Below are 143,334 nucleotides of genomic sequence, written 5' to 3'. Positions count from 1 at the left end.
ATAATTTTTGGTCGGTTGGGTCTATAATTTGGGTTAACTGATGTTTGGATTTACTAAGATGATTCTTCAACATTTCGATAATTCTCTAGTGAATGAATCATATAAATGTCGGAATATAAGTGCATTGTCCACCTTATTGTATCATTTCTTGTGTTGTACACAGATGGTTGATGCCGATGGTTGTTGTATTTCATCATCTGTTGTTTTGAATGATTCATTTTTTTTCTTTTTTCCTCTGCCTAGGTATAGTTTCAGTCTTGTATGACTGGTTTTGGCAAATGTAATATTTCTTGTGTATGTGTTGATGTTGGTTATTTGCATTCTAATCATGTAGAGACTGGTTGTGTGATCACTGTGTTTGTATCCCTTGATGCTAAATTATACTTCAATTAAAAGCACCATTTGTATATAAAAAGTTCATCATAAACACATATATGTAAATCTTTGACAATATAAACCTTATATCTAGTCGTACAACATAAACCTTTGAGAAGATATTCGTTTAGTGATGCACTTTAGAGCTCTGCACCAAATAAAGAAATTGGCACAAATATATAAACTTCATAATTTTTTTATGAGAAACACAATACATACACATATGCTCACAAACACACACACACTCACCCTGTCCTATGAGCACCTTCGAGAGACTAAGCCAGCGGATCTTGAGATAAAGAAAGTCGTCATAGACACCTCCTAGTTGACAGCCATGCTATACCATTGAAAGAATAGTGTGGGGAAAGCTAGAATAAATCCGGGGGGAAATGTGATCACCCGTGCCAAGTCTAGGAACTGAATCCTGATGGGCAGATTATGCTGGGTCATAATTTCATAAAAGGGTGTGACTAGATTTCAGTCGACTGAGACTTAACGAAGTCTCGGTCAAATGAAAGAACATAATTTTTTTTCTCCAGGGCCGGGGTCATTCCCCTTTTCAAATAAGGAAAAAAGAAAAAAAAGAACATATAAAATATGGAAGAAAAAATTAAAAGAAAATTTTACACGGATCTACAAGTCAGATCGCATGAATGTAGTTTCGACAATAAACCGCTATTTATCCGCCCTAATATAAATGCTGCTTTACGTGTGCTTCCATGTCATGCATGTTAATTTCGTACGTTGTTCATGATCTATGACTATCTCCACGGTGTGTTCAATTAACACATGGAGCAACTCTAAGATATTTGGAGATCCTACTAGCATCGTAGTCGAAGGAGAAACCGACACTCCTGGTCGGGCTAAACTCGGCGACTTTCCGGACGGTCTTGTTCCTCATGTCAACAGCGAGCACCCATGCCGGGAGATCTGTGTGGCGGTAGTCAACCTTGGTGAGGAAGTACACAATGCCGTCATCTTGCAGGCTCAGCTTGGGCAGGCCAATGTGAGGAGCTACGGTACCATCAATGTCTGGTCGCAACTCAGAGGAGTCGAGCTCGTAATCGATGCGCCAGTCCTCCGGAGACAAGATAGTACTAGTACCAATGCCGATGCTCCACACCGCGGCCTTCCAGCCATGCGTGTAGTTGTCGGGGAGTGGCTCCTCGACTGCCACCGGCTGCTTGATCCAAGCGCCGGTGTCGGAGTGGTAGAGCCAGAGATGGGAAGGGTTGTCGAACCCGAACCAACGAGACTGCGCGGCAATGATGTAGGCGTAGTCGTGGCCACCGGCTCCATCATGGCGGCCGCGGCACTGGCGTACGATGGCGGCTGTGCCGTCGACAAAGCACTGGTGGTGGCCGGGGTGCGGGAGGTGCACGAGCGAGGGGCTGTGTTTTGATTTTCGGCCGAAAAAACAAATTTCGGCCATCTCAACCTGGGGCGGAAAGTATCTTAAGCGGAAATCGATCAAATTTGGCAAATATTGGTCAAATTTGAATCAAATTGTAGTCAAATTTCAACCGAAATTTTTGAAAATGGCCGAAATTCGGCCATCTCGGCCTAGGGCGAAAAAAAATCTCAAACCGAAATTCAAAACACAGGCAAGAGGACGGGCGTCATACACAAAGAACTCCTCTCGCTTGCTGTTGTCAAGCACGGCGTCGAGCGGAGTGTCACCGATGAGGACGCGTATGAAGGCGAGGCTCCCCTCTGCCTCCGCGGCGACGATTTCAGGCGGGTCGGCGAACATGGGGTTACCCAGGCCGACGGCATGGACGCACAGGTAGGAGACCTGTGGCGGGCGGACGACGCAGAAGGTGAGCTTGATGCTGCTGCCCTTGAGCTCGGGGTCCGTGATCTCGCAGCTGGCCGTGGTGGCGTTGTCGCGGTCGGCGAAGTAGGCGTACAGCTCGAGAAGGACGAAGGGTGGCCGCTCGCCGCCGTTGTCCTCGTCGGGGTAGCCGTGAGTAGGCGGGGTCAGGGACGGGCAGTTCTCAAGGCTTATGTGTCTGCGGATGATCGGCCGTTCGTCTACTCCTGCATGGTGGCCATAAGCAGCAGCAGCGAGATCCATAGTCGCCAGATCCAGGTGTTGGTCCTGGGTGTGCGTGGATCAATCCCACATCGCGTGGCTCTTGTTGGGTGTGTGGACGGATTTAAGTGTGTGTGTTGGCGATAGAGTCGGAGGTGGAGACCGATTCGAGATGAGATTGGAATCAGATTCGGAGTCGGAGTGAGACTGGTGGGCAGCAAACCAAGGTGCCAGTCGCCTCTTCCTCCTCTTTCTATCATTATTACAAGACTGACACAACATCTTCAAAAACATGGACAGAGCTCGATCATCAAGCAAGCATCACACAAGACCGCACTGTCAAAAAAAGCACATAATCTAAGACTTGTCTATCAAAAGTTCAAAACTATTACATATATATTAATTGCATAGTTCGGCGAACATGACAAAATTATCCAAAATACCATTAATCAGTATAATAATACAACGAGATATAAAGATATTATAACTTTTACAGTAGTTGGCATTTTTTGGAGCCGTTCGTTCGTCTCGATCTAACGGCGCATACATACATAGTACTCGAAAGTACGCGGATGAAAGTACTCGAAAGTACTAATGACAAGGTGGGGACACCTTTTAATCTAGGGGCATTTTAGTCCTAGGAAAAATATGACAAGGTGGGGGCACCTTTTAATCAAGGGGCATTTCAGTCCTAGGAAAAATGTGCACGCCCCTCTCGTCCAATGCAAAGCCACCGCCGTGGTCCTTCCCCTATTCCATCACCATTACAACCGCGGCCATCTGCTAGCCTTCTCCTCCTCGCGGCCGCAACTTTGCTCTTCTCATCTTCCACATCCACCCCCTCTTCCATCCACGCAAGAACCTCGATGGAGCATCAGATCAAGCAGATCGGCGGCGGCGAGAACGCCGACTTCGTGGAGATCGCCGGCGGCGACAATGCCGAGTTCGTGGAGATCGCCAGCGGCGACCAGGTCAAGATGGCTAGGTTGACAGAGATCCGTTCTTGGTTTGACAATATAAGGCAGCTGAACTGGACGGCAATGTCCACTCTCAGAGAAATGACGAAGAGGGAGAAAGCAAATCTTTTCCCCCCCGCCCACACAACCGAAGAAGAAGATCGAAATCCTCCTCTGGGCGATGGAGCAGGCCGAGATTCCTCCAGCCCGTGGACCAGGAGGAGGTGGTGGGCGTTCAGATCCAGGATAGAGCATCCACTAGATCAGGAACCCACGGTGCACGAGGTGCCGTTGCAGATTGTGGAGCCTCCAACCGAGTCGGAGACTCCGAAGCGCAAGAGGAGGAGGACAGTGGTCGCGACCTCGCTTCCCCGCCGTTCTGCATGCTTCCCTCTTCACACTAACAAAGATAGCTAGTTCCCTGATATCATCTAGTTGCTCAGTGCTTGCCTAAAAAAAAATCTAGTTTGAATACAATAGTTCTTTTTTCCTTGTTTGTGAGGAGTGAATGCACAAAAGTTGGCGTTCACTTACAAGTAACAATTAAAGAGTTGGCACTCAATTTTTTCTCTATCTCGACCAAGACAACATTGGAATTGGACTACTCAGATTACACAAAAGAAAAATGACTGACCAACTCTTCAGGCCTAGGGCATGTCCAACGCAGGCGTGGGAGCCGCTTGTATAGACGCTAATGAAGGAAAAATTAAAGATTAAAAATTAAAAAGTCATCTAAGCGCCTGGACTTACAACGGCAGATGCTAACGACATGGGCTAATCAAACAGCCTGGGCGCTTACAGCAGGAAGGAAAAGTGTCTGGCACTGGATGCACACTTTTGCGTCGACGCTTCACCTGGCACCAGGATTAAAGAAAGCAACCGCTAATTGGCCGGGATTTAGACCCTGGCACCTGTGTTTAAGCGCCGCGTTGGACATGCCCTTAGGGTGCGTTTGGGAGTGATGTATTTTTAAAGTTTTTTTGGGAATATTGTGGTTTCTAAAAAAAACTTCAGTATTAAATACTTTGAGGTGTTTGGCTTAAAAAATTAAAGTGGTCTAAGATACTGTGGTATCTCTAATACTGTAGTTTTTCTACAGTATTTTAAAAAGAGGTCATGATCACTTTTTTTAAAACCAAGCCAAGAGAAGTCGTTGGGGAGAGCACTTCGCCCATTGATGTCCAGATTAGAAAATCTGATGGATGCCTCCGACTCCTCTATCTGTTGCGTATATTTTAAACAATTCGCTGGTTGCTGGTTACTTTCTGGATTCTGGGCTTCTAGTAGTGCTGCACGTCTCGAACCAAGCTAGCATGTGGAGTAAATTGTTGGTCATTGAAGCACACACTCATACATGATACATAGGAGGCTGACATCGTGCATGGCAGGGCTGCATGCAGCCAGCATCCGTTAGCACACGCTGATTAATCCGGTCGTGTTGCTATGTGTAGCTGAGTTAGCACTGCTGATTGATTTGGCCATGTAGTAAAGTTATCAGTCAAAAAGCTGCAGCAAAACAATAGCAGCCAAACACTGCGGTGGACTTGTCAAAATTGAGAAAAACTATGTTTTTTAGAATACTTTGGTTTTTCCAAAACTATACTGCCAAACTAAGCCTTAGTGTTGAAACAAACAGCGCCTTGATTTTTTTATTTCTCTAAGCGCCTATATAAGCGTTCTGCATTGGAGATGCCCTAATAAGGCCTTGCATTTCTACATTATATATCATCACTCAAATAACACAACGAAACAGGACCGGCAATCGTACAAAGGTTTATATTGTTCGTCCACATGTGTTTTGTACTTGCTTGCTCGCACATATGTCTATCTACGAGCAACCATGTAGAATAACATCATTATGTAGTCCCTCCATTGCACAATGTAGTGCATATTAAGTTTTTCAAAAGTCAAAGATATCTATGTTTGACCAAGTTTATAGGATAAAATATGAACATCTAAAATACTAAATAAATAAAATATAGAAGTACATTTCCTGATGAATCTGATGATACTAATTTTATACTATGGATGTTGGTATATTTTTCATTAAATTTGGTCAAACATAGAAAGGTTTGAAATTTTAGGAAACAAAATATACACTACATTTTGGAATGAATGGAGGGAGTACATGAATTTAGAGGTTGTTCCACAAGCAAGCAGCACGTGTTCCTAGGACACGATTATTCAAGAAAAACATGATAATCCACATACTCATATAGCACATCACAATCTCGAAACTCTCAATAAGGATTGTAGTAGTGGTAGTTCTGGGTTGACATCCCATCAGCATGAGAATTTTGTCCACCAGGCTGCAAACAAGAGGAAATGCATACTCAGTTCAATTCCAATATATGTGGCAATTAAAACAGTCCTACAAACTTTCGTTCTTGTTTCGCAAGACTGTATACTTGAATGTTGTCTATGTTGCTGACAGAGAAACAAATATGCGGTGATGCAGCAAGACTGAGAATGCATATTGATTGTAGTACCTCGGGCATTGAGTTGTATTCTGATAATAGGAGCTGATGAAAAGGTTCTTCCAGAGATGCAGCAGAATGAATGGATGGCTGACTGTAACTAGTCTGTTCAAATTCAAGTTGTTATGTTGCGAAATGTAGCTGTAAGCAGATTATCAACAAGCAAAAAAATTAACTTGCCAGATAATGTATGCTAACTAACTACTAACTGTTCTGCTTAACAAAAACAACATGTGAGAAGTTACACTATATCGGCTGCCAGATCCAATTTTGTAGTATTGCAATTAATTACGAATGGAGTCGAGATGTATCCCTTATCAGTACTTATAGTAATCTTATAATGGTACCACGACTTATCAATACTTACCGTAATCTTATAATGGTATAGACACGATACCCAATGAGATCAGAACAGGGAAGGATCATCTATGTCTTATTTGAACCCGGTCTAACTTACATGTCGGTCTAAAAAGCGATCTTCACAACAGTAAGGAAGTGTACCATGGCATCCTGGATTGGAGCATGCATGTTACTATTCCAAAACGAAGTATCGCAGTAGTCTCTCTGGATTGGCATGGCATTTGCATGAGAATATTGTCCACCAAACTGCAACAAAAGGTCAGTTCAATTCAGTATACATGGCAACTGAAACACGGTAATCATCGGACAATTTTGGCCATGATCCTACAAAAAAAAAATCTTATTTTGCTAGGATAGTAACAATATCAAGATACTAGAAATGGTCCACATAATTTAATTAATTCATACAGATATCTAACAGTAACACTGTTAGAGTACGTAATGGGCCTAATGGCATGGGCTGGCGGTATAGCCTGTTAGTCTTAGGGTTAATTAGAGATAATGGTCGCTTGCTTAGGGTCAAGTAAGCCTAACTTGAGAGTCAAGTAAATCTCTCTATATAAAAAGAGGAGATCTATCAACCTCATCAAGCAAGAATTAAGATGGAAATCCCTTTCATCTTGCCCGGCCGTGGGCAAAAGGCCCCAGACGATCCTCTCGCGCCCTCCTTCTAGCAGCGCCATAATAATTTGGTATCAGCTAGCTTCGGTTTGATCATGTCTTCACCACCGCCCAACCCGTCTCTTCCGCTGCCGGTCACCTCGTCGCCTTCGGCGACCACCACGACTGTCGCCCCGCTCCTGCCCGCGCTGGGATCCTCCGTCGCGCCCACCCCCGTCGTCCTCACCCCGGAGGAGGTGTCCGGGGCGCTGCGGGACCTAACCCAGGCGGTCCAGGAGATCCCCCTGTTCTTGGCCGGGTCCTACAGGCCGCACCCGGCTGCGCCGCCCGTCGCCGCCACCGCACTGATGTGGCTACCGTGGCCGCAGCCGCTGCAGCTGCCATCCACTGCCACCACCGCCCCGCCTGACTGCAGTGGCCGCCCCCGCTCCTGGCGGCCTCTGCCGTGCCCTGCGCTCCGCCGTAGAAGCCGCTGCCCGGCGCGGCGCAGCAGCTGCAGCAGCCACCGCCGGTCAGCTCCAGCCCTGCATCGACCGCGCCGGCGGGAGTCCCGATCCACTAGATCAAGTTCCCGCCATCGCCATCACCGCTTCCCCAGGGCGTCCCCATCCAGTAGATCAAGTTCCCGCCGTCGTCGTCACCGCTTCCGGCAAGGAACACTAACAGCCGCATGTCGGCGGCGGTGAGGCTGCAAGCTGCTGCGCGCGGCCTCCTAACGCATCGGCGTGTGCGGGAGATGTGTGGTCTGCAGCTGCCGCTCCTCCAAGTTGCGCTTCGCTGCACAAAGGACCTCGATCTCGTCCGCTGCGTCGGGGATCTTGGGCATATTATTTTCACCCCTCCTCGTCATTCTCCATCGCATGCCCTCCACTCTTCTCTATGCGGTGCAGACCAACAGCCGTCCGGCGGGGAGAAGGCAGGGTGTCACTGACAGGAGCGCACCACGTAGCACCACTGTATTCCGCCTGCCGCCGCGAGGGCGCCTCTGCTGGTCACTTTTCCGACCACTTCCAGGTGGCCATACAAATGCACTCCTTTTGTCCAAATGGTGTCCATGAAATCCAGGTGGCTGTACACGTGCACGTCCGATGTGCGGATGGTGTCCACTTTTTGTTAAGGGGTCCAAAATAAATCGTCCCAGTCCATTTCAGGTTGAGAGTAATAAAACAAGCCGAGATGTAAAAGGCTTGTTTTTAGGTGTTAGGTTTGTGTTGCGTCGAGTCATGCTTATAAGTTGGTTAGGCTGCAGCTCAAGGACAAGCTGCATGTCCAGGTGGGGTTTAGTGTTAGAGTATGTAATGGGCCTAATGGCCTAGGCTGGCGGTATAGCCCGTTAGTCTTAGGGTTAATTAGAGATAAGGGTCGCTTGCTTAGGGGTCAAGTAAGCCTTGCTTGGGAGTCAAGTAAACCTCTCTATATAAAGAGAGGAGATGTATCAATCTAATCAAGCAAGAATTAAGAAAGAAATCCCTTCCATCTTGCCCGGCCGTGGGCAAAAGGCCCCCGGCCGGCCCTCTTGCGCCCTCCTTCTAGCAGCGCTATAACAAACACTTTAAGACTCTATCAGTGAATTAAGATCAGGCAATTATGTCTAGCAAGTTAACTATATATAGTTAGGACTTAAGACTGAAGAAATAATAGGTCTGGAACTGCTTGTATGTAAATTGAATCATTGGTGCTTAGCTAGATAGTGAAGGACTGCACCAAGTTGAGAATTGATATTACAAACTAGTAGCACTTTCAGCCTCGATCCATGAATCAAGTTTGGAACATTATGTCTAGCAAGTTAATGATAGTTAAGAGTGGAGTAAGCTTATATGTATATTGATGTCTAGCTATGTATTGAAGGACAGCACCAAGTTGAGAATTATTTAAAAAGCAGATATCACCTCCACTATGATTGCAAGGGAAATTACAGATGAAGTGTGCATACCATGTTAATTTCCGATGGCATATAAGACATGTCGTCATTCATAGGATACGTGTTGGACGGTATATCCATCTGTATTCCGGCAGGAGGATTGTATCCAGAACTCTGCGAATAAATGACAATGGCCACGATTACTCCATAATTTTTTAATACATATGGTCACTATCATACAGTAAAAACATTGAAGGGTCAAACATGGTATACAATTACATACTACACAGTATCAGTCGCCTCTACAGGAAAATGGCATGTATTGCTGGTTTTGTCATCAAGTAAGACTTGTGAAGGAGTATTGATTGTGCATGGGGTTGAGATATATCACCTCACAATATTTTCAGTAATCTTATAACATGGTATAAACAGAATGCATGATATCTCATAATGCATAGGCTAGTCCTGCGTGTTAATAACCTAATACTCCATTCTCGTTTGAATTGTATATTGTTTACCAGAGTACACCCAGAACATCGAAGGACTTCATGCCTTACTTTTGAACATGATTTCCCAATTAAGCATTTGCAGAGCTCTTGATACCACCCTCTTGCCAAACAAGGTAATAAAGTAAGGCATGAAGCTGAACTATGTTACTTAGAGGTGTACATAGGTACATACGTATCTAGGCAAACAAACATGTTACACATGAAACTGAACTATAGGCAGGAGTAACTTGTATTGGTATGAATTGACCAGTTACCTCAGTGTTATTAATGGTGTAATCAACATGTAGACCATTCATAAATCCAGCATGGGTGTCTGCAAACAAGGTAAGCATGTAAACTTTTTGCCAGTATAAGAAAGACCATGCAATTGAATATGCCACATTGCAGAGAACTGGAGCTATTACATATAGCCCAGATTAAATTCCACAATATAGGAGGCAGAGATAAACAATATAGCTATCTTATGACTGGTCAAAAAGGGCATTCAGAGAAAAAATAACACCCTCTTATGGATACCCACCTAAATATTGTCCCTCATGGTGCACTGCCATCTGGTCCACTTGATTTGCTCCCAGAATGTCTCTCTGAATCGAAAAGGGTGAGCTCAACATTGAGTAAGCAATCTAGTTCAGTGTTGTTTCAAAATAAATTAAAATCATAGTACTATCTAAGATGGCATGTACTAATGCTACTGCTGCTAATACTCTCTTCCCGTCCTAATTACCATTTCTGGACCCATGTACACATGACTAGTAAAGAGTAAAAGCCTTGGTTCTTAGCATGATTGGTAAGTGCATTCCGACCTCTCTTACCCCCCATTACCATTAAGAAAATTCATGACAAATATGTGTCACCAAAATTTACTTACTAAAACTGCTTCTACCTTTACAAGAGATAATATGCACTCCCTCTTCGTAGAAATATAAGAGCACTTAGATCACTAATTTAGTGATCCTTATATTTCTCTACGGAGGGAGTACAGTTTAGAGGTGTGCGTAGTTACATATATATGTAGCAAACATGCAGGTTACACATGAAATTGAACCCCAGGCAGGAATAACTAGTAATGATCAGAAAGTACAGTTACCCCACTGTTAGAAGCTAGTAGATTACTGGTGTAATCAACCTGTGGACTATTCATGAATCCGGTACCAGCAACACAGGGGCCTGCAAGAAAGGTAGTAAAGCATGTAATTTTTTGCCATTGTAAGACCATATGACTTAATAGGCCACCGCACAGAGAATTGGAGCTATTTTACATAGCCCAGAATAAATTCCACAATATAGGTGGCTATCTTTATCACTGATAAACCCCTTAGTTCATCATTCTGCAGTGATCGATTTATGTTCAACCATGTATTCAGATAGTAGATGTCTGTACTACACATCTAGAGCTCAAGGCGTATGCTTTTTACGTTATTAACTTTATCAAATATTACATACAATGTGGCTAAAATCAACCCCTGGGGTTTTAAATTTGTCTGCAGAAATTAAATGTACCAGTACACGAAATTCCAAGTAAAAAAAATCAAAGAACAGATCGATGTACATATTTTTCATACTTTGCAAGAATTAGGCATGGACGTATATAAAATGAGGGCTTTCTATATATGTACCTAGATCAAAGATCATTATTATTCCAATAACATACAGTTGGCGCCTATTGCCTATTTGAGTTAAATTGTTGAAGGATGACCATCAAGTATGATACTATGCTATATAAATACCTTGATTGATTGGTCGCACATGTTGCACCACCTACAGGTTTGCCTGATATCTCCCTGGAAAGCATCCCTGAAAAAAGAGAGTAGATTCAGCACTGAGTATGCAAGAAATCTAGTTCAACAGTGTTTAAAAATAAATTAAGATCATACTGATGCTGTTGATATCATTTCTAGCATTACTGTGGAATCAATCGATCTCACTTTTTTTTCTACTATGTGGTAGCGGAATAGATTTGGTTAATTGGCTCGCACAATGAATATAGAAGGTAGCACGTACAGGTGAACACCACTTACAGATTTGGCAAAAAAACAAATGGGATTTTCATTGGAATGCATCAATGCAGTTTGGTTTAGGTTCAATTAAATCAGCCGACAGAAAATGGATGGTGAGGTAAATTCCTTGAGGTCTACAATCCATATGAATGAACAGAGAATGCTTTACCTTGTGAGTATAATCCTTCAAATCCCGAACAGTATGGTAATAGTCCGTAGGATGCAGCACGCAGATAGCAACTCGGGGGCGGGGCTAGAAATTAAAAATCAAATATGAAACATCAGCACATATATACTTTCAGAAGTAGATGGCTGAATCACCGATTTACTGCACACAAAATGCATCGCCCCCACCGGATCCTCGGTGCCTCCAAGCCTGCCGTTTGCTCCCTTGCTACGCAACTAGAGTTCGGGGTGGGCGATGCGGGCGGAGCTATCTCTGGGTTGGGTTGGGTTGGGTTGGGTTGGGTTGGGTGGCCTGGCCGCCGCCGCCGGCGGCCCTAGGGGTCGACGAGCTAGGAGGGAGGGAGGGCTCGTGAGGAAGGTAGTTTGTTTACTGGCTGGGCATGATTGGTGTCTCTAAAGGCTGGGCTGGGGCTGGGCTGGGCTCGTTAGGAAACAGCCCATGAGGGAGGTTCGAGAGCACCACCGACATTCAAATGTGTCTATCCCTAAAAAAAAGTCTAAAATGTGTCTAAAAACACCGACATTCAAATTTTGTCACTTTCCTCATGAAAAAATCACTCTCTGGGAAAAAAATCAAATTAGGCTAAACTTTGTCCAATGTCAGTCTTTGTTTCGAAGATCCCATCACGGAAAGTAGGAAGGTTCAAATCGTTGGTTTGGTTATATGTTTATGCGGATCCTAATATGGAGACCAAAAATGTTCTTTTGAGGGCATATGGAGACCAAAGTTAATGCGCAGGTGCTACCGGTGGTGTTGGGAAATGAGTCAAGGAAGTGCACTGTTGAGCATGCGATAGTATAGCAAAAAGAGGCATGTACAGCAAGCCAGGCAGTACATGTGTATGCATGCACTCGTTGTGGCCGGGCAAGCCAAGCTGATCAGTCAACAAAAAAAGCTAAGGTAGCACTAGCTACCTTGATACCTTGATTGCAAGATCTATCAACAAAAAAAGCTAGCTAGCTAGTTTGCATGCAATATTCTACACCAACGAAAAAGCTAGCTAGCAACCAGGATGAGGGTGTACGTCCATGATGATATGCATGCATGCAGTTCGAAGCAGTTAAGTGTGGGCAAGCAGTTGCGTATGTATGTATGTATGTATGTATGTATGTATGTATGTATGTATGTATTTATGTACCGAGTGGTTCATCGGGAGGTGAAACTCGAAAGCAGTGAATCCTTGCTCTCTGGACCCACGCGTTGTTTCGCCATCCCTTTTGAAGTAGAGTTTGTCAAGAACAAATTCGCTCCATATCTTGGATGCCCCCGTGCTCTTCCATTTGGCACCACCTCCCAATGCTTTCCTGCTAATGGCGCCGCCATTGTCACCCTGAACGGTGATTAGCGTGAAGAACACCATGGCTTTCTGCAGCAGAGCAGCTCTGCTCCACTCCCGGTTCAGCAGGCCACCTGTCAAGACATACGTGAGGCGGAAGTGAGAAGGGATAAGTATACTTTTCGTCCTCCAACTCTTCCAAGAGTTTAGAAATCGACCCTCAACTCTAATCCGGATAGTTTTCGTCCCTCAACTATCAAGATCGGATAGTTTTCGTCCCTCGTGCCGATTCAGGCAGTTTTCGTCCGAAGTGAACAATAAATCGATGAACAGTAAATTAAAAAAATAGCAAACAAATCAAAAAAAATCTGAAATTTTGTGGGATCAAAGTTCCTCGGGGGCGCAAGGTGCATGCAATTTTTCATACTGTTTGGACATTCCAGGAGCTCATGACAAAGGAAAAACCATAAATATGTACGTTGGTGAATAGTAAAACCAAAAAAATAGAAAAAAATCAAAAAATATATGAAAATTGTCGACATCTAAGATGCTCGGGGTGCTCAAGGTGCCTAAAAGTTTTCATAGTGTTTGGACATTGTGGGAGCTCGTGGCAAAAAAAAAAGATTTTGGCTCGGAAAGAAACTTGAAAAAGTGCACTATTTTGTTTTTTTGACTAGAGCTCCTCTTATGTCATTTGAGCACAAAAATTTGCACGCACCTTGCACACCTAAGCATCTTTGATGCCAAAAAAATTCATATTTTTTTGAATTTTTTTCTTTTTTTTTCAATTTTACTGTCCACCAACGTACATATTTAAAGTTTTCTTTGTCATGAGCATCTGGAATGTCCAAACAGTATGAAAATTTGCACGCACCTTATGCCTCCGAGGAACTTTGATCCCACAAATTTTCAGATTTTTTGATTTTTTTGCTATTTTTTCGAATTACTATTCATCGATCTACTGTTCACGTCAGACGAAAACCGCCCGAAGCGGCACGAGGGACGAAAACTATCCGATTTTGATAGTTGAGGGACGAAAACTATCCGGATTAGAGTCGAGGGATGATTTCTAAACTCTCAGAAGAGTTTGAGGACGAAAAATATACTTATCCCAAGTGAGAATGATGATTAGCCCAAAGTCCAAACCATCCTGTGTGCATGCATTTCAGATCCAAGGGTGAACGTGAAAGTGAAACCATGCATATATATGCGCGCTACGAAGCTCCCATATATATGCCCCGTCCTGCACGTCACCGATACGGCGATACGCATGATAGGGCAGCGATATGCGTATCCATGGGGTATTGTAAATTTTTTATTTAAAACAAAAGGAAAAAAATGCCGATACGCCGCCGGGACGGCGCCTACACGCCGGAGACATCCCCTCCAAAAAAAAAAGACACACCGGAGACACGAGAAGCCCACTCCACCACTCGCAAAGTCGTAACCCTATTCCCGCAAAAAAAAAAGGGGTCGTAACCCTAAACAGCCAGCACTCTCTCTCTCTCTCTCTCGCAGTTTGTTGTGCAGCAGGTTGGATCGAGGATTTAGGTCTGCCTGCATTCCGTCGCGGGCATCTGGATTCGCCTCGCCGCCGCTTGGAGTGTCCGCGGCCACCGCCTGTTGGCCGTCACCAACAAGGCCGGTATCCCCCGGCCCCTTCCCAATCTCTGCTCTCTTCCGGTGGTGTCTCTGGTCCTCCCGCTCTTGCTGGCTTGCTGCGAGCTGATTCTGGGTGTGCTTGCTGCCGAGTGCGTGTGTGCTGGCTGTTAGTTTGTGCTTACTGCGGCGTACGTGCTTGCTAGTTGCATGCTGCTCACCTGCTGATGTTGCGGTTAGTGCTAGGGAGTGAAATACTGATAATGACATCTGCATCCCAATTTTCAGTTAGGAAGCATCAAGCATGTACTATCATTGAGTAAGCAGGCATTCCCGGGCCTAGATCGCTGTCGATCAAGGTAGCATTAATCGGAGCGGGAAGAGAGCTAGCTAGTAGAGTACTTACTTTGCTGTTGCCAGGCCGGGTAGGAGTCGTAGATGCGGAGCCAAGGGATTTCTCCTTGGCCGCTGAACCTGGTAAGAAACCCTCCCAGAGCTTCGATGGTCGAGGCATGGCCGTCGCGGCTGAGGCGGCGGGGAAACTGCAGGATGCGTCTCTCCAGCCCATTCTTCTCAGCTATCAAGTCCGGCATGGGGTCGACGGAGACGGCGGCGCCATGGTGCTCCGCCATGCATATATATGGCAGGAGCAGGAAACGCCCTCAGCTTGGACCCCCACTCTCTCAGCTCCGATATATATATGGGAGCGGACGACCGACTGAAGTTTGAGTAGAATGTGGATGCCCTCTTTCTGCCATATTTATGCTATAGATATGTGGGAGCCCAAGCAGTAGTTGGGGTGGATCTTCGAACACAAAAGCAGGCAGGCATGCATCCAGGGTCCAACATGCATGGGAGATTGGGAGGTGAACTTTGCATTTCTGCTCTCTTGTCAGGCCACCATCGGAAAAGAGGAAGAAAAGTTCGGGCGGGTTGAGAGCAGCATCGGAATAATCTGTCGGGCTACAGGAAGATCTAAAGTAGAAAGTTTGGGAAAGCATATAATAATCAGAGGCAGTAGAAAGTGCAAGCCCGGATACGTACCGAGGAGCTATGAAGCACCGATACGGCAACACTGATACGGCGATACGGGTACGGCGATACGGGATACGGCAATTTTTAGAAACAGCAATACGGCGATACGGCGAGTATATATAAATAATAATACTAAAATGACATATAATAAAAGCAAATATAATAAAATGTGTGAGATGAGACCAAAATATTATAGGCAGTAGGCACATTAGCAAGCTGTAGGCATCAGTCAAGTATTCTGCAGTTCATTGGATGTCTTCAGAGTCATTAGTATATCTGCATACAGTCAATTAACCTACCTTAGGAAACACGACATGTTTGTATAGCTATAGATACTACATGCAGGCTGGCTGCTTGTACTTTGAGAGCCTCACTACTGAAGGATTTTATTGGCTACAGAGAAGACTTAGGCCTTGTTCGGTAGTCAGGGGAGCAACCCCCTAGGGGATTCAATCCACCCAGGGGTTGGGTGATCCTCACGCTGTCACCCAATCCCTATAGGGATTAAACTCCTAAATTCCCTGAACCCCTACCTCAACAAATCACATTCGGTTAACCCCTCCCAGCAGGCACATATCAATCAATCGAGTACTCAGGACGAGGAGAGGGGAGTCCGAGGAGGAGGAGAGGAGCTTACTGGGTGGGATCCTGGATCACGGCGATATCGTCGCCGCGGCCGGCGAGTTCGCTTTGGTCGCGTCGCCTGCGAGAGTCCGTCTATGGGTCACTCGGGGTTTCGTTCCACGGATGGGGAGACGATTATTTTTTCCCCGTCTGTTTTGCGAAGACTGGAGGGGTTTCGATCGGGGGATTGACCCACACTGGACTTAAACGAACACGCATTAACGGACGGGCCGGGGTTACACCCTGGCGGGGGTAATCCTCGTCGATCCACGGGGGTTGGGCCGCAAACCTCGCGGGGGAGGGAGTAAACGAACAAGGCCTTAAGGAGGTTAGCATTTTGGCACAATTCTTCAGGTGTTCTCAGCAATTCATGCTTCTTTTCTTTGCGAGCCAGCGAGCACGACAGAGTTAACACATTAGCGTATGGCTAATCATTAGCAAAGCAGTAAGATTAGCAAGCAACTACAATCCCTACAACGTACAACCTACTGAATCAAGTAATCTACAACTACAAGCTGCCAACCTACTGAATCAACTACCGGCGGGTTGGGAGTTGACAGGTCAGGGAGCCGACTCCAGCCGGCGGAGGCGACCACTCCAAGCGGCGAGCGACTCCAGCCGGCGGCGGCGGCGAGGCGATCCCAGGCGCCGCCGGCGGCTCGCTTGTGGGCCTCTCCCCTGTCGTGCGCGTGTGAAACGAACAGAGTGAAAGGAGTACACGAGTTTTTTTCATCTTTTTTTAATCGAAAAACACGATACTCCGGCGGTACGCGTATCACGGCCGTATCTGCCGTATCGGCGTATCGGCAACGTACAGGACGGCGATACACAGATTTTGCACGTATCGGTGCTTTGTAGCCGAGGAGAGAGTCTGTTGTAACTTTTTGGACTAATTTGCCTCTGTGGTTGCATGCACAATATGAAGAAAGATGGATTGGCGCATGCAATAGATTACAACGCCCTGGAATACGCAGCCTTAGTTGATGGGTCCTTCCTTCCTTTTCCTTGTTCCCTTACCACATGAGTACAGCGCTTCATCTCTGGATGCAAGGCATGGGCGTCGTGGGACAAGGTGGAGTAGTTAGTGCTGGTTGCATGCAAATCAGTATATCGGAGCATCTCCAGCCGTTCAGCCTCCCAGGATGCTGAAAAAGAGCGGCCTAAGGGTGAATCGACGCTAGATCGGCCCCTGGGACGACCTAACTCCCAGCCACGCTCAGGCGCCGCCTCCAGGCGCCCTCCAACCTGTGGCAAATTTAAACGTAGTTCATTCCCGCTCATAAAATAGACGCCACAAATCCGGCGATCATACGGCTACAGTTCGGCGATCGAATGAAAAGTCCGGCGTTCAAAAAGAAAGGGCACGCGTGCAGCGCATCAGACGACGAGGTCGGCCTCCGGCGTCGGCGGAGTCGGCGTGCGCGGGCTTGGCGGGGTCGGAGCTTCTTCTGTGCTGGACGGCGTCGATCGGCGTGGCTTCTGTGCTGAGCAGTGTCGGCGTGGCTTATGTACTGCAGGGAGTCGTGGAGGCATCATCGCTCGGGCATGGTGGCGGCGTGGGTGTGGGAGTTGGCGGCGCCGTCGACGGCAGCTGGTTCAGGATTAGACCACGCTCCGCCAAGTACCACGCCTTGACCGCCTCGTCGTTGCTCTGAAGCATATCCGCCCCGTCTAGCAGGAAAGCCAGGTCGGCGTCCCTCTTCTTCACGGCGATGTTGGTCCGGAGTAGGTCGAGCTTGACGGCGCTGCTCGTCATCAACGCCGACCACCGCGCCTCGGTCTTCTCTTCACGTAGAACGGCCTGGACCTGTGCGTCGGCGAGGCAATACTCGATGGACTCCTGCACCCGCGTGGTAGCCGCGTCGACGTGTTTCGCCTTCTTGGCCCCTTTGTTGCCGTCCGGCCGCCCCTCTGACGCGCCCGGCGTCGGCGCATCGGGCTTGTAGGTCTCCTTGAACTTTTGATCGCGGTTGCCTAGACGATACAAGGCGAACATGCGCACCAGCTGCGCAGAGAAACAAACAGTTGACGGGCGCGCACGGCGAATAGTCAACGCCACTCTATCCATTTGACCAGCACCAATACGTCACCCGCAAAAAAAAAGTCAGTGAATACGTAGAGCAAACCAAACCGTAGAACGGACAGTGGTGGTTTGGGTATTTTGAACTACAGGGACTAAAGTGATCACCGACACCAAGTTTGATGACCTTTCAAGGACGTACACAGCTGTCAGCGCCACAGGCAGTGTACACAGAACGGTGCTTTCTCTTTGGGGTTCCAAGTCCGGGGCAGCTTTTGGTTTTTCCATCCCATCACCACCCGGCGTAGATGCATCCATATTGCCAAAATGTGCAGTCGTTGCCTTGGGGAGAGGGTCTTTGCTCACTTTAACCTTTTGCATTGCAGACAGGCATCTCTCTCAGTCTCTCTTGCGCTTGCATTGCATGGTGACCTGTGGCCCCACCACTCAGCTTGTCCGGTCTTCCAACGTACCAACGCTGCTTTGCTTTACAAAGGAAGCATCACCTTCCTAGTGCCTCACGTTTCAGGCTCATAGCAATGCACCGGCGTTCTATTAGTCTAGCCTAGCAAATGACGCAATGCATAGCTGCCCCATTAGGCCCACACACGACATAATCAACTTCATATCCTCTCTCTCTCTCTCTCCTCATGCACTTTTCTCATCTTTTTCACTGCGCGCTCCTGCGCCGACTTATTTCTCTTTCTTATTATTTTCTTCTTTTCTAATTTTGTAAGAGCAACTTCAACCGGACGACCCATTTTGTCCGCCCACATTCGTTTGGATCGCCGCTGATAAAAACGCTGGCCCAGCGCGCCAACCAATTCCTAAAAAACGTCCCCTTTGCGTCCACGCTGGTCCATTTCCGATTCAAAATTGTGCCTGAAATGCGTCGGCGCGGATGTGACGCGCTTCCCCTCGGTTTCGCCGCGGCCCCGCATGTCGGCCTCCCAACTGGCACCGACACCAGGCCTGCCTGGCAGTGTGTAGAAGGGTCGCGTGCTCGTCCTTTTTTAATGGACGCGTGCGGCAGGGCCGGCATCATCCACAACCCCCGCCCACATCTAGCCGTCTTTGCTCCCTCGTCGCTGACCAGGAAACCCTAGCCAGTCGGTAGCATACCCTAGCCAGCAAGCATCCAGCTAGTCATGGGATTCTTCAATAGGAAGGGAGGGAAGAAGTTCAGTGCGCGAGCGAGCTCTTCCCGCGGGCAGCCTGCCACGTCGCCACCGTCTAGACACGGCACGCCACTGCGGGAGCGGGAGCGGTTGTACATCCCAGTCCACCAGGCGCGGTGGCACTGGCAATACCGCCAGCCCGTGCGTATCTAGATGTCAACCTGCCGCACGGATGACATCTGGACTCGTAGTGCATCCCCACCCTGGCGGCGCCGCGGTCCGCACGAGCGCATGCTGAGGAGGTTCGCCGGCGGCGAGAGCTCCTCACGGCAAAGCAGCGCGCCATGTGTGAGTATGCGCCAGACTCCCCTAACTGGGAGCGTTGGCTTGCGCTAAAGCACGAGGAGGAGCGCCGCCTCGGCGTCCACATCAACCATGACTTTCCACTGCCGCCCTTGCGGGTACAGCCAGAGAAAGAGGAGGCGGAGGCGGAGTACCAAGCCGCCCTCGAGGAGGCCCTACAGCATGCGCTGGAGGCGAGTCGGATCGAGGGGATGCCCATTGGGATGGCTGGAGCAAGCCCTAGCTTTGTCCACGGTGGGGGACTCCGTCCAGGCGCCCCTGTTCGAGTCGCCACCGTCGCCGGCGCCGTCCCTTGTCGAGTCCAAGGCCGAGACTGATGAGGACATCCCAACCATGGGCACCACACCACCAACCATCAACGGTTCAATCACAAGAAGTCGCGCAATGCAAATAGATGATCATGTGAACACTAACTTAAGTCTATCATTTGACCTTGAAAACATGGTTATGCCTTCACCTCCTTTGTTGTTGGTTGAACTCAGGTGTGATATCGAAGAAGGCCAAACACATTTCAGTCCGTGTGAAACAATATTTTATGGCGAGGAAACAAAGTTAGGAATTAATGAAGAATGAGTTGTCTACTAAAGAAACATTGTTCCGATTCTGACGAAACAATGTTTTGCACGAGTTTGGATATCCCAACTTGCGAAAGATTTTCAGAACTCGAGTTTTCTGCTGAAGGAAACATTGTTCGACCCCAATGAACAATGTTTGGTCGGGAACTGCCAACCACCTCCAACGAGAGTTTTCCAGAAGCTACCTCATAAGTCTTGAAGCCATTTAGTCAAACAAAGCTGGTTCACTTTCACACCTAAGCTGGTTCCAGAAGCTAGTTCTCTTTCACACCTATCCAGGGGGGTTGTCCCGATTATAAATAGGCTAGCTCTTCCCTTCGTTGGGGACTTTTGCCATTTCTATCAAAGACCAAAGACATAGACTCCTCATACCCTTATTCTCGTGATACCTTGAGAAATTGCTCCTAATTCGTGCTCCACGACTAGATCGTGTTGTGTGGGTTAGAGTTCATGGTTTCCCTTGCGGATTGCACCTATCCCGTGCTCCACGACTTGAGCGTGGTTGTGTGGGGTAGTATTGCGGGTTGTGGATCTGCGAATGTTTGGATTGCAAGCTTCGGTGAGCCTCCTCCTCGTTGGGTCATAATCTCTTATTTTCCATTTTCCGGCTACTTGCAGCTAGTTACCCCCATCCGTTTATCGATCCTACGCCGTGAAGATCAGACCTCCCCTTGAACACCCTCTTCTCCAAAAACGGTGTCGCATCAGAGACGGAGTTGGCGCGCGAGCCAACGCCCACGTGCAAACGCTCACCGCCGCCCCCACTTGGTTGGTGGAGTCCTATTCGTGGACCGGCAAGCTCCGCGAGTGGGTGAGCGTGCCTCCCTGCTACTTCGCCTCCACGCCGGAAGAAGAGGCGGCCCACCTTGAACGTTGGAAGGCACATTCGCTCGTTGAGGAGGAGGCCGCCGGCGAGTTGCAGATGCGATATGAGAAGATGTTGTGTCGCAACGAGGAGGCTCTGCGGCTTGAGAAGGAGGAGGAGGAGCGCGCCCGCCTCGCTGCTACGCCGCCGATGTAGCAGACGCCGGAGGAGACTGCCCTGGCGGCCTATCACGCTGCGTTCGATTAGGCCGGGCCTCCCCTGTCTTCATTGACCTCACCGGCGGCGAGGAGGATGACGGCAAGGGCAAGGGCAAGGCGGTCATGTAGGGCAGCGTGCGGGCGTTTATTAGATTTTTTTTAATTTTCTAGTCTTTTAAGTGGGCTTTGACCGGCCATTTATATGTAATTATTTTTAATTAGTCATTTTTGGCCACGTCGACATAAATAGGCCGGCCTCCCGTTTGGGTCACCGTGTTAGTGTTGCTCTAAGCACTTTTCGAGCAAAGAAGCAGGTTCTTCTACAAGAGCTCATTCGGCTCTGCAAGCACCCATCTTTTTAGTTTTTCTTCTCCACGGTGGCTGCTCCTCCGACATGGACCCGCGGAGCAACGGTCCATGCTGGAGCATTGGGCCATGCTCTGACTAGCCACAATAGGTAGTAACATGTTACTATTTAATATTACTATTTTATAGTGGGGAGTAACATATAAGTGGTAACATGCAACACATCATATATTAGGCTATAGACTCATCTTATCTTGATATATGTGATGTTACTTATACTAGTAGTAACTAGCTATGTTACCACATGCCTTTTTTTATTACCTGTCATATTATTTATTTTATTCAGATATGTATGATGTTACTACCTGATGTTACTATCTATGTTACTTCCATTATGAATAGTCGGCTAAACGATCTTGCGCTGCCACGGTATTGCAATATCATTGAAAGTAAGGACCAGCTACAGATCAGTTGACTGAAATTCTCAACAACAAAAAAATATTGCATGCAGTACTAGAGTGTGTGATGTGCTGTGTGTGTGCCACGCGTGAGCTAGCTAGCTAGCTTCGGATGCTTCAGCTTGGCCGTGGTGTGCTATGACAGCGGAGCTAGCACGGCCATTACATAAACAATGGATCTAGCTATCACGAACAATAGAGCATCTATAGCTGAACTTGGCAAATCCGTCCTCTATACATCCGCGGATGCGTTTGGACACGCCTGCGAACACTGATTAGACACTTCTTATATTCGCGCCTTCACACCCGCATATCTCATATTCCGTCCTTCATATTCATACTGAACTATACACCGTTGATAGAAACTACGTAGATTATGAGCGGACATACAAATGCACATTCCGTTCATCAAAAGATCACTGTCGGATCATCAAAAAATAGCCAAAGTTCACATAATACACATAATACGGCGGACAAGTTCAAACTACATCTAAAAAGTTAAAATTAATACAGATCTTCATCACTTTCTCGCCGGCCCTTTGCCCTTCAGATCGCCGGCGCAACTATAGGAGTCCGGGGCAAGAAGTGGGTCCATGTCGAACCCGTCGAAGGAGGAGGAATCGGAGATGACGATGTAGCCTTGCAAGTGTCGGACGGCGCAGTCTTGCTTGCGCTTGAGCTTGGCCACCCTCGCCGCCTCTCGTGCTGCTTCCGCAGCCTAACGCTCATAGTGCTCAATGCCAAGCCGGAGCTGCTTGGTGTTGAGCCTCCGGAGCCGTCGGGCCTTCGTCTCCGCCTCAGTCAGTGACCAGCGGCACGCCCACTCGAAGAGACGGTCCTCCTCGTTGGGCATCCGGCTGCGGCAAGCGGACTGCGCAAACCCGTCAGACCCGCCCACCATCTACCTTGCCCTCTGCCGCTCGCAGCGGGCGGCACATGCCTCCGACTCCGGAGTCCGCATCCGCGGCGTCTGCAGCGCGGGCACTAGAACCCAGCGCTCCCCGCGCGGAATAGTGGTCGGAGGTGGAGGATACTCGTCGGGCGGGAGTAGCAGATCGGGCAGATCTCGGAGGTCCACGGGCGGGACGGGAAGGGTCGGCGTCGGCGCTGAGGTAACGGGTGGCAGGTGGCGTCGCACCTGACCCAGAGTTGCGGCCTGTATCGACACGCGAGCGTGATACAGATCGCCAGTTCCTCCTCGTCTCTGGAGCTACCGTCGGAGTGGCTGCTGATAACCCACAAGTATATGTTGGGAACGTAGTAATTTCAAAAAAATTCCTACGCACACGCAAGATCATGGTGATAGGCAGCTTCCTACTTATTTCATGTTTGATCCGCATATACTATGAATTTATGATATTATAACTTATATTGCTTTGTTTCTGTCTTCCTCTGTAAAAATCATATACCTAATTAAGTGGGTAATGATTTATCTTATACTGTATGTTTTTCGGATGTGGACACGCGCACACCCGTACAGACATACTATATTGCATTTTTTGCTTTGATTATTATCTAGATTTATGCCTAGTTGTGGTCTCCACTTTGATAGACCTGGTCCATATCGTTTTATCATTATCAATGTGAATTACTGAACTATTGCTGCTGTGTATTTGAGCATTTGTAGGATGTTGGAGACAAATACAACAACAGTGTTGCTGGAAGAGAATGCCCGTAAGAGAAAGTCGGATGACGTGGGATGGGAGTATGGGAGTCTAGCCGATGTTTACAACAAGGACAAAGTGAAGTGTTTGTTTTGTAACCATGTGATCATTGGAGGTGTTTATCGTCACAAGCAGCATGTGGCTCACGTTGGTAATTTTGTGGCTAAATACAAGAAAAGCTCGCAGGAAGCTAAAGATAGGTGCAAGAAATCTCTTGAGGAGGCATCTAAGAAGAGGAGGGAGAAGACTTCCCATGAGCTAGAGCTCAGAGAAGGCGTGAATATTTCTCGTGTTGGAGATGCTTAAGTAACTTGTATTGGAAGGGCTGAGCCACACAAGATAGGTCCCATTGACAGTGGACACGTCCTATTGATCCTAAATTAACTCAAGTTGTGCGTCTGTGTGGAACTATCCCTGTTGTGACTTGAGAGAAATCTTTCAAATAAGATTCTAGGAATAAAGTACTTGTGAACTTGAGCTCATAATTTATAATGCTATATGCCATATTGGGTCTTGCGTGATGTTTGCCTCAACTATATTTGAATATTTGATGTTCCTATGTTACTGCTACTTCCCTTGAGTAGATCATTTTTAGTTGTAATGTACTCCCTCCATCCCATGATATAAGATCTGAATATAAGATCTAATGTCATGGGATGGAGTGAAATATTCAGATCTTATATCATGGGATGGAGGAAGTTTCTTATTATCATTCAATTGTCCTAACCTACTGTAGTAGAAAATGCCTCAGGCTATGCCTAGCCAAAAAATTGTCCTCCTAGCCTGCTACCATACAAAACGCCTTGGCCCGCCTAGGCTACGCCTAAGCAAGCTAGGCGCTAGGCAGAGAGTCATCACCCGCCTATCGCCTAGCGCTTTTTCCAACCTTGCTTATTACTTCCCAATGCCTTCCTCTAGGCCCAAATAATGGTGAAGTGTTATGTAGTCGATGTTCACATAACACCACTAGAGACTAGACAACATACATAACTGCTAACACTCGCAAGACAAAATAGCTACTAATAGACAAAATATCCCTTATTCACATGACTACTAATAGCTAACATACATAACTGCTAGACAAAATATCGAACGAATACCAAATTCACATGACTACTAATAGCAAGACTTATCCCTTGTCCTCAGGAACAAACGTAACTACTCACAAAGCATATTCATGTTCATAATCAGAGGGGTAATAATATGCATAAAGGATCTGAACATATGATCTTCCACCAATTAAACCAACTAGCATCAACTACAAGGAGTAATTGACACTACTAGCAACCTACTAGCACCAATCCCGGACTTGGAGACAAGAATTGGATACAAGAGATGAACTAGGGTTTTGAGATGAGATGGTGCTGATGAAGATGTTGATGGAGATTGCCCTCTCCCATTGAGGGGAGCGTTGGTGATGACGATGGCGATGATTTCCCCCTCCGGGTGGGAAGTTTCCCCGGTAGAACAGCTCTGTCGGAGCCCTAGATTGGATCCGCCAAGGTTCCGCCTCGTGGTGGCGGAGTTTCGTCCCGAAAGGTTGCTTCTTATTTTTTTCTCGACGAAAGACTTCATATAGCAGAAGATGGTCATCGGAGAGCCACCAGGGGGCCCACGAGGTAGGGGGCGCGCCCTAGGGGGGGCGCCCCCCACCCTCGTGGAAAGGGTGTGGGCCCCCTGGTCTTCATCTTTGGCGAGGATTTTTCATTATTTATTATAAGGTATCCCGTGGAGTTTCAGGACTTTTGGAGTTGTGCAGAATAGGTCTCTAATATTTGCTCCTTTTCCAGCCCAGAATTCCAACTGCCGGCATTCTCCCTCCTTATGTAAACCTTGTAAAATAAGATAGAATAGCCATAAGCATTGTGACATAATGTGAAATAACAGCCCATAATGTTGATATAAAAGCATGATGCAAAATGGACGTATCAACTCCCCCAAGCTTAGACCTCACTTGTCCTCAAGCGAAAGCCGATAACAATAAATATGTCCTCATGTTTAGAGGCAGAGGCGTCGATAAAAATAAAATACAAACATGAGGGCATCATGATTATTCTCATAACAGCAACATACATAGATATTGTCATATGATTACTTATGTTCAAGTGATGATCTATTCACAATGCAAAGTATGAATCAGAAACCTTATTGAGAACCAACAAACTATAACCTCGGTCATTGAAGCAATTACAATTTATTATAACATCAGAAAGAGCCTATGTCAGAGCTAAAAAGCAAGTCCACATACTCAACTATCATCTAGTCCTTCATAATTGCTAACACTCGCGCAACACTTGTGGTTACGGAGTTTTAATCGGACACAGAGAAAGATAGGGGCTTATAGTTTCGCCCCACAACCTTTTACCTCAAGGGTAATGTCAACAATAATAACTCATGCCCCCCTACATCCAATTAGATATATATATATATATATATCAGGTTCTTTCCAACATGCTGGGCTTGCCAAAGGATAAAATGAAAAAGGGAGAGGTGAAGATCACCATGACACTTGCATAAGGTAGAAGATAATAATAAAAGATAGGCCCTTCGCAGACGGAAGCAGAGGTTGCCATGTGCTTTTATGGTTGGATGCACAAAATCTTAATGCGAAAGAGCGTCACTTTATATTGCCCCTTGTGATATGAACCTTTATTATGCAGTCCGTCGCTTTTATTACTTCCACATCACAAGATCGTATAAAGCTTATTTCTCCCACACTAATCATACATATTTAGAGCAATTTTTATTGCTTTGCGCCGATGACAACTTACTTGAAGGATCTTATTCAATCCATAGGTAGATATGGTGGACTCTCATGGCAAAACTGGTTTAAGCGTATTTGGAAGCACAAGTAGTATCTCTACTTGGTGCTGAGAATTTGGCTAGCATGAGGGGGAAAGGCAAGCTCAACATGTTGGATGATCCATGACAACATACTTTATCTCAGATATAAGAAAACATAACCCATTACGTTGTCTTCCTTCTCCAACATCAACTCTTTAGCATGTCATATTTTGATGAGTGCTCCCAATCATAAAAGATGTCAATAATAGTATATCTATATGTGAAACCTCTCTTTCCTTATTACTTCCTATTAATTGCAACGATGACCAAAGCTATGGCTGCCAACTCCAACAACTTTTAATCATCACACTCTTTCTATGTGAAGTCATTACTATCAATAAGATCAATATGAACTTTTGTTTCTTTTTATTCTTTTTCTCTTTTCTTTTATTCACCCAAGATCATAGTAAGAAAATCAAGCCCTTGACTCAACACTAATCTTTATTATATAGCTTACGAACTTGATTACATAGAAGGATAATAAAGCAAAACTCACGACTAGATCATACTAAGAACTTTTATTCTACTAGATCAAAATATTACCACAAGGATCGAACTAAGAAAAATGGTAAAGATAAAAGTGATGGTGATATGATACCGGGGCACTCCCCCAAGCTTGGCAGTTGCCAAGTGGAGTGCCCATACCCAGGTGATTATGTCTCCTTTGTTGGTGAAGAAGGTGGAGTTGTTTATGACGGATAGTCGCACATCGAGCGTAGGAGGTCTTCTAACTTGCGAATAATTGTTGGAAATATGCCCTAGAGGCAATAATAAAAGTATTATTATATTTCAATGTTCATGATAAATGTCTTTTATTCATGCTATAACTGTATTATCCGGAAATCGTAATACACGTGTGAATACATAGACCACAATATGTCCCTGGTGAGCCTCTAGTTGACTAGCTCGTTGTGATCAACGGATAGTCATGGTTTCCTGACTATGGACATTGGATGTCATTGATAACGGGATCACATCATTAGGAGAATGATGTGATGGACAAGACCCAATCCTAAGCCTAGCACAAAAGGTCGTGTAGTTCATTTGCTAGAGCTTTGCCAATGTCAAGTATCTCTTCCTTTGACCATGAGAGCGTGTAACTCCTGGATACCGTAGGAGTGCTTTGGGTGTATCAAACATCACAACGTAACTGGGTGACTATAAAGGTGCACTACAGGTATCTCCGAAAGTATCTATTGTTTTATGCGGATCGAGACTGGGATTTGTCACTCCGTGTAAACGGAGAGGTATCTCTGGGCCCACTCGGTAGGACATCATCACATGCACAATGTGACCAAGGAGTTGATCACGGGATGATGTGTTACGGAACGAGTAAAGTGACTTGCCGGTAACGAGATTGAACAAGGTATTGGATACCGACGATCGAATCTCGGGCAAGTAACATACCGATAGACAAAGGGAATTGAATACGGAATTGATTAAGTCCTTGACATCGTGGTTCATCCGATGAGATCATCGTGGAACATGTGGGAGCCATCATGGGTATCCAGATCCCGCTGTTGGTTATTGACCGGAGAACGTCTCGGTCATGTCTACATGTCTCCCGAACCCGTAGGGTCTACACACTTAAGGTTCGATGACGCTAGGGTTATAAAGGAAGCTTGTATGTGGTTACCGAATGTTGTTCGGAGTCCCGGATGAGATCCCGGACGTCACGAGGAGTTCCGGAATGGTCCGGAGGTAAAGATAGGTAAAGATTTAAATATGGGAAGTCCTGTTTTGGTCACCGGAAAAGTTTCGGGCGATATCGGTATTGTACCGGGACCACCGGGAGGGTCCCGGGGTCCACCAAGTGGGGCCACCTGCCCCAGAAGGCTGCGTGGGCCAAGTGTGGGAGGGGACCAGCCCCTAGGAGGGCTGGTGCGCCCCCCACAAGGAGTCCAAGGCGCAAGAGAGAGTGGGAGGGGGCAAACCCTAGTCCAGATGGGCCTTAAGGCCCATATTGGTGCGCCTCCCTCTCCTCTCCCCCCTTGGCCGCCTCCCCTTTGCCATCTAGGGCTGGCCGCACCCCTTGGGGGTGGGAAACCCTAAAGGGGGCGCAGCCCCCCCTTCCCCCTATATATAGATGAGTTTTGGGGCTGCCATACACATGAGTTCTCTCCCTCTTGGTGCAGCCCTACCTCTCTCCCTACTCCTCCTCTCCCATGGTGCTTGGCGAAGCCCTGCGGGATTGCCACGCTCCTCCACCACCACCACGCCATTGTGCTGCTGTTGGATGGAGTCTTCCTCAACCTCTCCCTCTCTCCTTGCTGGATCAAGGCGTGGGAGACGTCACCGGGCTGTACGTGTGTTGAACGCGGAGGTGCCGTGCGTTCGGCACTTGATCATCGGTGATTTGAATCACGACGAGTACGACCCCATCAACCCCGTTCACTTGAACGCTTCCGCTTAGTGATCTACAAGGGTATGTAGATGCACTCTCCTTCTACTCGTAGCTGGTTTCTCCATAGATAGATCTTGGTGACACGTAGGAAAATTTTGAATTTCTGCTACGTTACCCATCAGTGGCATCATGAGCTAGGTCTATTGCGTAGATTCTTTGCACGAGTAGAACACAAAGTAGTTGTGGGCGTTGATGTTGTTCAATATGCTTACCGTTACTAGTCCAATCTTGTTTCGGCGGTATTGTGGGATGAAGCGGCCCGGACCGACCTTACACGTACTCTTACGCGAGACAGGTTCCACCGATTGACATGCACTTGGTGCATAAGGTGGCTAGCGGGTGCCAGTCTCTCCCACTTTAGTCGGAACAGATTCGATGAAAAGGGTCCTTATGAAGGGTAAATAGCAATTGGCATATCATGTTGTGGTCTTGCGTAGGTAAGAAACGTTCTTGCTAGAAACCCATAGCAACCACGTAAAATATGCAAACAACAATTAGAGGACGTCTAACTTGTTTTTGCAGGGTATGCTATGTGATGTGATATGGCCAAAAGGATGTGATGAATGATATATGTGATGTATGAGATTGATCATGTTCTTGTAATAGGATTCACGACTTGCATGTCGATGAGTATGACAACCGGCAGGAGCCATAGGAGTTGTCTTTATTTATTGTATGACCTGCATGTCATTGAAGAACGCCATGTAAACTACTTTACTTTATTGCTAAACGCGTTAGTCATAGAAGTAGAAGTAGTCGTTGGTGTGACAACTTCATGAAGACACGATGATGGAGATCATGATGATGGAGATCATGGTGTCGTGCCGGTGACGATGATGATCATGGAGCCCCGAAGATGAAGATCAAAAGGAGCAAAATGATATTGGCCATATCATGTCACTATTTGATTGCATGTGATGTTTATCATGTTTATGCATCTTGTTTGCTTAGGACGACGGTAGTAAATAAGATGATCCCTTACAAAATTTCAAGAAGTGTTCTCCCCTAACTGTGCACCGTTGCTACAGTTCGTCGCTTCTAAGCACCACGTGATGATCGTGTGTGATGGATTCTTACGTTCACATACAACGGGTGTAAGACAGTTTTACACAGCGAAAACACTTAGGGTTAACTTGACGAGCCTAGCATGTGCAGACATGGCCTTGGAACACGGAGACCGAAAGGTCGAGCATGAGTCGTATGGTAGATACGATCAACATGAAGATGTTCACCGATGATGACTAGTCTGTCTCACGTGATGATCGGACACGGCCTAGTTGACTCGGATCATGTGATCACTTAGATGACCAGAGGGATGTCTATCTAAGTGGGAGTTCATAAGATGAACTTAATTATCCTGAACATAGTCAAAAGACCTTTTGCAAATTATGTCGTAGCTCGCGCTATAGTTCTACTGTTTAGATATGTTCCTAGAGAAAATTATAGTTGAAAGTTGATAGTAGCGATTATGCGATCAGTAGAAAGCTTATGTCCTTAATGTACCGCTCAGTGTGCTGAACCCCAAACGTCGTTTGTGGATGTTGTGAACATCGGACATACACGTCTTGATAACTACGTGATAGTTCAGTTATACGGTTTAGAGTTGAGGCACGAAAGACGTTTTCGAAACATCGCGAAACATATGAGATGCTTCGAGGGCTGAAATTGGGATTTCAGGCTCGTGCCCATGTCAAGAGGTATGAGACCTCCGACAATTTTCTTAGCCTACAAACTAAGGGAGAAAAGCTCAATCGTTGAGCTTGTGCTCAGATTGTCTGAGTGCAACAATCACTTGAATCGAGTGGGAGTTGATCTTCCAAATGAGATAGTGATGTTTCCCCAAAGTCATTGCCACCAAGCTGCTAGAGCTTCGTGATGAACTATAACATATCAGGGATAGATATGATGATCCTTGAGGTATTCGCGATGTTTGACACCGCGAAAGTAGAAATCAAGAAGGAGCATCAATTGTTGATGGTTGGTGAAACCACTAGTTCCAAGAAGGGCAAGTGCAAGAAGGGATACTTCATGAAACGGCAAATCAGCTGCTGCACCAGTGAAGAAACCCGAGGTTGAACCCAAACCCGAGACTAAGTGCTTCTGTAATAAGGGGAACAACCACTGGAGCAGCATTACCCTAGATACTTGGTAGATCAGAAGGCTGGCAAGGTCGATAGAAGTATATTGGATATACATTATGTTAATGTGTACTTTACTAGTACTCCTAGTAGCACCAGGGTATTGGATACCGGTTCGGTTGCTAAGTATTAGTAACTCGAAATAAAAGCTACGGAATAAACGGAGACTAGCTAAAGGTGAGCTGACGATATATGTTGGAAGTGTTTCCAAGGTTGATATGATCAAGCATCGCACGCTCCCTCTACCACCGAGATTGGTGTTTGCGTTGAGCATAGACATGATTGGATTATGTCTATCGCAATACGGTTATTCATTTAAGGAGAATAATGGTTACTCTATTATTTGAATAATACCTTCAATGGTCTTGCACCTAAAATGAATGGTTCATTGACATCTCGATCGTAGTGATACACATGTTCATGCCAAAAAGATAGTAATGATAGTACCACCTATTTGTGGCACTGCCACATAAGTCATATCGGTATAAAATGCATGAAGAAGCTCCATGTTGATGGATCTTTGGACTCACTCATTTTTGAAAAGTTTGAGACATGCGAACCATGTCTATTGGTGTATATGCATGAAGAAACTCCATGCAAATGGACCGTTCGGACTCACTTGATTTTGAATCACTTGAGATATGCAAATCATACCACATAGGCAAGATGACTGAAAAGCCTCGGTTTCAATAAGATGGAACAAGATAGCAACTTGTTGGAAGTAACACATTTTGATGTGTGCAGTCCAATAAGTGCTGAGGCATGCAGTGAATATCGTTATGTTCTTACTTCACAGATGATTCGAGTAGATGTTGAGAATATTTACTTGATGAAACACAAGTCTGAATTATTGAATGGTTCAAGTAATTTCAGAGTGAAGTAGAAGATCATTGTGACAAGAGGATAAAATGTCTATGATACGATCATAGAGATGAATATCTGAGTTACGAGTTTTGGCACACAATTAAGACATTGTGGAAAGTGTTTCACAATTAATACCGCCTGGAACACCAAAGTGTGATGGTGTGTCCGAACATCATAGTTGCACCCTATTGGATATGGTGCGTACCATGATGTCTCTTATCGAATTACCACTATCGTTCATGGGTTAGGCATTAGATACAACCACATTCACTTTAAATAGGGCACCGCGTAATTCCGTTGAGATGACACCGTATGAATTATGGTTTAGAGAAACCTAAGTTGTCGTTTCTTAAAAGTTTGGGGCTGCGACGCTTATATGAAAAAGTTTCAGGTTGATAAGCTCGAACCCAAAGCGGATAAAATGCATCTTCATAGGAAACCCAAAACAGTTGGGTATACCTCCTGTCTCAGATCCGAAAGCAATAAGGGATTGTTTCGAGAATCAGGTCCTTTCTCGAGGAAAAGTTTCTCTCGAAAGAATTGAGTGGGAGGATGGTGGAAACTTGATGAGGTTATTGAACCGTCTCTTCAACTAGTGTGTGGCAGGGCACAGGAAGTTGTTCCTGTGGCACCTACACCAATTGAAGTGGAAGCTTATGATAGTGATCATGAAGCTTTGGATCAAGTCACTACCGAACCTCGTAGGACGACAAGGACACGTACTACTTCGGAGTGGTAAGGTGATCCTGTCTTGAAGGTCATGTTGCTAGACAACAATGAACCTACGAGCTATGGAGAAGCGATGGTGGGCCCGAATTCCGACAAATGGTTAGAAGCCATGAAATCCGAGATAGTATCCATATATCAGAACAAAGCATGGACTTTGATGGACTTGCCCGATGATCGGCAATCCATTGAGATAAATGGATCTTTTAAGAAGAAGACAGACATGGATGGTAATGTCACCATCTATGAAGCTCGACTTGTGGCGAAGTGTTTTCCGACAAGTTCAAGGAGTTGACTACGATGAGATTTTCTCACTCGTAGCGATGCTTAAAGTCCGTCGGAATCATGTTAGCATTAGCTGCATTTATGAAATCTGGCAGATGGATGTCAAGACAAGTTTCCTTACTAGTTTTCGTAAGGAAAGGTTGTATGCAATACAATCAGAAAAGTTTTGTCGATCCTAAGGATGCTAAAAGGTATGCTAGCTCCAGCGATCCTTCTAAGGACTGGAGTAAGCATCTCGGAGTTGGAATGTACGCTTTGATGAGATGATCAAAGATTTTGGATTTATACAAAGTTTATGAGAAACTTGTATTTCCAAAGAAGTGAGTGGGAGCACTATAGAATTTCTGATGAGTATATGTTGTTGACATATTGATGATCAGAGATGGTGTAGAATTTCTAGAAAGCATATAGGGTTATTTGAAAGGTGTTTTTCAATAGAAAACCTGGATTAAGCTACTTGAACATTGAGCATCAAGATCTATAAGGATAGATCAAAATGCTTAATAATACTTTCAAATGAGCACATACCTTGACATGATCTTGAAGGTGTTCAAGATGGACCAGTCAAAGAAGGAGTTCTTGCCTGAGTTGTAAGGTACGAAGTTAAGACTTAAAGCTCGACCACGGCAGAAAAGAGAGAAAGGACGAAGGTCGTCCCCTATGCTTTAGACGTAGGCTCTACAGTAAGCTATGCTGTGTACCGCACCGAAAGTGTGCCTTGCCATGAGTCAGTCAAGGGGTACAAGAGTGATCCATGAATGGATCATAGGACAGCGGTCAAAGTTATCCTTAGTAACTAGTGGACTAAGGAATTTTCTCGATTATGGAGGTGGTAAAAGAGTTCGTCGTAAAGGTTACGACGATGCAAGCTTGACACCTATCCGGATAGCTCTGAGTAGAGAGACCGGATACATATAATGGAGCAATAATTTAGAATAGCTCCAAGTAGAACAGTTGTTTGGAATAGCTCCAAATAGAGCGTGGTAGCTGCATCTAGGAGATGACATGGAGATTTGTAAAGCACACACGGATCTGAAAGGTTCAGACCCATTGACTAAAACCTCTCTCACAAGCAACATGATCAAACATAAAACTCATTGAGTGTTAATCACATAGTGATGTGAACTAGACTACTAACTCTAGTAAACTCTTGGGTATTAGTCACATGGCGATGTGACCTGTGAGTGTTAATCACATGGCGATGTGAACTAGATTATTGACTCTAGTGCAAGTGGGAGACTGTTGGAAATATGCCCTAGAGGCAATAATAAAAGTATTATTATATTTCAATGTTCATGATAAATGTCTTTTATTCATGCTATAACTGTATTATCCGGAAATCGTAATACACGTGTGAATACATAGACCACAATATGTCCCTCGTGAGCCTCTAGTTGACTAGCTCGTTGTGATCAACGGATAGTCATGGTTTCCTGACTATGGACATTGGATGTCGTTGATAACGGGATCACATCATTAGGAGAATGATGTGATGGACAAGACCCAATCCTAAGCCTAGCACAAAAGGTCGTGTAGTTCATTTGCTAGAGCTTTGCCAATGTCAAGTATCTCTTCCTTTGACCATGAGAGCGTGTAACTCCTGGATACCGTAGGAGTGCTTTGGGTGTATCAAACGTCACAACGTAACTGGGTGACTATAAAGGTGCACTACAGGTATCTCCGAAAGTATCTATTGTTTTATGCGGATCGAGACTGGGATTTGTCACTCCGTGTAAACGGAGAGGTATCTCTGGGCCCACTCGGTAGGACATCATCACATGCGCAATGTGACCAAGGAGTTGATCACGGGATGATGTGTTATGGAACGAGTAAAGTGACTTGCCGGTAACGAGATTGAACAAGGTATTGGATACCGACGATCGAATCTCGGGCAAGTAACATACCGATAGACAAAGGGAATTGAATACGGGATTGATTAAGTCCTTGACATCGTGGTTCATCCGATGAGATCATCGTGGAACATGTGGGAGCCATCATGGGTATCCAGATCCCGCTGTTGGTTATTGACCGGAGAACGTCTCGGTCATGTCTACATGTCTCCCAAACCCGTAGGGTCTACACACTTAAGGTTCGATGACGCTAGGGTTATAAAGGAAGCTTGTATGTGGTTACCGAATGTTGTTCGGAGTCACGGATGAGATCCCGGACATCATGAGGAGTTCCGGAATGGTCCGGAGGTAAAGATTTATATATGGGAAGTCCTGTTTTGGTCACCGGAAAAGTTTCGGGCAATATCGATATTGTACCGGGACCACCGGGAGGGTCCCGGGGTCCACCAAGTGGGGCCACCTGCCCCAGAAGGCTGCGTGGGCCAAGTGTGGGAGGGGACCAGCCCCTAGGAGGGCTGGTGCGCCCCCCACAAGGAGTCCAAGGCGCAAGAGAGAGTGGGAGGGGGCAAACCCTAGTCCAGATGGGCCTTAAGGCCCATATTGGTGCGCCTCCCTCTCCTCTCCCCCCTTGGCCGCCTCCCCTTTGCCATCTAGGGCTGGCCGCACCCCTTGGGGGTGGGAAACCCTAAAGGGGGCGCAGCCCCCCCTTCCCCCTATATATAGATGAGTTTTGGGGCTGCCATACACATGAGTTCTCTCCCTCTTGGTGCAGCCCTACCTCTCTCCCTACTCCTCCTCTCCCATGGTGCTTGGCGAAGCCCTGCGGGATTGCCACGCTCCTCCACCACCACCACGCCGTTGTGCTGCTGTTGGATGGAGTCTTCCTCAACCTCTCCCTCTCTCCTTGCTGGATCAAGGCGTGGGAGACGTCACCGGGCTGTACGTGTGTTGAACGCGGAGGTGTCGTGCGTTCGGCACTTGATCATCGGTGATTTGAATCACGATGAGTACGACCCCATCAACCCCGTTCACTTGAACGCTTCCGCTTAGCGATCTACAAGGGTATGTAGATGCACTCTCCTTCTACTCGTAGCTGGTTTCTCCATAGATAGATCTTGGTGACACGTAGGAAAATTTTGAATTTCTGCTACGTTACCCAACAATAATGCTCTTGAGTGCGATGATATGCTCCTTCAACAAAATATTTTCACGTGTGAGATACTTATTTTGTATACGAGCCAACTCAATCATCTTGAAAGCTTTGATTTCTGTAGGGGTAAGAAGATTATGATCCAGTTGAAGGATGTCTTTTGTTGCTGGAACTTGGTCCTCCATGGCCTTCTTGATCCCTTCATCCTTGTTGATCTCCATAGGTTCTTCTCTCTTCAGCTCTATCTTCATTAGCCAAGCATCGTTGCCCTCATGGTTGGAGGAGGAGGGAGACGACATAGTGCCTGGCCTTGACAACCCTGACAGAAAACAGCTCGAAACAAAGACAGGAGATTTTTGCGTGATACGGGAGTCAAAACCTTCGGGAGAATATATAGTGAATTTTTATCGACCAAAATACGTATCATGCAAGAAAACGGAGTCCGGAAGGCACACGAGGAGCTCACGAGGTAGGGGGCGCGCCCAGGGGGTAGGGCGCGCCCTCCACCCTCGTGGGGCCCTCGTGTCCTTCCCGGACTGCTACTTAATTTTCTATTTTTTCTAAATATTCCAAAACATATTGCCTTAAAAATTGTTTTGGAGTCGGTTTACTTACCGTACCACATACATATTCCTTTTCGGAGTCTGAAACGTTCTGGAAAGTGTCCCTTATGTATTCCTCTGGGGTTACGGTTTCAATATTTATGGGATTACCTGAGATATAATGTTTAATTCTCTGACCGTTTACCACCTTCAGATTTGTGCCTTCGAAGTTGTTGGTTTTTATGGCACCAGAACGATAGACCTCCTTGATAACATAGGGGCCTTCCCATTTAGAGAGAAGTTTACCTGCAGAAAATCTTAAACGAGAGTTGTATAGCAATACATAATCACCTACATTAAACTCACGCTTTTGTATCCTTTTGTCATGCCATCTTTTAACCTTTTCTTTAAACAACTTGGCATTTTCATAAGCTTGGGTTCTCCATTCATCAAGTGAGCTAATATCAAATAACCTCTTTTCACCTGCAAGTTTGAAATCATAGTTGAGTTCTTTAATAGCCCAATATGCCTTATGTTCTAGTTCGAAAGGTAAGTGAGATGCTTTTCCATATACCATTTTATACGGAGACATACCCATATGATTTTTATATGCAGTTCTATAGGCCTAAAATGCATCATCAAGTTTCTTGGACCAATTCTTTCTAGACCTATTGACAGTCTTTTGCAAAATTAATTTGAGTTCTCTATTACTCAATTCTACTTGACCACTAGACTGTGGCTGATACGGAGATGCAATTCTATGATTGACGTCATATTTAGCAAGCATTTTACGGAAAGCACCATGAATAAAATGTGAACCACCATCAGTCATTAAATATCTAGGGACTCCAAACCTCGGAAAAATAACTTCTTTAAGCATTTTAACAGAAGTGTTATGATCAGCACTACTAGTTGGAATAGCTTCTACCCACTTAGTAACGTAATCAACAGCAACTAAAATATGTGTATATCCATTAGAGGCGGGAAAAGGTCCTATATAATCAAATCCCCAAACATCAAACGGTTCAATAACAAGTGAATAATTCATAGGCATTTCTTGACGTCTACTAATATTACCAATTCTTTGACATTCATCACAAGATAGGACAAACTTACGGGCATCCTTGAAGAGAGTAGGCCAATAAAAACCGGATTGCAATACCTTATGTGTTGTTCTATCTCCCGCGTGGTGTCCTCCATAAGTTTCGGAGTGGCACTTGCGTAGGATCTGTTCATGTTCATGCTAAGGTACACAACGTCTAATAACACCATCTACTCCTTCTTTATAAAGATGTGGGTCATCCCAAAAGTAATGTCTCAAATCATAGAAGAACTTTTTCTTTTGTTGGTATGTGAAGCTAGGTGGTATAAATTTAGCAACTATGTAATTAGCATAATCAGCATACCAAGGGGTACTACGAGAAGTACTTATGACATTGAATTGTTCATCAGGAAAGCTATCATCAATAGGTAGTGGGTCATAAAGAACATTCTCTAACCTAGATAAGTTGTCTGCAACGGGGTTCTCAGCTCCTTTTCTATCAACAATATGCAAATCAAATTCTTGTAGCAAGAGAACCCATCTAATAAGTCTAGGTTTAGCATCTTTCTTCTCCATAAGATATTTAATAGCAGCATGATCAGTGTGGATAGTTACTTTAGAATCAACAATGTAAGGTCTGAACTTATCACAAGCAAATACAACTACTAAAAGTTCTTTTTCAGTAGTAGCATAATTTGTTTAAGCATTGTCTAGAGTCTTACTAGCATAATGGATAACATTTAATTTCTTATCAACTCTTTGCCCTAGAACAGCACCTACAGCATAATCGCTAGCATCACACATAATTTCAAAGGGTAAATTCCAATTAGGTGGTTGAACAATAGGTGCAGAGACTAATGCTTTCTTAAGTATTTCAAATGCTTCTACACAATCATCATCAAAGAAAAATGGTATATCTTTTTGTAATAAATTAGTCAGAGGCCGAGAAATTTTTGAGAAGTCCTTAATGGACCTCCTATAAAATCCGGCGTGACCAAGGAAGCTTCTTATACCTTTGATGTCCTTGGGACATGGCATCTTTTCAATAGCATCAACCTTGGCTTTATCAACTTCAATACCTCTTTCAGAAACTTTATGCCCCAAGACAATACCCTCATTAACCATAAAGTGGCACTTTTCCCAATTCAATACAAGATTAGTTTCTTCACATCTCTGCAAAACTCGATCAAGATTGCTCAAGCAATCATCAAAAGAAGATCCATAGATGGAAAAGTCGTCCATGAAAACCTCACAAATCTTTTCACAAAAGTCAGACAATATAGCCATCATGCATCTTTGAAAGGTAGCAGGTGCATTACATAAACCAAAAGGCATACGTCTATAAGCAAAGGTACCAAAAGGGCATGTAAAAGTAGTATTTGATTGATCTTTAGCCGACACGGGTATTTGAGAGAAACCAGAATAACCATCTAGAAAGCAGTAATGTGTATGCTTGCATAATCTTTCTAGCATTTGATCGATAGAAGGTAAGGGGTAATGATCTTTCTTAGTAGCCTTATTTAATTTGTGGAAATCAATTACCATCCTATAACCTGTAATAATTCTTTGTGGAATCAATTCATCTTTATCGTTAGGAACAACAGTAATACCTCCCTTCTTAGGGACACAATGAACAGGACTTACCCACTGACTATCAGCAACGGGATAAATTATACCTGCCTCCAGAAGCTTTAGTATTTCTTTTCTTACCACTTCTTTCATTTTAGGATTCAGACGTCGTTGAGGATCATGAACTGGTTTGGCATCTGCTTCCAAATTTATTTTATGTTGACATAGAGTGGGACTAATGCCCTTAAGATCATCAAGAGTATATCCAATAGCAGCACGGTGCTTATTCAGAGTTTTCAATAACCTTTCTTCTTCATGCTCTGAAAGGTTAGCACTAATAATAACAGGATATATCTTCTTTTCATCAAGATAAGCATATTTAAGATTATCAGGCAACGGTTTAAGCTCAAACACGGGATCACCCTTAGGTGGAGGGGAATCCCCTAGGATTTCAACAGGCAAATTGTGTTTCGGAATAGGTTCCTATTTGAAGAATACTTCATCTATTTCCCTTCTTTCATTCATAAACATATCATTCTCATGGTCTAGCAAATATTGTTCTAAAGGATCACTAGGAGGTACGACAATAGAAGCAAGACCAATAATTTCATCCTTACTAGGCAATTCTTCTTCACGGTGTTGTTTACTAAATTTAGAGAAATTAAATTCATGAGTCATATCATCCAAGACAATAGTAACAACATTCTTTTCGCAGTCTATCTTAGCATTAACAGTGTTCAAGAAGGGTCTACCAAATATAATGGGACAAAAGCTATCTTGTGGGGAACTAAGAACAAGAAAATCAGCAGGATATTTAGTTTTCCCGCACAAGACTTCAACATCTCTAACAATTCCCACTGCTGAAATAGTATCTCTATTAGTAAGTTTAATTGTGACATCAATATCTTCTAACTCAGCAGGTGCAATTTCATGCTTGATTTCTTTATACAAGTCATAAGGTATAACACTAGCACTAGCACCCATATCACATAAGCCATGATAACAATGTTCTCCTATTTTAACAAAAATAACAGGCACGCCTACCACAGGTCTATGTTTATCTTTAACACAAGGTTTAGCAATTCTAGCAGTTTCACCGCAGAACTGAATAACATGCCCATCAATATTATTAGACAAGAGATCTTTAACAATAGCAATATTAGGTTCAACTTTAACTTGCTCAGGAGGTGTATATGTTTTAATATTGCTTTTACGAACCACAGTTGAAGCTTTAGCATGATCCTTTATCCTAATAGGGAAAGGTGGTTTCTCAACATAACAAGTAGGAACAATAGGATCATTATAAGTGACAGTCTTTTCTTCAACTTTAATTGGTGCAGCTACTTTTACTTCTATGGGAGGGTGATATTTAAACCACTTCTCCTTAGGGAGATCAACATAAGTCACAAAAGATTCACAGAAAGAAGCTACTATCTCAGAATCAAGTCCATATTTAGTGCTAAACTTACGGAAAATATCGGTATCCATAAAAGATTTAACACAATCAAACTTAGGTGTCATACCTGACTCCTTACCTTTGTCGAGATCCCAATCTTCAGAGTTGCGTTTAATTCTATCCAATAAATCCCATCTAAATCCAATGGTCTTCATCATAAAAGAGCCAGCACAAGAAGTATCGAGCATGGTGCGATTATTTTCAGAAAGCCGAGCATAAATTTTTTGAAGAATTGTTTCTCTTGGAAGCTCATGATTAGGGCATGAATATAACATTGATTTAAGCCTCCCCCAAGCTTGAGCGATGATTTCTCCTTCGCGAGGCCAAAAAGTATATATATAATTGCGGTCACGATGAACAAGATGCATAGGGTAATACTTTTGATGAAATTCCAATTTCAATCTTCTATAGTTCCATGATCTCGTATCATCACATAGCCTAAACCATGTCAATGTGTCTCCCTTCAAAGATAAAGGGAAGACCTTCTTCTTAGCAACATCATCGGGTATACCTGCAAGCTTAAATAATCCACAAACTTCATCCACACATATTAGGTGTTCATCAGGATGCTTTGTTCCATCTCCTGTAAAAGGATTAGCTAGCAGTTTTTCTATCATACCCGAAGGATACTCATAAGGAATTTCATTTTCATATTCATTTTCAATAGGTTCAGTAGGTTGAGGAGCAAATCTTTGCTCTACTGGTTGGGGTGAAGATACCCCGAACAAGCCCCTCAGAGGATTACCTTCCATGATAATAAGTAACAGTAAATTTCAGCACACTATATAAATTTTTCCTTACCAAATTCCACCTACCAAAGGAGCTTCACTCCCTCGCAACGGCGCTAGAAAAGAGTCTTGATGACCCACAAGTATAGGGGATCTATCGTAGTCCTTTCGATAAGTAAGAGTGTTGAACCCAACGAGGAGCAGAAGGAAATGACAAGCGGTTTTCAGCAAGGTATTCTCTGCAAGTACTGAAATAAGTGATAACAGATATTTTTGTGATGAGATAATTTGTAACGAGCAACAAGTAACAAAAGTAAATAAAGTGCAACAAGGTGGCCCAATCCTTTTTGTAGCAAAGGACAAGCCTGGACAAACTCTTATATAAGGAAAAGCGCTCCCGAGGACACATGGGAATATCGTCAAGCTAGTTTTCATCATGTTCATATGATTCGCGTTCGGTACTTTGATAATTTGACATGTGGGTGGACCGGTGCTTGGGTGCTGTTCTTACTTAAACAAGCATCCCGTTTATGATTAACCTCTATTGCAAGCATCCGCAACTACAACAAAAGTATTAAGGTAAACCTAACCATAGCATGAAACATATGGATCCAAATCAGCCCCTTACGAAGCAACGTATAAACTAGGGTTTAAGCTTCTGTCATCCTAGCAACCCATCATCTACTTATTACTTCCCAATGCCTTCCTCTAGGCCCAAATAATGGTGAAGTGTTATGTAGTCGACGTTCACATAACACCACTAGAGGCTAGACAACATACATCTCATCAAAATATCGAACGAATACCAAATTCACATGACTACTAATAGCAAGACTTCTCCCTTGTCCTCAGGAACCAACGTAACTACTCACATATCATATTCATGTTCATAATCAGAGGGGTAATAATATGCATAAAGGATTTGAACATATGATCTTCCACCAATTAAACCAACTAGCATCAACTATAAGGAGTAATTGACACTACTAGCAACCTACTAGCACCAATCCCAGACTTGGAGACAAGAATTGGATACAAGAGATGAACTAGGGTTTTGAGATGAGATGGTGTTGATGAAGATGTTGATGGAGATTGCCCTCTCCCGATGAGGGGAGCGTTCGTGATGACGATGGCGATGATTTCCCCCTCCGGGAGGGAAGTTTCCCCGGCAGAATAGCTCTGCCGGAGCCCTAGATTGGATCCGCCAAGGTTCCGCCTCGTGGCGGCGGAGTGTCGTCCCGAAAGGTTGCTTCTTTTTTTTCTCGACGAAAGACTTCATATAGCAGAAGATGGTCATCGGAGAGCCACCAGGGGGGCCACGAGGTAGGGGGCGCGCCCCCCACCCTCGTGGAAAGGGTGTGGGCCCCCTGGTCTTCATCTTTGGCGAGGATTTTTCATTATTTATTATAAGGTATTCCGTGGAGTTTCGGGACTTTTGGAGTTGTGCAGAATAGGTCTCTAATATTTGCTCATTTTCCAGCCCAGAATTCCAGCTGCCGGCATTCTCCCTCCTTATGTAAACCTTGTAAAATAAGAGAGAATAGCCATAAGTATTGTGACATAATGTGAAATAACAGCCCATAATGCAATAAATGTCGATATAAAAGCATGATGCAAAATGGACGTATCAATGTACTCTCGGGCAATTTGTTGTCCTTTGGAAGCATATTCTTTATCATTACCAGCAACTTTCCAAATCCCTTGTCAGATACACCATTCTCTGCCTTCCATTGCAACAATTCAAGTGTGGTGCCCAGCTTTTTCTTGTCACCTACGCAATTCGGGTACAACAATTTTTTGTGATTCTCTAACATGCGCTGCAACTTCTTCTTCTCCAAATCACTTGCGCAGTTTCTCTTTGCATCGGCAATGGCCCGACCTTGATCATCAACGGGTTCATCTGATGCCTCTTCTTCAGCTTCTTCCCGCATTGCCGGCTCAGCTTCTTCCCGCATTACTGGCTCAGCTTCTTCCCCCATTGTTGTATCATCGTATTCAGGAAACCCATGGCCAGGATAGCTGTCGTCGTCCTCTTCTTCTTCATTGTCTTCCATCATAACCCCTCTTTATCCATGCTTGGTCCAAACATTATAGTGGGCACGAAACCGGACTTAAATAGGTGGACGTGAATGGTTCTTGACTTAGAGTAATTTAGATCATTCTTACAACCAGCACATGGACAAGGCATAAAACCATCCGCCCGCTTGTTTGCCTCAGCCGCAAGCAGAAAAGTTTGCATGCCACTAATGAACTCGGGAGAGCATCGGTCATCGTACATCCATTGTAGGCTCATCTTCATTACACAACACCGAAAAAGACCAAATTAATACAAGTTCATACATAAAGTTCATACAACACTTAAATGCAACAAACAAATAACTCTCTAGCTAAATAATTTAAATGCAACAACAAATGCGATCAAGATCGCAACTAAGGTAACAATTGATCCAACAGCATAATGATACCAACCCTCACTATGAATGGCATATTTTCTAATCTTCAAGCGCATTTTCTCCATCTTAATCTTGTGATCATCGACGACATCGGCAACATGCAACTCCAATTCCATCTTCTCCCCCTCAATTCTTTTAAATTTTTCCTTCAAATCCTCGTTTTCTCTTTCAACTAAATTTAACCTCTTGACAATAGGGTCGGTTGGAATTTCTGGTTCAACTACCTCCTACATACAAATATCTATGTCAACTTGATGGGCATAATTTGTCATAAACATGAAATGCAACAAATAATTTTAAAAGAGAATATACCACATCTGAATCATAACCGGGACGAGGGCCGACGGGGACGGATATCAAAACCATGGCACTATGTATAACAAACAATGTATGGGTAAGATAATTATACGAGTAACTATATATCCAAATCACACAAACATCAATTTTTTATATAAAACATTCATGAACAAGAGGTTCACCACAAGGTGGTGCCGGCGATGGGACGTTGCGGGCGATCGACGGTGGTTACGACGGAGATTTAGAAGGCACTAAGTAAACCACACCTACATATGCAAACTAAGTGTTATTTTTGACCTCAAATTGCATATAAATCAAATACTAGCACATATATATATAATTCCTCCCAAATTACTAAACTCAAAAATCAATCACTATATAAAGCATTGCAAGAGCTAATCTAGCAATGAGAGATGAAAGGACAAAGTTGCTAACCTTTGTGATCATTTGAATGGATGGGGGCCTTCAAATCTTGAAAAATTTTGGGCAAATGTGTGATGAGATTCGGAGGAAGAGGGAAAGAACATAGAGGAGAGGGGAAAGGGGAAGATCAGAGCAAGCTCGGGTGGACGAAGGGTGTATGTAGGACGACCTTTAGTACCGGTTTGTGATACGACCCGGTACTAAAGGTATTGGAGGTGCCCCGGACTGACAACATCCTACCACCACTCACTTTAGTACCGGTTCGTGGCACGAACCGGTGCTAAAGGTCCGCCACGAACCGGTACTAATGATGTTCGCCCGCCTAGCCGTTGGAACCGGCACTAATGTACACATTAGTGCCGGCTCAAATTCAAACCGGCACTAATGTGCTTCACATTTGACCCTTTTTCTACTAGTGCATGTGGATCCCTTCTACGGTTTGGCAGGAAAGAGGTGTGCACAAAGAGCAGATCCAACGATCAACACGAGGGATTTTTACCCAAGTTCGGGCCGCTGAGAAGCGTAAAACCCTAGTCCTGTTTTTGGTGTATTGAGAGTTCTTGAGCTCTGGCTAGCTCCTACACATGCAAACTGGGCCACAAAGTTCAAAAGTCCCCCTCTGTAACGCCTTGGGCCTCCTTTTATACCAAGGGGCTACCACAGAGGCGTACAACGCATACGGGAGGTGTAAAGTTGCTACAGTGCATATAATTATCCCTGTCGTCTTAGGACAAACGCATCTAATGTGTCGTTTACGTGTCCCTAACTTTTTCAGGGACGGAAACAGAGCCCGTCCCGTCCATCACCGCCTCACCCCATCTCGTCACGCATCCAGGATGATGAGGCTCGCAGGGCCAGGCTGGCAGGCTAGTCGCTGCGCTAGAGCGGTGGCAGGGCGGTGGGATCTTTGTCGGGCGCGAGTCTCGCCGCGGCCTCGCAGACGCCCCCGGCAAGAATCTTGCCAGGGCCTCGCAAACGTTCCCGGCAAGAACCTTGCTAGGAACTTCGCCTTTTAGTCTTCACAAAGATCTGCATGCCACCACGCAGATGCCCCTGGATCTTGGTCTTGACGTTGTTGATTGTGTCAGAGCTCTCAACCTCAAGGGAGATGGTCTTGTCATCGTCAATGGTGCCAGAGCTCTCAACCTCGAGGGAGATGGCCTCGCCGGGGTTTCGTTTGCAAACCATCCCGGCAAGAATCTTGCTGGGAGCATAGCTTGTGGTCTTCGTTGGTTGTCACGTATTTGCTTCCAGTTGTCCCCGGCAAGCCTTGCCATGGGTACGGCCGCAACCGCCCGTGCGTGAAAAGTTTTATGAAGATGAGCTACTGTTATGATACATAATGATGCTAGAAAAAGTGATTGGAACTATCATTGATGAAACTTATGCACTTGATAGCATTCACACTTCATAAATTATTTCTTTTATCATTTACCTACTCAAGGATGAGCAGGAATTAAGCTTGGGGATGTTGATACGTCTCCAACGTATCTATAATTTATGAAGTATTCATGCTATTATATTATCGACCTTGGATGTTTTATATGCATTTATATGCTATTTTATATGATTTTTGGGGCTAATCTATTAACCTAGAGCCCAGTGTAAGTTTCTGTTTTTCCTTATTTTTGAGTTTTGTAGAAAAGGAATACCAAACGGAGTCCAATTGACATGCCAATTTTTGATGATTTTTATGGACCAAAAGAAGACCCCCGGAGTAAAAGAGTTGGGCCAGAAGAGCCCCGGGCCGTCCACGGGGGTGCCCCCCCCCCCCCGGCACGTGGGCCTACCTCATGGATGACTCGGGCACCTTCTTGACGTGAGACCGACGCCAAAAATTCCTATAAATACAGAAACCTCTAGAAAATAACCTAGATCGGGAGTTCCGCTGCGAGAAGCCTCCGTAGCCACCGAAAACCAATCTAGGCCCTCTCTGGCACCCTGCCGGAGGGGGCCATCATCACCGGAGGGCATGGAGGAGGATCTCGGAGGGGCCATCATCGTCATGAAGGCCAAGGACCAGAGGGAGAACCTCTCCCCATCCATGGGGGAGGCCATGGAGGAGGAAGCACAAGGGGGAGAACCTCTCCTCCTCTCTCTCGATGGTATCGGAGTGCCATCGGGAGGGGAATCATTGTCGTGGTGATCGTCTTCATCAACATCATCATCACCATCCTCATCTCTTTTACGCGGTCCACTCTCCCGCACCCCGCTGTAATCCCTACTTGAACATGGTTCTTTATGCCACATATTATGATCCAATGATGTGTTGCCATCCTATGATGTTCTGAGTAGATATCCCTTGTCTTTGGGTTGATTGATGATCTAGATTGGTATGAGTTGTATGTTTTACTTTGGTGCTGTCCTATGGTGCCCTTCGTGTTGCGCAAGTGTGAGGGATCCCCGTTGTAGGGTGTTGCAATACATTTATGATTCGCGTATAGTGGGTTGCGTGAGTGACTGAAACACAAACCCGAGTAAGGGGGTTGTTGCGTAAGGGATAAAGAGGACTTGATGCTTTAATGCTATGGTTGGGTTTTATCTTAATGATCTTTAGTAGTTGCGGATGCTTGCTAGAGTTCCAATCATAAGTGCATATGATCCAAGAAGAGAAAGTATGTTAGCTTATGCCTCTCCCTCATATGAAATTGCAAGGATGACTATCGGTCTTGTTAACAATTGCCTAAGACAATTACGCACACCGATCCACCATTATTCCAAACTCAATATTTGTAATATTTAGTAATATATTCTAACTTTATGATAACAGCACCTACTTTTATTTTTTAGCTCTCAGATATCATGCAAAGTTATCCACTTCATACCCACAATGTAGTTTTATTTCTCGTTGCTAGTTGGAAGCAAACGTTCGGTGTACGTAGAGTCATATCAGTGGCAGATAGGGCTTGAGAGAATATTGATCTTACCTTTAGCTCCTTGTGGGTTTGACACTCCATACTTATCACTTTCACCTTTGGAAATAGCTACGATGATTCCCTGCACTTGGGGATTATCAAGCATGTTTACTAATAAGTTTAAGTTCACCTTTAACTCTAGACATATAATCACTCTAGTGTTCAATCATATAAGCATTGTGTTTCTATTGTCTGCCAACATAAGCATTGAAGTTTTCTTGTTCAACAATAAAATTATCAAACTCATCTAAGCATTGGCTAGCAGACTTATAACAAGGAATATCACCTTCATCAAATCTATAGAGAGAATTTACGTTTACTACCTGTGTCGGGTTATCAAGACCGTGTATTTCTTCAATAGATGGTAAATTCTTAACATCTTCGGCTTTAATACCTTTTTATTTCATATATTTCTTTGCCTCTTACATATCTTCAGGACTGAGAAATAGAATACCCATTTTCTTCGGAGTTGGCTTAGGAGTTGGTTCAGGAAGTGACCAATCATTTTCATTACTCAACATATTATTCAATAGCAATTCAACTTGATCAACAGTTCTTTCCCTGAAAACACAACCAGCACAACTATCCAGGTGGTCTCTGGAAGCATCAGTTAGTCCATTATAGAAGATATCAAGTATTTCATTTTTCTTGAGAGGATGGTCAAGCAAAGCATTAAGTAATTGGAGAAACCTCCCCAAGCTTGTGGGAGACTCTCTTCTTCAATTTGCACAAAATTATATATTTCCCTTAAGGCAGCTTGTTTCTTATGAGTAGGGAAATATTTAGTAGAGAAGTAATAAATCATATCCTAAGGACTACGCACACAACCAGGATCAAGAGAATTAAACCATGTTTTAGCATCACCCTTTAATGAGAACGGAAACAACTTAAGGATAAAGTAATAGAGAGTTTTCTCATCATTAGTGAACAGGGTGGCTATATCATTTAAGTTAGTAAGATGTGCCACAACAGTTTCAGATTCATAGCCATAAAAAGGATCAGATTCAACCAAAGTAATTAACTCAGGGTTGACAGAGAAATCATAATCCTTATCGGAGATACAGATAGGTGAAGTAGAAAAAGCAGGGTCATATTTCATTCCAGCATTCAAAGATTTTTCTTTAAGCTTAGCTAATAATTTCTTAAGATCATATCTATCATTGCAAAGCTAAAAAGTCTCTAGCAGTTTCTGCATCCATAACATAACCCTCAGGCACAACAGGCAATTCATATCTAGGGGAGAATCTTCATCATCACTTTCATCAATATTATCAGTTTCAATAATTACATTCTCTCTAACCCTAGCAAGTTTTTCATCAATAAATTCACCTAGTGGCACAATATTATCAAGCATAGAAGTAGTCTCATCATAAGTATCATGCAAAGCAGAAGTGGCATCATCAATAACATGCAACATATCAAAATGAATAGCAAGTTTAGGCATCGCAAGTTTACTCAAAATAGAAGGTGAATCAAGTGCAGAGCTAGATGGCAGTTCCTTACCTCCCCTCGTAGTTGAGGGAAAAATCTTGGTTTTTTGATCTTTTAAGTTCTTCATAGTGATCAGCAGATATAATTCCCAAGTGACTCAAAGAATAGAGCTATGCTCCCCGGCAACGGCGCCAAAAAATAGTCTTGATAACCCACAAGTATAGGGGATCGCAAAAGTTTTCAAGGGTAGAATATTCAACCCAAATTTATTGATTCGACACAAGGGGAGTCAAAGAATATTCTCAAGTATTAACAGTTGAGTTGTCAATTCAACCGCACCTGAAAGACTTAATATCTGCAGCAAAGTATTTAGTAGCAAAGTAATATGATAGTAGCAGTAACGGTGGCAAAAGTAACAGTATTGGTTTTGTAGTGATTGTAACAGTGGCAACGGAAAAGTAACTAAGCAAAGATCAATATATGAAAAGCTCGTAGGCATTGGATCAGTGATGGATAATTATGTCGGATGTGATTCCTCATGCAATGGTTATAACATGGGGTGACACAGAACTAGCTCCAGTTCATCAATGTAATGTAGGCATGTATCCCGAATATAGTCATACGTGCTTATGGAAAAGAACTTGCATGACATCTTTTGTCCTACCCTCCCATGGTAGTGGGGTCCTATTGGAAACTAAGGGATATTAAGGCCTCCTTTTAATAGAGTACTGGAACAAAGCATTAACACTTAGTGAATACATGAACTCCTCAAACTATGGTCATCACCGGTAAGTATCCTGATTATTGTCACTTCAGGGTTAATGGATCATAACACATAATAGGTGACTCTAGACTTGCAAGATAGGATCAAGAACTTACATATATTCATGAAAACATAATAGGTTCAGATCTGAAATCATGGCACTCAGGCCCTAGTGACAAGCATTAAGCATAGAAAAGTCATAGCAACATCAATCTCAAAACATAATGGATACTAGGGATCAAACCCTAAAAAAACTAACTCGATTATATGATAAATCTCATCCAACCCATCACCGTTGTAACGCCCGGATAATTACCTACAGTAATCCTGCGTTAATGACGCCACGTCACCATGGTTACTGTTGTTAATCTCACGTTAGTTCAAAACCGATTCAAATTCAAATTTGAAATTAAGGCAAACAACAAAAGTTTTCCAAAAATAAAACTAAAATGTTCTAAATGTGTCGGATAAATCATTGGTAATTGTGGTGAGGAAACCAAACTGTGATAAAGAGTATAAAGGCTATAAAGTAATTAAACAGTAGTTAAAACAATGAAATACATGGAAATAAATGCCTATTGAATTTATAAAATATTAAATTATTTTGGGTTAAGGATTAATGTGACGGTAGTATATTTACAAATACTAAGTTATGTGCTAGTGGTAAATTTTACAAAACTAAAAATAAAAGGAAACTAGAAATGAAACACAAAAGAATAACTAAAAAAAGCAGAGACAAGAAGCCTCCCGTCCCCCCCCCCCCGCTGGGCTTCGGCCTAACTAGCCTCTGGGCCAGCAGGCCGGCCCACCCCACTCCCCATTTCCTCCCTTGTTGGCCGAAACCCTAGGGCAACCACTCCCACTCACCCCCCCCCCCCCACTCCCCTCGCTCCCTCTGCCCCTCCCCCGATCCAGATCGAGGGGCACGGAACCCCGGCGACCGCGCCGCCCCGCGCCCGGACGCCGGCGCCCACCCAAGTGCCCCCCCCTCCCGCTGGACCGCTGTGACGCCCCCGATTCAATCGTACACTAATCATGCACGCAATGTGTACGATCAAGGTCAAGGACTCACGGGAAGATATCACAACACAACTCTAAAACATAAAGAAGTCATACAAGCATCATAATACAAGCCAGGGGCCTCGAGGGCTCGAATACAAGTGCTCGATCATAGACGAGTTAGCGGAAGCAACAATATCTGAGTATAGACATAAGTTAAACAAGTTTGCCTTAAGAAGGCTAGCACAACTGGGATACAGATCGAAAGAGGCGCAGGCCTCCTGCCTGGGATCCTCCTAAACTACTCCTGGTCGTCGTCAGCGGGCTGCACGTAGTAGTAGGCACCTCCGGTGTAGTAGTCGTCATCGACGGTGGCGTCTGGCTCCTGGGCTCCATCGTCTGGTTGCAGCAATCGAGTAGAGATAGGGGGAAAAGGGGGAAACAATGCAACCGTGAGTACTCATCCAAAGTACTCGCAAGCAAGGAGCTACACTACATATGCATGGATATATGTGTAAAGGGCCATATCAGTGGACTGAACTGCAGAATGCCAGAATAAGAGGGGGATAGCTAGTCTTATCGAAGACTACGCTTCTGGTCACCTTCGTCTTGCAACAGGTAGAAGAGGGTAGGTTAAAGTCCTCCAAGTAACATCACATAGCAATAATCCTACCCGGCGATCCCCTCCTCGTATCCCTGAGAGAGAGCGACCACCGGTTGTATCTGGCACTTGGAAGGGTGTGTTTTATTAAGTATCCGGTTCTAGTTGTCATAAGGTCAAGGTACAACTCCAAGTCGTCCTGTTACCGAAGATCACGGCTATTCGAATAGATTTAACTTCCCTGCAGGGGTGCACCAACTTACCCAACACGCTTGATCCCATTTGGCCGGACACACTTTCCTGGGTCATGCCCGGCCGCGGAAGATCAACACGTCGCAGCCCCACCTAGGCACAACAGAGAGGCCAACACGCCGGTCTAAACCTAAGCACACAGGGGTCTAGGCCCATCGCCCAATGCACACCTGCACGTTGCGTGGGCGGCCGGAAGCAGACCTAGCCTAGCAGGCGTTCCAGTCCAATCCGGCGCGCGCCGCTCCGTCGCTGATGTCTGAAGTGCTTCGGCTGATACCACGACGCCGGGATACCCATAACTACTCCCACATAGATGGTTAGTGCGTATAGGCTCGTAGCCGACTCAGATCAAATACCAAGATCTCGTTAAGCGTGTTAAGTATCCGCGAACGCCGAACAGGGCCAGGCCCACCTCTCTCCTAGGTGGTCTCAACCTGCCCTGTCGCTCCGCCACAAGTAACAATCGGGGGCCGTCGGAAACCCAGGCCCACCTCTACCGGGATGGAGCCACCTGTCCTTTCAGCCCCCCATCTCCGAACAGTATCACAGGTAATGTAACAGTGTAAAGTATATAGTATATGCCCGTGATCACCTCCCGAAGTGATCACAGCCCAGTAGTATAGCATGGCAGACAGACAAGAATGTAGGGCCACTGATGGAACACTAGCATCCTATACTAAGCAGTAGGATAGCAGATAAAGGTAACAACAGTAGTAGCAAGGACAGGCCATGCAGCAATATAGGATTAACTGAAAACAGTAACATGCTACACTACTCTAATGCAAGCGGTATAGAGTAGAATAGGCGATATCTGGTGATCAAGGGGGGCTTGCCTGGTTGCTCTGGCAAGAGAGAGGGGTCGTCAACTCTGTAGTCGAACTGGGCAGCAGCAGCGTCGGTCTCGTAGTCTACCGGAGAGAAGAGGGGGAAGAAACAATAAATATAATGCAAACATAAGCATGACGGTGCATGACAAGACAAGTAACGGTGCTAGGGGTGCCCTAACGCGGTATGAGGTGGTACCGGTTAAGGGGGGAAACATCCGGGAAAAGATCCCCGGTGTTTCGTGTTTTCGGACAGAGGAGCCGGAGGGGGAAATTTGCGAGTTCGATAGGTTAGGGGTGTGTGGCGGACAAACGGACTGCATATCCGGATTCGTCTCGTCGTTCTGAGCAACTTTCATGTAGAAAGTTTTTCCATCTGAGCTACGATTTATTTTATATTAATTTTTAAAGTTTTTGAATCATTTTTAGGATTAATTTAAATATTTTAATTCAACATTATCCAGAATAGTGCTTGCTGATGTCAGCATGACGTCATCAGTCAACAGAGGTGTTGACTGGGTCAAGCTGACGTGTGGGTCCCGCATGTCATTGACTATTTTAGTTAATTAAGTTAATCAGTAAATTAGGCTAATTAATCTTAATTAGTTACTTTAAAAAGAATTAATTAAGTTAATTATTTAGTTAATTAATTAATTAATATTTAAGTTTGTCTATCTATTTACTTATTTATTTATTAATTTAATTTAATTAAATTTTTTCTTTTTTTTAGAAACCGTTCAGGGGCGGGGCCCCCTAGTCAGTGGCCCGGGGGGGCCTAGCGGGTGCTGGGTACGGGGTGCGGGCGTTGTAGGCGCCCGACCCGGGCGACGAACCGCAGGAGCAGAGGGGGGGCGATGCAGCACGGCGTCGGGCGCCGTAGATGGCCGTGGCGAGGCCACGGCGGGGCGGGGCCGTGGCAAGGCAGACGGTCGTCGGAGGAGGGCGCCGAGAGGAGGCCGCGGCCCGGGGCGGCAACAAGTGCGGCCGGGCGCGCGCGGGCGGCGACGGGAGGGCGTGCGAAGGGCGGGCGCACGGCTTGCGCCGGTGGCCGTGGCCGGAGCGCGGGGGCTCGCCGGGATCCGCCGGCAAGAGGAGCCGGTCGAGGAGGCGCGCTAGGGAGGGGAGAAGAGGCGCGGCGGGGCGCGGGGCATGGATGCCCCAGGGGCGCGCGGCACACGGGCCGGACGCGGCGACCGCGGTGTAGGGGCAAGTCCGGGCGTGGGCCGGAACGGGACAGAGGAAGGAGAGGAGGGGCGCGGCTCACAGGGGAGGAAGTAGGGTCAGGGCAGCGGGGCTCGGGGTGGATGCCGGGGACGACGTGCGGCGGGGAAGCAGGCCGGTGGGGGAGGGGCTCCGGTGAGGCGGCGTTCTCCGGGCGCGGGGCGGCGAGGTCATCGCGGCGATGGGCGACGGGATCGGGGGGTTTTTCCCGATCCAGATCCAGCCGAGGGAGGGGGAGGAGGCCGGGAGGTGCTGCACCGGCGAGGTGGCGGTCCGGTGAGGGCGTCGAGCGGCGAGGTGGCCGCGGCGGCAGCAGGCGGGTTCGAGCCCCCAAGCCCCGATCCGATTTGGTTCGGGGGAAAAAGAGGAGAGGCGTGGAGAGAGTAGGGGCGAGTGGGGCGACATGGGGAACCGGTTAGGGTATCGGGGAGGTAATGGGGAGTGCGGGGGTGGCCGGCTGGGCTCTTGCCCAGTTGGTTGAGCCGAATGGGCCAAGAGGCCCAGGGGGGAGGGGCCTTTGTTGTTTTTTTTATCATATTATTATTTTCCTTTTCTTATTTTTCTTTTATTGCTTTTATTTCTTGTTTCATCCCATTTTAGTTTTAGTAAAATATAAGGGCTGGCCCTCATTTCACAGCACAATATATCCTACCACCAAAAACTAGTTTGGGGTAAATATCATTTCATATTTCTTTTGTATTAATCAAAAGGTCATTAAATAATGTTTTCAGCCACTGTTTGAGGTTGTTTAAGGCACTTATCAAATTTCAATAATGTTGTTTACAATTTTATCATAGCCTTTGATTTATCTACTATTTATTGAACATTTTAGTTTTAACATTTGAAAACTTTTATTGTTTGCTTGATTTTGAATTTCGGTTTCAAACTAACACGAGATTTAGCAACAGTAATCGAGGTGACGTGGCATCATTAGCAAAGGTTTACTGTAGCTTGATTATCCGGGCATCACAATTCTCCCCCACTACAAGAAATCTCGTCCCGAGATTTAAGAGGGAAGTAAAGGGGGAAGGTTCGGGTTACGAAATTCCAGGGAGTGTTCTTGGTCTTGGTTGTTCTTCTCGAAGAGGTTGATCCATTACATTGATGTCTTCATTTCTCTGCATTAGGTCATCGAGATGAAGTTGTTGTCCTTCCTTCGAGAACTCCATCGTACTTACATATAAATATGGGGGTATTCCGGGAGAACGAACCTCTACCAGGTTGACTATCTGGTCGATATCATCGAGGAAGGTGGCAGAAAGTAACTCTCGAATTGAAACTTAAGGAAATATCGAGAGCAAAGTAATGAGGTTTCATGGGAAGTTTCGAGCGAGCAGGCAACCGTTCGATGCCTGAAACAGGGCGTGAAAGGGGCTCAAAGCAATCGGGAGTAAGTATTGCATCCGGCAACAGATTTGATGATCCCTCAGAAGATGGCTCGTGAATTACATATGAGGTCACACACGAGGAACAACCTTGGGAATAGGGGGTGTAGGAGAGTCAGGTTTCGATCATGTGGAACTGTGGGTTATGGGCCCACCATGTGGGTTAAACGTTGAAAGAGCGGTGACATCTTGCACGGCTATGATAGCAAGGCATGCCAGAGAATGACCTGTCAGTTATGTCGGTAACAACGTCGGTACCAAGGGCGAGGGACGAAGAGAACCATCTTCCTGCTCGTTGAACGAGGCGGACCAATAGGCAAAGTTCTCGTCCATCGGTGGTTACCGGAATGTCATCACCAAAATAACAGGGTCTTTCTGACAGAATTGTACACCGAGGTGTTTACAAAAGCAGGAGAATATTACTGCTTAGATCTCATAGATCACAAGAAAGGTTAAACCAAACAATGGAAAGGAAGATATGATTATCAGATTTAACCAGAACAATGGAAAGGAAAATGTGTTTAAACACATATTTCAGGGGTATATCCTTCCCAAGGATTAGCAGAGCATGATATCCATGACAGGATATAATGTAGAAAACTCTTTAGGTAGGGGAGAGAATTTTCATGACATTACCCATACATCGGTGTTTGGATAATTGAGCAGGAAACATTTAGCATTGGGCTTCAAATGTTCTTATTGAAAATCGGAGTACCACAGACATGCTTCGAGATAGCATTGACATGGTCTTCATGTAAAGGTCATACTTCGGATACACAAAGGATTCATCAGGAATAACTTATAGAATAAGTCTTACAATTACCTCCAGGAAGAATGGTTATCCTTGCAAAAGAATTTATAATGATCGGTCCTCCACCCGGGGGGGTGCTAGGCATGACATCAAGTTACCGGTTCATCAAAGGACCAATATCATAACTCTTGGAAAGTTGTCCCAACCATCATATCTGACCGAGATTCAGATCCGATTGGTGTCATGATACCTCAACTCAGGATGTCCGAGAAGAAAAGGTGCCACACAAATAGACGAAGTGACATTTCAAGATTCTCAGGAAATGAACTACGGGAGCGGGTTCTTGAAGCAACAATTCATCCTTAAACCAAGGAGGGGGTGAGAAGGTGGCTGATGGGCTCAGCGACAACTCATCGAGAATTCCAAACGGATGACTTTCCACAATAAGGTGAACAAGAAGATGACACTTGTCAATTCAAATGATATAATGTTGTATGCCCGAGGAAAGACATACACCATTAAACATTGGTTGAAAGGTGCGCCCGTGATATGGTCCGGGTTTGCACGATCAATGTTAGAATGGTGATTTGACGAACAAAAGAATTGGAATGAAACTCAACCATTCACTCCAAAGCAATAGGGTTGCTAGAAGTTTTGAATTCACACATCATAGTTCAAATGTCGGTATTCTGGTTAGAATCAATACAGGGACCAAGAAAGGATGGTGATGGTGAGAAGTATTTCTATGTCAAGAATTCTCAAGAGGTGGAACAAACCTCAGAATATTCTTGACATAAAGGATGGTAAAACTCCAAGGTAAAGAAGAACACTTGCTGGATAGCAAGGAACTCAAGGTATAACACCAAACATGAACAAGCTTGTGTTGGTGGGAAGGCAATAAAGTGGTCGATGATAATACAATTCATCAAGGGCAAGGATGGTATTTCTCATCATGAATTCAATTGATATCCTGGATGAGCTCAGAATGTTGATGATCACGACACCTTTGTCGCGAGAGTTCATGAAGATGTAATCGATCGGCGACGTCAACAAGTCAAAGTAATGATGAAGTGAAAGGTTATTGGAACCAAGGGTACGACACAAACTCGAAACCAAGCTTGTTGTTCAAGGCGAAATGATATGACGATGAGGATCGACGTAAGGTTAGTTCATCGTCGAAAATTGTGCTCCGTGAAGAAGGACCGGGTAGCACAGTTAAAATCATCACGACAATGATATAGCCAAACAGGCTAGGAATGGCGTGATCAGGTACAAACTCGTACTTATAGAAGCTTACTGAAGAGTTGTTGAACCGTAGTGCGGACTCGGTTCAGTTATCGGTGTCTTTGAGTGTTTAATAACTCAGAGCCCGCGAAAAATTGGAATCAGTGGGAAGGTAGCACTTGATGAAGAACTCATAAAAAGTTATGCAGTTCCATGATAATCTCGAGATACCAGGGGGGTAATACTTGACACAAGATCAAATTAAAGGTTGGACTGGTGTATTGATCCATAGAAGACAATTGTTTTAACTTGTCCGAGAAATGAGATCAAAGAAGAACAATCATGGTCGGAACCACGATTGCAAAAGGCCAGATCCTAGATATAAGATAAACTTATACCAAAGGAATAATTCATTTAAGAGAAGCTTTAATGATAAGATCTACATCGTGTCCATGGGCATGAACACAAGTTCAAGGTCGACTCCCACTTCTCCAATGCATAACCTTTCATTCACTTCTCATGTTCGATGAAGTTGCAGTGTTGAAATTTTATCTGGTGAAGCACCAGAAGAGTATGACTCGTGAAAACTTTCGAGTTCACACATACTAAGGAAGGCATAGGTACAACCCATCGGGGCATCTTAGAATCATATACCAGAATCTTTAGAAATAATTAACTCAAGCTCGAAGGCAGAGCATGGTTGAGAAAGCAGAGGATACAATTTACCAAAGGCATTATGTATCAGAGGAAAGGCTCACAAGGTTATTGAATATGAAGGGCGTTGTCAGATAAAATCCAACAAAGGATCTGGTGGTCCACAAGGGATCTGACGTGAGCATCGGTACTCAACTAGAGGAAGAAGAATGCAAGGAGATCAAATTATAGAAAAAACTGGCTAACTCAATTGTCAAATGCAAAGGAATTATGATTTCCAAATCAAGGGATCAGAAGCAATGCTCTGATTAGGGATGGATAAGCTGAATAGCCTTAGGGTACAATCAACGACAATTGGATTGGTCGAGAACCAATTCCAGTTAAAAGAATGGAAGCTCAGCCGGAAAGGTAATTTATAAGGAGCAATGATCATTGCGTGTATTCGCATCATATTGAGTCAACAGACTCAAAATGATAATGACAAGGAATGTCAATAAGATTTCTATACTTATGGGATTAATCATAATGAAAGCAAACAAGAAATTCCAGAGCAATAGGTTGCTGAGGATTTTCGGAATATCGGGTGGTATTTCGAAGACTTTTGTGTAACACATGAACAACTTTGGACGAACGGATACTCGGCAAGTGCGAGGAATTATCCGTTTGGGCATTCAGTTGACATAGAACAGCAAGGCAGTAAGCTCAAGGATTATCGAAAGAACGACGAGTGTTTCGGAGTATCTTGTCATAACAAGACAAACTGGGGATGAATGAAAGAATAACAACTGCAAGTAGTTATCCATAAGGGTTGACGGTGGAAGGGAATTGCAAACACGATGAACACAAGTTCTCGGGTTAATAGCGGAGAGTATCTTCAGGGGGTCTTCACGTGCAGCAGACGATCGTCCGTAATAAGGGGCTCTCCGGGAGGAAGTAATTACGAGAACCTAGAGTCGGAGTTAGTAAAATCGTTTAACCCGAATAGAAGAGAGTTCAGAATCCCAGAGTAAAGGTCGAGGAGTAAAAGATCCTAGTACCACCCAATGGCGACGTGGGCCCGTAAGGCACACAGCCATGTTAGTAAAAGTTTTGTAATGTCTAGACTCGACTTCGGCCAATGAGTTGGGAAGGGGGATTCCTACAGGCAGTCGGCTCTGATACCAACTTGTGACGCCCCCGATTCAATCGTACACTAATCATGCACGCAATGTGTACGATCAAGGTCAAGGACTCACGGGAAGATATCACAACACAACTCTAAAACATAAAGAAGTCATACAAGCATTATAATACAAGTCAGGGGCCTCGAGGGCTCGAATACAAGTGCTCGATCATAGACGAGTCAGCGGAAGCAACAATATCTGAGTACAGACATAAGTTAAACAAGTTTGCCTTAAGAAGGCTAGCATAACTGGGATACAGATCGAAAGAGGCGCAGGCCTCCTGCCTGGGATCCTCCTAAACTACTCCTGGTCGTCGTCAGCGGGCTACACGTAGTAGTAGGCACCTCCGGTGTAGTAGTCGTCATCGACGGTGGCGTCTGGCTCCTGGGCTCCATCGTCTGGTTGCAGCAATCGAGTAGAGATAGGGGGAAAAGGGGGAAACAATGCAACCGTGAGTACTCATCCAAAGTACTCGCAAGCAAGGAGCTACACTACATATGCATGGATATATGTGTAAAGGGCCATATCAGTGGACTGAACTGCAGAATGCCAGAATAAGAGGGGGATAGCTAGTCTTATCGAAGACTATGCTTCTGGTCACCTTCATCTTGCAACAGGTAGAAGAGGGTAGGTTGAAGTCCTCCAAGTAACATCACATAGCAATAATCCTACCCGGCGATCCCCTCCTCGTATCCCTGAGAGAGAGCGACCACCGGTTGTATCTGGCACTTGGAAGGGTGTGTTTTATTAAGTATCCGGTTCTAGTTGTCATAAGGTCAAGGTACAACTCCAAGTCGTCCTGTTACCGAAGATCATGGCTATTCGAATAGATTTAACTTCCCTGCAGGGGTGCACCAACTTACCCAACACGCTTGATCCCATTTGGCCGGACACACTTTCCTGGGTCATGCCCGGCCGCGGAAGATCAACACGTCGCAGCCCCACCTAGGCACAACAGAGAGGCCAGCACGCCGGTCTAAACCTAAGCACACAGGGGTCTGGGCCCATCACCCAATGCACATCTGCACGTTGCGTGGGCGGCCGGAAGCAGACCTAGCCTAGCAGGCGTTCCAGTCCAATCCGGCGCGCGCCGCTCCATCGCTGACGTCTGAAGTGCTTCGGCTGATACCACGACGCCGGGATACCCATAACTACTCCCACGTAGATGGTTAGTGCGTATAGGATCGTAGCCGACTCAGATCAAATACCAAGATCTCGTTAAGCGTGTTAAGTATCCGCGAACGCCGAACAGGGCCAGGCCCACCTCTCTCCTAGGTGGTCTCAACCTGCCCTGTCGCTCCGCCACAAGTAACAGTCGGGGGCCATCGGGAACCCAGGCCCACCTCTACCGGGATGGAGCCACCTGTCCTTTCAGCCCCCCATCTCCGAACAGTATCACAGGTAATGTAACAGTGTAAAGTATATAGTATATGCCCGTGATCACCTCCCGAAGTGATCACAGCCCAGTAGTATAGCATGGCAGACGGACAAGAATGTAGGGCCACTGATGGAACACTAGCATCCTATACTAAGCAGTAGGATAGCAGATAAAGGTAACAACAGTAGTAGCAAGGACAGGCCATGCAGCAGTATAGGATTAACTGAAAACAGTAACATGCTACACTACGCTAATGCAAGCAGTATAGAGTAGAATAGGCGATATCTGGTGATCAAGGGGGGGCTTGCCTGGTTGCTCTGGCAAGAGAGAGGGGTCGTCAACTCTGTAGTCGAACTGGGCAGCAGCAGCGTCGGTCTCGTAGTCTACCGGAGAGAAGAGGGGGAAGAAAAAATAAATATAATGCAAACATAAGCATGATGGTGCATGGCAAGACAAGTAATGGTGCTAGGGGTGCCCTAACGCGGTATGAGATGGTACCGGTTAAGGGGGGAAACATCCGGGAAAAGATCCCCGGTGTTTCGTGTTTTCGGACAGAGGAGCCGGAGGGGGAAAGTTGCGAGTTCGATAGGTTAGGGGTGTGTGGCGGACAAACGGACTGCGTATCTGGATTCGTCTCGTCGTTCTGAGCAACTTTCATGTAGAAAGTTTTTCCATCTGAGCTACGATTTATTTTATATTAATTTTTAAAGTTTTTGAATCATTTTTAGGATTAATTTAAATATTTTAATTCAACATTATCCAGAATAGTGCTTGCTGATGTCAGCATGACGTCAGCATGACGTCATCAGTCAACAGAGGTGTTGACTGGGTCAAGCTGACGTGTGGGTCCCGCATGTCATTGACTATTTTAGTTAACTAAGTTAATCAGTTAATTAGGCTAATTAATCTTAATTAGTTACTTTAAAAAGAATTAATTAAGTTAATTATTTAGTTAATTAATTAATTAATATTTAAGTTTATCTATCTATTTATTATTTATTTATTTATTTATTTAATTAATTAAATTATTGTTATTATTTTTTTAGAAACCGTTCTGGGGCGGGGCCCCCTAGTCAGTGGCCCGGGGGGGCCTAGCGGGTGCTGGGTACGGGGTGCGGGCGTTGTAGGCGCCCGACCCGGGCGACGAACCGCAGGAGCGGAGGGGGGGCGATGCAGCACGGCGTCGGGCGCCGTAGATGGCCGTGGAGAGGCCACGGCGGGGCGGGGCCGTGGCAAGGCAGACGGTCGCCGGAGGAGGGCGCCGAGAGGAGGCCGCGGCCCGGGGCGGCAACAAGTGCGGCTGGGCGCGCGCGGGTGACGACGGGAGGGCGTGCGAAGGGCGGGCGCATGGCTTGCGCCGGTGGCCGTGGCCGGAGCGCGGGGGCTCGCCGGGATCCGCCGGCAAGAGGAGCCGGTCGAGGAGGCGCGCTAGGGAGGGGAGAAGAGGCGCGGCAGGGCGCGGGGCATGGATGCCCCAGGGGCGCGCGGCACACGGGCCGGACGCGGCGACCGCGGTGTAGGGGCAAGTCCGGGCGCGGGCCGGAACGGGACAGAGGAAAGAGAGGAGGGGCGCGGCTCACAGGGGAGGAAGTAGGGTCAGGGCAGCGGGGCTCGGGGTGGATGCCGGGGACGACGTGCGGCGGGGAAGCAGGCCGGTGGGGGAGGGTCTCCGGTGAGGCGGCGTTCTCCGGATGCGGGGCGGCGAGGTCATCGCGGCGACGGGCGACGGGATCGGGGGGTTTTCCCCGATCCAGATCCAGCCGAGGGAGGGGGAGGAGGCCGGGAGGTGCTGCGCCGGCGAGGTGCCGATCCGGTGAGGGCGTCGAGCGGCGAGGTGGCCGCGGCGGCAGCAGGCGGGGTCGAGCCCCCAAGCCCCGATCCGATTTGGTTCGGGGGAAAAAGAGGAGAGGCGTGGAGAGATTGGGGGGCAAGTGGGGCGACATGGGGAACCGGTTAGGGTTTCGGGGTGGTAATGGGGAGTGCGGGGGTGGCCGGCTGGGCTCTTGCCCAGTTGGTTGAGGCGAATGGGCCAAGAGGCCCGGGGGGGAGGGGCCTTTGTTGTTGTTTTTATCATATTATTATTTTCCTTTTCTTATTTTTCTTTTATTGCTTTTATTTCTTGTTTCATCCCATTTTAGTTTTAGTAAAATATAAGGGCTGGCCCTCATTTCACAGCACAATATATCCTACCACCAAAAACTAGTTTGGGGTAAATATCATTTCATATTTCTTTTGTATTAATCAAAAGGTCATTAAATAATGTTTTCAGCCACTGTTTGAGGTTGTTTAAGGCACTTATCAAATTTCAATAATGTTGTTTACAATTTTATCATAGCCTCTGATTTATCTACTATTTATTGAACATTTTAGTTTTAACATTTGAAAACTTTTATTGTTTGCTTGATTTTGAATTTCGGTTTCAAACTAACACGAGATTTAGCAACAGTAATCGAGGTGATGTGGCATCATTAGCAAAGGTTTACTGTAGCTTGATTATCCGGGCGTCACAACCGCCTCGTCCTCATCTCCTCTTCGTCGTTCCCCCCGTCACCGGGCCGCAACCGCCTCGTCGTCGACGTGCGCCACCACCGCCGCCGTCCTCTCCGTCACCGAACCCCCCCCCCCCCCAGCTCGTCCTCGTCCTCCTCCCCGCGCCCACTGCCTTTTCCCTGCATCCGTCGGTGAGACGTCGCGCCTCCCCTCTCCCCTTGTCGAACGCCATCCGCCTCACCCGACCACGCCGGTGCTCGGGCCAAGCCCCGTGCTGCTCGCGATGCGCTTGCATCGAACGCGCCAGCACGTCGCGCTCCCTGTCCTTCGTGCGTGTGCCCGCGCCCTACCTCGCTGCAGCAGTCGTGCTCCACACCCGTCTCCCCTGCGCCGGCCGCAGTCACCGCGACCCAGGTCCATCCCTTTCACCGCGCCCCTCGCCTTTGCCTCACCTGACTTCGCGCCCGTCGCTGCCCCCTCCACCCGCCCGCCGCGTCCACTGCCGCATGAGGCCTTACCCGCGCTCCCGCCGCCCCGTCCGATGTTGCTTCACCGCCCCGCCTCCGTTGTGCTGCTGTGTACGGCGGTTAACGTCGCCGGACCTCGCCCGCGCCCCCCTTGCTCATCGGCCGGCGCCCGCCCGCCCCTGCAGTGGTCGTTGCCGCAGCCCTGGGCGTGCGCCCGTGCGGTCTGGGCACTCCCCTATGCCCGCGCCCATAAACCATCGCCCGCGTGCCCGCTAGGCCTCCCTAGGCCAATGACAGTGGGGCCCCACATCCCAGAATGTTTTTTAAAAAAGAAGAAAAAATGAAAAAGATTAAAATAATAAATAATAAATAAATATATAAATAAATAATTAATTAAGTTAACTAATCTTGTTTAATTAATCTAATCAACTAGTTAAGTAAATTAAACCCTAAGTAGACTAAACAGTCAATGATGAACAGGACCCACCTGTCAGGTTGACCAGGTCAACTGCTGACGTCATGATGACATCAGCAAACACTATTCTGGATAATGTTGAATTAAATAAATTCTAAAAATGATTTAAATCTTTTAAAATTAATATAAAATAAACCGTAGCTTAGATGGAAAAACTTTGTACACCAAAGTTGCTCAGAACGACGAGACGAATCCGGATGCGCAGCCCGTTCATCCGCCACGCATCCCTAGCATAGCAAACACGCAACTTTCCCCTCCGGTTCATCTGTCCAAAAACGCGAAACACCGGGGATATTTTCTCGGATGTTTCCCCCCTTCACCGGTATCACCTCATACCGCGTTAGGGCACCCCTAGCACCGCTACTTGTCTTGTCAAGCATCGTTATGCATATGTTTGCTTGATATTTATTGTTTCTTCCCCCTCTTCTCTCACTAGACACCGAGACCAATGCCGCTGCTACCTAGTACGACTACGGTGTTGACGACCCCTCTCTCTTGCCAGAGCAACCAGGCAAGCCCCCCCCCCCTTGATCACCAGATATCGCCTACTCTCCTCTATACTGCTTGCATTAGAGTAGTGTAGCATGTTACTGCTTTCCGTTAATCCTATTCTGATGCATAGCCTGTCATTGTTGCTACAACTGTTGACACCTTACCTGCAATCCTAAATGCTTAGTATAGGATGCTAGATTATCATCAGTGGCCCTACATTATTGTTTGTCTGCCATGCTATACTATCGGGCCATGATCACGTCGGGTGTTGATCACAGGTATATACTATACCTACTACACATATATATGTTGTGACTAAAGTCGGGTCGGCTCGTTGAGTACCCGCGGTTGATTCACGAATTGGGGGCTGGAAGGACATACTTTCTCGATGGCCCTCTGTGTGGATCTTTGTGGCGGAGTGACAGGGCAGGTTGAGACCACCTAGGTGAGAGGTGGGCCTGGCCCTGGTCGGCGTTCGCGTTGACTTCAAGATAACATGCTTAACGAGATCTTGGTATTTGATCTGAGTCTGGCTACTAGCCTATACGCACTAACTAACTACACGGGAACAGTTATGGCACTCGACGTCGTGGTACCAGCCGAAGCCTTCGTGACATCAGCGACTGAGCGGCGCGCGCCGGGTTGGACCGCGTAACGCAACTTCCTTTGTAATGGAGGTTTCTAGGCTTGCTCTCTGGCCGCCCACCCAACGTGTAGGTGTGCAATGGGCGATGGGCCCAAACCCCTGCGCGCATAGGATTTAGACCGATGTGCTGACCTCTCTGTTGTGCCTAGGTGGGGCTGCGACGTGTTGATCTTCCGAGGCCGGGCATGACCCAGGAAAGTGTGTCTGGACAAAGGGGATCGAGCATGTTGGGAAATGTGGTGCACCCCTGCATGGAAGTTAATCTATTCGAATAGTCGTGATCTTCGGTAACAGGACGACTTGGAGTTGTACCTTGACCTTATGAAAACTAGAACCGGTTACTTAATAAACACACCCTTTCAAGTGCCAGATACAACTTGGTGATCGCTCTCTTAGAGGGTGATGAGGAGAGTATAATCGAGTAGTATTTTGCTATGCGATGTTACTTGGTGAACTTACCATCTACTCTCTTCTTCTGCTGCAAGATGGAGGTTACCAGAAGCGTAGTCTTCGAAAGGACTAGTTATCCCCCTCTTATTCTGGCATTCTGCAGTTCAGTCCACATATGATACCCCTTTTCCATTTGATACCAATGCATACATATGTAGTGTAGCTCCTTGCTTGCGAGTACTTTGGATGAGTACTCACGGTTGCTTTGCTCCCTCTTTTCCCCCTTTCTATACCTGATTGCTGCGACCAGACGATGGAGTCCAGGAGCCAGACGCCACCGTTGACGACGACTCCTACTACATTGGCGGTGCCTACTACTATGTGCAGCCCGCAGACGATGACCAGGAGTAGTTTAGGAGGATCCCAGGAAGGAGGCATGCGCCTCTTTCGATATGTATCCCAATTTGTGCTAGCCTTCTTAAGGCAAACTTGTTGAACTTATGTCTGTACTCAGATATTGTTGCTTTTGTTGTTTCGTCTATGATCGAGCTCTTGTATTCGAGCCTTCAAGGCCCCTAGCTTGTAATATGATGCTTGTATGACTTATTTTATTTGTAGAGTTGTGTTGTGATATCTTCCCGTGAGTCCCTGATCTTGATCGTACACGTTTGCGTGTATGATTAGTGTACGATTGAATCGGGAGCGTCACAACCGTCCAGCAAGCCTATGATGGAATTACTCACGCACGACGGTGAGCATCATAAATTGGTGATGGAGGAATGTTGATGATGACTGTCGGTGTCAAAACCGGCGGATCTCGGGTAGTGGGTCCCGAACAGTGCGTCTAGGCCGGATGGTAACAGGAGGCAGGGAACATGATGTTTTACCCAGGTTCGGGCCCTCTTGATGGAGGTAAAACCCTACGTCCTACTTGATTAATATTGATGATATGGGTAGTACAAGAGTAGATCTACCACGAGATCAAGGAGGCTAAACCCTAGAAGCTAGCCTATGGTATGATTGTTGTGTATGGAGTTGATTGCCTACGGACTACAACCCTCCAGTTTATATAGACACCGGATAGGGTTAGGGTTACACAAAGTCGGTTTCAATGGTAGGAGATCTTGAATATCCGCATCGCCAAGCTTGCCTTCCACGCCAAGGAAAGTCCCATCTGGACACGGGACAAAGTCTTCAATCTTGTATCTTCATAGTCCAGGAGTCCGGCTGAAAGTATAGTCCGGCTACCCGAACACCCCCTAATCCAGGACTCCCTCAGTAGCCCCTGAACCAGGCTTCAATGACGACGAGTCCGGCGCGCAAATTGTCTTCGGCATAGCAAGGCGGGTTCCTCCTCCAAGTCCTTCATAGAAGATTGTAAACACCAAGAGTAGTGTCTGGTTCTGCAAAATAAGCTTCCACATATTGCCATAGAGAGAATAATATTAACACAAATCAAATCTGCTGACGTATTCCGCAGTGCGTCAACACACTACAGCCAAGTCCTTTACTTGAATCGATTTCACTTTTCCACCTCAGCATGTTTTGCGAGGCAGTTTCCTTGGCACGTCTTGTCAAAGCAGAGATCATGTGCCCCCCTTTCACGGGATTCTCATCAATACGGACGTGGGTAACCCAATCGTGCCCGTTAGCATGTTTTCTCGATTAAAGGCGAGTCCCAAACGGTTACGGGGAGGGATCCTGGTATTCAACCTCTTATAAAGAGACCAGGGCCTTACTCCTTAATCCCAAAACGAGTTCGCCCGTCGCCTCGAGTTCCAACACCCTAGGCTCCAGATTTCGGGTGCCTCAGACCTTCGACAATGTCCGGTTCTGACCTTCAAGGCCGATGGATGCCCTCCTCCGTCACGGAGGAGGACGTGCTAAAGTTGAGAGAGGCTAAGTTCTTGACCGCTGAAATTTTGCACAGGTTGCCTGCTCAAAGGCAGGCTATCCCCAGTCCCCAGCCCGGTGAGAGCGTAGTGTTCGTGTCTCACTTCCTTCGGGGGTTAGGCTTCCCGATGGACCCCTTTGTGAGGGGACTGCTGTTTTATTACGGGCTGGAATTCCACGACTTAGCTCCGGAGTCCATCCTCCATATCTCCCCGTTTATCGTTGTATGCGAAGCGTTCCTCTGTGTTACCCCTCACTTAGGATTATGGCTCAAGACTTTCAAAGTGGAGCCGAAGATGATCAAGGGACGGCACGCAGAGTGCGGAGGCGCTGTTATAAGCAAAAATGCTGATGCTCCATGGCCTGAGGGCTCTTTTCAAGAGGAGCTAGGCTTGTGGCAATGAGAGTGGTTTTATATCACCGCTCCCCGGAGCACCAAGTGGGTGGCGCTTCCTGCCTTTCGCTCGGGTCCCCCACCACGGCTAGCGTCATGGGTTAACATAGGGTTAGATTGGGGTTTACCCAAAGACGTGCCCTTGTTACAGGGCCGCATTAAGGATCTCTTGGAAGGAGACCTCAGACTGGTCAAGGTGACGCAGGTCATGCTGATTCGCCGAATATTGCCCGGCAAACGTCGCTCCCTTCGCTTGTGGGAGTTTAATCCAGAGGGACCGCGAGCTCTCCAGAATTTCATGGGCGCAACGCCCGCAGAGATGTATAAACTGTTCTTCGGATCACAAGAGATGTGTCCGGATTTAACCGAGGACGCAGGCCTAAGCTGCAATCGCCCGGATACTCAAGTGAGCAACCTTGTGCCCGAACCTTCTATCCGTATAATTGTCATAAACTTGCCCCTAAAAGAGCCGTCCTTTTAAACAGGAGTGGATAGTGAAGGCAAAGCTGATCAGGTGTCCGGCTCCCCTTCCTGAAACCAGGTCGGATCCCATGCTGGTCAGGATGCTGGAAATAATGCCTTTGGAGGGGGAGGACAAGGAAGCTATGGCCTCCTCGAAGGAGGCTGCTCCGAAGGGAGGAACCGACAATTCCTCTCCTAAGGGGAAGAAGAGAGCCACCTCTGACGACCCGGAAACCATGGCCTCGAAGCGGGGGGAAAATCCTCGTCAGAGGGTCCGACGCCGGGGAGTTCCTCGGCCGGACTACGCCCTCAAGGGGATCAGCCCTCCGGCGAGCCATAAGTAGAGAAAGATTTTCCTTTTGAGGGATGAGGGAAATCCTTGATTTATATCTGAGAAGATTAACCGAATTTTTACCTTGTAGCTCGGACCTCAGCCCTTCTCAGCAGAGCTCATCTTCGGGGGATCTCCTTCTGGAGATGATGGAGAGCGGGACGCCTCGCCCTGTCGTGCCGCCTAGCGAGGCGGGCGACCTTGAGGTGTCGTCGCGAAGGGTTTCTTCGAATCCGGCAGGGGCGGAAGATAGCTATGTGGCCCCCCGAGGTTCTCCGCGTCCGGCCTTCGAAAGAGGTCGTGGGACAAGTCCGGCACCGTCTGGTGCTCGGCCGGAGGAGCTAAAGATTCTGTTGGGGCGAGCTTCTATCTCGGAGGAGCACCGTGCATTGATGGGCACGGTGATTGAAAGGATCTCATCCGTAGAGAGCGGATTGCATGAGGCCGTCAAAAGTTTACTGACGGGTTTTGAGGTACATTAGATAATGTACACTTTTGTCAGTTGTGCATGAATAAGATGCGCCCTGTGTAGATAGTAGCCCCTAAGACTCTGCGCGTCATCAAGAAATGACGGCACGCGGAGGATCATAATCCTAGGTCTAAGATGTCGCCTTTGAATGTAGGCGGCAGAGTGTCTGGAATCGAGCCGAACTAAAGATTTTGCCAAAATAAAGCGGCAACTGGACGTGGCAGATGCCGACATCACGCTTGTTAATAAGCGGCTTGATGAGGCTCAAGGTATGTAATTCCTCGGGTGGCATCAGGTAAGAACAGTTTGATGCATGTGTCTTACGATGTGTGTGCTTTGACGCAGATGGTGCGGCCGCCGTGGAGAGTCTTAGGGCAGAACTTGCCCGAGCTAAAGAACAAGCCCGCGAAAGTGATGCGGCGACCAGGAAAGCCCTTGAAGAGCTGAGAGCCGAACAGGCTGCTCATTGCCAAAGCAAGGAAGAGATGGCCAAGATGGCCGAAAAGTTAAAAAGCGCTACACACCGTTGCAGACTTCTTGAAAAAGAAGACCAGGCGAAACAGACGGACTTAGAGAAGGCCGTTGCCAATGCCAAGGATGTGCGCTCTGCGATGAGAGCTGCGAAGGAGGAGCTGCGTCAGGCCAAACAGATTGCGGTTGGAAAGCCCTTTATGATGTGAAGGAAATTTTGCGATCTGAAGTTTGCTCTGTTGGACCGGATGTGGAGTGTGGAGGATACCTATCTGGATTTGGCAGCAAGTGCTGCTGATGCGACCGAACACTTTCGAGATCAGAAAGATCGCGAAGTGGAAAAGCTTTTCTGGTCGCAGTTTCACAATCCAGAGCGTCCACTGGCAGTGGACGATCGTTTGGCTCAATGGGCCGAACTGAATAGGTTGTCCGGACTCGCCATGAAGTACGTCATGGGTCATCTGTGGCCGGAGAGATCAGAGCCGAAGAGTTATTTCAGCTTGGTGCAGCAATTCCTTGACGCGGTGCCGCATATTAATGCAATGAAGAGGTCAGCATGCATAGAGGGCGCAAGGATGGCTCTTGCCCGTGTCAAGACATACTGGGCGGAGATGGAGACCACCGTTGTTGCGTCCCACGATTCGGACAAAAGCCGAGTTCCCTCCGAGCACTATTTTCAGGAAGTCCTTGAAGGCGCTCGTGTAATAGAGACGCAGTGCTCGAAAGATGCTATGTTATGATAGCATATGTAATTATAAAGTAATATTTTGATAAACTATAGTGGCCTTTTTATACTTGTGCCTTCAAGTATTGGGAACACCTCCTGTGCGGCCGTTTTAAGATATATATATATATATATATATATATATATATATATATATATATATATATACAAAATCAGAAAGATGGTAGTCGTTGGCTTCAGCCCCCACGCACATAGTGCGGGGGTGCTCGCAGAAGACGCATTTTCACACTTAACCCAACGTCTTGGTCCTACAAAGGAGGTGATAGCGCAGCAGGCCAGGCAACCGGACTATAATGCTTTAACACTTTCACTTAGCCATAGGAGCTTGACAGTGAGACTATTTAGGTAGCCTCTTGGTGGCGACTGCGCTCGCCCGAGTTCGGGGCGCGTATGTGCCTGACCAGGAAGCGGCCCTTTGTCAAAGCAGAGGAATCCGATAGATTCCGATAGGTCATCGAGTGGCTGACCAGTCTCACGCTACATCATGACAGTCAGTTTTCGGCTTTCTCTACTGAGGTGCTCGCCCGGCCGAACCAGGGCACAATCGCAGTAGTTCTCCTGGTGCTACCTTAGCCGATAGAGCGGAACTTAAGGTAGCCGAACTCAGGAGCCGGGCAACCCAACATTTGACCAAAGACATGATTCAGAGCTGATGCATATAATGCCAAAACTCGCGACGCCGAACACTCCCTAAGGTGTTCGGTCTTTATGAGTGCGGGCGAAACAACACTCTTTATTATTAAAAAAGCCCCTAGTGTCCAGGTACGTGCAAAAATTCTGACGTGGCCACATGCCAAGACGCCAGCCTCCTCCTTGGTTATATCAGAAAGAAAAACCAGGGGATGTGTAGCAACAAGCGACAGTAAAAAAGGTTTACGCAGGGTATTAATCTAAAAAGAATCCTTTAGGACGGGTCCCTACTGCACGTCTGCGCCTGTGTCTCCGTTGTGCCGTATCCTGGACGGGCGCCGCACGACGTTCATCTGTAAAAGAGAGAAACAGAGTTGAAAAACGGGTCGTGCCGAACAAAAGTTTAAAATAAACAAAGTATAAAGTAAAATATATAAGATTGAGCTTTATTGTCTCTTATTGTATATGCGTGGAGCCCCTAGTGCGGGGGTATATGGCTTCTAGGCCTGCATCAATGATGATTTTGCACCGAACTTGTCTGTCCATGTTTGTGGTCTTGAATGACCTATTTCGAAGTTTTTTGGCCGGTGAGGCCATTTTGCTGTGGGGCTGTTAAAGCGGCCGCACAGTCCTCCGCTTGGGGAGGCGCACTTTAGTGCTTCCCCTTCAAAGAGATGATGCCTCATGGACCGGGCATCTTAAGCGTGAGAGATGCATAATGCGGTATTGGGTTAAAGCGGGCGAAAGCTTCGCGTCCCAGTAGTGCTTGATGGCGACTTGAGAACGGGACGATATGGAAGGTCAGCTTTTCATGGCGGAAGTTATCGGCAGATCCGAATATAACTTCGAGCCGGAGAAAACCCATACAATGGGTGTCCGGACCAGGTATTACCCCTTGAAAGGAGGTTTTGCTGCAGCGGATTCTTGCTGGGTTTATCCCCATGTGCTGGACTGTATCCTGATATATCAGGTTTAGTCCACTGCCGCCGTCCATAAGGACATTTGAAAACTGGAGTCCGCCAATTATTGGATCGAGTATCAAGGCAGTCCAGCCTACATTCTTGATATTTCTAGAATAATCTAGCTGATCGAAGATGATCGGTTTTGACAACCAGTGGCAGGACCCTTTGGGGATGGGCCGTGTGGTGTGTACCTTCACGGGCGCCGCACGTTTTGTTATGTGAAGTGAGTTCACTGTTTTTACTTCTTGTGGGAAGTTCTTTTGTTTCCTGGTGCTCTGCTTTTGGGGTTCGTCCTCGTCTTCGCTTGGTGTGTCGAGTCCCTTGTGTTCGGCATTGAGTCTGCCGGATTGTTTGAAAACCCAACAGTCTCTGTGGGTATGGTTAGCAGACTTCCCGAGAGTACTATGTATCTGACATATCCTGTCCAGGATTTTATTTAGGTTGGATGGATCGTCCCTGTTATCCTGTGGGGGCGATTTTGCCTGATTTTGTCGTGAGCCTTTGAATCCGGCATTGACTGTCGTGCTCTTCGGACTTTTGTCCTTAGTCCAGCGACGGTCCTTGTTGCGTCGCGGTTTTCCGTTTCCATCCCTAATTTCGGATGTACTTGGGTCGCTGGGGCTGCACCTTGCCAACCAGCTGTCCTCCCCTGCACAAAAGCGGGTCATGAGGCTTGTTAGTGCGGCCATTGTTCTTGGCTTTTCTTGGCCGAAGTGTCTGGCGAGCCATTCGTCTCGGACGTTATGCCTGAAAGCTGCTAAGGCTTCAGCGTCCGGACAGTCGACTATCTGATTCTTTTTAGTGAGGAATATATTCCAGAACTGCCGAGCTGATTCTCCGGGTTGCTGAGTTATGTGATTGAGATCGTCTGTATCTGGAGGGCGGACATAGGTCCCTTGAAAGTTTGCTCGGAAAGCATCCTCGACCTCTTCCCAGCTTCCAATTGTGTTTTCGGGAAGGCTTTTAAGCCAATGCCGGGCTGGCCCTTTAAGCTTACGAGGTAAATATTTTATGGCGTGGAGATCATCTCCTCTAGCCATGTGTATGTGGAGGATATAATCCTCGATCCAGACTCCAGGGTCTGTTGTTCCATCATATGCCTCTATGTTTACGGGTTTGAATCCCTCTGGAAATTCATAGTCCAGGACCTCATCGGTGAAACATAGGGGGTGTGCGGCAACCCTGTATTTGGGTGTGCCGGATTCTGATGATGGCTTCATAGCGTTGCTTACGAGAGCTTGCTTTCTTGGCCCATAAATGGACCTGACTGGGCCATGATGCGAATCCTTAAGTGGGTCGCATGCCGATTTAGGTGCGGCGCCGCTTGCCGCTTTATGGGGTCGTCTATCCGACCGTGTGGCTTTCTCATTTTTTGAATGCGAGGGCTCTAGGGCCTCTTCATCGAATTCAGGCAGTAGCTTTCTTTTCGGATAGCTTTTAGTGCGGCGACTGTCGCCGTATTTATCTGCGATATTGATTACTTTGCTCCATCTAATCCGGAGTGCATCTTCTGCTATTTTTAGCTTCCGCTTCTGCTTTTTTAGGCTGCGTGCAGTTGCAACGAGCCTCTCGTGGAGATTCTTCTGCTCCATAGGTTTATCCGGCGTGAGGTTGTCCGGAATGCCGTTTTCGCCGGAGGAGGGATGTTCGGTTTCTCTATCTGTGTTGCCCTGTTCGGACGGTTGTTCTAAGGCCTGCTCGTCGTCTACCAGCTCGTCCTGCTCTATGGCTGGGTTTTTGTCGAGGCGGGGCTTGGGTCGGTGTTTACGCCGACGTTTTGATTGCTTTTCGGGGGGTCGATCTCTCGTCCCATCCCCTTTTTCCTCGTTGGCGCTTCCTTTAGGGGTATCCACCATGTACACATCGTGAGATGAGGTGGCTGTCCAATGCCCTATGGGCATTGGTTCGTCGGTATGTCCTGCATCGTCATCCATGATGTCGATGTCTCCGGAGTCGAAGTTGAGCACATCATTTAAATTGTCGACAGTGGCTACCAAGTGGGTGGTGGGTGGGCTTCGAATTTCTTCATCGTCCATATCCCATCCTCGCTGACCGTAGTTCGGCCAGGGCTCTCCTGATAAAGAGAGAGACTTGAGAGAGTTCAGGATATCGCCAGAAGGCGAGTGCTGAAAGATGTCTGCGGCGGTGAACTCCATTATCGGCGCCCAATCGGATTCGATCGGCGGGGGCGCGGGGGATTCGGAGTTCAGAAAGGAGTCCGGACCCTCGGAGTCACGGATCATGCAGAGTGCGGGGCTAGCGTTCGGCTCGATCGCCTTTGAGATCGAAGCCCCCGAGGTGACGTCCAACCGCTCATCCTCGATTGGCGCAATAGGCTCCGAGTTAGGGGTCGGAACCAATGCGTGTGCGGCCTCCAGGACACTGTCCGGAGGCAGAGCTAGATCATGCCCCTCGAGATAGTGCGGCGCGCTTGGCCGTGGCTGGAACCCGTCGAAGATCAAGTCTCCGCGGATGTCAGCCATGTAGTTTAAGCTTCCAAACCTGACTTGATGGCTAGGGGCGTAGCTTTCGATCTGCTCCAGGTGGCCGAGCGAATTGGCCCGCAGAGCGAAGCCGCCGAAGATGAAGATTTGTCCGGGGAGAAAAGTCTCACCATGGACCGCATCGTTGTTGATGATCAAAGGAGCCATCGGGCCTAAAGGCGATGACACAGAGGAACTCTCAATGAAAGCACCAATGTCGGTGTCAAAACCGGCGGATCTCGGGTAGTGAGTCCCGAACTATGCGTCTAGGCCGGATGGTAACAGGAGGCAGGGAACATGATGTTTTACCCAGGTTCGGGCCCTCTTGATGGAGGTAAAACCCTACGTCCTGCTTGATTAATATTGATGATATGGGTAGTACAGGAGTAGATCTACCACGAGATCAAGGAGGCTAAACCCTAGAAGCTAGCCTATGGTATGATTATTGTGTATGGAGTTGATTGCCTACGGACTACAACCCTCCGGTTTATATAGACACCGGATAGTGTTAGGGTTACACAGAGTCGGTTACAATGGTAGGAGATCTTGAATATCTGCATCGCCAAGCTTGCCTTCCACGCCAAGGAAAGTCCCATTCGGACACGGGACGAAGTCTTCAATCTTGTATCTTCATAGTCCAGGAGTCCGGCTGAAGGTATAGTCCGGCTACCCCCCCCCCCCTAATCCAGGACTCCCTCAATGACGATGGCGACGGATTCCCCTCTCCGTAGCCCCGAACGGACTCTAGATCAGCCCTCCTGAGAGAAATTAGGGCTTGACGGCGGCTCCGTATCGTAAAACTTGATGAATCCTTCTCTCTGATTTTTTTCTCCCCGAACGTGAATATATAGAGTTGGAGTTGAGGTCGGTGGAGCACCAGGGGACCCACGAGGCAGGGGGCGCGCCCAGGGGGTAGGCACGCCCCCCACCCTCATGGATAGGGTGTGGCCCCCCTGGCCTTGATTCTTTCGCTGGTATTTTTTATATATTCCAAAAAGATTCTCCGTTGAATTTTAGGTCATTCCGAGAACTTTATTTTTGCACAAAAATAACACCATGGCAATTCTGCTGAAAACAGCGTCAGTTCGGTTTAGTTTCATTCAAATCATGCAACTTAGAGTCCAAAACAAGGGCAAAAGTGTTTTGAAAAGTAGATACGATGGAGACGTATCAGTAACTTCAGGGCAGCATGTTTTGACAGGTCGTCGGCAATGTTGTTCTCCGCACGAGGAACATGCTTTGTTTGCATACCGTCAAAACGCTCCTCCAACTTCCTCACTTCGTGTACGTAGTCTTCCATCAATGGGCTTTGATAATCTTTGTTAACTTGCTTGACGACAAGCTGTGAATCACCTCTGACGATAAGCTTCTTAATTCCAAGGTCTGCCGCGGTCCTGAGACCGGCAAGCAGTCCCTCATATTCTGCAGTGTTGTTTGTTGATCTCTCCCAGGGAAAGTGCATCTGGACTACGTATTTGAGGTGTTCTCTAGTGGGTGCGACAAGCAGCACACCAGCACTAGCGCCTTGTAGCGAGAAAGCCCCATCAAAATACATAACCCACTCTCGGCTTGTTTCCTTGCCAGTGAGAGTGATCTCTTGAATCTCTTCGTGAGGCGTTGAGGTCCACTCCACAATGAACTCCGCCAAGGCTCTGCTCTGGATTGTTGAACTGCTGTCAAACTTGAGACTAAAGCTCGACAGTTCCAACGCCCACTCGACAATTCTTCCAGTCGCCTCTGGGTTGTGTAAGATCTGTTGCAACGGGAAGCAAGTGATGACGGTGATCTCATGTGCTTGGAAATAGTGGCGCAGCTTCCTCGAGGCCATAAGGAGGCCGAAGAGCAACTTCTACACACCAGAATACCTTGACCTAGCCCCTGCAAGAGGGAGATGACAAAATAAACTGGGTGTTGCACCATCTTCTTCTTCTGTGCCACCAAACTCTGCCAGGGAGGATCCCGGCTCGTCACGGCCTCGCCGCTGCCGCTGCTTCTTCATCGACTTCTCTCTACGCCACTAGCGCAACAATAACCACTTGATTCGTTGCCGCTAGATATAGCAGCAACAGCTCTTGTGGCCTAGGCGCGACTAGTGTTGGCATAGAGGAGAGGTACCTCTTCAAATCTTGCAGCACTGCCTCTGCTTCCGGAGTCCATTTCATTGGACCTTCCTTTTTCAAGATCTTAAAAAGGGGCAGGGCGCGCTCAACGGATTTGGAGATGAACCTGCTCAAAGCAGAAACACAGCCAGCAAGTCAACACACATCTTTGACTCGTCTTGGTGCTTCAATCTACTCAATCGCCTTGATCTTGTCGGGGTTCGCCTCGATCCCACGCTGAGACACAAAGAATCCGAGAAGCTTGCCGGATGGGACACCAAACACACACTTCTCATGATTGAGCTTGAGATTGATTTGGCGCAAATTTGCAAATATTTCTTCTAAATCTTGTATGAGTGTTGCTTTGTCTTTGGTTTTGACCACTATGTCATCCATATAAGATTCCATATTTCTATGTAGCTATGGCTCAAAACCGATCTGGACCGCTCTAGCAAACGTTGAACCAACGCTTTTCAACCCGAAAGGCATTCGTATAAAACAATACGTACCACATGGGGTGATAAACGCAGTCTTTTCTTCATCTTCCTTTGTCATGAAAATCTGATGGTACCCTGAGTAAGCACCAAGAAACGACAGCAAGTCGCATCCGGCAGTGGAGTCTACAATTTGGTCGATGCGCGGCAAGGGGAAAGGATCCTTTGAGCAGGCTTTATTGATATTTGTATAATCAATACATAGCCTCCATTTTCCATTCGCCTTGCGCACTACCATTGGATTGGCCAACCATGTTGGATGGAGTACCCATCTGACCAAACCTGCCGCTTCCAGCTTCCTGAACTCTTCAGTGATAAACTCTTGCCGCTCCAAAGCTTGCTTCCTGACCTTCTGCTTCACGGGTCACGCATGAGGACAGACAACAAGATGATGCTCAATCACCTCCCTGGGAACGCCGGGGATGTCAGATGCTTGCCATGCAAACACATCGACATTCGCCCGCAGGAAGGAAATTGTGACGCCCCGAGACCGTTGCGCCAGGTGTCTTCCAGTTATTCGCTGACGTTGCCATGTCATTTGCTTGCGTGTTGCATTTTATCATGTCATCATATCCATTGCATCATCATGTTTTTCAAAACTTGCATCCGTCCGGGTTTTCCCAGTTCCTTCTGTTGTCCGTTCTGAGCCCAGACACACTTACACGCGTCTGCGGCACGTCCGAAATATTATTTTTATAAGTGGCCAAAAATGTTCTCGAAATGGGATGAAAGTTGGCGTGTGGTCTAATTATAGTGTAGATAGACCACCTGTCAAGTTTCATCGCATTTGGAGTCTGTTTGATAGCCCAACCGTTAAACTATAGCAGCATTATAGTCGGTCAAATCGTCGGACGTTTTCGGTATCCACAAACAGTCGCCGGGCATCTCTCTTCTCTTTTCTCAGCCTGAGGCCTTCCGCACAGTCCACTACCTACTGCCAGGCCCAACCTAACCTCTCTTGTCAGCCCGCGGCCCTCCTCGCGCGCGCATCCGAAAAGTTGTCCCGGACCCGACCCGAGCAGTCGTCGTTGTTGTGTCCGGATCATCCCCAAACATCTACAAAACTTCTCCGTTTTGTTAATGTTGGGGAACATAGTAATTTCAAAAAAATTCCTACGAACACGCAAGATCATGGTGATGCATAGCAACGAGAGGGGAGAGTGTGATCTACGTACCCTTGTAGATCGACAACGGAAGCGTTTGATTGATGTAGTCGTACGTCTCCACGGTCCGACCGATCAAGCATCGAAACTACGGCATCTCCGAGTTCTAGCACACGTTCAGCTCGATGACGATCCCCGGACTCCGATCCAGCAAAGTGTCGGGGAAGAGTTCCGTCAGCACGATGGCGTGGTGACGATCTTGTTGTACTACTGTCGCAGGGCTTCGCTAAGCACCGCTACAATATTATCGAGGACTATGGTGGAAGGGGGCGCCGCACATGGCTAAGAATATGATCACGTGGATCAACTTGTGTCTCTAGGGGGTGCCCCTGCCTCCGTATATAAAGGCTCAAAGGGGGGGTGCGTCCGGCCAGGAGAGGCGCGCCAGGAGGAGTCCTACTCCCTCTGGGAGTAGGACTCCCCCCCCCCTTTCCTAGTTGGAATAGGATTCGCGGAGGGGGAAGAAGAGGAAGGGGGCCGGCCCCCTATCCTTGCCCTATTCGGACCAAGGGAGGGGAGGGGCGCGCGGCCCATCTTCGGCTACCTCTCCTCTCTTCCACTAAGGCCCATATATCTCCCGGGGGGTTCCGGTAACCTCCCGGTACTCCGGTAAAATCCCGATTTCACCCAGAACACTTCCGATATCCAAACATAGGCTTCCAATATATAAATCTTTATGTCTTGACCATTTCAAGACTCCTTGTCATGTCCGTGATCTCATCCGGGACTCCGAACAACCTTCGGTACATCAAAACGTATAAACTCATAATATAACTGTCATCGAAACCTTAAGCGTGCGGACCCTACGGGTTCGAGAACAATGTAGACATGACCGAGACACGTCTCCGGTCAATAACCAATAGCGGGACATGGATGCCCATATTGGTTCCTACATATTCTACGAAGATCTTTTATCGGTCAGACCGCATAACAACATACGTTGTTCCCTTTGTCATCGGTATGTTACTTGCCCGAGATTCGATCGTCGGTATCCAATACCTAGTTCAATCTCGTTACCGGCAAGTCTCTTTACTCGTTCCATAATACATCATCCCGCAACTAACTCATTAGTTGCAATGCTTGCAAGGCTTAAGTGATGTGCATTACCGAGAGGCCCAGAGATACCTCTCCGACGATCGGAGTGACAAATCCTAATCTCGAAATACGTCAACCCAACATGTACCTTTGGAGACACCTGTAGAGCACCTTTATAATCACCCAGTTACGTTGTGACGTTTGGTAGCACACAAAGTGTTCCTCCGGCACACGGGAGTTACATAATCTCATAGTTATAGGAACATGTATATGTCATGAAGAAAGCAATAGCAACATACTAAACGATCGGGTGCTAAGCTAATGGAACGGGTCATGTCAATCAGATCATTCAACTAATGATGTGATCCCGTTAATCAAATGACAACTCTTTGTCCATGGTTAGGAAACATAACCATCTTTGATTAACGAGCTAGTCAATTAGAGGCATACTAGTGACACTCTGTTTGTCTATGTATTCACACATGTATTATGTTTCCGGTTAATACAATTCTAGCATGAATAATAAACTTTTATCATGATATAAGGAAATAAATAATAACTTTATTATTGCCTCTAGGGCATATTTCCTTCAGTCTCCCACTTGCACTAGAGTCAATAATCTAGATTACACAGTAATGATTCTAACACCCATGGAGCTTTAGTGTTGATCATGTTTTGCTCGTGGAAGAGGCTTAGTCAACGGGTCTGCTACATTCAGCTCCGTATGTATCTTGCAAATCTCTATGTCTCCCACCTGGACTAGATCCCGGATGGAATTGAAGCATCTCTTGATGTGTTTGGTTCTCTTGTGAAATCTGGATTCCTTTGCCAAGGCAATTGCACCAGTATTGTCACAAAAGATTTTCATTGGACCCGATGCACTAGGTATGACACCTAGATCGGATATGAACTCCTTCATCCAGACTCCTTCATTTGCTGCTTCCAAAGCAGCTATGTACTCCGCTTCACATGTAGACCCCGCCACGACGCTTTGTTTAGAACTGCACCAACTGACAGCTCCACCGTTTAATGTAAACACGTATCCGGTTTGCGATTTAGAATCGTCCGGATCAGTGTCAAAGCTTGCATCAACGTAACCGTTTACGATGAGCTCTTTGTCACCTCCATATACGAGAAACATATCCTTAGTCCTTTTCAGGTACTTCAGGATGTTCTTGACCGCTGTCTAGTGATCCACTCCTGGATTACTTTGGTACCTCCCTGCTAGACTTATAGCAAGGCACACATCAGGTCTGGTACACAGCATTGCATACATGATAGAGCCTATGGCTGAAGCATAAGGAACATCTTTCATTTTCTCTCTATCTTCTGCAGTGGTCGGGCATTGAGTCTGACTCAACTTCACACCTTGTAACACAGGCAAGAACCCTTTCTTTGCTTGATCCATTTTGAACTTCTTCAAAATCTTGTCAAGGTATGTGCTTTGTGAAAGTCCAATTAAGCGTCTTGATCTATCTCTATAGATCTTTATGCCTAATATGTAAGCAGCTTTACCGAGGTCTTTCATTGAAAAACTCTTATTCAAGTATCCCTTTATGCTATCCAGAAATTCTATATCATTTCCAATCAGTAATATGTCATCCACATATAATATCAGAAATGCTACAGAGCTCCCACTCACTTTCTTGTAAATACAGGCTTCTCCGAAAGTCTGTATAAAACCAAATGTTTTGATCACACTATCAAAGCGTTTATTCCAACTCCGAGAGGCTTGCACCAGTCCATAAATGGATCGCTGGAGCTTGCACACTTTGTTAGCTCCCTTTGGATCGACAAAACCTTCCGGTTGCATCATATACAACTCTTCTTCCAGAAATCCATTCAGGAATGCAGTTTTGATATCCATCTGCCAAATTTCATAATCATAAAATGCGGCAATTGCTAACATGATTCGGACAGACTTAAGCATCGCTACGGGTGAGAAGGTCTCGTCGTAGTCAACCCTTTGAACTTGTCGAAAACCTTTTGCGACAAGTCGAGCTTTGTAGACAGTAATATTACCGTCAGCGTCAGTCTTCTTCTTGAAGATCCATTTATTCTCAATTGCTTGCCGATCATCGGGCAAGTCAACCAAAGTCCATACTTTGTTCTCATACATGGATCTCATCTCAGATTTCATGGCTTCAAGCCATTTTGCAGAATCTGGGCTCACCATCGCTTATTCATAGTTCGTAGGTTCATCATGATCTAGTAGCATGATTTCCAGAACAGGATTACCGTACCACTCTGGCGTGGATCTTACTCTGGTTGATCTACAAGGTTCAGTAGTTTCTTGTCCTGAAGTTTCATGATCATTATCATTAGCTTCCTCACTAATTGGTGTAGGTGTCGCAGAAACAGTTTTCTGTGATGTACTACTTTCCAATAAGGGAGCAGGTACAGTTACCTTGTCAAGTTCTACTTTCCTCCCACTCACTTCTTTTGGGAGAAACTCCTTCTCTAGAAAGGATCCATTCTTAGCAACGAATGTCTTGCCTTCGGATCTGTGATAGAAGGTGTACCCAACAGTCTCCTTTGGGTATCCTATGAAGACACATTTCTCCTATTTGGGTTCGAGCTTATCAGGTTGAAGCTTTTTCACATAAGCATCGCAGCCCCAAACTTTAAGAAACGACAACTTTGGTTTCTTTCCAAACCATAGTTCATAAGGCGTCGTCTCAACGGATTTTGATGGTGCCCTATTTAACGTCAATGCGGTCGTCTCTAAAGCATAACCCCAAAATGATAGAGGTAAATCAGTAAGAGACATCATAGATCGCACCATATCTAGTAAAGTACGATTACGACGTTCGGACACACCATTACGCTGTGGTGTTCCGGGTGGCGTGAGTTGCGAAACTATTCCGCATTGTTTCAAATGTACACCAAACTCATAACTCAAATATTCTCCTCCACGATCAGATCGTAGAAACTTTATTTTCTTGTTACGATGATTTTCAACTTCACTCTAAAATTCTTTGAACTTTTCAAATGTTTCAGACTTATGTTTCATTAAGTAGATATACCCATATCTGCTTAAGTCATCTGTGAAGGTGAGAAAATAACGATATCCGCCACGAGCCTCAATATTCATCGGACCACATACATCTGTATGTATGATTTCCAACAAATCTGTTGCTCTCTCCATAGTACCGGAGAATGGTGTTTTAGTCATCTTGCCCATGAGGCACGGTTCGCAAGTACCAAGTGATTCATAATCAAGTGGTTCCAAAAGCCCATCAGTATGGAGTTTCTTCATGCGCTTTATATCGATATGACCTAAACGGCAGTGCCACAAATAAGTTGCACTATCATCATCAACTCTGCATCTTTTCGTTTCAACATTATGAATATGTGTGTTACTACTATCGAGATTCATCAAAAATAGACCACTCTTCAAAGGTGCATGACCATAAAAGATATTACTCATATAAATAGAACAACCATTATTCTCTGATTTAAATGAATAACCATCTCGCATTAAACAAGATCCAGATATAATGTTCATGCTCAACGCTGGCACCAAATAACAACTATTTAGGTCTAATACTAATCCCGAAGGTAGATGTAGAGGTAGTGTGCCGACCGCGATCACATCGACTTTGGAACCATTTCCTACGCGCATCGTCACCTCGTCCTTTGCCAGTGTTCGCTTAATCCGTAGTCCCTGTTTCGAGTTGCAAATATTAGCAACAGAACCAGTATCAAATACCCAGGTGCTACTGCGAGCTCTAGTAAGGTACACATCAATAACATGTATATCACATATACCTTTGTTCACCTTGCCATCCTTCTTATCCGCCAAATACTTGGGGCAGTTCCGCTTCCAGTGACTAGTCTGCTTGCAGTAGAAGCACTCAGTTTCAGGCTTAGGTCCAGACTTGGGTTTCTTCTCTTGAGCAGCAACTTGCTTGCTGTTCTTCTTGAAGTTCCCCTTCTTCTTCCCTTTGCCCTTTTTCTTTGAACTAGTGGTCTTGTTGACCATCAACACTTGATGCTCCTTTTTGATTTCTACCTCCGCAGCTTTCAGCATTGCGAAGAGCTCGGGAATAGTCTTATTCATCCCTTGCATATTATAGTTCATCACGAAGCTCTTGTAGCTTGGTGGCAGTGATTGGAGAATTATGTCAATGACGCGGTCATCTGGAAGATTAACTCCCATCTGAATCAAGTGATTATTATACCCCAGACATTTTGAGTATATGCTCACTGACAGAACTGTTCTCCTCCATCTTGCAGCTATAGAACTTATTGGAGACTTCATATCTCTCAATCCGGGCATTTGCTTGAAATATTAACTTCAACTCCTGGAACATCTCATATGCTCCATGACGTTCAAAACGTCGTTGAAGTCCCGATTCTAAGTCCTAAAGCATGGCACACTGAACTATCGAGTAGTCATCAGCTTTGCTCTGCTAGACATTCATAACATCTGGTGTTGCTCCAGTAGCAGGCCTGGCACCCAGCGGTGCTTCCAGGACGTAATTCTTCTGTGCAGCAATGAGGATAATCCTCAAGTTACGGACCCAGTCCGTGTAATTGCTACCATCATCTTTCAACTTTGCTTTCTCAAGGAACGCATTAAAATTCAACGGAACAACAGCACGGGCCATCTATCTACAATCAAACATACATAAGCAAGATACTATCAGGTACTAAGTTCATGATAAATTTAAGTTCAATTAATCAGATTACTTAAAGAACTCCCACTTAGATAGACATCCCTCTAATCATCTAAGTGATCACGTGATCCAAATCAACTAAACCATAACCGATCATCACGTGAAATGGAGTAGTTTTCAATGGTGAACATTGTTATGTTGATCATATCTACTATATGATTCACGCTCGATCTTTCGATCTCAGTGTTCCGAGGCCATATCTGCATATGCTAGGCTCGTCAAGTTTAACCTGAGTATTCTGCGTGTGCAAAACTGGCTTGCACCCGTTGTAGATGGACGTAGAGCTTATCACACCCGATCATCACGTGGTGTCTGGGCACGACGAACTTTGGCAATGGTGCATACTCAGGGAGAACACTTTTATCTTGATAATTTAGTGAGAGATCATCTTATAATGCTACCGTCAATCAAAGCAAGATAAGATGCATAAAAGATAAACATCACATGCAATCAATATAAGTGATATGATATGGCCATCATCATCTTGTGCTTGTGATCTCCATCTCTGAAGCACCGTCATGATCACCATCGTCATCGGCGCGACACCTTGATCTCCATCGTAGCATCGTTGTCGTCTTCGCCAATCTTATGCTTCCACGACTATCGCTACCGCTTAGTGATAAAGTAAAGCATTACAGCACGATTGCATTGCATACAATAAAGCGACAACCATATGGCTCCTGCCAGTTGCCGATAACTCGGTTACAAAACATGATCATCTCATACAATAAAATTTAGCATCATGTCTTGACCATATCATATCACAACATGCCCTGCAAAAATAAGTTAGACGTCCTCTACTTTGTTGTTGCAAGTTTTACGTGGCTGCTACAAGCTTAAGCAAGAACCAATCTTACCTACGCATCAAAACCACAATGATAGTTTGCCAAGTTGGTGCTGTTTTAACCTTCGCAAGGACCGGGCGTAGTCACACTCGGTTCAACTAAAGTTGGAGAAACTGTCACCCGCAAGCCACCTATGTGCAAAGCACGTCGGGAGAACCGGTCTCGCGTAAGCGTACGCGTAATGTCGGTCCGGGCCGCTTCATCCAACAATACCGCCAAACCAAAGTATGACATGCTGCTAAGCAGTATGACTTATATCGCCCACAACTCACTTGTGTTCTACTCATGCATATAACATCAACACATAAAACCTAGGCTCGGATGCCACTGTTGGGGAACGTAGTAATTTCAAAAAAATTCCTACGCACACGCAAGATCATGGTGATGCATAGCAACAAGAGGGGAGAGTGTGATCTACATACCCTTGTAGATCGACAACGGAAGCGTTTGGTTGATGTAGTCGTACGTCTCCACGGTCCAACCAATCAAGCACCGAAACTACGGCACCTCCGAGTTCTAGCACACGTTCAGCTCGATGACGATCCCCGGACTCCGATCCAGCAAAGTGTCGAGGAAGAGTTCCGTCAGCACGACGGCGTGGTGACGATCTTGATGTACTACTGTCGCAGGGCTTCGCCTAAGCACCGCTACAATATTATCGAGGACTATGGTGGAAGGGGCCGCCGCACACGGCTAAGAATATGATCACGTGGATCAACTTGTGTCTCTAGGGGGTGCCCCTGCCTCCGTATATAAAGGCTCAAAGGGGGGGTGCGGCCGGCCAGGAGAGGCGCGCCAGGAGGAGTCCTACTCCCTCTGGTAGTAGGACTCCCCCCCTTTCCTAGTTGGAATAGGATTCGCGGAGGGGGAAGAAGAGGAAGGGGGGCTGGCCCCCTCTCCTTGCCCTATTCGGACCAAGGGAGGGGAGGGGGGCACGGCCCATCTTCGGCTACCTCTCCTCTCTTCCACTAAGGCCCACTAAGGCCCATATATCTCCCGGGGGGTTCTGGTAACCTCCCGGTACTCCGGTAAAATCCTGATTTCACCCGGAACACTTCCGATGTCCAAACATAGGCTTCCAATATATCAATCTTTATGTCTCGACCATTTCGAGACTCCTCGTCATGTCCGTGATCTCATCCAGGACTCCGAACAACCTTCGGTACATCAAAACGTATAAACTCATAATATAACTGCCATCAAAACCTTAAGCGTGCGGACCCTACGGGTTCGAGAACAATGTAGACATGACCGAGACACGTCTCCGGTCAATAACCAAAAGCGGGACCTGGATGCCCATATTGGTTCCTACATATTCTACGAAGATCTTTTATCGGTCAGACCGCATAACAACATACGTTGTTCCCTTTGTCATCGGTATGTTACTTGCCCGAGATTCGATCGTCGGTATCCAATACCTAGTTCAATCTCGTTACCGGCAAGTCTCTTTACTCGTTCCGTAATACATCATCCCGCAACTAACTCATTAGTTGCAATGCTTGCAAGGCTTAAGTGATGTGCATTACCGAGAGGGCCCAGAGATACCTCTCCGACGATCGGAGTGACAAATCCTAATCTCGAAATACGTCAACCCAACATGTACCTTTGAAGACACCTGTAGAGCACCTTTATAATCACCCAGTTACGTTGTGACGTTTGGTAGCACACAAAGTGTTCCTCCGGCACACGGGAGTTACATAATCTCATAGTTATAGGAACATGTATAAGTCATGAAGAAAGCAATAGCAACATACTAAATGATCAGGTGCTAAGCTAATGGAACGGGTCATGTCAATCAGATCCTTCAACTAATGATGTGATCCCGTTAATCAAATGACAACTCTTTGTCCATGGTTAGGAAACATAACCATCTTTGATTAACGAGCTAGTCAAGTAGAGGCATACTAGTGACACTCTGTTTGTCTATGTATTCACACATGTATTATGTTTCCGGTTAATACAATTCTAGCATGAATAATAAACTTTTATCATGATATAAGGAAATAAATAATAACTTTATTATTGCCTCTAGGGCATATTTCCTTCAGTTAATTGGGCTCCTAGCTATTTATTCGCGACCGTTCGTTTCCGATCAGATGGACCGAGGTAGCCCCTAACCTAATCTGTGAGATATATATAGTCCACCCTTAGTCATTTTGGACAAACCCTAAAATCTAGGAGATGTGTCCCGTCGCCCGCCGCCGTTTTCCAAATCCTCCTCGGGATCTCCCCTGTCTGGTCCACCCAACCAACCTCCTCCTTTTCCCCGATCCAGCGCGCCCGAGCTCCACCTTGCGTGCCCTCCTCCTTGTCCTTCCGGCCGCAGCAGACGAATAGGAGGCCTCGCGCGTGCCTCCTCCTCGTTGCCTCGCTCGAGCCCAACAGGAGAGGAGCCCCGGCCACCGAAGCTCTCACCGCCGACAAGCCTTGCCAATCCCACCGCCAGGTCAAGCGCTCCCCGTCGCTCCTCTTCCTCGCCTGTTTCTTCTTCCTCCATTTCTCCCTCTCTCTGCTCCTCACCAGTGACGCCACCCTACAGGAACCACCGCCGCCATGGGAGTTCGCCGGAGTGGAGCTCCTTCCTCGACGCCGAGCTCTCCAAGCCCCGCCGCCAGGGACCTCCTCCGTGCCTTGCTGACCCGCGCCCATCCGCCTCGGAGCCAGCCTCCTCTGCATCTGCATCACGCCCGAACCACTCGAAGCTCCAAGCTCCTTTACCGGTGCATCCCGCCTCCATTCCGGCGCCGAGAATGGAACCCCCGCCGTCGGATCCGCGCCCGCGCCCTGTTCCTGGTCGCCTCCACCTGGATCCGCCCCATCCTCGTCGCCGGGAGACGCCAGCGTCAGGTCCTCCGCCGCCTGCGTCCTCTGCTTCCAGGACGAGAGCAGCGCGCCTCGCCCCGCCCGCGTTGACTGCGCCTCCAGGCCGGCATGCCCTTCGCGGCCTACCTCCTCCACTGAACTGGGTCGTGTCCCATGTGAGCAGCCACCCCCAAGCCCTCTGTGCTCTGTTGGGCCAACAGAAACAACCCGTTTCATGTTTTTTCCCATATAACGTCTTTTCCTATTTTCCAGAGATGGCAGTTTTTACAGAAAAGCCCTCCTATTTCATGCATATAATAACTCAACAACCGTGCATCATATGTTAAAACATTATATATGAAACATGCTTAGAATTTTGTCTAGTTTCATAATATGTCACTTTCATCTATGTTTAAAATGTTGTTTGGTTAAATTTGCCCCTATGTCATGTTATAATGATTTAATTCATAACTATTTAACCGTAACTCGGTTTGTAACAAACTTTATATGTAAATGGGGTAGAAAAATGCCTAGTTTAACATGGTGGCATCACTTTGCATGTTTAACAACTATAAAATATGGTTTAGGGCAGAACAGTACCAAACCTAATATATGCATATGAGGTTTTCCGGAATTGTTGTTCGTTGCTTCCGGCCTCATTTAAGCTTGACTAGATAGGTAGTTTTACTTCGCTTCACCCTCTTGCCATGTTTAACAATATAATATTGTTGAGTACATAAACGAGATCGAACTAAATAAGTCATGTGGTGTTTCGCCAATATGCAACGGAGTTGCATGTTGAGCTCCACTTAACTTGTAGGGATTGTTTGTGCATTTTGCCATGCCATGCTTCATTAAACCGGACATGCATCATACTTGCTTGTGCATCATGACATGATTATGTGATGGTTGTTTACCATGATTGTTTGCTTCTTTCCGGTGTTGCTTCTTCGGGTTGGTTTCGATAACGTCGTGTTGTGAGGATTCGTTTGACTACGTCCGTTTATCTTCTTCATGGACTTGTTCTTCTTCCTTGCGGGATTTCAGGCAAGATGACCATACCCTCGAAATCACTTCTATCTTTGCTTGCTAGTTGCTCGCTCTTTTTGCTATGCCTATGCTGCGATACCTACCACTTGCTTATCATGTCTCCCATATTGTTAAGCCAAGCCTCTAACCCACCTTGTCCTAGAAAACCGTTGTTTGGCTATGTTACCGCTTTACTCAGCCCCTCTTATAGCATTGCTAGTTGCAGGTGAAGATTGGAGCTTGTTCCTTGTTGGAACATGGATATTTTGTTGGGATATCACAATATCTCTTATTTATATTAATGCATCTATATACTTGGTAAAGGGTGGAAGGCTCGGTCTTATGCCTGGTGTTTTGTTCCACTCTTGCCGCCCTAGTTTCCGTCATATCGGTGTTATGTTCCCGGATTTTGCGTTCCTTACACGATTGGGTTATAATGGGAACCTCTTGACAGTTCGCCTTGAATAAAACTCCTCCAGCAAGGCCCAACATTGGTTTTACCATTTTCCACCTAGCCTTTTCTTTCCCTTGGGTAGGCTTGCCCAAGGGTCATCTTTATTTAAACCCTCGGGCCAGTGCTCCTCTGAGTGTTGGTCCAACCTGTCAGCTACCGGTGGCCACCAGGGGCAACTCTGGGCTGGCCTACCGGAACCTTGGACAATCCGGTGTGCCCTGAGAACAAGATATGTGCAGCTCCTATCGGGATTTGTCGGCACATTCGGGTGGCTTTGCTGGTTTAGTTTTACCATTGTCGAGATGTCTTGTAACCGGGATGCCGAGTCTGATCGGATTGTCTTGGGAGAAGGAATATCCTTCGTTGGGCGTGAGAGCTTGTGATGGGCTAAGTTGGGACACCCCTGCAGGGATTTGAACTTTCGAAAGTCGTGCCCGCGGTTATGGGCAGATGGGAATTTGTTAATGTCCGGTTGTAGAAAACCTGAAACTTAACTTAACTAAAATGCATCAACCGCGTGTGTTACTGTGATGGTCTCTTTTCGGCGGAGTCCGGGAATTGAACACGGTGTTGGAGTTATGTTTGATATAGGTTGTTCTAGGATCACTTCTTAATCATAGTTTCTCGACCGTGCTTTTGCCTTCTCTTCTCGCTCTCATTTGCGTATGTTAGCCACCATATATGCTAGTCGCTTGCTGTAGCTCCACCTCATACCTTTTATCCTCCCTATAAGCTTAAATAGTCTTGATCGCGAGGGAGTGAGATTGCTGAGTCCCCGTGACTCACAGATACTTCCAACACCAGTTTGCAGGTGCTCGATGATACCCTACAGGTGACGCAACCGAGCTCAAGGAGGAGCTCGATGAAGATCGTGTTTGATATTTTTGTTTCGTTTCCAGTTGATCAGTAGTGGAGCCCAGTTGGGACGATCGGGGATATGTGTAGCATTTGGGGTAGTCTTCTTCATTTTGGGTTCCGTAGTCGGACCTTGTGTGTATCTGGATGATGTAATCATTTATTCATGTATTGTGTGAAGTGGCGATTGTAAGCCAACTATGTATCTCTTTCCCTTATGTACTACATGGGTTGTGTGAAGATTACCTCACTTGCGACATTGCTTTCAATGCGGTTATGCCTCTAAGCCGTGCTTCGACACATGGGAGATATAGCCGCATCGAGGGCGTTACAGAAATGAGCGCGCTTTCCTATTTGTTGTCGAGGGCTGAACTTACGGTGAAAGTACCGCCCGTGCCGTCCTCCTTGACGGGCACCTTTTTAGTTTCCGGTGGAGCTGCCTTGGATTTCTTGCTCTTGCCGGTGGAGCTCTCTGGCACTTCCTTGACGGGAACGCAACACTTCGAGGAGGCGCGCTTGCCGGAGTGGGCGCAAGAGGTCTTGCCAGTCTTCTGGGAAACGACACATATGGGATCACGTGGATCCCTTCTACGGTTTGGCAGGAAAAGAGGTGTGCACAAAAAGCAGGTCCAACGATCAACACGAGGGATTTTTACCCAGGTTCGGGCCGCTGAGAAGCGTAAAACCCTAATCCTGCTTTTGGTGTATTTAGAGTTCTTGAGCTCTGGCTAGCTGCTACACATGCAAACTGGGCCAGAAAGTCCAAAAGTCCCCCTCTGTATCGCCTTGGGCCTCCTTTTATACCAAGGGGCAACCACAATGGCGTACATCGCATACAGGAGGTGTAAAGTTGCTACAGTGCATATACTTATCCCTGTCGTCTTAGGACAAACACAATTAATGCGTCGTTTACGTGTCCCTAACTTTATCGGGGACGAAAACAGAGCTCGTCCCGTCCGTCGCCGCCTCACCCCATCTCGACACGCATCCAGGATGACGAGGCTCGCAGGGCCAGGCTGGCAGGCTAGTCGCTGCGCTGGAGCGGTGGCAGGGCGGTGGGATCTTTGCCGTGAGCGAGTCTCGCCGCGGCCTCGCAGACGCCCCCGGCAAGAATCTTGCTGGAAACTTCGTCTTTTAATCTTCACAAAGATCTGCATGCCACCACGCAGATGCCCCTGAATCTTGGTCTTGACGTTGTCGATGGTGTCAGAGCTCTCAACCTCAGGGGAGATGGTCTTGTCGTCGTCGATGGTGTCAGAGCTCTCAACCTCAAGGGAGATGGCCTCGCCGGGGCTTCGCTTTGCAAACCATCCCGGCAAGAATCTTGCCGGGAGCCTTCGTTGGTTGTCGCGGGTACGGCCGCAACCCCCTGTCTACAAGTATGGGGTACTAAAGGGCCCAAACTTTAGTACACCAACACATCCCTCTTGGCTTTTGGCCTTTTTGGCCAATATATATTGACGAGGGCGAACTCTTCCCCGGTGATTTCTCAAAAGAAAAAATGATGCTAATTTTGAACTTGGGACTAGATAGTAAAGCATGTACAACAGAAGTAACCAAACTCTGTTTTTGCGGAAAATACATGGGGGCATTTAATTCAAGCAAAGAAAATCTAGCCAATATTTGGCTAAGTTTTGTTGACCATGTTTCGGTTAATGTTGGCAAAAAAATTAGAATGAGAGTTAACCAAGGAACATTTGCATGCATAGAAGGTAGGGTTGTTTTGTTTTCGACCATTTGTTTGGGATTAACAAATTTGATAAATTATGCTTGATAATGGTGCTTGACAACGTGGATGACAGTTTCAAGTTGATAACTTGTTGCCTGTATTGTTCAACATTTTGTGTTCGATTAGGTTTCAGTCCAGTAACTTGTTTCGTTATACTAAAATCTGGACCCCATTACAATTCTTACTATAATTCTTCATTCTAGCAGTTTGTATTGTCATATTGTGTTGTCATATCTCCTTCGTTCAGAAAACATGTAATGCAGGCTGCAATGTAAATGTTCACCTCTGACAAGCTGCTGAACAAATCAACCATAATAGCAGGACTTGTCTGAATCCAAAAAGGCTTCCCAAGTTCTGAAATTCAGTACTAAAATTTAACAAAAGCTTGAATGTCAATATGTTTTATTTCCAAAATCCAGACCTCTATGCACTTTTGGTTTGGAAGCCACTACTGGATTTGTTGCTCATATAGCTGGTTCTGAATTTCTGAACTCGAGGTGGACAAATCTGTCCACAACATGGTGCTATATGCCAGGAGAGCAACTAGCACCAGAATCAAAAAACACCACAAGCATAAGCAACAGACACACTAATTGCACGGTTCACTTCAGTTATGATATTAAAACGAGGCCAAGTACTCATCTAGAGTTAAACAAGGTTCAACATCCTGACATGAGCAGCAAAATGATAACCCAGAAACATTTTATGTCTACAGATTTATCCAGACAATGAAAGCGGCAATAACAGTTTTACGAGCTCTAGTTCTTGATCTTCTTCTTGGGCCTCAGCTGGTTGCTGTGGCCACACTTCTTCTTGCGGCAGTTGACAGCCCTTGGATGCAGCCTGGCGTAGCACCTGGAGAAAGATGGAACAGGAATTTAGCTTATATGACAAGATCACACAGGATGAAGGCTATTATCCCATGGTAAATCTTTATAGTTGACAAGTAGGAGACACAAATTCATGGTAACAACTGACAAGAGAATTCAATCAGAACAAAATGCAAGAAGATTGGCACAAGAGAATTCAAGTTTCAAGAAGATTGGCTGGTCAGACAGAATTTATGCCTCAAATGGTTGTAGCTCATAAGGTGACCCCTCGTACATCTAATTGGATCATCATTCCAGCCAACACAAAAATTGTTTGATAACCATACACAGAAAGCAAATTATTTGCAAACAAGTGAAAACAATCCAAGATCAGCCAAGGACAGTAACTTGAATGTGTCATACGACACGTTTGTAGGTTCATGATGTAGCAGATTGTTCGAGGCCATCAGAGCACAGAAAATCTAAGCGGCACGGAGAACTGCACTTGTTATCGCCAACCTTCAATGCAAAGATTGGCCACTATATCAGGCCCCTTTGCTCTGCAAATTGGCTATCTATTTCCAAAATTTCCAGACTAACAAGTATTAATAACTACATATTTTTAGAGTGGTTAAAAATGTAGCAGATTGTTCGAGGCCGTCATAGCATAGAAAATCTGAGCGGCACGGAGAACTGCATTCTGTATCGCCAACCTTCAATGCAAAGATTCGCCACCAAATCAGGCCCCTTTGCTCTGCAAATTGGCTATCTATCTCCAAAACATTCTGACAAACATTGAAATGACTACTATTTATTTTAGATTGGTTAGAGATGTAGCAGATTGTTCGAGGCCGTCACAGCATAGAAAATTTGAGCAGCACGGAGAACTGCATTCTGTATCGCCAACCTTCAATGCAAAGATTCACCACTTATCAGGCCCCTTTGCTCTGCAAATTGGCAATGTAGTTCCAAAATATTCCAAGCTACATTGAAATGACTAATAATTTCTTTAGATTGAATTCTTATGTAGCAGATTGTTCGAGGCCATCACAGCAGAGCAAGTCTGAGTGGCACGGAGAACTGCATTCGCTATTGCCAACCTTCAATGCAAAGATTCGCCACTTAATCAGGCCCCTTTGCTCTGCAAATTGGCTAATCCATTTCCTAAATATTCCAACCAACATTGAAATGACTACTAATTTTTTTAGATTGGTTTGTTATGTAGCTCCATGCTAAACTTGGATTTGACTACAAATGTTTTGGATTTGTTTATGATGTAGCAGATTGTTCGAGGCCGTCACAGCAGAGAAGTCTGAGCGGCACGGAGAACTGCATTTGTTATTGCCAACCTTCAATGCAAAGATTCACCACTTATCAGGCCCCTTTGCTCTGCAAATTGGCAATGTAGTTCCAAAATATTCCAAGCTACATTGAAATGACTAATAATTTCCTTAGATTGAATTCTTATGTAGCAGATTGTTCGAGGCCATCACAGCAGAGCAAGTCTGAGTGGCACGGAGAACTGCATTCGCTATCGCCAACCTTCAATGCAAAGATTCGCCACTTAATCAGGCCCCTTTGCTCTGCAAATTGGCTAATCCATTTCCTAAATTTCCAAACAAAAGTTTGACCGACTAGAAATTTCTAGGTTCGTTTATGATGTAGCAGATTGTTCGAGGCCGTCACAGCAGAGCAAGTCTGAGCGGCACGGAGAACTGCATTCGTTTTTGCCAACCTTCAATGCAAAGATTCACCACTATACAGGTCCCTTTGCTCTGCAAATTGGCTACAAGTTTTAAAATTGTTCCAACCTAAGTTTGAATGACTCCAATCATCAGACCTACAGTGACTTCCTCATCTAATCAAATTCTAATCAGTCCACTCGCACAAGAGTAACAAAGGTGCAAGCAAATTATACCACCCCATTCCCCAGGGGACCCGAAAACTAGCCAATATAGCAATCATCATCAGAAACCAAAGAACGATGCGACACACAACACAAGAGTGAATTTTCCCGCCGTTGAAAATCAGCTGCTGAAGCGTGCGAGGCAGGAGACAAAGTATAGGCGGGTGGTATCTAATCTCCCCGCCATTGAAAATCAACTGCTGAATTGGGCTACGCAGATGACAAAGTATAGGCGGGTAATGAATCGGCTAACAACTCATCAATCGCCTACCTACGCGTCAACAATAAAACGACCGTGCATAATCTGGAAGTGAAAATAATCGGTGAAAACGTAAGGCGGAGAGGATGGAAATATTACTTGCGGCAGATCATCTTCTCCTGGTTGTACTTGCGGGCGAGGGCCTGGAGCGAGGGCTCGATGATGCCCCCGCGGAGGCGGAGCACGAGGTGCAGCGTCGACTCCTTCTGGATGTTGTAGTCGGCCAGCGTGCGCCCGTCCTCCAGCTGCTTCCCGGCGAAGATCAGCCGCTGCTGGTCCGGCGGGATCCCTGCACACCCACACAAGAAATCAAGAATCAGAAAAGCTCGACGGCCGGCCATGGCCAAAGAAGAGATCTTTGCGAAGAAAAAGCAGAGAACCCACCCTCCTTGTCCTGGATCTTGGCCTTGACATTGTCGATGGTGTCGCTGCTCTCGACCTCGAGCGTGATGGTCTTGCCCGTCAGGGTCTTGACGAAGATCTGCATCTCGGCTGCTGGCGGCGCGAATGGAGCGGCCGGCTGCGCACGCTTATATAGTGCTGGCGGAGGCGGCTCACTCTCTTCTCTAGGGTTTGGTGTGGGCTGCTGGGCCTGTTTTTCTACGGGCCGGGACGGATGCACATGACTGGATAACCTAGTACCCGGCCCACTCCATTACGAAAAACAAAAGTTTTTCTTTTGCTGGAAGATTTTTTTTAAAAAAAAAAAGAGTTCAGCGCATCGGTCATGCCTTCGCGCGTTTGCTCGTCTGCGCTGATGGTTTCACGCATGCAGGGGAAGGGGTGACGACTGGCCGACGGTGACATCTCCGCCGCCGGTGGCCGGATCATTCTTCGAGTCGAGCGTACCTGGTGAGGCCATGGCACTTGGGATGGACGGCGGCGGCGACTACATCGATGCGATCCCGGTGCACGCCGCCGCCGCCGCCGCGAGCGAGATGCAAAGAGGACGAGAGGTGTTCATTGGCATTGGTCCTCGCCATTGGGGATCTGCGCGTACGTACGTACGTGGGTTTCTTGCGTGGGAATATATATATAGGCAGCCAGGGAAAGGAGAGAGGTATAGGCCACGAGGAACACGGAGGACGCAGCGCGTGGTTTGCGTTGTGGCCGTTCCCGTTCCCGGTTTTATTGTTACGATCGGCTGGTGCATGCATACACGTATGGATGTTTACGTGCATGCGTAGCCAATCTAGTCGCATAGGCGGCCCGCATTTCTTTTTCTCTTTTAACATAGCGCATACGCAATCGCTCATATACTCATTCCCTGTGAACGCACACATGCACACCCTATCCCTATGAGCACCTCCGAGAGATTGAGCTGGCATATCATCTTGAAATTTTACCCAGTCACCCTAGGCGCTTCTCTCATTTTCTTTACTTGACTTTTTTATAATCTCATCATCATGCAATGCCTACATGTTTTGTCTAATTTGCTCGGTACAAAATCTATTCAAAACTACGGCCTTTATCTCCCGTCCTATGGTCTGTGGACACCAAAATAATCAAGACCACCCCATTTTCACTAATTCGATGTACACTACTCCCTCTGTTCACTTTTGTAAGACGTTTTAGACAGCTAAAATTAAACTATTTTTGGTGTTGCCTCCAGTGACTAAACAGTCTTACAAAAGTGGATGGAGGGAGTATAACACATGTACTTATCTTCAACCCGTGACATACACGTTGCTAATGGATAATGACCCCCGTCAAAACATGTGATATGCTCTCTAATACTCCCTCCGTTCCAAAATAGATGACCCAACTTTACACTAACTTTAGTGTAAAGTTGGGTCATCTATTTTGGAACGGATGAAGTAATTAACTAGCATGGCGAAATCTTCCGCTCCGGCTCCTTTACCATCCATTTGTGGGATGCTCGGATTCTGCTTCATTACAAAGATTCGGTTTTAGGTCTAAGGTGTTTGATGATGACTCTAACATAGCTATTTGGAAGTTTTTTTAAAAAAAAGCATCACTATTTCGATGATATCTGATCCCAGAAAAATGATGTTGCTTTTACTTGGATCAAGCTATTTTTGAGGGACTTTAATCAAGCTATTAGTGGATTTGTAACATACATCTGACATGAATGCATCATGGAACAATAAATTTAGACTTGAATAGGGCGTTTGGTCTAGTGGTACGATTCTCGCTTCGGGTGCGAGAGGTCCCGAGTTCGATTCTCGGAACGCCCCCTTTTTTTTCTCTTTTTCGTGACCTTTTTGCCCTCATGGGCCTTTGCCCTTCCTCCTCGAGCCCAACCACTTCCTACGGCATCGTTTTTTTTAGCAACTACCAAGGTTTGTTTTATTTTTTTTAGGGGAGACAGGCTCTTGGGCCAACTGCCCTACTCGCCCTATAATGAATGCCTCAAAAAAAAATTTACTCGCCCTATAAAACCGATAAAAAAACTAAAAAGGTTCTCTCCTGAAAGAAAGACACAAATAAGCGGATCACCGGACTTCCATAGAGAAAACATTCGGCATAGCGTCTGACTATGTTTTAGGTCATTGTCGATTGTTTTTGCTCATGCAGATAATGTAAGAATAACTTAGGTCGAAGCGCGTTGTTCGTTCTAGGTGTGTGCCGCTACCGAGCGGGGGCTAGTCCACTTGGCTTTAGCACGTGAAAAAGATCCAACATATAGGTACAAAGGAGACACCGAAAAATGGGTCTAGCTTTGAAGATATTGTCACGAGAAAAACAAGGATGGGTCTACATGAATGTCCTCATGGAACAAAAAATTTAGACATGAGGCATTGGTAAGAACATGATTAATTCACAAGGCGTACATCGCGTGCAAGTTATGATTGTGTTGTGTTAAATATCTCCTTATTGATACGATTTTAAACAAAATTGGGGTGACTCGCATGAATATATTTCTCATCATGATTCAATCAAAAATAAGTTTACCTCGGTGCCTCTGACCAAATGCCGCAGAGGAAAACTTCACATTCGTTGTTCTTATACACTAGCAGGTGTACCAACACCTGGTTCTGTAAATCATGTCCCTCTTACATGCACGTTGTATGCCATATCTTGGTTTTTATATATCAGCAAGGCCGCTAAAAAGACCCCTCGTTTAGTACCACAAAAGTCCAAAAACTGTTCTCGGTGGGTTCTCCACACGGAGAATGATTTTTTTTCCGCCTACACAATGCAATAAATCAAAATGGCACAAAAGGTTTTTTCAATGGTACAACACTATCATGTTTGTTATTAAAGGCAAATTAAGAGGAAGTTTATAATGTACCATGCAAGTAAGTTTCCTATACAATTAAAAGTCATAAAAATACACTGGCCTAGTTTCCTTGTAAATATATAGGTTACCAAAGGCTTGATAGACAATAATAAAGTGATGCAAAATAAAGAGAATGAAGAACCAGTTAACCCGCCTATAACAAATTTATCTAAGAGCCTTTTGAGATGGTCCTATGAGGCATTGTGTAATGGCTTTACAACAAATGTTGCATCTTGTCTGAATTTTTCTGGGTCTTATATCCTTGAATGATGTGATAAAAACTTATGCGTACCATGAACTTTAGTATACACTCAAATGATGAAAAAAATAATCTTCTATTTCTACATGCATGTGATTACAATTAACAACCATAGGAAATTATACATGCTTAAAATAGACTGACCACAACCAGACAAACGAAAAATAATGGGGCAATATTTTTTTTCCTTACCTTCATAGCTCAGCAACCAAATTCATATTCCATTGTTTCCATGCACCAAACACAACCTACAGAACTAAACACATTAATGCTACAATGATTTGTACCATAGAACTAAAGTTTCTTCATGATGCTGGTACAGTTGAAGTTGTCAAGCTTAGTGACAAAACAAAAACATCGAAATGTACCATCCCTTCAGCTGGTGACCTCTTGGAGTTAAGTAAACATGATTCCAAAACAAAAAGTGAGATGTTGTATCTGGGCCTCACTCAAACACACTTATATCTGTTCTCTTACAAAAAAATTATACATGTTCAACAGCCTGCAATAGAAACTGGTGTTAACAAACGGCCAACTTTATAAAATGATCTGCAACATAAAGACAATAACCTTCTAGGTGTGTTCTTTTACAAAAACCAGAATAAAGTTATTCATTCACATATCTAGTTAGATCCCAAGTAAAATTAATAAACCTCTGAGCTAAAAAAGCACGTAAAAACAGGATTGAGCACCATGTCCCAAGTGTTGCATGTTGGAAAGGATGATCGTTAAGAATTTAAGCTCGACACATCATGAACCAAATGTTGGGGAACGTTGCAGAAAATTAAAATTTTTCCTACGGTTTCACCAAGATCCATCTATGAGTTCATCTAAGCAACGAGTCTAGGGAGAGAGTTTGCATCTACATACCACTTGTAGATCGCGTGCGGAAGCTTGCAAGGTGATGATGTAGTCGTACTCGACGTGATCCAAATCACCGATGACCTGCGCCGAACGGACGGCACCTCCGCGTTCAACACACGTACGGAACAGCCACGTCTCCTCCTTCTTGATCCAGCAAGGAAGGGAGGAGAGGTTGAGGGAGATGGCACCAGCAGCAGCACGACGGCGTGGTGTTGGTGGAGCTGCAGTACTCCGGCAGAGCTTCGCTAAGCACTATGGAGGTGGAGGAGGTGTTGGGGAGGGAGAAGGAGGCAACCAAAGGCCAGGGCGTTCAGGTATGAAGTCCCTCCTCTCCCCCCACTATATATAGGGGTGCCAAGGGGGGGTGGCCGGCCCTAGGAGATCAAATCTCCTAGGGGGTGCGGCGGCCAAGGGGGGTTTTCCCTCCCCCCAAGGCACCTAGGAGGTGCCTTACCCTCCTAGGACTCTTGCCCCCCTTGAACCCTAGGCGCATGGGCCTATGTGGGGCTGGTGCCCTTGGCCCATTAGGCCAAGGCGCACCCCCACACAGCCCATGTGGCCCCCCGGGACAGGTGGACCCACCCGGTGGACCCCCGGGACACTTCCGGTGGTCCCGGTACAATACCGATAACCCCGAAACTTGTCCCGATGCCCGAAACAGGACTTCCCATATATAAATCTTTACCTCCGGACCATTCCGGAACTCCTCGTGACGTCCGGGATCTCATCCGGGACTCCGAACAACATTCGGGTTACTGCATATACATATCCCTATAACCCTAGCGTAACTGAACCTTAAGTGTGTAGACCCTACGGGTTCGGGAGACATGCAGACATGACCGAGACTCTCTTAGTCAATAACCATCAGCGGGATCTGGATACCCATGATGGCTCCCACATGCTCCTCGATGTTGTCATCGGATGAACCACTATGTCGAGGATTCGATCAAACCCTGTATGCAATTCCCTTTGTCAATCGGTACGTTACTTGCCCGAGACTCGATCGTCGGTATCCCAATACCTTGTTCAGTCTCGTTACCGGCAAGTCACTTTACTCGTACCGTAATGCATGATCCCGTGTCCAACACCTTGGTCACATTGAGCTCAATATGATGATGCATTACCGAGTGGGCCCAGAGATACCTCTCCGTCATACGGAGTGACAAATCCCAGTCTCGATCCGTGTCAACCCAACAACTACTTTCGGAGATACCTGTAATGCACCTTTATAGTCACCCAGTTACGTTGTGACGTTTGGTACACCCAAGGCACTCTTACGGTATCCGGGAGTTACACGATCTCATGGTCGAAGGAAGAGATACTTGACACTTGCAAAGCTCTAGCAAAACGAACTACACGATCTTTTATGCTATGCTTAGGATTGGGTCTTGTCCATCACATCATTCTCCTAATGATGTGATCCCGTTATCAACGACATCCAATGTCCATAGTCAGGAAACCATGACTATCTGTTGATCACAACGAGCTGGTCAACTAGAGGCTTACCAGGGACATTGTGTGGTCTAAGTATTCACACGTGTATTACGATTTCCGGATAATACAGTTATAGCATGAATAAAAGACAATTATCATGAACAATGAAATATAATAATACTTTTATTATTGCCTCTAGGGCATATTTCCAACAGTCTCCCACTTGCACTAGAGTCACTAATCTAGTTACATTGTGATGAATCGAACACCCATAGAGTTCTGGTGTTGATCATGTTTTGCACGCGAGAGAGGTTTAGTCAGCGGATCTGCGACATTCAGATCCGTGTGCACTTTGCAAATCTCTATGTCTCCATCTTGAACATTTTCACGGATGGAGTTGAAACGACGCTTGATGTGCCTGGTCTTCTTGTGAAACCTGGGCTCCTTTGCGAGGGCAATAGCTCCAGTGTTGTCACAGAAGAGTTTGATCGGCCCCGACGCATTGGGTATGACTCCTAGGTCGGTGATGAACTCCTTCACCCAAATCGCTTCATGTGCTGCCTCCGAGGCTGCCATGTACTCCGCTTCACACGTAGATCCCGCCACGACGCTCTGCTTGCAGCTGCACCAGCTTACTGCTCCACCATTCAACATATACACGTATCCGGTTTGTGACTTAGAGTCATCCGGATCTGAGTCGAAGCTAGCGTCGACGTAACCCTTTACGACGAGCTCTTCGTCTCCTCCATAAACGAGAAACATGTCCTTTGTCCTTTTCAGGTACTTCAGGATATTCTTGACCGCTGTCCAGTGTTCCTTGCCGGGATTACTTTGGTATCTTGCTACCAAACTTACGGCAAGGTTTACATCGGGTCTGGTACACAGCATGGCATACATAATAGATCCTATGGCTGAAGCATAGGGGATGACACTCATCTCTTCTTTATCTTTTGCCGTGGTCGGTGACTGAGCTGAGCTCAGTCTCATACCTTGTAACATAGGCAAGAACCCCTTCTTGGACTGATCCATTCTGAATCTCTTCAAAATCTTATCAAGGTATGTACTTTGTGAAAGACCTATGAGGCGTCTCGATCTATCTCTATAGATCTTGATGCCTAATATATAAGCAGCTTCTCCAAGGTCCTTCATTGAAAAACACTTATTCAAGTAGGCCTTAATGCTGTCCAGAAATTCTATATTATTTCCCATCAGGAGTATGTCATCTACATATAATATGAGAAATGCTACAGAGCTCCCACTCACTTTCTTGTAAACGCAGGCTTCTCCATAAGTCTGCATAAACCCAAACGCTTTGATCATCTCATCAAAGCGAATGTTCCAACTCCGAGATGCTTGCACCAGTCCATAAATGGATCGCTGGAGCTTGCATACTTTGTTAGCGTTCTGAGGATCGACAAAACCTTCCGGCTGCATCATATACAGTTCTTCCTTAAGATGCCCGTTAAGGAATGCTGTTTTGACGTCCATCTGCCATATCTCATAATCATAGTATGCGGCAATTGCTAACATGATTCGGACGGACTTTAGCTTCGCTATGGGAGAGAATGTCTCGTCGTAGTCAATCCCTTGAACCTGTCGATAACCCTTAGCGACAAGTCGAGCTTTATAGATGGTAACATTACCATCCGCGTCTGTCTTCTTCTTAAAGATCCATTTGTTTTCTATCGCTCGCCGATCATCGGGCAAGTCTGTCAAAGTCCATACTTTGTTTTCATACATGGATTCTATCTCGGATTTCATGGCTTCAAGCCATTTGTTGGAATCCGGGCCCGTCATTGCTTCTTCATAGTTCGAAGGTTCATTGTTGTCTAACAACATGATTTCCAGGACAGGGTTGCCGTACCACTCTGGTGCAGAACGTGTCCTTGTGGACCTACGAAGTTCAGCAGTAACTTGATCCGAAGTACCTTGATCATTATCATGGTTTTCCTCTTCAGTTGGTGTGGGCATCACAGGAACGGTTTCCTGTGCTGCGTCACTATCCCGCTCAAGAGGTAGTACTTCATCGAGTTCTACTTTCCTCCCACTTACTTCTTTCGAGAGAAACTCTTTTTCCAGAAAGCATCCGTTCTTGGCAACAAAGATCTTGCCTTCAGATCTTAAGTAGAAGGTATACCCTATAGTTTCCTTAGGGTATCCTATGAATACGCATTTTTCCGACTTGGGTTCGAGCTTTTCAGGTTGAAGTTTCTTGACATAAGCTTCGCATCCCCAAACTTTTAGAAACGACAGCTTAGGTTTCTTTCCAAACCATAATTCATACGGTGTCGTCTCAACGGATTTAGACGGTGCCCTATTTAAAGTGAATGTAGCTGTCTCTAGAGCGTATCCCCAAAATGATAGCGGTAAATCGGTAAGAGACATCATAGACCGCACCATATCCAATAGAGTGCGATTACGACGTTCGGACACACCGTTTCGCTGAGGTGTTCCAGGCGGCGTGAGCTGTGAAACGATTCCACATTTCTTTAAGTGTGTACCAAATTCGTGACTTAAGTATTCTCCTCCACGATCTGATCGTAAGAATTTTATCTTTCGGTCACGTTGATTCTCCACCTCATTCTGAAATTCCTTGAACTTTTCAAAGGTCTCAGACTTGTGTTTCATTAAGTAGACATATCCATATCTACTCAAGTCATCTGTGAGGGTGAGAACATAACGATATCCTCCGCGAGCCTCAACGCTCATTGGACCGCACACATCGGTATGTATGATTTCCAACAAGTTGGTTGCTTGCTCCATTGTTCCGGAGAACGGAGTCTTGGTCATTTTGCCTAAGAGGCATGGTTCGCACGTGTCAAACGATTCATAATCAAGAGACTCTAAAAGTCCATCGGCATGGAGCTTCTTCATGCGCTTGACACCAATGTGACCAAGGCGGCAGTGCCACAAGTATGTGGGACTATCGTTATCAACTTTAAATCTTTTGGCATCTACACTATGAACATGTGTAATATTACGCTCGAGATTCATTAAGAATAAACCATTGACCATCGGAGCATGACCATAAAACATATCTCTCATATAAATCGAACAACCATTATTCTCAGACTTAAATGAGTAGCCATCTCGTATTAAACGAGATCCAGATACAATGTTCATGCTCAAACTTGGCACTAAATAACAATTATTAAGGTTCAAAACTAATCCCGTAGGTAAATGTAGAGGCGGCGTGCCGACGGCGATCACATCGACTCTGGAACCATTCCCGACGCGCATTGTCACCTCGTCCTTCGCCAGTCTCCGTTTATTCCGCAGCTCCTGCTGTGAGTTACAAATATGAGCAACGGCACCGGTATCAAATACCCAGGAGTTACTACGAGTACTGGTAAGGTACACATCAATCACATGTATATCAAATATACCTTTGGTGTTGCCGGCCTTCTTATCCGCTAAGTATTTGGGGCAGTTCCGCTTCCAGTGACCCTTCCCCTTGCAATAAAAGCACTCAGTCTCAGGCTTGGGTCCATTCTTTGACTTCTTCCCGGTAACTGGCTTACCAGGCGCGGCAACATCTTTGCCGTCCTTCTTGAAGTTCTTCTTATCCTTGCCCTTCTTGAACTTAGTGGTCTTATTGACCATCAACACTTGATGTTCCTTTTTGATTTCAGCCTCTGCTGACTTCAGCATCGAGAACACTTCAGGAATGGTCTTTTCCATTCCCTGCATGTTGTAGTTCATCACAAAGCTCTTGTAGCTTGGTGGGAGCGACTGGAGGATTCTGTCAATGACCGCCTCATCTGGGAGGTTAATGTTCAGCTGGGTCATACGGTTGTGCAACCCAGACATCTTCAGGATGTGCTCACTGACAGAACTGTTTTCCTCCATCTTACAACTGTAGAACTTGTCGGAGACATCATATCTCTCGACCCGGGCATGAGCTTGAAAAACTAGTTTCAGCTCTTCGAACATCTCATATGCTCCGTGATGCTCAAAACGCTTTTGGAGCCCCGGTTCTAAGCTGTAAAGCATGCCGCACTGAACGAGGGAGTAATCATCAGCGCGAGACTGCCAAGCATTCATAATGTCTTGGTTCTCTGGGACGGGAGAGTCACCTAGCGGTCCTTCTAGGACATATTGTTTCCTGGCAGCTATGAGGATGATCCTCAGGTTCCGGACCCAGTCCGTATAGTTGCTGCCATCATCTTTCAGCTTGGTTTTCTCTAGGAACGCGTTGAAGTTCATGTTGACATTAGCGTTGGCCATTGATCTACAAGACATATTTGCAAAGGTTTTAGACTAAGTTCATGATAATAAAGTTCTAATCAAATTATGAACTCCCACTTAGATTAGACATCCCTTTAGTCATCTAAGTGTTACACGATCCGAGTCGACTAGCCCGTGTCCGATCATCACGTGAGACAGACTAGTCATCGTCGGTGAACATTTTCATGTTGATCGTATCTTCCATACGACTCGTGTTCGACCTTTTGGTCTCCGTGTTCCGAGGCCATGTCTGCACATGCTAGGCTCGTCAAGTTAACCCTAAGTGTTTTCACTGTGTAAAACTGTCTTACACCCGTTGTATGTGAACGTAAGAATCCATCACACCCGATCATCACGTGGTGCTTAGAAACGACGAACTGTAGCAACGGTGCACAGTTAGGGGAGAACACTTCTTGAAATTTTATAAGGGATCATCTTATTTACTACCGTCGTCCTAAGTAAACAAGATGCATAATACATAATAAACATCACATGCAATTATATAGTTGTGACATGATATGGCCAATATCATATAGCTCCATTGATCTTCATCTTCGGGGCTCCATGATCATCTTGTCACCGGCTTGACACCATGATCTCCATCATCATGATCTCCATCATCGTGTCTTCATGAAGTTGTCACGCCAACGACTACTTCTACTTCTATGACTAACGTTTAGCAATAAAGTAAAGTAGTTTATATGACGTTATTCAATGACACGCAGGTCATACAAAAATAATGACAACTCCTATGGCTCCTGCCGGTTGTCATACTCATCGACATGCAAGTCGTGAATCCTATTACAAAGAACATGATCTCATACATCACAATTCATCATTCATCACAACTTCTGGCCATATCACATCACATGATCAATCGCTGCAAAAACAAGTTAGACGTCCTCTAATTGTTGTTGCATCTTTTACGTGGCTGCAATTGGGTTCTAGCAAGAACGTTTTCTTACCTACGAATCACCACAACGTGATTTTGTCAACTTCTATTTACCCTTCATAAGGGCCCTGTTCATCGATTCCGCTCCAACTAAGGTGGGAGAGACAGACACCCGCCAGCCACCTTATGCAACTTGTGCATGTCAGTCGGTGGAACCGGTCTCACGTAAGTGTACGTGTAAGGTTGGTCCGGGCCGCTTCATCCCACAATACCGTTGAGCAAGAAAAGACTAGTAGAGGCAAGTAAGATGACAAAATCCACGCCCACAACAAAGTTGTGTTCTACTCGTGCAAAGAGAACTACGCATAGACCTAGCTCATGATGCCACTGTTGGGGAACGTTGCGGAAAATTAAAATTTTTCCTACGGTTTCACCAAGATCCATCTATGAGTTCATCTAAGCAACGAGTCTAGGGAGAGAGTTTGCATCTACATACCACTTGTAGATCGCGTGCGGAAGCTTGCAAGGTGATGATGTAGTCATACTCGACGTGATCCAAATCACCGATGACCTGCGCCGAACGGACGGCACCTCCGCGTTCAACACACGTAGGGAACAGCCACGTCTCCTCCTTCTTGATCCAGCAAGGAAGGGAGGAGAGGTTGAGGGAGATGGCACCAGCAGCAGCACGACGGCGTGGTGTTGGTGGAGCTGCAGTACTCCGGCAGAGCTTCGCTAAGCACTATGGAGGTGGAGGAGGTGTTGGGGAGGGAGAAGGAGGCAACCAAAGGCCAGGGCGTTCAGGTATGAAGTCCCTCCTCTCCCCCCACTATATATAGGGGTGCCAAGGGGGGGTGGCCGGCCCTAGGAGATCAAATCTCCTAGGGGGTGCGGCGGCCAAGGGGGGTTTTCCCTCCCCCCAAGGCACCTAGGAGGTGCCTTACCCTCCTAGGACTCTTGCCCCCCTTGAACCCTAGGCGCATGGGCCTATGTGGGGCTGGTGCCCTTGGCCCATTAGGCCAAGGCGCACCCCCACACAGCCCATGTGGCCCCCCGGGACAGGTGGACCCACCCGATGGACCCCCGGGACACTTCCGGTGGTCCCGGTACAATACCGATAACCCCGAAACTTGTCCCGATGCCCGAAACAGGACTTCCCATATATAAATCTTTACCTCCGGACCATTCCGGAACTCCTCGTGACGTCCGGGATCTCATCCGGGACTCCGAACAACATTCGGGTTACTGCATATACATATCCCTATAACCCTAGCGTAACTGAACCTTAAGTGTGTAGACCCTACGGGTTCGGGAGACATGCAGACATGACCGAGACTCTCTTAGTCAATAACCATCAGCGGGATCTGGATACCCATGATGGCTCCCACATGCTCCTCGATGTTGTCATCGGATGAACCACTATGTCGAGGATTCGATCAAACCCTGTATGCAATTCCCTTTGTCAATCGGTACGTTACTTGCCCGAGACTCGATCGTCGGTATCCCAATACCTTGTTCAGTCTCGTTACCGGCAAGTCACTTTACTCGTACCGTAATGCATGATCCCGTGTCCAACACCTTGGTCACATTGAGCTCAATATGATGATGCATTACCGAGTGGGCCCAGAGATACCTCTCCGTCATACGGAGTGACAAATCCCAGTCTCGATCCGTGTCAACCCAACAACTACTTTCGGAGATACCTGTAATGCACCTTTATAGTCACCCAGTTACGTTGTGACGTTTGGTACACCCAAGGCACTCTTACGGTATCCGGGAGTTACACGATCTCATGGTCGAAGGAAGAGATACTTGACACTTGCAAAGCTCTAGCAAAACGAACTACACGATCTTTTATGCTATGCTTAGGATTGGGTCTTGTCCATCACATCATTCTCCTAATGATGTGATCCCGTTATCAACGACATCCAATGTCCATAGTCAGGAAACCACGACTATCTGTTGATCACAACGAGCTGGTCAACTAGAGGCTTACCAGGGACATTGTGTGGTCTAAGTATTCACACGTGTATTACGATTTCCGGATAATACAGTTATAGCATGAATAAAAGACAATTATCATGAACAATGAAATATAATAATACTTTTATTATTGCCTCTAGGGCATATTTCCAACACCAAATGCTGCATAAATGGTCAAATCCTGTAAAAAGGCAATCAACATTCAGAGGCATGCTAGCTAACATATCGGCGAGGGAGAATTTTGAAGCAGGGGAATATCATGACAACTTGATTAACATGATTCTCAACTTGTCAACAAATCTACCTTTTTCAAGCTTGACCTCCTATATGAAGTACCTTATACAACAAAACAATGTAGCCTATATGAAATAACAATTAGGACAATAAAAAGAATTACCACTGAAGTTGATTGACAAAAAAACTAACTGATATGTGAGATTTCAAAATTCACTCCATTCGCTAAAAATGAAAGAGCAAAACATGGACTATATCGATAAATCTTGTAATAGCTATGTTATATGATAACTTAGAACTACTTAAATTAGCACAATCAATCTAGATAAAATAATTAAATCACCAAGTTGCTACTTCTATCTTTTGGTTGCCTATAGATCTCACTGAAATGCCAGAGTTAAGCAACAATTGCTTGCCCAAGTAGTATAGAAATGCTAAGTCTACTTGGCCAGGTGTTATCTCTATCTCTATCTATATCCCGACTACTTTAAAAGAATCTAAGGTTCCATATTTCACTCAATTTTCTTCCCACCACCCCTTTATCCAACCTTGCACCCTCCACCATTTTTTTTAATGTTTTTTCAACCCCTTATAATTTTCATTGAGCCAATATTTGGTTACCCAATAAACGAGATCAATCTCCAATATAGCAATAAATTCATGGTCCGTAATTAAATTGTTTCTTATGGTACACGTGGGCCTGTCAGGCATCTTTGGTGACCCAATAAATAGCAAAAAATTCATGGCCCAGAAGAAAAATAATATAAATCAATATCCTATGTCTGGTAATCCAATAAAGTAGATTAATCATGGGCACATACCTATTTTACCAGTTCGAAAAATAGCTAGAGAATATTAACCTTATAACCAAAACAAAACATAATCTTATTTTGTCTATTTGCTTCGCATCAAGATTTGTCTTAAAATAAATTTGACCCCATGGCAATTCACAGGCACATACCTAGTATATTATATGCATGCATGCAACTAGATTCTAATCACTATGAGTTGAAGAAGTAAACACGACAAATATGTTACATGTGCGAGTGTGTGTGTGTGTGTGTGTGTGTGTGTGTGTGTGTGTGTGTGTGTGTGTGTGTGTGTGTGTGTTGCTAGTCCATCAATCAATCCATCTGCTGCCTAGCCCCGCCGCAACCAGATTCAATTCATCTCAAGGCAAGCCAAGTTTGCTATATGTGCGTTTGCCATCGGCCAGGCGGAATATTTTGTTTCAAGTGCACAAAGACATCAAACGGATCAAGATTGACACACCTGTGAGAGTGTCTTTAACGGAGGAATACGTAAGTCCGAAGTTTTGGCCTTCCACGCGCGTCCTTGTACTCCCATCTACTCCGTCACACACTTCCCCGCCGTAGCCGCCTACGATGAAGATGAGCCGTCAAATTCTAATAGAGGACGCACATATAGTTCACGCCTTCCACAGATCTAAATCTTGAAAGCTGGCATGGTGGCGTGGAGGGCGACGATGGCTACGGGATGAAGTGGGTGAGCTGGAGCTAGCCAGCCTATCCTATGGCCCTCTTGTTCCTGCAGATGTTAAGCTAGTAGTACTGAATCCAAAACAAAATATGAAATCTAGCTAAGCCACTTTAAGCGCATCGTCGCGGGTTGGCGGGTTTGGTCTTCGATTCACCATTGATGGCTCCGATGAGAGATGAATTGAAGCCGAGTAGACCTCGATGAGGGCTTCGTTGAGGGGTTGCTGACTTTGCTTTGCGTTCGGAAGCCGTCTTGGAGCAAATGGATGGAGGGCAGAAGCGAATCAAGGTTCAAAGGCGAGAACGCGAGAGGGTGAGGTGTCGACCCTCACCGCCATGCCCAAGTCCAGTGAAGAAAGAAGAGGTTGGCTGAGTGGCTACGGTGTAGCGTGCAATCAGGAGGGTGGTGAAGGGCGAGGGTTGTGGCGGTGTGTGAGCAGGAGTTATACCTAGCCATTGATCGGGAATCTTACATTTGATTTGGTATAGAGAAACTGAAAACGAGAGGAGAGGAAGTTTCCTCTTGTTTCATGTGCACGAGCTAGGGAGAGGTGGGAGGAAACGATGGAGGCGACTGAATACGTACCACCTAGATATCACGACCGCAAACTCCGATCATGTATAATCAATATAAAATATGAAAATAGGATCGCATTTTTCACGCATTTATTGGCAAGTTTCCATTTGCCCCCATTACCCTAAGATAAGAAAATGCAGAGTTTTTCTTGGTGATCAGGGTGTTTGGTCGTTAAGAAAACGATAGGGCTAAGAAAACTAGCATCGTTAAGAAAGCACGAATCAGGGTGTTTGGTCTAGTGGTATGATTCTCGCTTCGGGTGCGAGAGGTCCCGAGTTCGATTCTCGGAACACCCCTTTTTTCCCCTTCCTTCTGGGCCTTTTCTTTTTTGCTCCTGGGCCTATCCCCCTCCCCCTCCCCAGCCCGGCCCACGAGGCCCAGCAATACCTCGAGCTCGACCACATAAGGCCAGCCATGGCGGGAAATGGGGAAAGTGGAGCGCGCCAAGATTTTGCCGGCTAGGGTTTCCCCTCCTCCTTCCTCTTCTCTACCGCCGTTCGTCTCACCGGCCAGCAGCAGCAGCAGCGCGAGGATCCATGGCGGGGGAGGCCAAGGAGCCGGAGGCGGCCGCCCAGGGCGAGGGGTCCAAGCCCAAGACCAAGGCCAAGAAGCCTAAGGCTGCGGCCGCGGCCGCCGAGGAGGGGGAGGGGGCCAAGGCCAACAAGGCCAAGAAGCCTAAGCCCGCGGCTGCGGCTGCCGAGGAGGGGGAGGGGTCCAAGGCCAAGAAGCCTGCGGCCGCGTCGGTGCCGGCGATGGCGGAGGCGGAGGTGGAGGAGCTGCCCAAGGCCATCGTGCGGCGGCTGGTCAAGGACAAGCTGGCCCGGGCCGCGTCCGGCGGCGAGGGGGCAGAGGGAGGGGCCGAGGTGATTGTGAACAAGGACGCCATGGCCGCCTTCGCCGAGAGCGCCCGCATCTTCATCCACTACCTCTCCGCCACGTGCGTTTGATTCCCCCAACCTCCATTTCTTCCTTCCCCTGATTCTTGCTCTGGTTGATTCCTGCGAGTGGCCATGATTGATTTGGTTTGTTGGGTGGATCCGGGTGACGAATTTGTTGCCTATGTGAAATGTTTGGGTGGTTTGGGGGGAGAAATCAGCGGTAAATTACTTGGCATTGACATATTCGATTTACTGGGTCGATTCGAGTGACGAATTTGATGCTTGTCTGAAATGTTTGGGTGTTTTGGGGAAGACATCAGCAGTAGTTAATTTCTTGGCATACTGGTTTAGAATCTGCATTGCTGACATAGTTCTTCAGCTAATTGCTCTGTTGTGGGCCCGAGGGGGGGAGCCGGCGAGAGCGAACCCATCAAATGCACAAGGAACTGATGGTTTCGGCGCAATATTAGGCTTCTCTGTCCCTGTGATGTGATGCTTTTGGGATGATGATAGTGATATGGGTGCGGTCTTATTTGCAGGGCCAATGATGTGTGCAAGGACGGAAAGAGGCAGACGATCAACGCCGAGGACGTCTTCAAGGCGCTCGATGAGATTGAGTTCCCCGAGTTTGTGGAGCCCCTGAGGACTGCTCTGGAAGGTCAGTGTTGTTTTCTACTTCCCCTGTTCCAATTATAAGATGTTTTGATATAGCCGAACAAAACGTTCTATAATTGGGAACGGAGGTAGTATTTGTATCCTCCATTATGTTACAGTCTGCTGTTCTTGCTCAGTTGTGCCCGTCAAGAATATGTTCTTTGAGTTTAGGACTTTAGATGCTGTATGGATATACTCTATAATATAACTCTACGCAATGATGTAAATGAAGTGTGCAGTGGCTCATTTCTTTAGATCTTCAACTTAGAGAATCCAAGAGCATAAATACAAGCTGTTCAAGGCATTGGAACTTCTTTGACTGATTAACATCCTTACCAATGAGGAGTTGTATGAATCTGGGATCCGAGAGCATAAGTACAAGTTGATAATAGCTACGTATTGGATTTAGACGCAATCATGTTCAAAAGAACATTTGGGTTTGTTGGATTAAATCCTTTCTGCATCTGGGTACAATTAATTTGGAAACAAACTCGTTCCACCATCCTCTGCCTTTAGTAAGATTTCTGTACCGTCCATCTTATGCAAGTATTCTATTGCAGTCTTATGTTCTTGTTCTTCAGCTGTACCCATCAAGTGTATGTGCTTGGAGTTTATATGCTGCATGTCTAACTCTATGCAGTAATGTAAATGAACTGTGCAGTCACTTGGTGATTTAGATTGTTGGCTTAGAGAATCTGGGAGTGTAAACAGAAGTTGTTAATGACAATGGAATTTCTTTGACCAATTAATATCCTTATATGAGTTATGAATTAGGAATTGCATGAATCTGGGATCCGAGGGCACAAAGTTGATAATAGCTATTATATTTAGATGCAATGGTGTTCAAACGAACATTTGTGTTTATTGGATTGCACTCAATCCTTTCTGCTTCCTCTTACAATTAATTTGGAAACAAACTAGTAAGGTTTTTCTACTGTCCATCTTATACAAGCTCTCACCGCCGCCCTTTTGCCCTGTTTCTGTTTCAGAGTTCAGAAGCAGAAACGCAGCCCGGAAGCCAGCATCAGGCAAAAAGCAATCCGAAAAGAAGAGGAAACTGGATAAAGAGGCAGTGCCCGAAGAGCAAAATGGTGCAGCCGATGAAGCCAATGCGGGGGAGGATTAGTTTTTCTGACCTTATGATAGGCTGAATCTGAATCACATTAGCAGTATACTGTCCCTTGTGCTCTCTTTCGTGATGTCTCTAGATGCAGAACTGCTGTGTACTTGGTATCATGATGTATGCAGTGACTCATGTTTTCGTCCCAAACATCGTCAGCTATGCTAGCTCAAATTAGAAACCTCTTCTTGGTGCTATTTAAATTACCACCTTTGGTGAAATATACTGTTTTTGGGTTAATGGTAGCACATGAATAAGTTGATTGGAAGGTGCTGGTTTTCTATGCACAATCTCTAGTGGAATTGCTCACTGCACATCTTGTTCTGATCTGTCAATGTGTACTGTCACAAAGAAAGAAAAAATGTTTATAATTTGCGCTGTAAATGCTTGAAACCAAAGATATGATCTATGATGCAGCACACAAATCAACATCATAACTGAAATTTGGGGTCTACTCATGATCAGTCTGAAACTTGACTCGATAGCCTGAATTTGCAATATAACCTGCAGCTTTCAGTGAGTTTCTCAGATTGACACAGGAATCTCTCTAATAATATGCAATATAAGCTGTTGTTTCTCTATGCACAATCTCTAGTGAACTGCTCATTGCACATCTTGTTCTGATACTAAAATTAAGTACATGCTTAACCTATCAATGTATACTGTCGTAAACAAAGGCAAAATGTATTCCATTTGACATGAAACTGCTTGAAATCAAAGATAATGGACGATGCTGCAGCACACAAATCAGCATCATAACTTGAACCGGGGTCCGTTTATGATCTTCCAGTGAGCTACTCAGATTCACATAGGAAAGTTGCTTGGAACATGAACTGAAAACAGGATCAAAGTTGAGAACTGAAAACACTCTCTAAGTTCAGACTGGGCAGTGTTAGTCTGCTGCTGTTGAAAGCTGCCTGTATAACCATATATATTGCCGATCAAGTCCAGACTGCAATTAAATGTGGTATTTCCAAGGTATCTTCCACACAAATAGTGCTTATAACTGAACCATTCAAATGGCCACCTGTAAATAGCTGTAACACCATCTACTTCTAATTTAAAGGCTCCTGCCAACGAAGAAAAGAAATAGAACTTATACAGTCATGGTTTGAAAACTATCTGACCGGCCAAAAAAACAAGGCATTGAAATGTCCTCTAATTCAGTCCGAACGCCATTTCGCAACAACTCTTTCTCTTGCAGACATTCTGGCTCTTTCTTTGACAGGCGCTGCGGCCACCACTTCAGCGCTGTCTACAGGAGTTGGCTTCGGCCTGGAAGCGGGTGCCGACATGGCCCGAGAAACACAATAAGCCGCAAAGGTGAGTGCGCGCCTTATTTGCCGCAGCACGACCAGCAACGGGTAGACGGCAGCCCCCAGAAGCACGTTGAAATTCGCGATGAGGAAGACCTGCAATGCAAAGTTGAGCAAGTGTTAGCACTACTATATAAGCATGTTTTACAGAAAGGACTAGACATAGTAACACAGGACATTCCCCGCTTACCGCCGCGATAATGCCAAGGATCGTCAGAACAGTCTGCTTCGCAGCGTCCCAGAAGCCTCCACTGCTAAACCACCTGAACCAACCACCTCCACCTCCACCACCTCCTCCTCCAGACCTTCCCCTGCCACCGCCACCGACAGCAGGAGCAGGGCCACCACGCCGGTCTCTTAGCCGCCTTGTAACAGTTTCCACGCCCCATGTCCCGAACCCCGTCTTGTTCTGGTCTACGGCACTCTCCAGCCCTCTCCTAGCTTCCTCCTGCAAGGAAAGGACACAGCTTGTCGATATTTTTGTTGCTCTGGCTGTTTAACCATTGAAGATTGCGAGTAACACTGGATTCTCGCAGGAATAAACACCAAACATATACTTATCGAGAACGCAGTCCAGCAATGCCTATCACAAATCAAAGAGGGCAGTTTAATACTCCTACTACTTAACAGTGCACAGTTGAGAAAATTCAGGCTGTCTGCAACCATCAAATCTCAACCAACAAGGTACTTGCAGGAATCCTGATTCTGTTTGGCCATGTTCTTACAAGATTAAAAAACATCACTCATCAATCCATCATTCTGAATGTGTTCCAGCAATCCAACATCAGCCTCGACTGCTAACCCGATGCAGGATTAAGATTATTAACTACGTAGACAGGAACAATGTCGATGCTAGCATTTAGCAGGTTATGTCTCCGCGCAGCCACCGAATACAGCCATCAGTCCAAAATCTGAACCCAGAAAAAAAAAATCTAAAAGCCGGCCAGATCTTGCTCACGGAAGATGATTGATTCGGTAAAGAGACGGACGCTGCGCGCACCTGCTTCCGGCGGCCGGCGCCGGCGCCGGAGAAGAGGCAGTAGGCGCGGCCGGAGCCGAGACCCCGCCCGATGGCGAGGCATCCAGGGAGAGGGCGGGACGGGACGGCGGTGGAGAGGGCGGCGTCGGGGCGGGGGGCGCGGAGGCGGAGCAGAGGAGGCGCGAGAGACATGGCTAATCTAAGCTCCGGGCTATGGCTTTCTTGGCTGGCCACTGAGCCTGCTCTCCAGTCTCTAGCACATGGGTCCCACACAAGATTAGGGCTTGTTATTTTTCACTATTTTTTGAGGGCAAAAACAAACTCTGTTCATGTAAAAAGAACTCTGTTAGTTGTACAGCCGGGTGTCTCAAACCCGTCTCAAACACCCGGGCGGACGGACGGATCGATCACTGACAGATGACGAAAATGCTACCCAACCGGACGCCCCAAACCAGCCTCAAACGCCCGGCTGGCCGGCACCCCTCATATCCAGCCCAAATCTAAGGCAGTATGAGGAGGCCCGGGCACGCCCGGGCGCATACGCCACGTCCGTCCGACCACTCGACTCCACAAAATCTCTTTCCGGAGCAAGCTCTAGGCTCACTTCATTCCACTTTACTCTGCTCTGCTTGCCTTTTTCTAATCCGTCCAATCCCAGCGCCGGCGGCCACTCTGATGGTTGCTCCAGAGACGAGGACGAGTTGGCGGTCTGTATCGCGCTGGAGCGCTCGCGGGTCGAGAAATGCGGTAGCTCCGATTCTGGTGCGATGCCGCCCGTCGCCGCAGCGCCAATGCCAGCGCCGGCCCTTCCCGCCCCGTGCATGTATCTGCGAGGGCAGCTCAATCGGCGTCGCCCGTCCGACAGCCTCCTCAATCTTCGGCCCCTGCTTCGCGCGGATAGCGGTGGGTTCTAGTTCCCGCTCCGCCGGCACCACGTGCGGACTCCGGAATCACAGTCACGCGCCACCCCCCGTGGGAGGAAGAGGGCAAGGAAGATTGGGCCGTGTCCGATGCGGTTGTGCAGTCCGCCGCCACATGATGCCGGTGCCCGAGGAGGATGAGCGTTTCCTCCAGTGCGTGTATCATCAGTCACTTACCACGACGGAGACAGACGCCTAACGGCTCCGGAGGAACAATGCCAAGCAGCTCTGGCTCGGCATTGAGCAGTCCGAGCGAGAGGCGACAGGGGTAGCGGCGGAGGCGGCAAGGGTGGCCAACCTCATGCACAGACATGACCGCATCGTCGGGCGCTTGCAGGGCTACGTTGTCATCTCCGATTCCTCCGACGATGACGGGTCCAACTCCGCTCCGACATCGACCCACCTCCTGTCGCGGACGCCTACAATAGCGGGACGACAAGAAGGGCAAAGGGCGGATGAGGAAGTGATGAAGCTGCCCCTTCTCATATCTAGCTCGTAGTATCTACCTCTTAGTATCTAGTTAGCATTTGCCGGGTAGTTTTGAACTGTGTGAACTATGACCGATCTTTTGGTGATGTTTATATGTGAATTTACGCCCGCTTGCTATCGGTTTAAGTCCGTTTCTTGTCGATTTTGCCCGTATGGTGATCTACATTCTATGTTGCATGATTTCGTACGGATGTAGGGTGCCGATGAGATACGCTGCTATGGACGCGTGGATTTAAAGACTATCTAGTCACTTTTCACGAACACGCCCGGACGTGTCCGCGGACATATAAGGGGCTGCATTTGACATGTCCTACTGTAGATATTTTTTTTGGCAAATGTCCGACTGTAGATGTGCTCTTATATAACGAGACCAGATTAAATGGGCTCACATCTATAGACCAAAGGAGCAAGTATTATGGACTCGTGGAGGACAAACATACAGGGATACTCATGAAATGGATTTGGCGGATTCCTTTTTTTTTTCTTTCGCGATGAAAAGTAGGGTATTTATTTCAGATTCACAGGATTACAATCGGTAGCAACTAGTTCAACAATACAAGGGGGAGGTTGGTTAAGCCAACACACAGTGCTATCCCTGCTACTTCCAAAACTCGCTAAACAATCTGCAACCCTGTTTTGTTTTGTTCACGAGAGGCGGATTCTTCTTGATGATGGGGGTCTCTAGCTTCAGCTGATCAAGGCGAAATAACATAGAGGCCAACCCCTCTTTACCTGCCACCAAAAAAGGGCTCCCAATTCTAATGCACCATCCAGTTAGAATGAAAGGAGTGGCTACTTTGATAAATAAAATGGCTATGTGCATCGCGTGATGCAGAGGCCGGGGGTAACCCTCATTTTCTGAAAAGAGTTAGAATGAAAAGAATTTGCAGCTTGCAGTTGAGTAGCTGTAGCATGGTTACTGTGGTGGCGATTTGGTTGATGTAAAATAAAGAAGCAGCTTTTCCCCCTTAATACATATGCCAGGTGAAGTTAAACATGGCTTGCATGGTTGAGTGAAACGTCAGCACTTACGTGTTTGTTTCGTTGGCTTCTAACATAAAATCATTTACAGAGATAAAAGATAACATGAAATCGTGTTTGGTTTGGCTATGCCGAATTAGTTGACACGCTATCAAATCCCATATCGAGCAATCTGATTATGCCCAACATCGTGTGCAATTGGAAACCGCTTCGTTGAGTGCACATTCCTTTTCCCACGACTTCTCTCCCCATGGGCTGCGGTCTTGTCCGCCTAAAATGCATTCACCTCCACGATCCACTTGACTAACTTTTTTTTCGAAACTACGCAAGAGAAATTGAAGCAGTGTAGCACCCCTGACTGGTAGCTCTCTAAGCTATGATCCTGAATATCATATCCACAATGTGCTTTTCAGTTCTGAGTCTGAATGAGGCTGATTCGAAGTATGGATACCGAGGAGTTAATTCAGAAAAGATTCACAAACTGAGGGGAACTTACGTGGAAAATAATTGAAGTAGGCACTTCATATGGTAAGAACATTACTCACTTAAGAATAGAAAGCATGTTTAAAAATCTCATAGAAATCTGATCATGCAAGAAGAGAATTCATGGTGGCTATTGGACAGGATTGGCAAAGATTCCTTCATCGTGTAGCTGCAAGACATGTATCCACTGGTGACCCTCTACTATAATCATGCTTTATCTCAAAGCAGCGTTATTCTGGCTCACATCAGTGGATTGGTTAGTGGTAATGTTGTAACCCATGTTTGGGTTCATTCCACCATTGCTACTATCGGTGTAGAATCCATTGTCACCTCGTTCGAAGCCTTCCTCGAGGTCGAGGCACTCCTGTAGCTGCATCACGACATCAGTCATGGAGGGCCGTTGCAGGGGCGATTACTCAGTGCACTTGAGTGCAATCTCCGTAGTCTTCCAAACAGCATTGATGTCATGATCACCTTGCATACGTGTGTCCACCACACCCTCAATGTCGCCCCATGCAAGCCGCTGTCGTGCCCAGTTGATGAGGGGGATGGACTCGGGATTGCGTACGATGGCTGGCTTCCCAGTGACGAGCTCTAGCAGCACAACACCAAAGCTGTACACGTCACTCTTGGTCGACGGCTGCATTGTTCTTTGATACCTGTATGCATGTGCGTTCACTCAGAAAAACACTTCATGCATAGAGGTTATTTTGGAGGAGAGCGGAAGAGATCGACGTACTCTGGAGCTGCATATCCAAGTGTGCCTGCAAATGTGTTAGTTGATACGTGGGTGTCATCCTCGCAGTTGAAAGCCTTGGACAAGCCAAAATCGGCAATCTTGGCCTCCAGCCTTGCGTTTAACAAGATGTTGGTGGTTTTCACATCCGTGTGAATTATAGGTGGGCTACATCCCTTGTGAAGGTACTCCAGTCCTGCACATCACCAGTCTAGCCAATGCTCAAGATTCTTCAAGCACAACGTGTTCAACAGTGGGTCACTGCATTTTCAATGGTGTACCTTGTGCCGTTTCAAGTGCTACTCGAAGTCTTCGTTCCCAGGGTAAGCATGGCATGTTGCCGTCTTCTCCTTCAAGTATATATAGACATTGTAAATTTCAGACCAATGGGTACTTAAAAGGGTCATATATCAATACTATGCTTATGGCATCGACTCTCGCATCTCTAACTAGGAGATAAAACCTTGTATTTTGAGGTTGTCGGTCTTCGGCTTAAATGAAAATTCAGGTGGTCAGTTTGCCCTTCAAATTGCAGATACTGATCAAATTCTAAAGCTATATTGTTAAATTCACAAGATACATACCTGCAATATGCTCTTTTAGGGATCCTTGAGGCATGTACTCATAGACAAGTGCCATGTGCCCCCCATCGTTACAGTAACCAATCATGGACATAAGATTCTTGTGATGAATAAGTGTTAAAACATGAGCCTGGACAAGAGATCACGAGTTAGTGAAATTTCTTGGTACGAATTTCTGTCTACCAACAAGAACTACCTCTGCAAGGAACTCTTTGACGCCCTGATTTTAAGAATGAGACCTTAACTTTACTGCCACCTCAGTACCCTTCTCCAGGGAGCCATGAAAGACGTACCCAAACCCTCCTCTTCCAAGCGGTCGTTGGAAGTTGTTCGTAATCACCTCCAGTTCCATGTATGTGAACTGACGGTTCTCAAGTGGAAGTGAAATAATCCAGTCGCCGTCATTCGTCACCTTCACAGGGTTTCTGATTGATCCTATGTCGGCAACACATGCCATAACAAACATCAATGATGCATTTTCACAAATGGGGACGGGGGGCAGAGAATTTTGTCCTCATTCCAAAGACTCACCTTCCTTTCTTTTTCTTTGTAACCAAAAACATAGTATTGCCACTAACACTAATGCCACAATAACAACTACCGGAACTACTATGTGGATAGCTAGTTTGTTATCTCCTTCAGTAGGATGGCATGTATTCCCATTAGAACAGAGGTCAGGATTGTTGCCATATCTACAAGGAAATGAAATGAAGTTACTTAGTCGAACTTACTGGGAACCAGGTTGGATGCTATCAGAAATAACAGAGGGAAATCACCTTAGATCCAAGGAGCCATCTTGAACTTTTTTTAGAAGTCCAAAGGGAATTGATCCACTGAGCTTGTTGTTTGAGAGATCTCTACAGAAAATAAAGAATATTGTCATGAGTGAAAAGAAACAACATGGGAACATTCAAATCAACTGGATCGCAATAGTTGTGAATCTTACAAAAATATTAATGACGGTAATTGTGAAAGGGTGTCTGGAATTGAACCTATCAAGTTGTTGTTTGACAGATCCCTGCAACATATAGACCGAATATTTCCTTTTACCACTTTTGCCAAAAAGAATTGTACAAGTAAGGGTAGAAGTACGAGTATCAGAAATAACGTACAAGTGTCGGACATCCGTGAGATTTGCAAAATCAGGTGATATAGTATAATTCAGACCACTGAAGGAGACATTTCTACATATTAACATCAAAGCAGCTAATCAGTTTTATGACACAACATCACAACATAACTGAGTAGAGTAGAGATATAAATTACTTACACGTTTGAGATAATTGGGGGCTTGGAACTGGCATAGATGCATGTTAGGCCATCCCAGACCATAGTATCGGGAACGCATGGGTCACCCATCCAATTCTTCTGCACCTGGTACCTCTCCTTGATGGTCATGATGGCAGACACTGCTAAAATAAAAACCAAAGATAAATTTTCAGTAACATAACATGCATAGAGGATAATGACCAGTGAGCTAGATAGCTCATGTATGTGTGTATGACCGCACCGTCCTGTGAGTTGGTGCCCAAGGTGGTGGTTGGAATGATGGAGAATAGCTCGAGGGCGTTTATGATGGGCGGCATCGTTGAGTTAGCCGTGGCGTTGATGGACAACAAGTACTGTCTGGCATGAAATGGCTCAGCTGAGTAGGTGTAACCATCGTCAAGGTACGGCGGAGTGTAGGCTGTTGTGGTCTCTTCTCCATTCCGGTAGATGGTGTACTGTCGTAGTGTATTATTGGGGAGAGATTTTAGTTCAGAGAAGTACATCATTTCAATGTACCCCAGGGACCAGTAACTAGGGGAACTCTGGAGGTCCATGGTGAACTCTATGTTGCTGGAGAAGTTCTTCGGCGTGATGGCCGTCTGCATCACTGCCTGGGGTGGCTGGAATTGGTCGTCACCAATTTCCACCTTCATCTCCGTTGATATCTCATCCCAGTAAGCTGTTGCACCGCCAGAAGCAGGGAACCACATGCGGTCGAAAGAATCATCAGGGTACCTGTTGAAACAATGGATCAATTGCATTTTGTGATAAGAGTAATTAAGATTTTACTCTCACCTGATAGCAGCACTTCCATCGTATGGTCCGAAGTTGATCCTGTTGACCAGAACCAGGCCATGTGTCATGTTGGCTTGTGGGTAGATTTTGTTCCTCAGGGGCCTCAGATCTAGCGCAGAGATGAATGGCACCCCGCCACCCGCGTTCACAAGGCAAACCTGTAGGGAATCACGCGACACCATCACGATGGCCTCCGCCAACACCCACCTGCCGGATACTTGGATGTTCACCCTCATCCAAAAGTCAACACCCACGTAGAGGTCAAAGGAGATAGGTAGCCTATCGAGGCCATCGTAGTTGCCGTACAAGAACTTGGCGCGGATAAGGTATTTTAGCCCAGGCATGAGCAATCCGAGAGTGTAGCAGTTGCGCGCCCCACTGGGGAAGCTGCGCAGGGTGTACCACCAGTTGTTGGGTAGTGTCGAGGTCATGTACTTAGTTGAGATGTTGTGGTTTGAGCCGGCGTAGGCGTCAATGAAGCTGGCATCCGTGGTGTAGGATAGAGTGGTGATGTTGTTCACGTAGCCCGTCTCTCCCGGGAGACCACAATCTATGCTTATGAAACCTGCATGCATGCAGTACAAACCATGGTATTGACTATGTGCATTCTAGTTATGCATAGGTCGGACGTGTGTGTTTATTATAGTGTTTGTATTTGATGCTTCAGTATGAGTCAAAAAAAAAAAACGATCTCAAGTTTTCACCTGTGCTATGATAATTTTGTATGCTAATTACTCTATTTAACAACTTTTCATTTAGACTACCCATTTAGCGAACATTTCACCAGCATATATATATACTTGCTGGGTAATTTGCGTCAAAAATGTCAAAGTAGGGAGTATAGACATAAGTAAATATACATTCAGCGGCATATATACCTGCTGGGTTTGGCTGCGCAGGAGCTTGCAATATGCCGGCGGCGACTAGGCAGAGAAGCAGCAACCATGACATGGCTCTCGGCGTTGGTAGCTCCATTGATGATGAGCGCAGGAGGTTGGCGATATATATGGCAAAGTATATCTTTCGCACAGAGTCGCGGATGCAGCTGTACTACGATTGAGTCGCATGCATGCAGCCATAGGAAAGGATAGAGCAATGCTACACCTAGGTAAAGTTACGTACAGATTTTACGTAATAGGCAATGTGTAGGACTGCGATTGGATGGATGGATGTGCCACACGGGTGAAAATCAGGGGGGGGCGATAGATTTGTTAGGCAGGTTACGTAACTCTTAGTAGGTTGGTTTCGTAGGTATAGTATTATTGGAAAGGATATGGCCGCGATGTCCGCATGCATGCAGCTCTTGGGAAACCAGCAGGGGGCCGAGGCGGAGCTACCTAGTTAGACGTCTGCGCACATCTCACCTCACCCGGCTTGTAGCGGTTTGCTCGATCGTACTGTAGTTTATTACAACAGGGAGAGATCAATATTTTAGGACGGCAGGTTTGCTCGATCGTACAACATAGAATTTGCCATGATAGGAGAGCATAAATTTGCATGATGCATAGCCATACCGGTTTGACAAAACAATGCTAAGTCCAGGGAAGGCACATAAAAACTAAATTTGCCATCCATGAAAAACTAAATTTCGTGCAGGAGGACGACGCTGTCTGGCGCCGTGGTGGCGTCGATGGCAGAGAGGCCTGGCAAGGTCGATGCGTCAGTATCTTATCTGAGGATGGATTGGTGGGTGAAGGAAGTGACGGCCATTGCAGCGTGCGCATGTGGTGCACACTGAAAGTGCACCGGACCGGTGTGTAACCCAGTCCACTGAAAGGGCATCTGGCATTAGATGTTAATTAGATGTTGGTGTGATGTCTGTTTGGTATTAGACTCTGACATTTGACACACCTCCATCACGTGGATAGGAGTAACGACAGGTGTTGTCAAGATGGTGGCTTTAGGTTTGCTGATGTATTAGCTCTGTAAGGACTTTGTGAATAATTAATAAAATAGCTGCTTCATCGCCCAGATGCAGAGGCCGGGGATACATCCTTTTTTTTTTTTAAAAAGGTGAAAAACTAAATTTGCCATCAAGTAACGAAGAACTAACCATACGGAACAAAAAGATTTAAAATGCCAAACAAAAGTGACAGAGAGAACGAAAACAAAGCACACATGCAATCTTAATTTGCCATGCTAAGAAAGACGTACTAACCATACACGCTTAGAGGTCACACGGGAAAAACTGTACAAAACATTTGCACTAGTACAATTTATGTTTTTTTGGATTTGCCATGGTCTGGTATCTACAATTGACACCGAGCTAAAGACTGACTTGTCATTACAAAACAGTAAAACTGAGAGACCTACGGGGCTCCACAGCGCTTTGGCGTTGCTAGCCGTAGGATCACGATCACGTGACGTTTGTTTGGGCTGCTGCTCCGCAGAACAATCTACGCCACCTGTGGTTAATTGGGCCTCGATTGTTTATTGGGCCTGCAAACTGGTTTTAGCGAGCGAAGCGTAAAACATAGCTGCGTGCGTAGCCTAAAAAACGTAGATGCGTGTGTCCCCATAGCAGCGCCACCCAGTTATTCTTGTATCCGGTGCTAAAAAAAAGCTATTCTTGTATTTGTTTTGTCACATCTTTCATATGCACTATTTATTTCAAAAAACCCTAAGCAGTCATCTGGCTAATTCTATTCCCGATGACGTCATTACTTTGTCATATAAAATATGTGTGTTAGGTCATGCAAATTTAATTCATATCTTTTACATTTTCAAAAGGTTACATGATATTTTATCATTCTATCGTAACATGGGCGGGCGCAGCAACGCGCGTCATCATGATCTAGTTACTTTCAAAAAGAAGGAAAGCTAATAAGAATTGGGATGATGATGTGAGTTTTCTTTTTAAAATGCCATATGCACATTGAATATTTAAAAGCTGTCATCTTAATTATCTCTCAATTCAAAAAGATTTGCCTTGTGTTTTTTTTACAAAAGCTGTTTAGAATGCCACGTGAGTAGTATAATAATTTGTAAAAAGTTTAATGTAAGTAGTGAAAAACATATAAAAGGGTCACATGAGCGTTTTCCCTGAATATACGGTAATAGTTGCCATGGGCATAAAGTAATCAATGGTGGAGCTAGCGAATTTTCAAAGCCTGGGCACACCATAAGCTAAAGTTTTATTTGGTCTACCAAACACCAAGTATCATATATTTGGACAAACGTCATGTGTAATATACATGGTAATGTTTCATAATCACATAATTACTACAAATATCAGATAACTTGCTAAACAATAGCCACACAACCAAACCAAATAATTTCGGAACTGAATAAACAAGTCTATGAGTTGCAAACAAAAAAGCAAGTGTGTGTGTGTTTATAACTCTCTTTTTGGGTATTTTCAAACAACCCGCAGCATAAAACAATATTCAGAATATTAGTCTTAGTTTGTACGTCTTTTGTTGGTTTCGTTGGTATACCCCAAGAAATCGATATATGCTCCACCAAGCGATCTCCCTCCCACTGATTTCCCCCCTCCCTCCGAAAACCAACACCGGTTTTAATTCATCACTAGACCCATACGTCCCATGCCAAAAAAAAAACCAAACCAAACTTTCCATATTTTCATCGCACCCTTCCATATAAGACGCCAATCAAATCATATCGAAGGGTGGGTTTAAAAGCTTCCATCCAAAACATATCGCATCACAAAAAACTTCCATAAACAACAACTATGATATCGCATCGCAATCAAATCTTTTCGCTATTTCCATTGCAATCAAACATATGCCGATCAAACACACTCTTTCCAAATCCACCTTTTTTCAAATCTCTCTACTACTATAGGGGCAGTATTTACCTCATTTCATTTGTTCGCTAGCCTCCCTCCCCATTGATCGATCCACCTCGTCATCTCTTCACCGATTTTTTTTGACAAAACCCCACCTCCCATTTATGGTTTTTATTTATTTATCATTGTTCTTTTTCCTAACATACCCAATTAACCGACCATCTCACATATCCCAAACGGATCCAGCTTGCCTGCTCCCTCCTCATGCTCCCATCCGTGCTCCCATCTTATCCTATGGTTGTCTATTTTTCTTTTTCCTTTTTAATCTAATCATCTCCCCCCCTGATTTTAAGGGGGTGGGGCCGGGTCTTATTTTGTTCCAATTAAATTAAGCCACGTATGCGGGAGCACGGATGGGCACACGAGGAGGGAGCAGGCAAGTCTCGTCCATCTCAAACGAACCCGTCCTCAACAGAATCACAACTTTCCATCTTCGTGGCTCCTACCAATGGAATGATGGCGCACGGGGACTTTTTCCGCTCGGGACTGTTTCTGCACGTAACTTTGACATACCATCATGACAGATTTCCGATTGGGGCTGTCTGTGGACGTACCAGTTTGGGATTGACTCCCATCGCGCCCCTGCCCCGCCGCCGGCCAGCTCCACGGCACACAACGCCCCTACCGGTGAATCGGCTCTACTGCGTACCCCGCGCGATATAGCATCCCCCGTCCCACCGTCCTCTGCCCAGTTCGATTTCTGATGGGTCTGGTGCTCTCACGGCACCCCGACCTGCAAGCTCCTTGTCGCGACTGTTCCATAGCCTCCTACACCTACGTGCAGCTGATGGTGCATTGCTACACGCCTACAGGCCACGGATGATAGGTTGGACACGCAACTCTTGCATCTTTCATCATACACATACATTACTAATCTGATCAATTTTCCAATCAGATCACGGTCGATTTTTTTCTCAAAATATCTGAACAGCTAGATCCGTCTTATCTTATAACAATCTGCATTAGTCCAAGAACAAGAATGGCGAGTAAGTAATACACGCATTTGTAACCATGACACTCGAGGAGAGAAGGGACACAAAGGAATTGGTGGCAGCACTGATGAACGGATAGTAAGGAATTGGTGGTGTCAACACTAAGGAGGACAAACCATGCACCTTCCATTTTATGAATGAATCGGCCAGTATATAAAAATATAATACAAGTTTATCCAAATATTGTCCAGGGTAATTAAGCAGATATCATACAATCTCAACCATCGACTTTAATAGAGCATGTGGATCCATAAGAAATCCTGGTAGTATTTAGTCATACGTCAAATTAGCTTTGTATTGTTTCTATTGTGCTTCCTTAGCAAAGCACGGGCAATGTGTTGCAATAATAACAATGGATAGTGTGTAGTATGCCAATATTACAACATAGTAATTAGAGAAAAAAAGGTGTGTACACGATTCGATGCAAATACTACAGCATAGTAGTTTGAGTACTATCAGGCCAGGTTATATCAGAGTTATAATTTGAGTACTGTCAGGAGATGTTATATTGGTCTTTAACAGAATATCATGTATACAATTTTTGCAGGTTTTATTCCGGACTACGGCACTGATTCGTTCGTGGTCGCCACTCACCCAGACGGAGGCCAGGGAGCATTTGGTTACTGGGTCTGTCCGTTGGGAGATGGTAGCTCGGGATATCTTCAACCGGTTTGGATGGCGGTCATGTAATAGGATAGGCATTTAGTGTTCCTATCTACTTTACCCAGCCGGCTGTGGCATCTTGATTTGGCTAGTTGTTGTTTCTAGCCTTTTTTTGGCTCTGTGTGAGCTTTTTTTTTACTTTTTTACGACCATTGGAACCATGTTGGCACTACTTCTTTTTTAATAAGAGGGCCGTATGCATCGTTCTGATGCAGAGGCCGGGGTTTCTCCCCCTTTTCAAAAAAAAAGGAGATGTTATATTGGTGAGATAAATTGACAATGTTGATTTGTAGCCAATTTTGTAGTTTAAGTAGTCCATTGTCTGCTATTACGCGAAGCATGACAAGGCTTGTTTTCTTCAAACCTTTCCTAGACTCTACTAATAGTCCTACCCTCTTTTTTTTTACCTTTTGGTGCAGGCTTCCTTGATTTATATAAGTATGAGCGAAAGCTACTCATGAACACGGTTTACTTTAGAGGAAAGATATAAAAGTTCAGACATCCCACAATGTTATTACAGTCTGTCCATTCCATTTAAATTTCAGGACGGATCTTAATTCCTCAAGAATGATGTGGTTCTGGAGTCTACTGTTAATCTCTTTTGTCGTAGATGTTTGACCAACTTACTGGTTGCTCCTTCCCATTTTCTATGATGTTTCTCAGTCCTAAGTATCTGTATAGTCCAAATTGGAGTTACTTTGTTTACACTCATTTTATCGTGTCAGATCACCAATGGTGACAGCAGAGTCACAACGGTGGTGTCAACCGTGATGTTACTGCAGTGGCTGCAGGTGATTGTAGTTCAGCCTGAGACCAAGCAGCACCATCCTGCATATTTTCATTTTTTTTCGTTCCAAGTATTGTAAGTGCCAAATTTATTTATGTTATTTTGTACAGATTGGAAGCATAAATATTCAAAGTTGATTGGTTATGTAAAGCAGTAGGAGCACACACTATAAAAAAATACTTCACTCTTTAACACATGTACTAATTTGATTGATTATTTCGTACATCTTTAAATGACATGATGGCACTTAGGGACTGATAACACTCATATAAAAAAGTTACTTTCAATTAGAGTTGCTGAAAAGTACCCCTAATTAAATTTATTAGTATATTCTAATGCAATGTCGCTCATGAAATGTTTGTAGCTAAACATGTACCCCATTGTATAAGGGGCTTTTCTGCTCTTTACGACATATGGTCTGTATATGTACTGGCCACTGGCCCTCAGTAAATGACAGTTGCCCACTTATCCAACATGGTATCAGTTGCCAGGTTCCTCTTCCTCTCCCGCACGCTGCAGCTCCGTGCCTAGCTTTCCCGTCGCCGGCCATCTCCTTCCTCGTTGCCGGCCATCTTCTCTACGCCCGGCAGCCCCTGCCTGCGCCTATCGAGCTCGCCCACGCCCAGGTCGTGCCCTCCCCGCCCGGCTGCGCCCAGGCCCTGCCCCGGCCGCGCCCAGGACCTGCCCCGGCCGCGCGCAGGCCGCGCCCCGGCTGCGTCCCGGCCTCAATGAAGCCGGCCATCTCCTTCCTCGTTGCCGGCCATCTTCTCTACGCCCGGCAGCCCCTGCCTGCGCCTATCGAGCTTGCCCACGCCCAGGCCGTGCCCTCCCCGCCCGGCTGCGCCCAGGCCCTGCCCCGGCCGCGTCCAGGACCTGCCCCGGCCGCGCCCAGGACCTGCCCCGGCTGCGTCCCGGCCTCGTCCCGGCCGTGCCCACCTCGTCCGCCTGCGCTTGGGCGGAGCCCTGCTCCTGCCGCTGGCTGCTGCCGCGGGCTGTGTCTCTGGCTGCTGCTGCTGCTGCTTAACCTGCTGTCGCTGGAGCGGCCCAGGGCCGGCGCTCTTCATGGCCTCCCGATTCTCCACTCGGGGCTAGCGTGAGGTTCTCCCCCCGATTCAGATCGGGGAGCGTTGACTTATCCAAAAAAACAGAGGTGATACATTAGAGTTCCATCATGTCTTCCTCGGGCTACGTTGCCATTCCTAGGTGCTCCGTGATCTTCGATGACACCAACTATGCTGAGTTTGTGGGGTTCATGCGCATCCATATGCGTGGCCTTTTTCTATGGGGTGTTCTTTCTGGCGAGATCCCCTGTCCGCCATGCCCCGTTGCACCTGTGGCCCCAATCTCACCGGTGCCGCCGGTCCTTACTGCTGATGCTTCTCAGGCTGACCGGGATGCTGCCAAGACTCTGGATGATGCTGCGGTTGATGTTTATGATCAGCAGGTATCTGCTTATTTCGATGCTCTCTCTGTGTACCGGGATGGTCTGTCTGCTTACACTCAATGGTGCAATGATGATGCTCGAGCGGCTGCCGTTCTCACTGCGAGTGTCCTCCCCCAGTTTGCTTCAGAGTTCATGGGACTTGGCATAGTTGCAGTGATGTGGGCTTATCTTTGTCAGCGCTATCAGCCCTCTGGTGATGCTCTCTACCTATATGTGGTGCGTCAGGAGCACGCCCTTCAGCAAGGTGATTCCTCTGTTGATGAGTTCTATTCACAGTGCTCTGCCATCTGGCGTCAGTTTGACTCTCTTCGGACAGTTGTCTGTGGCACTTGTCGTTGCTGTCAGACTACTCGGTCTGATCTGGAGTTTCAGTGGATTCATGAGTTCTTATCTCGTCTCCGCTCTGAGTTTGAGCCGCGGCGTGCTCACTTACTTGCTCGTGGCCGTGTTCCTATCTCAGAGGTGCTTGCTGAGCTTCGTGCCGAAGAGACCCGCCTTCGCTCTGCTGGTCTGCTGGTGGTCCCGTCTGTGTTGGCTGCTCGGGCTCCTGTGTCATCAGCTCGGCTCACCGCTCCACCGCTCCTTCCCACACCTTCCGGGGGTGGGTCGCCCTGCTTATACTGAGAGGGGCACGTCGCGCCGTGACACCGTCTGTGGTTACTGCTCCCGGCCAGGTCACCCAGAGTCTGATTGTCGCTAGAAGAAGCGAGATCAGAGGCGCTCCCTCTCCAGCGGGACTCCTGTGTCTTCCCCGACTCCATCACTCACTGACCAAGATATTGTGCGCCTAAAGCGTCTTCTTGCTTCCTCGGGATCCTCATGGACTGGCTCTGCTGCTGCTGTGACTGCATCCTCTTCCTCACCATCACCGACATCTACACAGTCAGGTACTTCCTCGTGGGTTCTGGATTCTGGAGCCTCCTTTCATATGTCTTCTGATTCTTCCGCGTTGTCTTCTCTCCGACCTCTTGATTCGCGTGTTAATGTTCTTACTGCCGATGGCACATCTCTTCCTGTTGCTAGTCGTGGTATTCTTTCCACTCCCTCCTTTTTTGTTCCGAGTGTTTCTCATGTTCCTCGTCTTACCATGAACCTTTTTTCCGCTGCCCAACTTACTGATTCTGGTTGTCGTGTCATTCTTGACACCGACTCTTGCTCCATTCAGGATCGTCGCACCAAGGCCTTGGTTGGTGCTGGCCCTCGGCGCCGTGAGTCAGAGGGCCTTTGGGAGGTTGACTGGCTGTGTGTTCTTTCCACTGCCATCACTTCTGCCAGCTCTCATGCTCTTGCTGCCTCTTCGTCCGCGTCCTTCCAGCAGTGGCATCATCGCCTTGGTCACATCTGTGGTTCTCGCTTATCTTCTTTAGTTCGTCAGGGCCTCTTAGGGTCTGTATCTGGAGATGTCTCCTTATATTGTAATGGTTGCAGACTTGGCAAACAGACTCAGTTACCTTATCCTACCAGTGAGTCTGTATCTCAACGTCCTTTTGACTTAGTTCATTCTGATGTCTGGGGTCCTGCTCCCTTTGATTCGAAAGGTGGTCATCACTATTATGTTTTGTTTATTGATGATTTCTCTCGCTACACTTGGCTCTACTTCATGAAATCTCGTAGTGAGGTTCTCCCTATATACAAACGCTTTGCTGCCATGGTTCACACCCAGTTTGCCGCGCCCATTCGCACTTTTCGTGCTGACTCTGCTGGAGAGTATATCTCTCAGCTGTTGCGTAGTTTTCTCACGGAACAGGGTACTCTTGCCCAGTTCTCGTGTCCTAGGGCTCATGCTCAGAATAGCGTTGCCGAACGAAAGCATCGTCATTTACTTGAGATGGCTCGTGCGCTGATGATTGCTGCTTCCCTTCCACCCCATTTTTGGGCTGAGGCTGTTTCCGCATCCACCTATCTCATTAACATTCAGCCCTCGTTTGCTCTGCAAGGTGGTATTCCTATGGAGTGTCTCACTGGTCGCTCTCCTGACTACTCTGCTCTTCGTATGTTTGGATGCGTGTGCTATGTTCTTCTTGCCCCCCGAGAACGCACCAAACTGACTGCTCAGTCGGTTGAGTGTGTTTTCCTTGGCTACAGTGATGAGCACAAGGGATATCAATGTTGGGATCCTGTGGGTCGTCGCTTGCGCATCTCTCGTGATGTGACTTTTGACGAGTCTCATTCTTACTACCCACGTTCTTCTTCCTCGATTTTCTCTGTCAACGATCTTTCTTTCCTTCTCCTTCCCGATACACCCCGCTACGTGCCTCCTGTGTCGCCTCTTTCTCCGGCACCTCTCATTTATTCTCATTCACCACCGACCCCGTCTTCTCCATCCTCCTCCTCCACCTCTCCACCATCATCTCCAGTCCGTCGTCCTCTCTCCCCGTTCCCTCTCCACTATACTCGTCGCCCTCGTCCTGAGGATGTCTCCTCTGACGCGCCTTCCACCTCTGGTGTCCCTCTCCTCACGCCTCCCCCGGTCCACAACCTCCGGGCTCGGCCTCGCCCCCCGCCTGATCGCTACTCTCCTGATCGGTATGGTCTCTCCGTTATTGCTGAGCCCACTCCTATCGGACTGCCATGACTCAACCTGAATGGCATCTTGCGATGGCCGAAGAGCTTGCTGCCCTTGAGCGCTCTGGCACATGGGAGCTGGTTTTCCTCCCTTTCGGTGTTCGTCCCATCACCTGTAAGTGGGTCTACAAGATTAAGACTCGCTCTGATGGTTCTCTTGAGCGATACAAAACTCGTCTTGTGGCCCGTGGTTTTCAGCAGGAGCAGGGACGCGATTATAATGAGACATTCGCTCCTGTGGCTCACATGACCACTGTCCGCACTCTCCTTGCTGTGGCTTCTGTTCGTCAGTGGTCTATCTCCCAACTTGATGTCCAGAACGCTTTTCTCAATGGGGAGTTGCGTGAGGAGGTTTACATGCAGCCACCACCGGGGTACTATGCTCCTGACGGTATGGTCTGTCGACTTCGCCGCTCCCTCTATGGCCTTAAGCAGGCCCCTCGCGCCTTGTTTGAGCGCTTCGCCTCTGTGGTTACTGCCGCTGGTTTCTCGCCCAGTGATCATGACCCCGCGCTGTTTGTCCACACGTCTCCTCGTGGTCGGACTCTTCTCCTTCTCTATATTGATGACATGATCATTACTAGTGAAGACTCTGAGTACATTGCCTTTGTTAAGGCTCGCCTTCGAGACCAGTTCCTCATGACTGATCTTGGTCCTCTTTGCTATTTTCTTGGAATTAAGGTCTCCTTGACCTCTGATGGCTTCTACATCTCCCAAGCACTTATCCAACATTCCTCACAACAGCAAGGCACTAGCCTATAGATTCTCTGCAAAAATGTTTCTGGCAGAGCCAATCGCGCGAAAAATCATTGTGCTAAAATAGCTGGTATAAATGATCTCAGGAATTGACATAACTCACCGTGTGGAACTTTCTCCATTTTCTGTCCCTTTGAGGCAGTCTTTCGTAGAAATGGTGCTGTCTGATTGATCCCATGGCCGTCTATTGATCGGTGCCTAATTTTTTTGAGCTCCTCATTTATTCCTCTGAAGTGCATTGCATGGTTGGCTGTCCCAATCATAGGAACTTACAGCCACAACTTCTGTATAAAAAAAGTATGCGTGCCAAGACCAAGACAAAGACTTGGTAAATATCTTAGACCATACATATATTTCGCTTGTGGGTGAGAAGTATGTACGTGTGAAACATACTTCTACATGTCGTTGTGTACAGTGGGTCGGGCGCCGCCATTTTATGTCAACGCCCACCAATGTGAAGCAGTTGATGGTCGGCTACAAATGACATGGACCGAAAAGGAGCAATGGGGGCAAGGAGCTAGGGTCTGGAGTTTGCACGAGCGGCGACATCAGATGGTGATTGGGAGGGTAGGATGTCTCGACAATATCAATCCCGATCTTGATTAACACAAACAAGCATGTTTAGCTTGCTTTACTCCAGAATAATCTACTTGATGCTATTTTACTATTAATTTTGTTCATAATATTATTTCTTTTCATTTTACTTTTAAATTTAGCTCACGACATCAGGTCCAAATTTAATGATGTTATTACTTCAATTTTAACTTTAATTTCAGAATGAACTAATAAGCTGAACTAGGTTGACTCGGGACTACATCTCATGTTCCAAGTTCCAAATTGACATCCTGGAAAAGCCTACCCTCAATTGATTCATTGTTCGACATGTTGTTCATTGTTTTTGAAGCTCACCATGCCGAATGACCATTGGTTGTGATGTCAAAATAGAGCGTGTGGACATGTGAAGAGTCATGAGAATGCTTATCATATTAGAGCATCTCCAGCCGCGCCCCAACAAGGCCCCCCAGGTGACTTTTCGGTTGCCGGCATCAAAAAATCGGCCTAGTCGCGTCCCCAAGGGCCCAATTTTCGCCGGCTCGGCCGAAATTGGCGCTGGCGGACTCAACCCGAAACCGGCGCGCTGGGGGCGCTCGGGGCGCCGGGCGAATCGTTTTTGGCGCGAAAGAGCCATGGGCCCTCCTTGCCAGCAACTCGTCTCGCTTCTCGCCGCTTCGTCATCCTCATCGCCTCGTTTCCCGCGGCGAATCAATGCCAAAGCTGCCGCGCCGGTCAGCCTCCGCCATTGATGCCTCACGGGCGGCGCAGTGAAGGCGTGACGACGCGCGTCCCCGCGCATGCCATGCGTAGACGAGGCGGCCACGCGTGCTCGCGCCGCCTCCGCCTATATAAGCCGCCCCCAACGCGCCGGTGGCACACACAGAGTCTCCACCGCCGACGCGCCCTCTCTCCCCTTCCTCCCTCTCCCCTCGCCGTCCCAGTTCAAAGAAGTGGCGGAACGATTCCCAGGCGACGACGCGGCGGCGAACGGCTTCGACCGCCGCCACCTTCACGAGGACGAAGCTCGGCTCCTCTTCGAGGCCGAGTACCTGGTCCCGCCGGACATGCGTGTGCCCGGGGCGTGGAGAATCAGCGCCGGCAGGGCCCCAGTGCCACCACCGCCCACCGGGGCGGCGCGTCGTGCGGAGGTCGCGCGTATCCGCGCCTCTCTACCGCGGGCGGTGAGGGAGGGGCCGCGCTACGTCCCCGACAGCCCGCTTTGAGAGTCGTACTTCCGCCGCCGTCACGCCGAGCAGCTCGAGGCCACCAACGGCGTCGTGCCCTCCGGCAGGCTCAACTCCGAGGGGGCGGCGCCGATGGTGGGGCGTGCCCGGCCGCACGCTGGAGGCCGTCCTCAAGTACATCGAGGGCGGCAACACGCTGAGGCTGGAGTACCCCTCTCTCCCCGTCCTTCTCTCGCCGCCGTGGGAGCTCGTGGACGCCGAGGCGCATGGACCCCGGGGCGTCCTCCTCTTTGTCCGGTCGGTCGACCGGCTCTCCCTGCCTCTGCCCCGTCAAGCCGGAGCCCCAGGACACGCCCGTCAAGCCGGAGCCCCAGGACACGCCTGTCAGCCGGCGCACCCGCAGCTCCGGTATCCGCATCGCCGACTCCACCCCCGCTTCCGGGCGCCTCGTCCTTGTCGCGCCCAAACCGGAGCCCAGTCTCCCCCCGAAGTACGAGGAGATAGACCGGCGCGGCTTCTCCGACGCGGACGCCCTGCGGTGGGCGCGCGACGACTACCTCCGGACTGAGATGACCCGACAGACCCGGGCCCTGGAGCAGATCGCCGCCCGCAAGCGTGGGCGCGAGGACGAGCACGGCGTCGTGATCCTCGACAGCGACGAGGACGCCGCCGGACCGTCCAACCCGCAGCGCCAACCGGGGGAGGGTTGCAGCAGGGACGGCGGCCACGACAGAGGCGGCCATGACGACGACGATGACGACGACGGCGGCGGCGACTACACGCGATTCTACAGCCTCCTCGGCATGTAGAACTGCAAGGACGGCGGCCGGCGAGGAGCGGCGAGGCGAGCGAGACGGCGGGCGGGCCTAGTAGTGTGTTTTTCTTTTTGTAAAATACTTTAAATATGTATGAGCGGGCGTGTTTGTGCCGTGTTTGGTTTAATTTGGTTTGAAGTCACCGAAATATGCATGAACTCGCCGTATTTGTGCCGTTCAAAAAAATCCCGTGGGCGTCACGACTGGGTGGCATCACGCCCCCAGCGCGCGTTTTGCGCCGGTGCGCCCCTAGGAGGCGCCTCCTGGGGGGCCAACGGTTGGAGATGCTCTTAGGGAAGTGTATTATTGTTTGATCTTCCGTTGCAACGCACGGGCATGTTTAATAATAGTCCTAATACTAATAGCTTAGTTATTTTAAAAAAGCTTAATTATTTTTTCGAAACTAAAAAGCTTAATTATTGATATATATTTAGGCTTGTGTTGGACCCACCTAGGGTCCAATGGTCGTGTTGGGCTTGGCCTGCGCTGCAACGCTCACGCCGGACTGCCGGTGGAGAGCCCAATCCCAATATCCTAGGTCTTTTCATCAGCCCTCAAGAAAAAAAAAAGCTTTCCGCCACCGCCTGCCGCCTGCCGCGACGGGGCCCTCTCCGCCGCCGGCAAATCCCGCGCGTCCTCACTGCTTCTTCTCGAACGGTGGCTCCGGCCGCCAGAGCAGGAATCAGGTGCGCGCTGCTTGTCCTGACTGAATAATTAGTTCGTGAGCGAGAGCTTCCTCCAAATAATTACTGGCTGGGATGTGAGGCAGAGCGTGGCAACTCGCGGTGGTAATTAACCTGCTAATCGGTAAATGCTACTGAAATTCGGTAAATGCCTAGCTGCTAATCTTGCAATTAGCTAATAGTCAAGACCTGCTAAATGCTAATACTTAAAAGTGGTACGTTTCAAGCTACTAATCTTGCAATTAACTAATGGCCAGGGCTCGTGATGCAGTTGCAATCTGACTGTACTGTTTACTGCCATCAGTATGCTTCGCCCTGTTGAATGAGACAACCTGATTGTTCTCCGTCTTATTTAGAGAGGAAATTATGAATTGACATGGTATACTTTTGGGGTGGTTCTTTCTTTTTGTGCGTAAGATACATGTTACCGTTCGATTTTAGAGCTAAATTCTGTACAACGACTTAATGTCTTCTTGACAAGAGCAAGACAATAGCCTGTAGATTCTCTGTAAAAATCTCATCGGCAAAGCCAAGCGCATGGAAAATCATTGTACTACTAAAATAGCGGAGTATAAACAATCTCAAGAATTTCCTTGCATAACTCACCATGTGAAATCTTCTCTATTTTCTGCCCCTTTGACTTTGAACATCGGCTGAGACAGGAAAATGGAACGGAGGGGGGCCAAGTGTTGCTAAGCCTTGTTGGGGAGGGCCAGTCCATCAAAATAGACTAATTTTAGCAGCAAAAATATCATTGTTTACATACATATTAGGCTTAAATCAGTGATGTTAGGGGGGAGGCCCCCAGCTGGTCCCCCCCCCCCCTCCTGTCTCCACCACTGCCTTCGAGTCAGTGTCTGATTGAAATGGTGGTGTCCTGTTCCCATGGCCATCCATTGATTGGTGCCTGATTTTTTGAGCTCCTCATTTATTCCTCTAAAATCCATTGCATGGTTGGCTGTCCCAATCATCAGAACTTCAAGCCACAGCTTCCGTATAAGAAAAGCATGTGTGCCAAAAACAAGACTAAGACTTGGAAAGTATCATAGACCATACATACATTTCGCTTGTGGGTGAACTCAAGCTGAACTACTCCCCCCATTCCATTGTTGTTCCCATCCTGTAGCTAGCTGCTCTTTCCTCGTCTAACCAATATGGCTGCCAAGCTTGGGCATCTCGCCCGAGCCGCTGCAGCAATACTCTGCCTGTTGATTTTCCATGTAGCACTGTCTGATTCCCTTGCTAAGGCGAGTGTATCAGGTGGGACTGGAACCTGCATCAGCTGGGAGCGGGATGCGCTTCTGTCCTTCAAGGCAGGCCTTCTCGACCCTGCTGGCCGTCTCTCGTCATGGCAAGGTGAAGATTGTTGCCAGTGGGAGGGAGTCCAGTGCAGCAGCAGAACAGGCCAAGTTGTCAGGCTCGACCTCCGCAACACCTACAAAGATGGCAACAACAAGTACAACAGCCTGAACTTGTCGAGAGATGAGATGAGCTCTTCTTTGGCTGATTTGCAACAGTTGAGGTATCTTGATCTGAGTGGGAATAACTTCAGTCGCACAAGCATACCTATGTTTGTGGGCTCTCTGGAGAACCTAAGGTACCTCAACCTCTCATGGTCAGGCTTTGGTGGGAGAATACCTTACCAACTCGGCAATCTCTCAAATTTGCAATATCTTGATGTTAGAGGGAATAATTACTATTATCTTGATAGCAATTATTCCAACCTGTATGTGGTGGATCTTGCATGGTTGAAGCATCTCCCATTGTTGAGTAATCTTGACATGAGCGGTGTGGACCTCAGTTCTGTGAGGGATTGGTTCAACATGGTTAACATGCTTTCTTCTCTGAAAGTGCTTCGCTTAGAAGACTGTGGCCTTACCAGCACGGTGTCTGATACTTCAAAAGCAAACCTCACACATCTCGAAGTCCTTGATCTGTCAGCCAACCTGTTTAACACATCACTAGAACACAGTTGGTTTTGGGATCTCACAAGCCTTAAGGAGCTTCACCTCTCCCAGGGCGAGTGGCATGGACATATTCCTCAAGAACTAGGAAACATGACGTCCCTTGAAGTCATAGATTTTAGTAAAACTGATCTTCTGGGTTTGATACCAAGTAACTTACAAAAGTTGTGCAATCTGAAAGTGCTAAATTTCGAAGATGTCAACATTAATGCAAGCATTGGGGAGTTTATGGATCGATTTCCTAGGTGCTCATGGACTACATTACAAGTGTTGTCATTAGCGAATACAAATTTGACAGGAAACCTACCAATCTGGATTGGGAACATGACCAGTCTCAGTGATCTTTTAGCCAGAGAAAACATGATAACTGGTGGTGTACCACTAGGAATTGGAGCACTTGGTAACTTGACAGATTTGGATCTCGGCTACAATAAACTTAATGGTGTGGTCACGAAGGATCATTTTTCTGGCTTATTGAGTTTAGAGTCTCTGGACTTTGAAGGCAACTCCTTGAAAATTGATATTGAACCAAATTGGGTTGCTCCTTTTAGACTAAAGAGAATAAACTTACAGTCATGTTCAGTGGGGCCCCGTTTTCCAGGGTGGCTTAGATGGCAGACCGACATGGATTCTGTTCTTCTTGATTATACAAATTTGGATGATGTTATTCCTGATTGGTTCTGGGTGACATTTTCCCGAGCTCAGTACTTGTACGCACGAGGAAATATGTTGCGTGGTTCATTACCGGCAAATCTACAGCACATGTCAGCTTTAGCTATAGCCCTCGGGTCCAATAACCTTACAGGTCAAGTTCCATGGCTCCCTATAAATATATCATTCTTGGATTTGTCTTCAAACTCTTTCTCAGGGCTATTGCCAGTAGAGCTAAAAGCTCCATGGATCATGGAGTTGGATCTGGCAAATAATAAAATTACAGGCACTATTCCATCATCTATGTGCCAATTGACTCGTCTGGTACGGTTGGATCTATCAGGGAACAGTTTGACAGGAGATGTTATGCAGTGCTGGAAGGAGTCAGATAACAATTCTTCAGTGTCCAGCTTAATCTCTGCAGATCAATTTGGTTCCTCAATGTATAATCTAGCTTTGAACAACAATGATCTCTCAGGTGAATTCCCTAAATTTCTTCAGAGGGCCTCACAATTGATGTTCCTGGATCTTTCATACAATAGGTTATTTGGATCATTGCCAAAGTGGTTACCAGAAAAAATGCCACACTTGGAAATCTTGAAGGTGAGATCAAACATGTTTAGTGGTCATATTCCTAAGAACCTTACTTGCCTTGAAAGTCTTCATTATTTGGACTTGGCCCATAACAATATATCAGGAGGCATACCATGGTCGCTATCAAACTTGAAAGCAATGAGGGGAGTGTCTAAGAATGTGATAGACTATGTTTATGTGCACAGCATGTCAGTAATCACAAAAGGCCAAACACGTGAATATAAATTTCAAACCTACCATCTACTGGTGTATATTGATATTTCATGTAACAGTTTAACAGGACATATTCCAGAGGAGATAAGTTTGCTCATCAGGCTCACCAGTCTGAATTTATCAAGTAATCAGTTGATAGGCAAAATCCCAAATCAGATTGGTGATCTAAAGCAGTTGGAGTCCCTCGATCTGTCCTACAACAAGTTTTCTGGTGAAATCCCATCGGGTTTGTCGGCTCTAACCTCTCTGAGTGACTTGAGCCTATCACACAACAACTTATCAGGCGCTATCCCATCCGGGCCGCAGCTGCAAGCTCTCGACAACCAGATGAACATCTACATCGGCAACCCCCATCTATGTGGCTACCCTCTCTCCAAGAACTGCTCTGCTAGTACTATTGATGCAGAGCAAAGTGTCAACCATGAAGATGCAGATCATATCGCGTATCTCTACCTTGGGATGGGCATAGGATTTGTGACCGGCCTTTGGGTTGTGTTCTGCACCATGTTATTGAGGAGAACCTGGGCGATTGCCTACTTTCAGATCATTGACAAGCTGTATGATGAGGCTTATGTGCGAGTTGCTATAACTTGGGCTCACCTGATGAAGAAAACCCATGATGACGCAACGTGAGGAGCCCGTAGCAGGTGCAGCTCAACTGCTCAAGACTTGTATGTTAGTACTTTGTAATTTGAAGACTAAGCACTACTATGGTGTGTGTACTGCTACTACGTACTAGTTTCTGGTGCTATTATGAGTTACCTGTGAAGGGGTACTTAATGTACTGTAGCACGGTATATTGTATGGGCTGATTGGAGCGGAAATGCAAAGGAGCGCTCGTCCTCGCCTGGTCACGGTATCCTCTACCGTTCCTTTGTCATCTGGATCAGACATATTGTACGTTTGTGGGGCAGAGCTCAATTTAATGTTGCACCAAGTTGGCCCAGACGGCGCAATAACTTCGCCGCTGTGGCGCTGGACCTAACGGCCGGCTCCATCTTATACCCGCGGCCCAGTTCCAACTCAGGGGAAGGATCTCGTCATGCGCCATCCATTAGTTATGTACGAGCTGGAGCTATAGCTGGGGCTTGGAGGGGCCATTGCTCGCCTGGTCGTCTATGCCCATCGTGATGGTAGCTCTTATTTTTATTTTTATTTTGTGGGGGTAATGGTAGCTCTTGTATGCATGAAACAACACAACAGTCCATCAGTCTGCCGCTTTTTCCTCCCAATGAGGTTCGAAAAATCAAACATTTGAATTCCAATCTACTTCCCACTCTCCCGTCCAGCCAGACTCAACAAATGGAACCATCAACCATGGATCCATGGACGATTTTTGTGAAAACCAGTCCCACAATTGGAAGAAAATTAATGTGCTGACAGATAGCACAACAGAAAGAAAAAAACAGGCGAGTTTGCATTCCCAGATTTCTTTCCCCAAGACTGCCAGGAAGCAAGTATTTTTCTAAATTTTCCATTTGCGCACAACAAAATTTTATAAACGTGCCATTATCAAGAAAACATTTCTTTTCTTAAAGTTGCCATCTGACCATGCCAATTTCTGTAATGCATGTGTTTTTTTTTGGCATTGTACCGTGGTAACTTAAAAATATATTGCCATGGAAACTTCCTGTAGTTTTAGTTTAGATTACTATGCAATATTTGCCGTATACATATTTTTATTCTGTTGTGGCCCATGTCAAATTCATGTAGAGGGTTCTTCTTTTTTTAGTTACTATGTCCGTTTGTCGCATACACATTTTCCATTTTTCTGTGGTGAACCATGGCATTTTTTTGCCGGTTACTTCATTTCATAAACATAATTTTTGTTTTTCAATTTTGCCATGTGAACGGTGCAATTTTTTTCCTAAACATTCCATGTGACGATGATACCATTTTTTTAGCATATGAAATTTTTGGTATTTGGACTATGGCAATTTCATTGTATATACCATGAGAATTTTATTTAACATATCACTGTCAAATTCTTTTTGGATACCATGGCAAATTTATATTACATCGTCCGCGGCAGCCACAGATACCGAGGAAGGGAAAGGACCAGAAAACCAGGGCGGAGGTAGTACTAAATATGCAATGATTTTTGAACACGAAGAACATTTTTGAACAGACATGTAGAGATATTTATTGAGTACACATGAACTTTTTTTACATCCACAAACATTTCCTTGATGTACGTGAACATTTATATATTTTAGCACGTGTATTTTAGCCAAAAGAATAGACAAACTGAAAATAAAATGTAAATACGACCAGATAAAAATAATAATAGAGCATTTTCTCCACAAGATTTTTTACAAAGTGCATTGCTAGCTTTTTCTACTTTAGATTAGAGGAAGTGGGTTGCTAGCCTTTGTTTTACTCACGAAAAGAAAAATACTACTCATGAACAGCCCACCGAGATGTTCACTGACGTCTTGTCAACTCTCCGTTACAGCGCCTGCCCATGCCGTCGTTTCCACGTACGGCCCCACACCCGTGTGCATGCGTTTTCTGCTGTGCAAACTCACCTGCGTCTCTGCGAGCAGTAAATGCCATCTCCAGCATGGTGGTGTCCCATTGGTCCACAAAGCAGGAGCAGGCGAGCTCGTCCACCATATCGCCACTCTCCTGATTGGAGTGAAAAATTTTATAAGATGTCTTGTTCTGTAAACTCACTATTCTAGTTGGATTGTAAACAGTCTATCCCAGTGAATAGAGTACATACTATGTGCAACAACAACGATGAGCCTTTTGTATCTTGGCCACTAATTAATTAAGTCACATAATAGACTCCCATTGTCAGTGCTCAGTTGTATACTCAGATGGCATGAACAAGTCCCTGCTGTTACCCTAGTCGATGCATGCAGATGCCAGGTGCATGTTCTGATGATGCGATAGAACATAAGCAATGGCACAATAAAGAGAGAAGCAATGGCAGGTTCAGTAATGCCATTAACGTATGTACTTCTTTACTGGTTACTGATTGTGCAAATGAAACCTTGCACTTTCATCAGTTCATCTTTATCGCATAATGTTTATATAGCGCGTTGACCAAAACCTGAGCCTGAAATCTCCCCGTTCACCCATTTAGTCACAAACTGTCCAGCGACAGCTTATGATCAGGATTCTCAGTTTGTTGTTCTGTTGATAAGGCTAGTCTCCCAATCGCACAGGACATGGCTGAGGAGTGCGGAAAGCTCTGTGGTGGTGACATGATTATTATCTGAACAACAGAGTGGGCTTCCTGGTTTGTCTGCGGTCTATGTTGCTGCCAGCACTTATGAAGGAGACACTGTCGTTTTCTTTCTATAGGTCTGCAGGTCCGTTGATCTCTCTAACCTTTGTTTCACCCTGATTCAGTATTTGGCCAGTAGTCATGAAGGCTGCTTCTCAGCTTACATGGGCAACACACTGTACTTGATGCAATGCAAGAGCGCTGTAGGTACAAGTATGCAGTTAGATCTTCAGTTCAGTCTGACGCTTTATACAGTAACTTGCGCAACTGTATGTGACCTCAAGGGAAGTTGTTAACTTTGTGACGATGATCTTCAGTTCAGTCAGACACGATGTTTGACGAAAGAGTTACACCCGTGGTCTATGAGAAACGAGCAATCACATCAATATGATATGGAGACACGATGATTTTGTTTTGGTGTTGACATAGTTCAACCGAATCCTACATCTTGGGGATCCCGAACTCGGATATCCATTCGACATCTCAAAGTCGTAATGCACGAACCTCCTGCATGTACTTTGGACTTGAGTTTCACCTTGGGTTTCACTGCTACTTGCTGACTAGGAATGAGAAATGATCATGGATTCAGATCGATGCTCCTCCATCTTTGGTCTCATCAGTGTTTGATTCATTGTATTCCTTCATCTTTTTTTCTCCTTATGCGTGTTGACATCCACATCCAGTTGGGCTTCGGGCGCAACTGATGCACTGCTCTTTTTCTTTGCAGTTTACCTAACCCTTGCCGTCGCGGACGCGCTCTGCCTTTTCTTTTTGGCGAGTAACCGAGCTAGAAGGTTGACGCCCCAGCTTCCATACCGATTGCCTCTGTGGTTCGTCCCAATGCGTGTTGACATCCCTAGCCACGGAATTCCTTTCAACAAACGAAGCTAGCCTGACGCGCAAAAAAAAACAGAGCAGTCTTCTCGCTCGCATATGCACCAAGAAAAGCAGAGCGCCGTCAGTTAACTCTTTAACATTGAACTCAAGAGTGTTCGTGTCAGATATGCGAGTTGATATTATCATGTTTGCTCTGATTTCATTTGTTTGAAAGCAGTATTGATGAGGGCTGCTGGTCTATATTATACATCTTGTATTAACGGCTTGATTTTATTTTGACCTCTTTCATGTGCAAATGGACAGAAATGCAGCGGCGACTGGGGTTTGGCTGAAACTGATATGCTGCTCTGTTTCTTTGCAGTTTGCCAAACCCTTGCTGTTGCGGACACGCTCTGCTTTTTCTTTGTGGCGAGTAACGGAGCTAGAAGGTTGACACTTCAGTCTCCAAACCGATTGCCTCTGTGGTAACATGTAACATCTACACTCGATGGGGCTGTCACTGACTGAATGTTGTGCAATGTGCTGCTTGCAGATGCGGCATGTTGAATGCGGTGGCGATGGTCGATGCCCTTCGATTCTCGGGCCACGACAGGGACGTGTAAATAAGGCGACGATGTACGGGGAGGCATGGAAGGACCCTCTGAAGGAGACGGTGGCGCCGGATGGGTAGCAGGAACACCGACTATTTCTTCAGTGTTTTGTCCTGTGTCTATTTCTTCAGTGTTCACCATTTTCTTAGCCTGCACTGCAACTAGCTCATTCTGCCACCACCGGCCATTCCAGGGAGGAGTCTCGGCTCCGGCCGCTCCTACTGCCACATATCATCATATAAGGCACTATTATAGTGTCAAGAAACGTCTTATATTTTGATACAGAGGGAGTAGGTAGGATCTGCCTTGAAACCATACTTGGGTTAACCTGCCAAATTGAATACCATACTCGGGTTAACCTGCTAAATGTACTGTTAGTTAGTTGATTCACAGAGCTGAACTGCTGGGTTTCAGAGAGCTGAAAATTGATAAATGCTAGTGAAACTTAGTAAAATGATGCATAGATTCAGAGAGATGAATTGTTGGGTTTCTTTCATCTTAGATAAATTGCCGGTTGATGATGCGGTCTACTAGGGACGGTTAAATCGAATTAGGATTGCACTTTTTAATGCCACTAGCATATGCTTCACTCTGTTGAATGAGGGTGCTACTGTTTGGACTTTGAGTGATCAGCTGAACTGTAGGTGTGATGGTATCTTTTTAATACTAGAAGTTTACTGAGTGCCGAGTGATATTTATGATGCAAATCAATTTTTCATAGTAGCGAGTGATAAGGCCAAAACGAAAATAGAGATGCTACTGCTGCTGCCACTAGCATGTTTTAAGTATCTGGAAGGAAATTATTCCATCTCTATCTCACAAATACAAAAAGAAGCAAGTCAGATCCGTTCG

The 143,334-nt window shown here is 46.4% G+C and overlaps 5 protein-coding genes, 10 non-coding genes and 1 pseudogene across 16 annotated transcripts; 4 read left to right on the top strand and 12 right to left on the bottom strand.

The window, feature by feature from the left end:
- Positions 1-5,363: 5,363 nt before the first annotated feature.
- LOC123082502 (uncharacterized) lies at positions 5,364-11,740 on the bottom strand. 2 transcript variants are annotated; one of them, XM_044504830.1, is made up of 10 exons: positions 11,546-11,740; positions 11,361-11,444; positions 10,922-10,988; positions 10,282-10,361; positions 9,715-9,778; positions 9,449-9,507; positions 8,758-8,859; positions 6,345-6,449; positions 5,856-5,948; positions 5,364-5,675 (listed from the first exon to the last, which is right to left on the bottom strand). In XM_044504830.1, the coding sequence occupies exons 4-10, from the start codon at positions 10,333-10,335 to the stop codon at positions 5,607-5,609; spliced, it is 546 nt and encodes a 181-aa protein (XP_044360765.1). In that variant the 5' UTR covers positions 10,336-10,361; positions 10,922-10,988; positions 11,361-11,444; positions 11,546-11,740; the 3' UTR covers positions 5,364-5,606. The 2 variants fall into 2 exon arrangements, with proteins under 2 accessions (XP_044360765.1, XP_044360766.1); XM_044504831.1 differs by having other exon boundaries at positions 10,321-10,361.
- A 79,611-nt stretch (positions 11,741-91,351) lies between these two features.
- LOC123087401 (ubiquitin-60S ribosomal protein L40-1) lies at positions 91,352-94,276 on the bottom strand. Its single transcript, XM_044509401.1, has 3 exons — positions 94,117-94,276; positions 93,832-94,021; positions 91,352-91,613 (listed from the first exon to the last, which is right to left on the bottom strand). The coding sequence occupies exons 1-3, from the start codon at positions 94,217-94,219 to the stop codon at positions 91,517-91,519; spliced, it is 390 nt and encodes a 129-aa protein (XP_044365336.1). The 5' UTR covers positions 94,220-94,276; the 3' UTR covers positions 91,352-91,516.
- On the bottom strand, positions 91,799-91,891 carry LOC123088984 (small nucleolar RNA Z266). The gene has a single exon (XR_006442184.1). It is a non-coding gene; the product is annotated as a small nucleolar RNA Z266 (small nucleolar RNA).
- On the bottom strand, positions 92,010-92,128 carry LOC123088913 (small nucleolar RNA snoR86). Its single transcript, XR_006442167.1, has one exon. It is a non-coding gene; the product is annotated as a small nucleolar RNA snoR86 (small nucleolar RNA).
- Positions 92,204-92,322, bottom strand: LOC123088916 (small nucleolar RNA snoR86). The gene has a single exon (XR_006442170.1). It is a non-coding gene; the product is annotated as a small nucleolar RNA snoR86 (small nucleolar RNA).
- Positions 92,398-92,515, bottom strand: LOC123088919 (small nucleolar RNA snoR86). Its single transcript, XR_006442173.1, has one exon. It is a non-coding gene; the product is annotated as a small nucleolar RNA snoR86 (small nucleolar RNA).
- On the bottom strand, positions 92,591-92,709 carry LOC123088914 (small nucleolar RNA snoR86). Its single transcript, XR_006442168.1, has one exon. It is a non-coding gene; the product is annotated as a small nucleolar RNA snoR86 (small nucleolar RNA).
- Positions 92,841-92,957, bottom strand: LOC123088917 (small nucleolar RNA snoR86). The gene has a single exon (XR_006442171.1). It is a non-coding gene; the product is annotated as a small nucleolar RNA snoR86 (small nucleolar RNA).
- LOC123088915 (small nucleolar RNA snoR86) lies at positions 93,033-93,151 on the bottom strand. The gene has a single exon (XR_006442169.1). It is a non-coding gene; the product is annotated as a small nucleolar RNA snoR86 (small nucleolar RNA).
- On the bottom strand, positions 93,226-93,343 carry LOC123088918 (small nucleolar RNA snoR86). Its single transcript, XR_006442172.1, has one exon. It is a non-coding gene; the product is annotated as a small nucleolar RNA snoR86 (small nucleolar RNA).
- Positions 94,277-95,858: 1,582 nt separating the features above from the next.
- On the top strand, positions 95,859-95,930 carry TRNAP-CGG (transfer RNA proline (anticodon CGG)). Its single transcript has one exon. It is a non-coding gene; the product is annotated as a tRNA-Pro (tRNA).
- A 13,239-nt stretch (positions 95,931-109,169) lies between these two features.
- TRNAP-CGG (transfer RNA proline (anticodon CGG)) lies at positions 109,170-109,241 on the top strand. Its single transcript has one exon. It is a non-coding gene; the product is annotated as a tRNA-Pro (tRNA).
- Positions 109,242-109,365: 124 nt separating this feature from the next.
- LOC123087399 (DNA polymerase epsilon subunit 3) lies at positions 109,366-111,818 on the top strand. Its single transcript, XM_044509400.1, has 3 exons — positions 109,366-109,882; positions 110,363-110,481; positions 111,467-111,818. Exons 1-3 carry the CDS (start codon positions 109,482-109,484, stop codon positions 111,601-111,603), a joined length of 657 nt encoding a protein of 218 aa, XP_044365335.1. The 5' UTR covers positions 109,366-109,481; the 3' UTR covers positions 111,604-111,818.
- Positions 111,819-112,503: 685 nt separating this feature from the next.
- LOC123082501 (uncharacterized) lies at positions 112,504-114,184 on the bottom strand. The gene is made up of 3 exons (XM_044504829.1): positions 113,914-114,184; positions 113,104-113,361; positions 112,504-113,009 (listed from the first exon to the last, which is right to left on the bottom strand). The coding sequence occupies exons 1-3, from the start codon at positions 114,082-114,084 to the stop codon at positions 112,761-112,763; spliced, it is 678 nt and encodes a 225-aa protein (XP_044360764.1). The 5' UTR covers positions 114,085-114,184; the 3' UTR covers positions 112,504-112,760.
- Positions 114,185-116,923: 2,739 nt separating this feature from the next.
- LOC123082500 (putative leucine-rich repeat receptor-like serine/threonine-protein kinase At2g19230) lies at positions 116,924-121,121 on the bottom strand (annotated as a pseudogene).
- A 14,342-nt stretch (positions 121,122-135,463) lies between these two features.
- LOC123087398 (receptor-like protein EIX2) lies at positions 135,464-138,644 on the top strand. Its single transcript, XM_044509399.1, has one exon. The coding sequence runs from the start codon at positions 135,553-135,555 to the stop codon at positions 138,451-138,453; it is 2,901 nt and encodes a 966-aa protein (XP_044365334.1). The 5' UTR covers positions 135,464-135,552; the 3' UTR covers positions 138,454-138,644.
- The last annotated feature ends 4,690 nt before the right edge of the window (positions 138,645-143,334 follow it).

This window comes from Triticum aestivum, chromosome 4A (genome assembly GCF_018294505.1).
Source record: "Triticum aestivum cultivar Chinese Spring chromosome 4A, IWGSC CS RefSeq v2.1, whole genome shotgun sequence".
NCBI classification, from domain to species: domain Eukaryota; kingdom Viridiplantae; phylum Streptophyta; class Magnoliopsida; order Poales; family Poaceae; genus Triticum; species Triticum aestivum.
The sequence above is the reverse complement of the archived record's forward strand: the minus strand, read 5'-3'. Positions and strand labels throughout refer to the sequence as shown.

Excerpts from the sequence above, each read along its gene's own strand:
- LOC123082502 (XM_044504830.1), bottom strand. The coding sequence starts at position 10,335 with ATGAATAGTCCACAGGTTGATTACACCAGTAATCTACTAGCTTCTAAC. Across the intron at positions 9,508-9,714 it reads CCATGAGGGACAATATTTAG|ACACCCATGCTGGATTTATG; the intron begins GTGGGTATCCAT and ends CCTTGTTTGCAG. Across the intron at positions 5,676-5,855 it reads AATACAACTCAATGCCCGAG|CCTGGTGGACAAAATTCTCA; the intron begins GTACTACAATCA and ends TCTTGTTTGCAG.
- LOC123087401 (XM_044509401.1), bottom strand. The coding sequence starts at position 94,219 with ATGCAGATCTTCGTCAAGACCCTGACGGGCAAGACCATCACGCTCGAG. Across the intron at positions 94,022-94,116 it reads CAAGATCCAGGACAAGGAGG|GGATCCCGCCGGACCAGCAG; the intron begins GTGGGTTCTCTG and ends GTGGGTGTGCAG. Across the intron at positions 91,614-93,831 it reads GAGAAGATGATCTGCCGCAA|GTGCTACGCCAGGCTGCATC; the intron begins GTAATATTTCCA and ends ATCTTTCTCCAG.
- LOC123087399 (XM_044509400.1), top strand. The coding sequence starts at position 109,482 with ATGGCGGGGGAGGCCAAGGAGCCGGAGGCGGCCGCCCAGGGCGAGGGG. Across the intron at positions 109,883-110,362 it reads ATCCACTACCTCTCCGCCAC|GGCCAATGATGTGTGCAAGG; the intron begins GTGCGTTTGATT and ends TCTTATTTGCAG. Across the intron at positions 110,482-111,466 it reads CCTGAGGACTGCTCTGGAAG|AGTTCAGAAGCAGAAACGCA; the intron begins GTCAGTGTTGTT and ends TTTCTGTTTCAG.
- LOC123082501 (XM_044504829.1), bottom strand. The coding sequence starts at position 114,084 with ATGTCTCTCGCGCCTCCTCTGCTCCGCCTCCGCGCCCCCCGCCCCGAC. Across the intron at positions 113,362-113,913 it reads GCGCCGGCCGCCGGAAGCAG|GAGGAAGCTAGGAGAGGGCT; the intron begins GTGCGCGCAGCG and ends CTTTCCTTGCAG. Across the intron at positions 113,010-113,103 it reads TCCTTGGCATTATCGCGGCG|GTCTTCCTCATCGCGAATTT; the intron begins GTAAGCGGGGAA and ends TTTGCATTGCAG.
- LOC123087398 (XM_044509399.1), top strand. The coding sequence starts at position 135,553 with ATGGCTGCCAAGCTTGGGCATCTCGCCCGAGCCGCTGCAGCAATACTC.